The following is a 121875-nucleotide window of genomic DNA, read 5'->3' on the forward strand; positions in this document are numbered from 1 at the left end:
TGTCAAAACATTCATCGTTTGTTGTTTATTATCAAAAAGGTAATTATGTAAAATTATATGAAACTAAGGTTATAAACCATAAATTATCAATTAATTAAAATTATTTTCAAAGATTCTTGAAAATCACGGTCAACTGTCTATGCATGTATATTGAATTATCTTTATAAGTTATCAGAGTTATAAATATATAGAATTCTAAATTATTAGTGCTGCAACAATACGCCAAAACCATATTGCAATATATTGTCAGTTCAAAATCCCGTATTGCAATATATCGCAATATATTGCTAACTTGTACCAAAATTATAACTTGCCAATTACCCGATAATCCCATAAATTCCAATTTTAAAGCAAATTCTGGTAAATATTTACTATAAATGTGCTCAAGAATAATAAGACACACAAACATTCGCAAATTTTCTTAAGTATCATGTACATTTTTGCAATTGTTACTATTTAAAGATGTGATGAATTAACGTCCAACCGGGGCGTTTTTCCCACTGAACACGCGTAATTCAGCTGACGTGATGTTCCCGTTTTTATACAACACAAAATACACCCATACTTTCCATGCGACGTTCTACATGTCTGTATTATTTTCACGCGCTTTTTATTGAGACAAAGGATAAAGCACTTTTTATTTGACGCTATAATTTTTTATTGTCGCGTTAGCATTAAAATTTGGAAGCGTGTTTCTCGAAATTCGGATTACAAATAATGCTCAAATCAGAATCGAACGAAACATTAACAGCTGTGCGCAATTAATTCAACGATAATCTGTTCAAAAGCATCGAATGAATGCTCTCATGTAACAACGCTACTCCGTATAATACACTTTTTAGAATGCTATTTTTACGTAAAAAATAATTTACACTGCTTTGTTTTGTTTATCTTTTTATCATTATTTCGGGTGGCTTTTTTGAACGAAATGTGAATGAATTTTTGTACCGGTATGATGAAAATCATATCGCAATACAATATGCGGATTGCGTATTGCGATATATACCGATATACCGGTATATTGTTGCAGCCCTATAAATTATAACTCTGTATTATTTGTATTATACGGAAAGATTATTTAACCCCGTTGTGGTCAGATGAGAATGCTGTTTTTAATCATATTGTTCCGTACACTACCATACACTCTTTATAGGACTACGAATGACGGAGTTTTTACCGGTACCCGCTAAATACGTTAAATGTTATGTATTAGATTTTTTAAATGTTTAACATGTACATGAATAAGTATTAAGGACTTATAATTATTATGATTAAGCTGGCTAACATCTATATAGTATGTAGTTTATGGCAATCTGTATGGGCAGATGACTATAAATGTTTTCAATACGCTACATATCTTATAAATGCAAAATTGAGTATTTGGCGTTACATTACTCCAAGAAATGACCACTAATACCACGAGAAGACATGGAGGTATCATAAAAAGTGTAAACCCCACCAGACATTGCCACCTGTGGTTAGGGACCAATATACAAGTATAGGTCCCTGCTGTGGCGTATGACACCATAGTGTTAGTTATTTAGTATTGGTCGGCACAGTATCTGATCATAACGAGATAATTGGTTTGTGCTGAACACAGGGGCAATAAAACCACAGATCTATCAATAAACAAGATTATTGAGATATCTTTTATTGAACACCGTGATAAAAATGCTCAAACCACGGACTCTAGATTACATGGATAAGAAACATGGCAACATTCTCAGAATCATCACTGCTATATGTGTAATCACCTAACAATTCGTCTACAAATAATGTATATATATTTGAGTTGAAGACGATGTACTGTTGTATAAGTCTGAATAAACTATCTGTCTGCCTGTCTAAATCTAAGCCTTCATCGTCCAAGTGAAAAAAAATCTGATTTTGAATAGTTTGACATGATGCCCTGATGTCAAAATGCGAAATGACCCGCGTAACACCGACCGTGATTTTCAAGAATCTTTAATAAATTGATAATTTAAGGTAAATAACATTTCATATAATTATACATAATTACCTCGTTGATAATAAACAGCATACGATGAATGTTTTTGACACCCATTTTATTTCAAGTATGCATGCAAAGCCGAATAATATCGAGAGGGTCCGCTATATACGCTGTTTCATCATAAATTTAACACCCTTTCTGTGTTATAAACAAGAGCTGAAATCGTTAATTTATTAAGATTCATTTATAATAAGCTTTATTGATATGTTTCGTGAACAAAATACTACAATATATTCCATAAAAAATATAATAAGATGGCAAAGGAAATTCAATGCAGTGCCCGACAAATTTCTTATTTTTCAGGTAGCCCACTGGGCTACCTATAAAAATATTTGGTAGCCCAAACAAAATTTATACAAAATGATAAGAGGCAGGCTTTCATCTTAATTTTATTTCTTCATTTACATATACATCATATGTATACATCAGGGATCATATTTTTTCGGTTTTGTCGGTCCTAGACCGATTGGGGTCATGAAAGACCGATTGAAAATCCCAAACAGTCGGTCCGATTCTGTTTGCTATTAAAATGCCCATGTCGTGAAATTGATTACACAGTGTACATGCTAACACACCCTAAAGACATTCTTATCTCGATTAGGTGTGATAACCATTGGCTGCTTCTTCTTCTTCAAAGTCTTGACGATCCTAGTGGATCAACCGAGTTGTAGCACCCGTCAGGCTTTTTAGTTATGAGTAAATTCCCAGCACTATTCCCAGAACAAACACTCTTTGAAATTGTATTAAGCGGACGCGGGGATGCAGCACCTTTCGACAACTCGAAAATTTTAAAGCGTTTCGTATGCAATGTAAAAAATAGACGCCGGCATTGAAAATCAATTTTGTGAAGTCTCTGGCATTCTACTTTGGAAAGTTTGTGCTTTTTGTAAAGAACAGTACAATCAATGAGAGCAGTTACTTTCTGATCTTGTGTGTACGATTGCCACAGACATGGGAAGGATTTTTCAATCTCACTCTCTATGTCACGGAAGATAGGATCTCGTACCGCAGACAAGCCAGAACATTCAAGGACCATGTGTTGAAGTGTCTCAGGAGACTTGTAGCACACTCTGCATGTGTCATCTACCTTGTTTTTACTAAAGGATGCCCGGTCACTCTGCAAAATGTACTTGCCACACATAAACTTGAGTTTCAGTAATTGCCGGTTCGCATCGTATGTAGAGACCGCCTGTTGTTGTAGAAGAGGGTGTGGTTTTCTTGGCTTAACCATGTTCATGTTAAGATTTTGCAAAGTTTTCATTGTTTTTGATTCAGCAATTGTCTGTTGTAACCATATATTGTCTATTGTCCTGTTAACTGTTCTCTTCCAGTGTTCCTTCTCTGTTGGAGACTCGAGCAAATCTTCTGGATCGCCAAGTTCATACAGCCAGAATAACTTACGGATGTCTACAAACCAACTAGCGCTTTTGTTGCTCTTTATAGTCAACTGTCTAACAGCTATACGACGTTCCACTGCACTTTCACTTTGTAGACACACATTGTTATACATGATTAAAGCTCTCTTGTGTATTTGAATTTTTACTGGAAGGAGACCACTTATTGAGTAGATTGCAATGTCAGGTGTACTACTAGGTAACACAAGTAGTTGTATTCGTTTTTGAAAAATTTCGAGCTTATCAATTTGCGTCTTTTTAGGTAAAATAATTTCTAGTCCACAGTCATTGAAATTCAGATTTAAATCTACAAGCAAGTCGGGCTAGTATTATGGGAATTTGAACAAGCCCGAGTCAGATTTTACTAGCCCAAACATTTTTGTTAAAAATGCAGATAAACATAACATAAAACATCCAAAGAAGCATTCATTTATTCAATCTTTAGAATACAATACAAATCTCTTATTAATCTCATTAGCTTCCTCGTCATCTGAGCCAGCCTCTTTCGCATCCTGAAATAAGAAGAAATTAATTTCACACACGGATTTCAATCAAATCACAATTATAAATATATACATAAAGTTTAGGTAAAAAATTAGCAGAAATGTATCCCATATATCCATGTGAAAGAGAGAGCAAACCTGAACCACCAGAAAATATATAAGCAATTAAGTGCCAGGTTATTCTACAAACAGCCAGTTGACAAATGCGTTACTCACAGTTTCCTCAGATTCGCATTCCTCAACGACGTACTTGAATGACAACTGTTCGGCCATTACTCTCTGTGTCCCGAACGCAACGCAAAACATTTATTTTACATAATAGTTATCCGGGAACCACAAAACCATGCGCTTTATGCGCAGTAATCCAATTATCGGCTGATTGCCCAGCACATGTGTGCAGTGTGTTAAAACATAAGCGGCTCAAAACTTTGTTTACAAATATTGAAAATGAAAGTGGATCTCGTTTTCTGTTTAATGAATTGTACAAGCACGTCGGGCTTGTAATAGTGGATTTGCTACAAGCCCGAAAGAAAAAATACTAGTTTTTTGCTGTCGGACTAGTGCGAATTTCGACGACTGAGTCCATATAACAGAATGGCAATGATATGCATTTTCAAAATATGTAGAATTGATGGGACGTCCAAACCACCAGCACCATAGAAACCTGACGACATAAAGCTATATACTGTTCGTCGTGCTTTTTGAATATTGTTATCAACATTTTGTTGTGATGTAGAGCTGATAGTGTGAGAACGTTTCAAACCTAGATGAGTACAAATATCAGCGTTTGTAATTTTATTTCCATATATTTCAAAATCTTCTTCAACTATTTCTTTTCTAGAACTTGTAACCACTTTGAGAGCCTCCGTCTTTTTAGGCTATAAATTATATCTTTCGTAGTTGGCAAATGTCTCGGCCATACTTATAAGAACTGATGTTTCTCCTGGTTTTTCAGAATTCAATGTAACATCATCTGCACATGCACTAGTGTTGCACCTAACAATCACCTACAGTCTCGAAACCGGTCAGGACTGATTTATTGCGCGTCAGACCAAGAATCAAAAACTTGTGAACAGCGGATTAAAGACGCATCCGAAAAGACGCGTCTGAATGCACGCGCTGTAACTAAACAAAACATGCCGATACATTTTCCACTAGCGTAATTATCCGGTTATATTTAGGTCATAATGCACCAAATAGTTTCCCTATATAATTCAATGTAAAAGCGACAACTTTGAGCGAAAATAAATGCAACATTTTGCACATAGAGACCCCCATAACCATACCTTTTCTTAAAGGCCATTCTAAGCGGAATCGATTTATGCAATAAAAAAGATATGTCATGTACAAAGCAAGAAAGAACTTGACACAAATCAAAATCGACTGTTTTTGCAACTTTTTTTTCGGCCGTTTCTTAGTGAAATGTAACCTTTTCTACTGCAATGGTTTACTTTAGTCTTCAAGTGTATCATATTTCAGGGATTCAGTTGTGAACACCTATTCATGCCCTACCATTATCTCCGCAAGATAACACCCGAATAATGGTAAAAAGTGTAAAACATGCCTTCCTGTCAACTATGATATTTTTTTAGAGAGTACAGCCCTACATGAAGCGATCATTTAGTGTATTGTAACCCATAAGACAATGTTTACTGTTAACATCGTGAAAAATAAGCACTTCTCGATACTTATAAACCTATTTTCTATGTGCATGCCAATATTCAGACCGATCTTTCACGTAGAAATGCTTGAAAATGCATTTTATTATAACGCCTGATAAGCCATGTGGCTTTCGCGTTCGGAGCTTTGATTTAGAACGGGCGTTCAGGCGCAAAACGATTACCCTAAATAATTACAATCGGTCAAAATTCTGGAATATTGTTACAAGCTATGTAGAAAAAGAAGTACACAAATATTAAAACGTGTTCATGAGCTCTTTCAGCACAAATTGTTGCGATTTGAGATGCTCAAGACGAGTTTTTGTACGTTTTTTTTCTTATTTTCCTCTGAAAACGTATTTTTTTCTTAAAAACTCACGATGCTCCTTAAATTCGCGAAACAAACGCATTTATTCCGTGAAATTTGCCAAAACGCGTCATATCCCACTAAAAAATGATGATTTTCTGTAAATACAGCTCCTTTGTGACTAGGCCTGGTTTTGCGTTTAGGTCATAATACACCAAATAGTTTCCCTATATAATTCAATGTAAAAGCGACAACTTTGAGCGAAAATAAATGCAACATTTTGCACATAGAGACCCCCATAACCATACCTTTTCTTAAAGGCCATTCTAAGCGGAATCGATTTATGCAATAAAAAAGATATGCCATGTACAAAGCAAGAAAGAACTTGACACAAATCAAAATCGACTGTTTTTGCAACTTTTTTTTCGGCCGTTTCTTAGTGAAATGTAACCTTTTCAACTGCAATGGTTTACTTTAGTCTTCAAGTGTATCATATTTCAGGGATTCAGTTGTGAACACCTATTCATGCCCTACCATTATCTCCGCAAGATAACACCCGAATAATGGTAAAAAGTGTAAAACATGCCTTCCTGTCAACTATGATATTTTTTTAGAGAGTACAGCCCTACATGAAGCGATCATTTAGTGTATTGTAACCTATAAGACAACGTTTACTGTTAACATCGCGAAAAATAAGCACTTCTCGATACTTATAAACCTATTTTCTATGTGCATGCCAATATTCAGACCGATATTTCACGTAGAAATGCTTGAAAATGCATTTTATTATAACGCCTGATAAGCCATGTGGCTTTCGCGTTCGGAGCTTTGATTTAGAACGGGCGTTCAGGCGCAAAACGATTACCCTAAATAATTACAATCGGTCAAAATAATGGAATATTGTTACAAGCTATGTAGAAAAAGAAGTACACAAATATTAAAACGTGTTCATGAGCTCTTTCAGCACAAATTGTTGCGATTTGAGATGCTCAAGACGAGTTTTTGTACGTTTTTTTTCTTATTTTCCTCTGAAAACGTATTTTTTTCTTAAAAACTCACGATGCTCCTTAAATTCGCGAAACAAACGCATTTATTCCGTGAAATTTGCCAAAACGCGTCATATCCCACTAAAAAATGATGATTTTCTGTAAATACAGCTCCTTTGTGACTAGGCCTGGTTTTGCGTTTAGGTCATAATACACCAAATAGTTTCCCTATATAATTCAATGTAAAAGCGACAACTTTGAGCGAAAATAAATGCAACATTTTGCACATAGAGACCCCCATAACCATACCTTTTCTTAAAGGCCATTCTAAGCGGAATCGATTTATGCAATAAAAAAGATATGCCATGTACAAAGCAAGAAAGAACATGACACAAATCAAAATCGACTGTTTTTGCAACTTTTTTTTTCGGCCGTTTCTTAGTGAAATGTAACCTTTTCTACTGCAATGGTTTACTTTAGTCTTCAAGTGTATCATATTTCAGGGATTCAGTTGTGAACACCTATTCATGCCCTACCATTATCTCCGCAAGATAACACCCGAATAATGGTAAAAAGTGTAAAACATGCCTTCCTGTCAACTATGATATTTTTTTAGAGAGTACAGCCCTACATGAAGCGATCATTTAGTGTATTGTAACCTATAAGACAACGTTTACTGTTAACATCGCGAAAAATAAGCACTTCTCGATACTTATAAACCTATTTTCTATGTGCATGCCAATATTCAGACCGATATTTCACGTAGAAATGCTTGAAAATGCATTTTATTATAACGCCTGATAAGCCATGTGGCTTTCGCGTTCGGAGCTTTGATTTAGAACGGGCGTTCAGGCGCAAAACGATTACCCTAAATAATTACAATCGGTCAAAATAATGGAATATTGTTACAAGCTATGTAGAAAAAGAAGTACACAAATATTAAAACGTGTTCATGAGCTCTTTCAGCACAAATTGTTGCGATTTGAGATGCTCAAGACGAGTTTTTGTACGTTTTTTTTTCTTATTTTCCTCTGAAAACGTATTTTTTTCTTAAAAACTCACGATGCTCCTTAAATTCGCGAAACGAACGCATTTATTCCGTGAAATTTGCCAAAACGCGTCATATCCCACTAAAAAATGATGATTTTCTGTAAATACAGCTCCTTTGTGACTAGGCCTGGTTTTGCGTTTAGGTCATAATACACCAAATAGTTTCCCTATATAATTCAATGTAAAAGCGACAACTTTGAGCGAAAATAAATGCAACATTTTGCACATAGAGACCCCCATAACCATACCTTTTCTTAAAGGCCATTCTAAGCGGAATCGATTTATGCAATAAAAAAGATATGTCATGTACAAAGCAAGAAAGAACTTGACACAAATCAAAATCGACTGTTTTTGCAACTTTTTTTTTCGGCCGTTTCTTAGTGAAATGTAACCTTTTCTACTGCAATGGTTTACTTTAGTCTTCAAGTGTATCATATTTCAGGGATTCAGTTGTGAACACCTATTCATGCCCTACCATTATCTCCGCAAGATAACACCCGAATAATGGTAAAAAGTGTAAAACATGCCTTCCTGTCAACTATGATATTTTTTTAGAGAGTACAGCCCTACATGAAGCGATCATTTAGTGTATTGTAACCTATAAGACAACGTTTACTGTTAACATCGCGAAAAATAAGCACTTCTCGATACTTATAAACCTATTTTCTATGTGCATGCCAATATTCAGACCGATCTTTCACGTAGAAATGCTTGGAAATGCATTTTATTATAACGCCTGATAAGCCATGTGGCTTTCGCGTTCGGAGCTTTGATTTAGAACGGCGTTCAGGCGCAAAACGATTACCCTAAATAATTACAATCGGTCAAAATACTGGAATATTGTTACAAGCTATGTAGAAAAAGAAGTACACAAATATTAAAACGTGTTCATGAGCTCTTTCAGCACAAATTGTTGTGATTTGAGATGCTCAAGACGAGTTTTTGTTGTTTTTTTTTCTTATTTTCCTCTGAAAACGTATTTTTTTCTTAAAAACTCACGATGCTCCTTAAATTCGCGAAACAAACGCATTTATTCCGTGAAATTTGCCAAAACGCGTCATATCCCACTAAAAAATGATGATTTTCTGTAAATACAGCTCCTTTGTGACTAGGCCTGGTTTTGCGTTTAGGTCATAATACACCAAATAGTTTCCCTATATAATTCAATGTAAAAGCGACAACTTTGAGCGAAAATAAATGCAACATTTTGCACATAGAGACCCCCATAACCATACCTTTTCTTAAAGGCCATTCTAAGCGGAATCGATTTATGCAATAAAAAAGATATGTCATATACAAAGCAAGAAAGAACTTGACACAAATCAAAATCGACTGTTTTTGCAACTTTTTTTTTTCGGCCGTTTCTTAGTGAAATGTAACCTTTTCTACTGCAATGGTTTACTTTAGTCTTCAAGTGTATCATATTTCAGGGATTCAGTTGTGAACACCTATTCATGCCCTACCATTATCTCCGCAAGATAACACCCGAATAATGGTAAAAAGTGTAAAACATGCCTTCCTGTCAACTATGATATTTTTTTAGAGAGTACAGCCCTACATAAAGCGATCATTTAGTGTATTGTAACCTATAAGACGTTTACTGTTAACATCGCGAAAAATAAGCACTTCTCGATACTTATAAACCTATTTTCTATGTGCATGCCAATATTCAGACCGATCTTTCACGTAGAAATGCTTGAAAATGCATTTTATTATAACGCCTGATAAGCCATGTGGCTTTCGCGTTCGGAGCTTTGATTTAGAACGGGCGTTCAGGCGCAAAACGATTACCCTAAATAATTACAATCGGTCAAAATACTGGAATATTGTTACAAGCTATGTAGAAAAAGAAGTACACAAATATTAAAACGTGTTCATGAGCTCTTTCAGCACAAATTGTTGCGATTTGAGATGCTCAAGACAAGTTTTTGTACGTTTTTTTTCTTATTTTCCTGTGAAAACGTATTTTTTTCTTAAAAACTCACGATGCTCCTTAAATTCGCGAAACAAACGCATTTATTCCGTGAAATTTGCCAAAACGCGTCATATCCCACTAAAAAATGATGATTTTCTGTAAATACAGCTCCTTTGTGACTAGGCCTGGTTTTGCGTTTAGGTCATATTACACCAAATAGTTTCCCTATATAATTCAACGTAAAAGCGACAACTTTGAGCGAAAATAAATGCAACATTTTGCACATAGAGACCCCCATAACCATACCTTTTCTTAAAGGCCATTCTTAGCGGAATCGATTTATGCAATAAAAAAGATATGTCATGTACAAAGCAAGAAAGAACTTGACACAAATCAAAATCCACTGTTTTTGCAACTTTTTTTTCCGGCCGTTTCTTAGTGAAATGTAACCTTTTCTACTGCAATGGTTTACTTTAGTCTTCAAGTGTATCATATTTCAGGGATTCAGTTGTGAACACCTATTCATGCCCTACCATTATCTCCGCAAGATAACACCCGAATAATGGTAAAAAGTGTAAAACATGCCTTCCTGTCAACTATGATATTTTTTTAGAGAGTACAGCCCTACATGATCATTTAGTGTATTGTAACCTTTATGATATGTGCACAATGCGCACACCGACGCACGTGTAACGTTTCTGTTCAACGTCAATGACGTTATGAAGTTAACAACTGTCAAATCTTTTCCACATAATCACCTCCAACGCGAATGCACTTTATGTGTCGGGAAATCCACTTGTCAAAAGTGTCTCTATACCAGTCAGCGTCAAAAGGCGACACGATTCGCTTTGCTGCAACTGTAAGTTCCTGTTTACTTGCAAAGCAAATACGGGAAGACGCGGAAGTCCATAGGGGCCAAATCCGGGCTGTAAGGAGGACTTAGGCGCTGTAAATTGTAATTTGCCGTAAATTCTGTTTATCAACGACATTTAAACCAAATTTAAATTCGCGCAACGCTCATACTTATAATAAAATACACGCGTGCGCCGCATGTCGTTACTGAGGTCTCTATGGCAACGCGTTTCAAACGCGCTTTATGGAATTAATGCATTTTTAGCTTATATATAAAATCCGTGATAATTGGTTTGTATAATATGTTAATTTCATTGACTTTTACATGCAAACTAATAAGTTATAGCGAAAATCCACGAACTTTGGAACACCCCTCGTAGTTTAACGGTTTATAATACTAAGACGAATGTTTCGGTTATTGTAGGAAAATATGTACGTCACTATCGGCTCGGGGCGCTAATTTGTCTTTGCTGCATTTTATGAAATTCGGCTTTAATGTATAATTTGTCTTGCCTATTTTGTGTTATTGTAACATATTTTATCAATATATTACAATTAAACAAATATAAAAAATCGTATATACCCGCTTTAAGAAAAGGTATGGTTATGGGGGTCTCTATGTGCAAAATGTTGCATTTATTTTCGCTCAAAGTTGTCGTTTTTACATTGAATTATATAGGAAAACTATTTAGTGTATTATGACCATATGAATGAAAGTCACGGATCTGATCGACAGAACAGCCGAAAGTTATTTTTATGGGCGGAACTTCACATAAAATAGTACGCAAGAAAAATAATATACATTGATTAAATCTTTAGTAAAACCGTGTTAGAATCGAAATAATTTGTGTACTTTATACTTTGTTGTTGAATAACTCACGACCGGAAAATTAGATGCGTGGTTTCAAATGCTTCGCTCTCGTGATTAAATCCCTATGCATCTTACTCCTATAATATGCATCTAAACTATCGGCCGTGGGTTATTTGACAACAAATTATTTATTAAATATTTGGTTGTTGTTGTCAGTAGCCAACCTACGCACAGACATTTGTTTGGTTCAGTGCATGTTTGTAAGCTAATATCGAGTCGACAACAATTAAATACGGTATAGACTTACACAGATTAATAATATTGACAACGATGAAAAAAGTCTGATAAAACAGCACACGAAACAACAATGAAATACCAAATGATAAAACCAGTTGAGAAAACTCGTTCCGTTTAAAAAAATGCCTAAGGAAATTTTACTTGTACATGTATTATACCACCTTCATAAATGGCAAAATCAATGGTATATATTTTAACGTAATTTGTCATGATTTCGGATATACATTTTCGGATACTTTTCCCCATTTATAATCGGACCGATTGATGTTGCGGGAAAATATGATCCCTGGTATACATACATATACATAATACAGCAAGTAATCTGATGTACAGAGTCAATATCATTAATTAATGTTACAGTACAGGCACCGTGTACTTAAATGTAAATGTACCAAAGAAAATCATATACTACATGTAAATATTACATGTATGTGCACTTGTATGTGTACTTAAATTCGGACAGCACGTTAAGTTGGAAACGTAAACAAAGGGTTTAGATGATCAATACGATTGACTCGTATGGTGTTATTCAATGCAATTGCCCTTTTTAACAACAAATACCGAGTTTCAATTAATCAAGAGTATTAAATCTTTTATTTACTTGTGTCCGACTTTAAGTACTGTCCAAATTTACGTATTGCATCCGTATGTTACGACACTTGTTTGCAGTCAGTATACAATACAATAATTGTTTCAATAATGAAAGAACTGATACAGTGTAACGGTAACGATACAGCGTGTTTACATTATAGTTTATGTAGAGGAAATGTCAATGCCAAATAATTCGCGAGATACCCTGGTACTTTAGTTGAAATTCACAACGAAACATTTAATGGAAATTAAATGATCTCAATGTTGTACCCGCTACGAAATGTTTATTTTCAAATAAATCGGGGACCTATACAAACAAAAAAATGTTTGTATAGGTCCCTGAATAAATACACCCATGCACGCTTTTTATCTGGTCAAAGAAATTCATTTATTAAATGTTGAATTTTGTAACCTAAAATAGCTATGCACAAGGCGTGCATACCGTGGCAGGTGATTTACGCATGTTGCAATTGAACGGTTCTGATTGGGAGCTTATTACATCATATCTTTAAATAGAACCATATGCCGAAATTCATTTGACACTTGAGAAAATTTCAAATGTTTGTGTTTATGACTCTTATCGTCTATATATCCCAACCATAATTTGGTTTAAAATATATAAATTGTGCATTTATGGGATTATTGATTACCGGTCGATTAATCCAATTATTAATTGACAATGCAAACTAATTAGCAGGTGTTTACCGCGTTCACACCGTTGTTATTAATATTCATTTTCGGTTTTGTTACCGTTTTAAAGAATCCGCTATTGTTTTGATTTATTTAATGTTCGGCGTCCTTGGATATTTAACGACATCAAAAATGTTGTCGCTTTTACTCATTGTTGCGGTTAACAAAGAATTCCAAACTGCGAAATGATGTTGCATCATGTGCGCCAACTATCCAACCAGCTTTCATTACATTATTACGAGACGACAAATGTTGATTCTGATTGGATGATTAAAATACATTAAAAATACACTGTATCTGTTTACGACATTACCGCAAGTGATCGGTGACTGATTAGATAATTGATTGTACTTTGTTATCGGATTATAAGCAATAAACAGTGTAGAAACACATGGTCAGCGTGTTTATTCTACGTATGTCTGTCAATAAAACGGGCTACCGCTCTTATAGATTTATAGTAGCCCGGCAGGCGTCAGCTGGAAAAATTCAGTAGCCCGATGAAATATTTCGGTAGCCCCCGGGCTCCGGGCAATGGATTTGTCGGACACTGCAATGGCCGGTTTCTAAACAAAAGCATAATCGCCAAGACCGTAGCATCAGTTCAGTGCGTTAGGAACGCGCGCTACATTTTCCCGCCTTCATTCCTTAATTACTTTCGTTTTTAAACAATTTTCTATCGTATACAGAATTCTATTCTCCGAAGCAAGATGTAATTTTTAAAACTGAACTCCAAATATAAACGCTACAAATTGGTATTAAGTATGAACATGTAAACCGTAAATCTAGATTCTATAACTCCAAAACGGTATGATATTTGCAAAAGTTAAAGTTATAACTCGCCTGGATGTCGAAATCAGAAGAAAAACTTAATATATATTTATATATCTGTTTACTACGTAACGTAACTTTCTAATGAGATATAATTTGTCAAAATCGGCCGAGAAATGAAACTATAATTTAACAAAAGACATGAGTGGGTACATCAAAATGTATAACCTCGGTGCTTCTCTGTACGCTAATTGTAAAAGATCGATAGCCACAACACGTTAAAACACGCGGTGGTAAAACATAAAATGTGTATTTCTTGTGTTTAACTCGCTATAAATCCATTAATAACAACGGGAATATACTTAAAGTTATATTTTTTTGAAAGAGGAATTAATAAGCAACAAGATAACGTATGAACCAATAAAATCGGATGAATAGTATTTGCATAAGATTTAATTTACTACAGTAAGGGTCAAATACTCGATTCATCTCCTATCAATATACACTCCGTGGTGTAAATAATTTTAAATTAACACTCAATTGGGCACCTTTTTACAATTTTCACCCCTTAACCAATGGGCTCCGGCATAAGATCTTCTTTTTAAAAGGAGTGCTGAAGATATGATTTGTACAGGTGTCATTTTAGCATGTATTTTTCTGTCAGAACTCAGTTCAAAGATTTATCAATAAATCAAGATTTTATTAACCTGAGTTCCTTTCCACTCTCTTGGCCCTAAAGATTTCAGTCGTATGATTAAATTTACCAAAACATTAGCTCATCAGTCATGGCCATAAATATTTACACTTTTCTTCTTAGCAGTTGTTGATTGATTTGTGAATAAATAAAATTAATATCGCATTTATAGTTATACTAAGGAATCCCATTTCCGGTTTTTATAAGAATTTTACAATAAAAGCAAACTGAGACTTGTTTGGTCATAAAAAAATATATAAAGAGTCTTTGCGATGTTAAATGATCATAAATCATCAGTACCAGTGCATATCAGCTAGGATTTGAAAGGGCAGGGGCAGGGGTTTTTTGGCCCGATTTTATAGCCGAAATTCGGCTATATTCCCAATTGCAAAAAGTATACTTTTTTCCCAAAATTTGCTTACAAATTCCCAACTGGGGAAAAAACGCTAATGACATCGGCTGTTTCGCTTTTTAACAAATCTTAGTCCGATCCGGTTCTGTACTGGTTTTAGACTATACCTCGATTTGGATAACGTCAGCAGTATTCGTGTGCACGATATTCTCAGTGTTGTTCAGTCGCTTATTACATTTGAGATGAAATTCAAGCATTTTGTGATTCGGCTGAATGGAAAACAGATGTCACGCAATTTGCAATATAACGTATACAAAATTCCTAAGCAAAACCCTGGCGGCAAAACAAAAACTATTGATTTTTTAAGCAAGCGTCATTAAAAAAAAAACATTGTCAAGAAGTACAAGTCTTCCCATTGAAACTCCTTCCATTGTTAATGATAGTAATTAAATAACAAGTGACTCTTTTGCATCGTCATCGTTGATTTCCGAAAGCAAAGTGCTGACTGTTATTCAACATTTTGATAGCAGTAGTTCTTCAGAAGAAGATGAAGCGCCTCCTAATAAATGGTGCCTGATGTGACTGATGACTTTGTGTTAGCTTATTATGTGGAAAACTGTTGATCATGATGGTGTTTATGCTTAAAGATGCTGAACTCATTTATGTAGTTTTAAATCCCAATTTATTTTCCCAATTTCTTGAAAATGCTGATAAAATTCCCAATTTCAAAGCCATGGGCTATCTTTCCAAAAAGCTGAAAAAAAAACCTGCAGGGGGGATACAGTCAGTAGTGTTTTTCCCAGGAGGGCAAAGGGGCATGGCGCATTACTTTCAAAAAGGGCATTTTAGCGCGCAGTTTAGGCAAAAAAGGGCAAAAACGTTCCCTATATACCTGAATCACGGGGAAACATGTAATCGCATCAGAAGCAAAAATAACATATAAACAAGCACATTTAATGGTAATTGATGTATTTAACTTACTATGATTTATATTAATATATTTACCTTGCAATGTACATTTAAGTTCCATGCTGTTTCAATAAACTGTACAGCACGACAAACATAATAAAGCAATATATGCATATGAATCTGATTATACACAGATCCACTAACATATAAATTAAACCATGTTTGTCTTATCCCATTTTCTAACAATAATCTCGACAGATGTTTAAAATAACATTGCGAGTAAATTGATCGCTAACAATATGCAAACACTCGTTTCTGTGACATACATCCACCGAGTAGATTACAAATAAATAAATAATGTTGTTGCTATCTAAAACATTTGTATGCATCGTTGATTATCACAGACATTTCATTAATTCCTTCTTAATGTATAATCTCCATCGTTAATTCGATCATTTACGACGTTATTTGCCATTTTTGCCGAGTCACAATTTAATTCTGTATAGTCCGCCATGTTGATAAAATGTCAAATGATGTTAGCGACATCATAGCATAGCAACGTTAAATCGTAAGCGCGATTCGCATTTTGTTAAATTAGTATACGTCTTAGTAATTATTTCAATAATTAGATCTAATTATCTTAAAGACGAAAACGATAAAGAATAAATTTGTTTGTGAATTTAAATGTAATTATGTGTAAAAATATATGTTTTGATGTAACTGAATAATGCATGCAAAGCACAATTGCCACGAGAATAACATAGAGTTTTCCATCAAAAGTCTCCGAAGTAATGATTATATCGTGGAGGAGTACACATTGCCGAGCAAAAAGTGCGCTTGGTATCACATAGCCTCCGGCATTATCGATTGATACTGACACGGGGTTATTCATGCATGACTTATTCACAGCTTTGGAGCAGTCAGTAAGACCTACCTATAAATCGAGCACTGTTATACATGTAGATTAAATCTGCTCAATTAAATATAGACGATTAGACGTTGACGTCTCTTGAGTAAATCAAGCACAGTCGGAGCGTCACAGACAATCAAGGAGGCTGATTTTGCGGACCAAGTTAGATCGTAAGGCAATAAAGATGTTATCGATAAGGGCGCGTGGCGAAATTTGCCTTTGAAAAAAAAGGGCGTGTGGCGAAATTTGTCTTTGAAAAGGGCAGCGTGGCGATCCGGCAGGGCGGCGTGGCTTTTCGCCACGCTAAAATGGCCTGGGAAAAACACTGCAGTCATTGCTTTCCACATGAATTTTTCAGATGCCCCAGGACCATTAGAGGTGGGTTAGGGAGTTTTACATTTATGTTGTTATATGGTGTGTTATGACTCTTTAAGAAAACAACATCTATAAAGTCATTGATAACGACAGTTTTAAAAATTGTTTTTACCCTTTCACGCATAGACTCCCTTAATCCCGACTTGATCCATTCCCAAATGCATGCGTATCAACCCGACTCTTTATCATTTACTGCATACTTACTTCTTTACTGTGGCTATTCGTTACCCGAAAATCCTTGATATTCCATTTTTAAAAGTAAATTCTGGTAAATATTGAGGTTAAAAGTGCTCAAGAATTTCATAAATACTAACATTTGCCATTTTTCTTAACTTATCAAATGAATTTTGGCATCAATGACTTTTTAAAGATTTGACGATAAAACGTTCAATCAGGATAGGGGTGGGAAAAAAATTGCCTGACATATCCGGACCCAACACTGCAATGGTTAATTTAACACTGAACAGTAGTGCTGTAAGAAAATAAATCGTCTGCATTTGGACAGTCTGGAACTGGATCATTTGCATCAGTCAGGTGCTATTTACATGTAGTAAGTTAATCTGTTATGAAGCTCGTAGTCACTTGCAACGCGGATAGATCAAAAGGTCATGGCAGGGCTTCGGAAAGGCAGGGCAGCCCGTCCTTCCATTAAGGCCTATCTGGAGCACTGAGTACACATCAAGACAACAAATTATTTGAAAATGATTATACTATTTAAGTCATAACTTCATAAATCAAGATTGTGATTTCACTCTCAACACGTGGAAGTGTTCCCATTTCAAGAAACAAATGTGTTGACATTTTGGTAAGAACATATGTTAATAAAAAGGAAATCGTCTTTGTCATTTAAAAGAGTTTGCTTATACTCAATGACAATAGCCAGTAAAACCGAATTTTTGCTAGATGAAATATTTGTAACTAGTAGCAAAAATAAGCCAGTCGCAAAATAGTTAAATTCAAGCCCTGCAGGACTAGAGCAACAAATTATACTATATGACTTAATTCTAGTAAACATGAAAATATGTTGTAGTTACCAAGTTATTGGTGAAATATGGCTGTCTACTTTGACCACCGCCTTGACACGGAGCGGCTGGGCATCAATAATGACGTGTCTTGGTTCAGTGGCAACCCTTTGCTGGCAGTGACGTCCTACAGTGATGAAACTGGAGGTGCTGTGAACTTGTTTCTCGAGGAGGTATGTTTTGAAGTTCCTGTACCCCTGGCACCTAATAATGCCAGTTGCCTTGAAGCCAATGGAGATTGGTCTGTCTGTTCATTGGTTTGTCCGTCTGTATGTACTAAGTGAACTAAATGGCACACAGATGTAGCATTTGTGTTTCTTACATAGCTTTAATGCTTGAAGATATGTCCAAAATAGATACACCGTGTTAAACAATAAACATGACATTACTTTTATTTTTTTGCTGGATGATTATGAATGAAGCCAATGTCGCTTTGAACTGTTTTGGTGAGTTAACTTCAAGGAAACGCACGTGTGTGTGTTTTTTTGCCAAAAAAAGGGCGAAGTATAGATTAAAAATACTTGTAATATTGTAAATTATATGAATTTATGGTAGGGTGGAAATAATTTTAAGGCTAAGTGTTTGTTATTGGTAAATAATAATTGTTCTCATGCTTGTTGTCAAATTGCCTGAACTATTGCCCTAACGGTTCAATTCTTATGCATGGGAAATACGAACCATTTGTTATAACCACAATAACCAACACTTAGCTGGAAATCATTTCCTTATTATAACATAATAATGTATTATGAATTTGAAATGGAAGTCAACTTAAAACATTTGAATATAAATATTAAATTCTTATACATAAGTCTTATATACATGTGTATTCACTTCTGTAAGAATTGTTTAAAACAAGATGAGAACAAATAATCCATTACAATTGATAGGGAGAAAAGCTTCTAAATGTGAAATTGCAAAGAAGTTGTGCAGTGTCCTCCACTTCCTGGCATCCGACAAAGAAGATAATTGCCGCGGGGTTTGAGAACGGGGAACTGCTTATCTGGAATGATATCGACCATGAATTGTTTGAGGGTCTTCCCCTTCACAAGCACGCCATCACAGTCCTGCATTGGAGCTCGGCTGGATCCAGGCTGATATCCGGAGACAAGGTAATGCATGCTTGCCTGGGCGAATTTTAATGTTGGTATTTGGTGGGTGTTATGTATGGTTAAAAACCCTTAGATGTTCAAAATAATGTCTTTGTGAATTGTATGATATGATTATTTTGAACTTGAGGCATAAGCAATGTGCTACAAACAAAACTTTTATAAAATTAAGTTTATGTGAATTTTCTATGACTAATAAGCCAACTATATGAGCCTTGCGATGGGAAAACCGGGCTTTATGCATTTGCATATTGTGTCATCCCAGATTAGCTTGTGAAGTCTGCCCAGGCAAATTAGGCACTACACTTTCTACTTTGTTCATTTTTTTTTTCAAAAGAAATCTCTTATTAGTGAAAATCCACTTAAAGCAGAAAGTGTCAACCCTCATTCTTGAACAACCCTTTCGCACATGCATTAAACCCTGTTTTCCCAGATCAGGACTCTTATGTATCTGCATGGTTACTAAACTCTTGTCATTTTAATGCTGTACAGTCGGGTGTAGTGATGGTGTGGAAGGCAGATGGCAAGGGCCACCTACAGCAGAACCCCCTCCACCAGCACCACTGTCAGGAGCCCCTCTGTCACATCATCTTCAAGCCTCTGCCACCCCCAGACCCCGCAACGTAAGCTTGATTGTTTGCAGTCACTGACTCACTGTACTGTGAATGCTGCTGCTGCAATTACTACTACTACAACTATTACTACTACTACTATTACTTCTTCTGTTGCTTCTTCTACTACTACTGCTAATACCACTACTACTTCTTCTTATGCTGCTGCTGCTATTCTACTGTGACTACTTTACTGCTCTAGTAGTAGTAGTTAACAACTGCTACTATGATTGCTACTACTTCTAATGATGGTGCTGCAATAACTGCTACCGCTAATACTTCTGCTTCTACTTTAAATGCTGCTGTTACTGCTACAACTGCTACTAGAAGTAGTAGTATACCCCTGCTACCCTTGCTACTACTACTACTACCACTATACTTATTAGTATTGCAACTGTATTATTTTTTCTTTCAGAAGATTAGTTGGATGGTTTATCTAAGAGAATTATTATCATCTTCAAAGACACAAAGTGCTGGTTATATCTGCTGGAGAAGGGATTCATAATTATCTGAAAACTCTTCGTTTGGCTTTTATCTATCATCAATAAATACCGTAAATCCACGAATATAATACTCACTTTTTTACCTGCCGATTTTTTCTTCAAGTAGGGGGGTGCGTATAATATACGAGTTTAGAGCAAAACCAAATTTTTTCCTGTGCAAATGTTTAACTTAATCGTTGTTATTCGCTTCGCGGCAGCCATTTTGAACTACACCATTACATCAAAGGGGTGCAACAGGGCTCGCGCTGTCGTTCGCCATTTTAGCCATTTTGAACTACACCATTACATCAAAGGGGTGCAACAGGGCTCGCGCTGTCGTTTGCCATTTGAGCCATTTGCGAAAATATTGAGAATTTGGCTCAATAAAAATCTTATTTGCGAAAATCTAGTAAAATTTCATTGAAAACATCCGCCATTTATATCGGACTGGTTTTCTATATTTGTCTCTTTGTTTTAATGAAAGTGTTCGCAATTCGAACAGTAAACGAAACCCGGTCTGTACCCGATTATGAGACATCGCTTGACCTTATTGTTATTGAAGTGCGCATGGTAGCTGGCCAATCAACATTGAGCTTGCTTACACATCAAATGACGTTGTCGATTGAAACGTGGGAACGGGAGGAGCTATTGGATAATATTGAGTCATTCATGCGCAGACACTGTATATTTTTAATACACAGTTAATATCGTCGTCTGCCTTCAAAATACTGGACGCTCGTATAAAGAGATTAGCAAATGAAAAAAAAACCTGACAATACCCGTAAATAAATATTTCTTAGCTGACCACTATTTATCTTTCTACCGCATATTTACCATATCTGAAGTAAAGAGTGTTAATTAAATAATAAGTTTTATGATGCTAATAGAGTCTATAACACCTTTCTGCCTATTTCCGAATTAAATTGAAAGGTGATAATTAATTTGTTTTTTACTCCCAAACTAGCCACTGATTTTTTAGTGCGTATTTTACTCGGATTTTCAATTTTTACCAATAAATTTTGACCAAACTCGAGGGTGCGTATTATACACGAGGGCGTATTATATTCGTGGATTTACTGTATGTTTTATTCTTCTTACAGTATTACTATCTTAAAAAAAACAAGAGGTTTTGATGTTTAATAAGGAAATGTTTAGCTAAGGTATTCATGTCACTGAAACTGCATGATTTTACTCAAGATAATTGTACTTGAGGTAATTTTTGTATACTTTTTTTGTTCTGACAGAGACATCAGTCAGCTGGCGAAGGCTGCAGTGAGTGGGGACGAGTCTGCCCTGGACATGTTCAACTGGAAGAAGGGCAAGGGGGGCAAGGCCACCACCACGTCCCCGTTCGGTCCCCAGGAATCCATGTCCTTCTTTGTTGGGGGAGCCACTGGTGTGTAGTGTTGTTTTGTTGAGTGTTTGAGCAGGAATGGTTTTCGATCTGAGCAGGAATGGTTTTCAATCATGATGATTGTGTTTGTTTGACCAGCAAACAGGAGACATTTACCAGTTTAAACATTTTAGCCTCATTGTGGGAAATCAGGGCTTAATGCATGTGCAGGTATGACACCTTCCGCCCAAACTGGAGTTTTGCTAAACAACAGACTTCCTTTATAGGAAGAATACCATTAAAGACTGTACACATGCATTTGGCTCAGTTTTTACCAGAACAAAGCTCATTTAAAGAAAATCTGTTAAGAATGGCCTCCCTCTCTGAGGTATAGGCTCCTGCCACGTTTGTGAACCTTTATGACATTGCATTTAGCCCAGTTTTCTCGAGAACATGGCTCATTTGGACTTCCATTGTCAGGTGGTGTATACTACGTAAGCGACAGTGGGACCTGTGCCCAGTCGTTCAAGGCAGATGGCTCCATACTCAAGCTTCTGTATTACGAGGAGAAGAATCTGCTGATCACAGTCACAGAGGGCTTGTCACTTTATCAGCATGCCGTCATGCCTGAGGGTGACACCAAAGAAATTATGAAGGTAGATAGCAAAGTGATAGCAAAGTGCTAAAAATGCAATATGGTTATCCAATAAAAAAAAATTTAAAATCACACTCCTGAGCTAATAAATAATAGTTCACATACCAGTAATTTTTTTTTGTCACATGGGCTGGACATTGGCCTCATTTCCAACCTGAAAAAGGTATTTTTCCCAAATATGTGCCTAAAATTCACAATCGCAGGTTTCTACCATAAGAAATCAACATTTAGTTTCTTTCCCTATCCAACTCTTTAAGTTGATTCTAAGTCAATAATATTGAAAACATGTGTTGTCATTTTTAGCTCGTCTTTTTTCGGAGAAAACCCGAGGTATTGTCATAGCAAGCTCGTCGTCTGCCATAAGCTGTCCGCGGCGTGCTAAAACCTTGACATTTGTCTCTAAAATCAAAGTGCTTCCACCTACAACTTTGAAACTTCATATGTACGTGCACCTACAGGAGTTCTACACGCCACACCCATTTTTGGGGTCACTAGGTCAAAGAAGGTCATTGTAACCTCTAAAAAAAAATTAAAAAATTATGAAATCTTTCTTTTATTCAAAACTGCACTCCCAGCCGAGCGTTGGCATCCATTATGCGTTGCTAGTGTTTTATACAGGAAGGAAAAAGGGCGTGGTGCAAAATTTCCAAAAAAGGGCACTTTAGCGCGTGACATCCATAAAAAGGGCACAAATATATCTGTATAGTGACTTAATAACAAGCTTTGTTACACACAAACATTGTATGTATAGTTTTGAGATTTATTGTTGAATAATTAAACCAACAAAATCCAGAATGAATATTTTATTATGTGTTTTATATTTTCATGTAGTAACAAAAAACAAGATTAAACACCATAGGATATATATCTTATACAAACTATAGCCTTTCAAAGAAGTCTTAGAATACTGTTAAATGAGTTACCCTCTTAAACAATTATTTATATTTAAAACGTTGCACACATTGCACAAACAAGTTTTTTATATGCATCTTAAATGGAGATTCACAAACACTAACACTTTGTTGAATAGTCAGAAAGTTCTGCGTAATGACATTGTTTTCATGACCACGTGTTGTATTGTGTACATTTTATTTCGCAAAAAGTGTAACTAGGAACGGCGCCGTACTGTCTTTTGTTCATTGTCAATTAATTCAATACACGTTAATTGGTCTCCGATATAATTGTTTTGCTTACAACGCAATTTGCATCAATTTCTAATTTACGTTTCGTCGAAAGTGGAATGCCAAAATCGGAAAGCGTAAGTTGCGACATTCTAAACACGAATGATAAGTGGTACAAGTTCAATATTTTTGTTAAATTCATATCTGTGTTTGCCAATTAACATATTTTGAAAAGTTACAAACGGGTCATAATGTTCTTAATTGAACCAATGGTGCAGGCCTACTACTGTTACAACAATTAACAACTTTTGGCCAAACAGGGTCCAAGACGGGGTATCAACTTCTTTGCCGACATTCACACGTTATTGTAATCAAAACATCGTGACAATAAACAAGCACGTGCTCCAATTAAGCGCGGTCTGCCTAACCGTGAACAGCAAACGTGTTAAGATTGTCGTCTGCTACAATTCATCAACACACATCTACTGTGAGCCTGCGCCAATTGTATTGGATAGGAGGCGGAGCGTTATTTTAATCGACAGCTTTAATATGAGCCTGCGCCAATTGTATTGGATAGGAGGCGGAGCGTTATTTTAATCGACAGCTTTAATATGTCACGGGGTGCTATTTTCGGCGTATGGCCAATTTTCAGGAAGTACAGTGGACGTCATAAGGTTTTGTAATCGGCGTATGGAAACAATTATCGGGCGTAATATACGGCCGTACGCCGCTTAGTGCAAGCCCTTATAAAATTAATTTTTATTAACTTAAAACTTTTTTGCATTAAATTGAAATCAAATCAATATTTTACAGATACAACTGGTGTTTTTTTAAAATTTAATTACGCGTAAAAATTAATGTTTTGATATAACTGAATTATGCATGAAATGCACAATTTCCATGTGATAACATCGAGGTTTTCATCAAGTCTCCTAAGTAACTATGCACGATTGTATCCGGACCGATTAGTGTTACAAAGCCACTGAAATTATCGATTGATATTGACACATGGTTATGTAACCCAGCCAGAAAATTCCCCGACCGCTATGGGGATCGAACCCGGGACCTCCCGGTTCCAAATCAGGCAGACACTCTACCGCGTCGCTATAAAAGCTAGCTCATATAGCAAGGCAGTATAAGTTCCCCTTATACCGAACCCTGCTACATACACCCCCTCTTATTATGAAATTCTTCCACGAATTTCTCATTGCCATGACATCTGTGGGACGTCTGACACACATGGTGGGTTTTTTACGTTGGGCGCCAATGTAACCCAGCTAGAAAATTCCCCGACCGCCATGGGGATCGAACCCGGGACCTCCCGGTTCCAAATCAGGCAGACACTCTACCGCGTCACTATAAAAGCTAGCTCATATAGCAAGGCAGTATAAGTTCTCCTCATACCGAACCCTGCTACATCGTATAGTGGTAAGTATCCCCGCCTGTCACGCGGGAGACCGGGGTTCGATTCCCCGTCGGGGAGCCAAGATTGGATAATTGTTTGAATAATTGTTTAGGTGCTGTATTTAACAGTAATGTTATAATGTATTGTAAATTTGTTGCAGATAGACAGGTACATTGATGCTGCATCTGTATTTATTATCAAATAATTACTGATTTTGTTTCGTTTTTCAGGTTTTATCTATAATTATTGTGTACATGTATATATATATAATGTTAAGTGCGAATGCTGTTGCACTTGAACTATGTTTTATATGTTGACAATGGACAAAATTAAGAATGAATATATATACGTTATGACTATGACGGGACGTCATTTTCAAAGGGGGGAAATGTGTAACCGGTTTAACTTTAACTAGTTGGGTGTAACCCCTAATAGATTATAATGAGGGTATATAAGCAAGCGTATCATTCAGCACGATTTGAAAATTAACTACCTGTTAACTTAATAGCTGTGTGATTTGAATGCTGGTCACCACCTCCAGACAAACAACACCTCTGAAATAAACTTGTTGGCCACTGAAAAGTACTGTAATAACACAAAACCAATCAAATATACCCTGTATGTAAGGTTTTCAATATGATGGCAATATTACGAAGTATTTAAGAATAGTAAAGTTGCTTCAAATAGTTACTAAATAGACTTGTTAGTTAAAGAAACCATCACCAAGGAATATGTTTTAAAATTGCTAAGGTATCATGCAATTGTGACACTTTCCCAATCAATTGTTTAATAATATACTTTTTTTCCCAGGATATTAAAAAAATTGCAGTTAAAAACAAAAGTTTTAAAACAACAACAAATTATTTACGGCATATGGACCACAATGGATTATTTACAATTAAATAAAGAAATTCAAATGCAATTTAATAAATAATGGCCTTCCACAAATACAAATGTGTTTTTCTCAATCACATGGTAATGTCAATGTCACACGCTCCAGTCACTTTGCAGGCACTGATGTTCTACTCGCTCCTAAAGATCGCTCGTCGCTCCCAACAAATAATCGCTCGTTGCTCCCAATGATCGCTCAGAATGCCACCTGGATTGCTCCACTGCACACGCCAACTGTTCCGACCACTGGCTACCGAATAAGCTGTACGTCCTCCATACAACCAAAGATTTTCCACAATCTTTAACAATCATCAATACTCATTTATTTTTTTTTATTTTTTTTTAAATTAATGTTCAGTTCTTAAATGAGAGAAATCTAAAATATAACCACGTTGGGCGCCATTTGTGGCTTGCAATTGTGTTCCTTATATTATAAAAATGAATATATACAGACAACACACAAGCTGGGTTCATTACATGTCCATTTAATTTAGTATTCCCTCAACACTATAACTTTTAATGATTACATAATTGTAATACAATCTCTGGAAATAACTATGATAAACAGCTTATTTAAAGCGTCTCAGAGAAATCACAACGGTGTCGCAAAGTTGTCAAAGCCCTGAAATAACAATAACAATATTCTACAATAATATAAATTGATACAGACTTACAATAACATTTAAGTATGTTATCATAAATAAATACTATGTTATTCATACATATCTAGTGGTCGTCAATATAAGGTCTCGCTATATTGTAGCACAATACCACGAAAACTAACAATAGATCGACAACTTACAATAGATCGAACTAGCATTACATTTTCAATGCTAATCATCAAAATAATAAAAGATACAAATCTGAACTTGATAAAAAATACATCCAATAACATGACATACCAATTGTGGATTGGCCTCCTATGACAGCTTATGACCCCAGTCTTGACTGCAGATGATGCCCAGTGCTGTGACTGCAATATTAGCTCATATGTGCAAGCATACAGAAAAGAAAGTGATCTTTGTTATGACTGTTAAATACAAAGAATTATGCTGCCATCATAAACAATACCAAGGTCAATGAAAACAACCATATTTAACTGATAAATACAATACCGACAAAAGCACTATTCAATGGCCATCTAGACTAGCATATTACTAATAAATTTACATAGTTAAAATACAACATACCTTTATAGAAAACAGAATAAAAGTGAAGAACAACTGCTTCAACCAATATGGATGACTGCTTTCCCGCAAATCGTGCTGAATGATACGCTTGCTTATATACCCTCATTATAATCTATTAGGGGTTACACCCAACTAGTTAAAGTTAAACCGGTTACAGTTATTCACGCATGACGTATTCACAACCGCGCGAATCTTCGCTGATAATAGTCGGCTTGGAAGCTTGGTTAAGAGGCAATTAAGATGTTATCAATAAGGTCGCGCACGGCGGAAAACAGGGCGGCGGCCTTTGAAAAGGGCAGCGTGGCGCTGATTTGCTTTGAAAGGGGCAGCGAGGCGCTTCAAAAAAGCGGCGTGGCGCCGCGCCACGCTAAAACGACCTGGATAAAACACTAGTTGCTCTTGTTAAAATAATTTCCCATTTTAATCAAAATTACAGGTTTTTTCCCAATCCAAAGGGCCCTGGGCCCCTTCCCCAAAATGGTGAAAAAACACTTCTCATTCTGTCATTTAAATTGCCAAAACTATTTTTCTAAAGGAATATCATTGGCTTATGTTTTTCTGTGAGTACAAGGAAGTGTTATTATAATTTGACCACCATTCCCAATCTCAAAAGTATATGCATTTTTAACCATTGCTGAAATTTCCTGAATAAAGTTTTACCATAAATTTATTTATTTTTTTAACTTTTACATTCAGTTCATTTCCCCGTCCAAGCCTCTAAGTTGAACCTTAATAAATATAACATTGAAAACAGTTAACACCTTTATTCTTGAGTGTCATCAAAAGTGAAATTTTCTTGATAACAACGCTGTTTTGCCTACTCTGAAGGGTGCCGGTCAAATTCCCAAAATGTTGAGAGGAAAAAACAATGCTTATTTATAATAATGCAAAAAGTGCTTTATGATATTAATGTCATGTTTTAAATAAATTGATGTTTTACATATTTTGTTAATGGTCATAATTCACATTTGCAAATATTAATGCTGCAAACGTCTTTCTCAGGTGAAACTGAGTGGCCGGGGTTCCAAGCCCACCATAGACTGGGCAGGCAAAGGAGTGCTGGCCACTGCCACAGGCGAGGGCGTCATAAGGTATGTTGATGTGATCATGTTATACCGCTGGGCTATAATCCACCCATATCATCTGTGGTTTGAGCAAGAAATTTTCGGGAGATTATTGGTTGTAAAAGATGACTTAAAATGTCCGTTGAGGCGCTGCTTTAATTATAAGTTTCCTTAGCATGTGATATCATGTTATCAGGATGTGGGACTTGGAGAATGAGGAGAACTACATCCTGCATCTGGAGGGACACACCGGCTATGACCCCAGTGAACACATCACCTGCCTGGCCTACTGTGACAAGAAAGGTATGCTGAGTGATTGAACCTCATTTAGGAAAACTGGGCTTGCAGCCTGTGCGTTAAGTGTTGACCCATATTAGCCGTTTTGAAGAGGTCTCCTCTAAACAAAAATCTAACCTGTGCTAATTATTTTTTAACTTAATAACTAAATATGGCTGTCTAGATCAGTTGTTAAACTGCTTGGCTACAAATTTGCGGATCGAGGTGTGATGGCTGGTCCAACCTTATAACTTGTGTGAGGACTGGTCATGAAATCCTTTCTATGGCAATGTACCCCCAATGGTCAGTTGTCAGTCACTGGCAGAAATGTGTGTGGTCAACCAGCTATCCCACGAAAAGTATGGGTTGGTAAACACACCGCCGCGAAAATGACTTGAATACTGTATTGAAATTGCAAAAAATCCAACAGAAACAAATAACTTACAAGTTTTACTTAGTACCTGTGGCATTCAATGGCTTTTGTTGTTAAGGTGTTTTGGCCGGGGGGACCAACATGGGCAATGTGGCGCTGTGGAAGTATTCCCCGCCCTTGGGGGGTAAGAAAACGGACGGGGAGAACAAGTGGAAGCTGCAGACCCCCGCCACAGTGGAGGGACCAGTGTCCCAAGTAACGGTACGTTCAACATTTCCATTGCCATTTCAGACGATATATAAAATGCTGTTTTTTAGACTATACCTATTTATTTTAGCTTGTTTGCATTGAAAGCCGAAGGTTTATTGAAAAGCTCTCGAATCTGTTTCCTGGGTAGAACCAGTACTTGGTTTCTTTGGGGGATGTAAAGAACATTCTTACATTTTGATCGGAACTGTGACCTCCCAGTCTCAAGGTGAAAATTGTATCCACTGCACCAAGCCAACCTTGAAGACAGGGGCCTCTTTGGTGGTAATAGCAGTGTAATTGGTGGCAGTGTTTCTGGGATTTCTCAATCATCTTTTGCAGACAAATGCATTGAGAAAGTTAGTTTGTGTGCATTCAATTTGAAAAAAATATGGAAGTGTTTGAAACTGGAGGGATGTTTTGTTTTACAATAATGAACTGGTTATATATGTATATCACTCTGTCTTCTTTGAAAGCACTCATTCTGTTGCACAACACTCTTTGTTGTTCAGAAAAAATAGAAGTCATTTAGTGGTTTCCAATTTCCTGCACAGTAAGTTTTACTGATGGCTTGCAAGTGGTCAATTGCTCATAATGCACTAGAGTTTTGACCCATAGGATGTTTTGTCACATGTGCAAAATGCAGCTTATAGATTCGTATGATGAATTTCAGGATCAGATTGGTTTAAAACCTGTTGAAATGTAATCTTTCAGTGGGGCTCTACAAAGAACTTGCTAGCTGTCAACACTATAGCCAATGTGTTCATGTTGAGTGAGCATGTGATGAGTGCCAACTTCAGGGATCAGGTAGGGATTCAAAGCAAGAAGATCAGTGCTGTATCCCAAGTAGCGTTATGAACAATAATTTCAATTTAGTGAAGGTACATTTTGCTAATAAAATGTTAAGTTTCAAAATGAAATCTAATGTTAAGTGCGGGAATATTTATTGTGCGAAAGAGCAGATTTGTGGCATTAATTTGTGTTATGGAATGATTACAAATTTGTATTTGCATTCTAATTATTGTTTTTAAATAAAGATATGTGTTGGAATTGTAAAATAAAATTATAATACATTTACAAAAAATCAAATAATAAGTTGAGATAAACAATAATTAACAAACAGAAGCAACTAATAGCTTTTCAAATGACTAAGACATAAAGAGAATTAAGACTATTTACTTCAGGATATAAATACTGAAATATTATTATTTATAAAAATAATCTGAATGTGATACAATTATGTTTAAAAACAAGATATATTAGAATTTTTGCAAAGTGCATCCCCAAGATGCAGTAATTTGAGCCTTGTTCTGAGAAAACTGGTCTTAATGCATGTGCATAAAGTGTCGTCCCAGATTAGCCTGTGCAGTCCGCACAGGTAATCAGAGACGACACTTTCGGCCTAAACTTGATTTTCGGTAAGGAGGGACTTCCTTGAAACTAAAAATACCATAGAAGCGGAAAGTGTCTTCCTTGATTAGTCAGTGCGGACTGCACATGCTAATCTAGGACGACACTTTACGCACATGCATTATGCACAGTTTTCTCAGAACAAGACACATTTTATTTCCCTCCCCTCTCTCGTAGACTGCGGTAGTCCAGTTTGGCCCAAGCTCCCTATCAATTGAGGTCTTTGCCAACGGCACCCATCACGATCTCAAGACAGACATACAGGTGAAAGGAATCTACACCACCAAGGTAACTGGACTAACCTCTTTGTTTTCAATGTGAATCTTATTTCTATATTTGCCTCTCAACTATAAGAGCACCATTCCATAGGAAAGTTTAAGACAATTAGGCATGGATTGAAAACACGCGTCATTTCCTTTATATGCCCACCTTAGAAGAAAGTTGGATATAGCAGTGGCATTGTTTCTGTGTGTTAAGCCTTTCCCCAGGATTTTTGTAAGACTCAGGAACAGCTCTTCTTGGCTGCAACTTTGTCGTGAATCATGCATTTTACAATAACTTAACCACAAATGACCACTTTGAGAAGTTGGCGTGTCACTTTTCTCCCTTCTTCAATGGTCAAGGTCACATATAAAGATCAAAAGTAATGTAACTGACACATGTCTTGTTTATAACATGCTTTTAAACAACAAAAACTCATCTAATTTGCCAAAACATGCTGATAAGTAATGAACTTGTATCTTGATGTGATGCATTTGATGTTGATCTTATCAACATTAATTTGCCTAAGAAATGGTTTGCTCTTGTTTAGTCTAAATAAATGTAACAAATGTTAGTGTTAAATTATATTCTGTCTTGTTCTGACAAACATCTTTGCATAAAATTGAAAACTTTTGTTTGTGCATTTTGCTATGATGTATTCCTGACTTAAACATTCAGCAAATATCATTATTTGTTTCCTAAACCTTCGCTAGTTATCACGCATGATTCCTATGTCTTGCATTATTTAAGTTATTACCTGTTGTACTTTTATATATAATTGTCAAAGTAAATAAATATATATAAATTCAGCAATTATCACGTTAGTTTTTCTCCAGGATGCCCTAGCAGTATGGAATGGCCGACGTGTGATTATATACGAGTATTCCGAGGACCGGTCCACCATCAAGGCCTCAGGAAGTTTCACAACAGACGCCATGGTGATATGTCTCTACGAGCAGAACGTCTACTGTATAGAGACACAAAAAGTGCAAGTTAGGACGTTCCAGGTATTGGGGAATTTCTCAGTTTATCAATTTATAAGTGAGAAAACTAAGTTAAATATTTTAGCTGCACTCTTGGAAAACTTGACTTGATGCATGAGCAGTCTGCACAGGCTTATCAGGGATGACCTTTTCCGCTTTTATGATATTTTTGTATAAAGGAAGTCTCTTCTTGGAGAACATCCAGTTTAGGGGAAAAGTTATGTCCCTGATGAGCCTGTGCTGACTGTACAGGCTAACCTGGGATGACACTTTAGGCTCATGCATTAAACCCAGTTTTTCCAGCTCAATTTCTTTTGTTCCAGCCAGTTCCTTTATCCTGATAATGATTTTTATTGCTTGGTGATGACTTACTGTGGGTGATTCAAGTCATTTAAATTTACAATTAATGTAATTTTCAAAAAAAGGGGTATGTTTTACAAATATCTTTTGTTGAAGACATTGAGAGTCTACATTCTACATTCACATGTACATTTAGTGTGATTTTATTCTTTAAATGGGTATCTTCTTCTATAGTCATTTTTTTATTTTGCTTGTAGACATTACCCAAGTACTTATGTATTTTGCTTAATTTTTAAGTGATTAAAAAAAGAATTTAAATAAATAATACACTTTGTTAACAAGGGTCCCAAGATGTATACATTTCTTCAGCAAAATTAAAATTTATTTTAGTAAACTGATATCGTACTCATATCCTTTCTTTAAATATTGAAGCTTGTTTGGATTTAATACACTATAGAATTTGTGTACAACAACAACAAAATTGATGTCAGTTTTTCAGATGAAGTGATACACAAAATATCGTCCATGTTTTGAGATATTGAAAAAATATTACAATGCACTCCAACTTGCGATACTTTTCTAATGTTTCCCCCAGGGCACAGTGAAGCAGCTGATTAACTTCAGTGAGGCCGAGGGCCAGCCTGTGTGTCTGGACATCTGTGGCACATACCTGCTCATTGGCACAGACGTCGGGGTTCTCAAAGTGTTTGACCTCTCCAGAAGGTACATTCTTTGTTCAGCGATCTTTTTTATGTCCCCCACCACTATAGTGGGGGACATATTGTTTTTGCCCTGTCTGTTGGTTGGTTTGTTGGTTGGTTTGTGTGTTTGTTTGTGCAAACTTTAACATTTGCAATAACTTTTGCAATATGGAAGATAGCAACTTCATATTTGGCATGCATGTGTATCTCATTGAGCTGCACATTTTGAGTGGTGAAAGGTCAAAGGTCAAATATATGGGTCAAAATCACTAATTTAATGTACACTTTTGCAGTATTGAAGATAGCAGCTTGATATTTGGCATGCATATGTATCTCATGGAGCTGCACATTGTGAGTGGTGAAAGGTCAAGGTCAAAGTCATCATTCAAGGTCAAAGGTCAAATATATGGGGACATAGTGTTTCACAAACACATCGCTTGTATTAAATATGAACTGGTATGGCAGTTGATCTTGTTTCATCATTATTCGACTCAAATCACACTTTCGTATCCACCAATCCCTCGCAGTCAATAAAGCTGTCATGCAATCAACAACTATAAGCATGTATTTTATATAATAATATGTATATTGATTATATAATACAATTTTAAAAAGTCCTCATCTTAAATGGTCAAGGTCACACTTAGGTGTAATGTACGTGACCGTTTTTAACTCTGAGATCATCTATTTAACGCTTCAGCTCTTGAATTTAGATTTAAAACACACTCTGAGATAACATTGTTTATTACATGTGCACAGGCTAATCAGGGACGGCTCTTTTCGCTTTGATGCTATTTTTCCTGTAAAGGGAGTATCTTCTTAGCAAAAATCCAATTAAGGCGAAAAGTGTTGTCCTAGATAAGTCTGTGTGGACTGCATAGGCTAATCAGAAAGAACACTTTATGCACATGCATTAAACCTAATTTTACCGGAGCGTGGCTCGTTTGTATTTTAGACGATTAGTGCAGTAGCTCCATGCCTTTTTCTGCCTATCTCACGGGTCCGATAGTGGGACCCATTCCCAATGCCAAATATGCATATTTTTTCCCAATTCTCAAAAAAAAAAATATTTTTTTTTTGTTTTTTTTTTTGGAAAGAAGTGTCTTATGACTTATGATTATTAGACTCTATATCTCAATTTTATTTTGTAAACAACCTACAAAATATATAACCATAATTTATATGAATTTTATCCAAAATGACTGGAAAACTCCCTGCCCAAATAATGCTTTTGTCGATGAAAATTATTCAGAATTTGGAAGATTTCGCGACTCGAAAAATCCCAATTTTGCTATGTACTTTTTCCCAAAATAGACCGAAAAAGGCCTGAGCTCTGGTACTTTGTTACAAATGCTCCAAACATTTATTGTTAATTGTCTGCCTTCTTGCCTTCATAGAGAGGCCAAGCCTCACAGCCACCCCAAGAATCTGCACGAGCTCCTGCCTGGCTTCGGTTCCCTGCGCTCGTGCAACGTCAACTGTAATGGAACCAAAGTTAGCGCCGCCATAAAACTGGTAGGTGGGTGGGGGAGAGAATAATCTTTGACGAGTAGAATTTAGTATCAGCTCTTTAATTTACTGTTGACTTTGATTATAAAAGAGCAAATCTTGTATTTGATTAATTTGTTTTCATACGTAAATATTGGATATTTGAAACTAAGGTAAGCAAAAGATAAGCATAAGATTTTTTATTCTGGCATTCATAAAACCTATTGTATTGTTTGACTTACCATTCATATAAAATCTGTAAACTATGAAAAGAGTTTGACAGCTTTTACTTCAGCAGGTGTGGTTGTAAATGAAAATTCCATAGCATATTATCAAATTGTTTTTAATTACCTAAAATGTCCGTATATTTTGTATTTCTGTACAAATATCATTTGATCTGAATTAAATCTGCAATAACAGACTAGTACCTTTGGCTTTAAAGTGATGTTCATTCCCAAAGAATCTCCCAATTAAAAAAAATTCCCAATTGGATTTTTTTTCATTAAAAGTGATAATTATATGTTAATTTTATTTCAATTATGTCTAACATCTAGCAAATAAATTAAATTTAATATATATATTTATATGATATATATATTTTACCCATATCAGTGGACTTTTCGTGTGAATGAAATTCCTAATGCAGAAACTTTTTTTTTAAACAAATTCTTATTGCCTTTTTTGCCAAAAAGGTCAAAAAAAGTTTTCAAAGGAACCTTGACAAATCCTTTATCTTCTTGGGCACTGATTTACCAACCCATTCTTAGACTTAAGAGTAAAGAAAAAAAAACAACAAATATGCATCTAGTTTTTATGCCCCGGTAGGGTGGCATATAGCAGTTGAACTGTCCGTCTGTCAGTTTGTGCGTCCGTCCCAAAACTTTTACATTGGCCATACCTTTTGCAATATTGAAGATAGCAAGTTGATATTTGGCATGCATGTGTATCTCATGAAGCTGTACATTTTGAGTGGTGAAAGGCCAAGGTCATCCTTCAAGGTCAAAAGTAAAAAATACAATCCAAGGGAAGTAATAAGCTTTAAAAGGGAGATAATTTCTAAACCTGCCAAATGATATATTGAAATTTTATTTCAAAGTGACGCAATAGGGGGCATAGTGTTTCTTACAAACACATCTCTTGTTTTATATACACTGGAGAATATGTCATTTACAAAATGTTCTACATACACAATGATGAAGATAAAGGAGGGAAATGCCAAATTTGACTCAATATTTAATGAATTCTTGAATATTCAAATTTCAAGATTATTCTTTATTTTACAACATGAGTCTAAGAATTTCTTGTTACGGGTCCTGATTTTTCTCCCTCACTTCCCCAGCAAGGGAGCCAGCAGACAGACCCCAAGCTGTATTTCTGGGACATCGAGGCGGACTCGCTCTCGTACTTCAACTTTGACTCAGGCAAGGGGGAGCAGGATGACTTCCCCCCTGAGCAGATGGTCGGCACTCAGACAGACAGCGCCATTGAGATGAGCGACGCTGACAGGTAACTGGGCTTTTTTCGGTCCTTAAGACTGGCATTGCATTTCAATATTTTAAAGAAGTTAGCAACTCAATTTTTCCACAATTTTGTAGAATTCAAGACTCATTTTCTTCACAAATTTAGGGTTCAAAAGCAGCTTCTTACAAATAAAAAATGAAGCAAATTGCTAAGATGTAATTCTTGAGTTGTGTTAACCTTCCCTATCAGAAGACAAGTGAAAATGGCTTTATGCAACCTGCAAAAAACAAGAACAGCCTTTACTACGTTTTTCTGGGATTTCATTATTTTCCTTAATCTCATTCTTACATTTATCTCTGTTACCACAGGGGCAAGGACCAACCAGCAATTGACATTACTGTAATAAATTCCTTTTCCAATACCATTTCTTACATTTCTGGCAGACAAGCTCAGTTGCAAGAGCGCTCGACTACAAATTAAATGATCACAGGTTCGATTCCTGGCCCAGCCATGTGAAGGAAGGATGCATGTATTTGTGGGAGGAGTCAAAATTCTAAGGCACTTTTTCTGCAGTACTAGTGCAGTCTTTAAATATTTTTTGCCCCTGTTACATTTTTTCATTGCTCTCTTCAGTCTTCTACACATTTGACTATTCCCCACAGGGGCAAGGACCAGGCAGCAAAGGACATTGCGGGCCGGTTCCCGATAACTCACCACTGGGACCTGCAGGACCCCAAACTGGTTGTGTGTGAGGCACAGGTGCTGCCTAGGGTGCAGGACAACAAGCAGGAGAAGAAACCAAAGGCATCGCTCACCAAACAGATTGAGGAAGGACCTGTAAGAATAGATCTTGTCTTTGAAGTGGACAGAAAAAATGAAGTGATTGTTTTAAGCCTAGTTAAAAAAAATGTCCTAGTACATTTTATGTCAGCTGACTTAACTATAGTTTACTGCACTGTTTTTCTATTTCAGGAATAATGTCACCCGGATGTGATCACAAAATCAGCGACCCCTATCAGAAATGATTCATCTGCATATTATTAACCCTTTCCCCCTCAGAAGCAAAGTGAAGATGACTATGCAAGCAGCATAAAACCAGAACAGCCTGCGAGTAACTCACAGTCTATTCAAGTTTATGCTGTTTGCTACTCATCAGTATCTAAGGGTTGGAAATGAAGCCTTTAAAACTTGAATCTAGTAAGAAAGGTCTTATATTTAAATAGATTTTCTGAGGAACTACAAATACGTCAAAAAACTTGTCTAAGTGGTATAGGGTTATTGTAGTTTTCATCTGTGCTCGTTCTTTCAGGTTGAGGTGATGATAGTGTCCCTGTTCTGTACGCCAGAGAATGGCATCCTGATACAGGACAGCTTTCCTCTGTCAGACGAGTACGAGAGACTGCTGGGCATCGAGGTGCCCTTCCACTACTTTGTCAGGAAGGTAGGTGTCAATGCTAGGCTACTATAGGCTACAAGTAGCAAAGTTAGAAATAAAAAATTCTCATCTTTGATGCTTGAATGGGATATTTGAAATTTTTAGTAACTACTGTTTAGATCTAGTTAAGCACTTAGATGTAGAGGTAATTCAATGCTATGCTACAAGTAGCAACACTGGTAATGAAAAATCCCGTTGTGGATGCTAAAATTTGATATTTTAATTTTTGGCAACTGTTGTAAAATTCTGTTTAGTACTTGGACTTGTATAGCTGAATTTCATTTTTATTTTTACCTAATTATTTAAGCTCAATTGCTTAAACCTAAGGTTTATTGAAATGCTCTCGTGTCAGTTTCTTGGGTAGAACCAGTACTTGGTGCATATTCAGGATATCTAAAGAAAGCCTTCCCTAAGTGGGGATTGAACACATGACCTCTAGGTTGCTAGGAGGACAACATATCCACTTCACCACAGCTACTTAAGCACAGCTTCATTGTTTTTTGTTTTTATCTCACCTGATTGCTCAGGTGAGCTTTTGTGACCGGTCTCTCTCCGTCTTCCGTCCGTCGTCCACATTTGGTTGTAAACACTCTAGAGGCCACATTTCATGTCCGATCTTTATGAAACTTGATCAGAAGAATTGTCCCAATGATATCTCGATCAAGTTCGAAACTGGGTCATGCTGGGTCAAAAACTAGGTCAAAAAAGAGAAAAACCTTGTAAACACTGTAGAAGTAACATTTTATGCCCAATCTTCATGTAACTTTGTCAAAATGTTTGTCTTAATGATATGTTGGTCGAGTTCAAAAGTGGTTCCGGTCCGTTGAAAAACATGGCCGCCAGTGGGCGGGGCAGTTTTCCTTATTTGGCTATAGAGAAACCTTGTAAACACTCTAGAAGTCACAATTTTTGCCCAATCATCATGAAAGTTGGTCAAAACATTGGTTTTATTGATTTCTCAGACAAATTCGAAAATGGTCCAGATCTGTGAAAAAACATGGCCGCCAGTGGGCGGGGCATTTTTCTCTATATGTATATAGTGAAAACATGTGAACACTCTAGAAGTCACGTTTTTGGCCCAATTTTCATGAAATTTGGTCAGAACATTTGTTTCCTTGATATGAGAGTTGAGTTTGAAAATGGTTCTGGTCAGTTGAAAAACATGGCTGCCGGGGGGGGGGGGGGCAGTTTTCCTTATTTGCCCAATCATCATGAAAGTTGGTCAAAACATTGGTTTTATTAATATCTCAGACGAGTTCGAAAATGGTCCAGATCGGTGAAAAAACTTGGCCGCCAGTGAGCGGGGAATTTTTCTCTATATGTATATAGTGAAAACATGTGAACACTCTAGTAGTCACGTTTTTGGCCCAATTTTCATGAAATTTGGTCAGAACATTTGTTTCCTTGATATGAGAATTGAGTTCGAAAATGGTTCCGGTCAGTTGAATAACATGGCTGCCGGGGGGGGGGGGCAGTTGCCTTATATTTATATTGTAAAAAAAGCTTGTGACCCTCTAGAAATCACATTTTTTGCCCAATCATCATGAAACTTGGTACAAAGATTGGTTTTATATATATCACATAATTAATGCCATAATTATTGCCCTTAGATTGTCCAAATTTTCATTATATTATACAAAATCCTTGTAAACACTCTAGAGGTCACAATTTTGTTTCAGATTTTATGAATCTTGGTCATAATATTTATTTTTGTAAGCAAAGTTTGATGTTTGGTAAGCGGGGGGGTCAACTCAAAATATAGGTCTCCAGGTCAAATCTTACAAAAACAAAAACACTCCATATGCCAGAGTTTTAATGTCATAAATACTGACCTGTTATCGTATGCTTATACTTTCCAAGGGGAAATAACTCATCCGGAATTTTAACTGGGAATCCGCCACCTCAATACCGTAATACAGGCCAGGTTAAACATAGTGCAATGCAACCTAGCCAAAAATCGGTAACCAACCCTCAATATTCTTTCCGGATCAACCAGGTGTATACGTGTCTTTTACGGCTCTGAATTAAAATATTGTTTTTCACTTGGTTGATTGGGGTTTTGAATAGATAAATTGTGTTATTTATCTTTTTATTTCTCATTCGGATTAATTTGTGTGGATTTAATGGATTTTGTTTCATTTGTAAAAGGTAAGCCATGCTTGTTTTTATCGAACAATGGTTTATTTCTACCATGCTGGGTGTTTTCAGGCGCGAACGACCACGTGCAAAACGTGCTCTTTTAATACATTGCTAGAACGTGCAAAGCATGTTCTTCTAATGTGTTACGAGATCGTGCAAAGCGTGTTCTTCTATTGACAGATTGTTTATCATTTGCCATTGTGTGCAATAATGATTTTAACGTTCCGTATGACAATCTAATTGATCGTCATTTTATTTTTCATCTGTTTTGAATTAAACTTTTGTTTAATTTATGATCTACGGCAGTATTATTATAATTTTCATTATGGTCAAATAATGATTTTATGTGCCGTATGATAATCTGGTCTGTGACCAGTTTATGGTTGAATATGATTTGCTCTTGTTTTTCATATATTCGACTACATGATGGTCGCAGAAACAAGAGTGGATAAATACCCGGTGACTTCGCAGATCATGGATGATAGTTGCAGTATCAGTCACCGGGTATCGGGCACGATCGCGACCGTACTATGCTAAGTCTCTTAGACAGTCGGTCAACATCAGACCATATGGCGACACCCGTCAGCCGGTCTTTGCCCGATGGCATTGGTCAAGGACATCGACCAATGCCGGACCATTTGGCATCTGCCATACGGTCATTATCCGGTGACAACACTGGTCATGATATGACCGGTACGTCACCGGGGACGTTGATCACGGACCATTGATCGACGTCTGACCGGCCGGTCCGGTCACCGGTCATGTCACCGGTCCGGTCCGGTCATTGATCACCGGTCATGTCACCGGTCCGGTCACCGGTCATGTCACCGGTCCGGTCCAGTCACCGGTCCGGTCATTGATCACCGGTCCGGTCCGGTCACCGGTCATGTCACCGGTCCGGTCACTGGTCATGTCACCGGTCCGGTCACCGGTCCGGTCACCGGTCCGGTCATTGATCACCGGTCCGGTCACCGGTCCGGTCCGGTCACCGGTCATGTCACCGGTCCGGTCACCGGTCATGTCACCGGTCCGGTCATGTCACCGGTCATGTCACCGGTCCGGTCATGTCACCGGTCCGGTCATGTCAACGGTCCGGTCCGGTCACCGGTCCGGTCATTGATCACCGCTCCGGTCACCGGTCAACAGTCATCAGTTAGGCCTGCCACCGATAACACCAGTCACCGGTCAAGAAGAAGAACTCGGTCTTCTTCATTGAATTATTCTCCTATTCTTCGTTGAATACATCGTCTTCATCAAGGGTTAGACATCTGACACGCTCTTCTTCCTCGAGCTGTTCTCATCGTCGCGGCTCTCGTAAGCGATCACGTCGTCACTCACGGAGACGTTATTCTAGAAGATCTCGGTCTCATCGCAGCCGATCCACATCTCGGCCGATCCAGATCTCGACATCGCAGGAAACAAGGACGTCGTCAACCTTCACGTAGACATCAGCGGACTGCATTGAGCACCACTGGATATTTATCGAACATACCTCTCCTTCATTGAGCAGTTCTCGGCGTTGATACGCTCGTAAGCGATCATGCCAATGCTCACGGAGACAATATTGTAGAAGACAATATTTTCAGCGTAGCCGAACAATATTTCGGCATCGAAGTTATATGGATGTCGCCACTTCTCACGTAGGCGTTAATGAACCTACTGGTCATATCGACGTTCTCCATTTTATTCCTTTAGGAATATCATGTCTCCATTCCACGTGTGATGGTTCTTCTTATGGCATCCACACATGTTGCAGTCACCGAGCCGTAGTTGTATACGAACACTAGTTCGTTTAACATTCAGGCTTCGGGATAAGCTGTTCTTTTCTCCACTACGACTACAAGGACACTTATGCCTATTAATACTGATAATCTACCGTTGTTTTCCGGTTAACATTATCAGATGACTTCGTGGATGGTCATTCTTCTGCACCAGATATTTCCATTCTGACGCAGTTATATTATACCGGTCCCGATCACCGGACATCGGTCACCATTCATCGGTCATATCACCAATCACTGATCACCGGTCAGAATAAGTGATGTCTCATCGCCATCGGATTGGATTTTTTTTTGGCATGATCTTCTTTTCCGAGCAGTGCTTGACATTGATAACAGACCATATGGATTCCACCATTTTTCGGTCTTTAACTGGTAACGTCACCGGTCATATTATGACTGGTCGGTTCACCGGGCTACAGTTACCGGTCATTGACCGGTCCGGTTCGGTCACCACTTACCAATTACCGGTATTCCACTGTGTTTTCATCGGTCAATTTTTAGTATCACGGGTATCGTCTACATTACATAGTTGTATACCCCTGGCTATGATTGTATTGAATACTATATTTTATGGATTCAACAATCTACATGACTTTTTGTGTTTTTCAATACTGATGTTCTACTGGCGACGGTTACCAAATCATGCTATATCTGTTATTTGTATTTCTATCTCAACCGGCTACATGCAGACTACTGGTCTTGCAGATAGATCGGCTGAAGTGGGCTCGGAGACTAGCATTGAGGTCGAACATTACTATTTGAACTCTATTAATTTATGTTCGAGACCCGAAGGATGAATTGTTTTAACCGCCTTTACCTGTCGGCTACAGACTTTGCAGTCAGTGTCACGGAACAGTTGGGACACATTAATGACGCTAACAGGATTAGCAAGACGACATTTGTATCGACTTCTGCTTTTCTATTGCTCCTACGGCAGTGCATATTTTCAAGCTACTGGAATCAACAAGAGTTCTGATACATAGGATTGCCTATCAGATTGACCGCATAGCGGCTACAGTCTTGTAGATGGCTTAGGACCTATTGAACTCAGATCTTAGATCCTAGGATCTGGAGGGACCTCATCTTAAAGTTATTCTTCTATTACACTTCTGGCCATAACAGGCCGTCTTCCTATAACTGGTCGTATTCCTTTCGGAATTCGTCCAGGTTAGAAGTCTTGAAGTAAATGGATTAATCAAGTCAGAATTTAAGACTTCCATGCATTCTACCGGCAAGCGTGGACCCGCTTAAGGTTACCCCTAGGGTTTTCACCTTTTTCTGCCATCACACCTCCGATTCCGGAGGTACCACTATCAATCATATTTCCGTACTTCGCAAATCGATGACTTCGCGACCTGTATTATCCAGGATTTTAAAGGCGCCTGTTATTGGGTCAAGAAGAGGCTATATTCTGTAGATAGGTCATAAACTTATAAGTGTTAAACACTGTCCTATTCTACCAATTTTCAAGTGTGTTTGGAGTGGGAAAGTTCGGCTTGCCGTGGTTTCTTTGCCCACCCATCCTTGACAAATGGTTCCGGTCACCGGTCGGTATTTACCGGTCCGGTCACCGGTCCTTCTGCTGAGACGTCTTTTCTTACGTCCGTTTCAGCTTTATTTTTAAGATAATTGTATTAATCTCGGGATTATTTAATGACACAGATTTCCATCTTTTTTGTCATTATTTACCACTATTCAGTGGTGTCTAGACTAGAAGATTATCTTGGCAAGAATATAGTTATTCTACCACAACCTTCCTTACATCTTATACAGATGTGAGCAGATAAGGTTATGGACGATCACATAGAACAACGTATCTTGATTTTCTCAATTATGTGGTATCCTAACGAATATCACCTGCACATCTACATCTTGAAAAGCGAAAATTCTTTTTAGCTGTTTTTCATTTACAACACATTTTCACGATTCCTTTGTGATGGTTTCAACTATCACACATCGGTCGTGGTTTACTTACAGACACGGAGGTGATCATATTATCACTCCTTGTAACTGGAAATCAGGAACTTATTCGTTCTTTGCAAGAACAACAAATTTTCTCTATCGTCTTTCTCATACCAGTTCGTCTCAACGCCCTGTTGGACCTTTTGTCCTGCAGTTCTTTCTTTCGAATTATTTTTCCGTTGGGTTCAATAATGTAATTGCGCATGCGCGGCAGTGAAGTTGCAGACGAGTTGCATGATGTACATAGTATATCAAAGAATGTTGTTTATCATCAAACGCTAGTTATTAGCGTTATGCGAACGTATATCGCAGTGTATACCGGTATGCTGAACAACGTCAACAATGCAGTTCACAGAAATCGATCCAGCAGGGTGTGCGATTGTTATACATTCGTCCATTGACATAAACTGGAATATCTTGCCTTCTTGGTGAGTTTTTGCAATAACTGAGTTTTTGCCATAATTTCATGAAATATACTTAATGAACCATGGGATTATGGTTCTACGACCTTTTAAGTCTCCTGTACAATTATTTTCAGGAAACTTCTTCACAGGTCAAATATCATATCTCACTGAGACATATTTTTACTGATCCAAACATGTGCCACTTCATGTCTGGCCATTAATAACTTTTAGTTATCTCTACAGAAGAACGTTTTTCTGTTAGAGTTTCAATCCTTGTTACTTGTGCAAGGATAATTCCATCAGAACTGTATAAAGGTTCTATGGAAATTCATTTTTACTGGGTAATTGAGAGCATAGTTATTACCTTAATCACTCTGCTAGATACATAGAGGTTTTACTCATCTTTTTCTTGATGATAAGAAATTTGTTCTTTTCTTCATCAAAGGATAGAGATTATGCTTTCGTATACCTTGTTTTGTGTAAGTCATCGCAACTCTGTGCTGTCTTACCTATTTTGGAACTGATCCAAACTATGGAACGTCAACACTATGTTTTTCGTTCCTTTACCTTCTTAAGCGGTTTTGACTTGTGTAACATGTTGGGATGCTTAATGAGCTCCCTATGAACCTTTTTCAACAGGCTTATTAACAGTTCCAATATAATTTTAAGACGGTTTTCCTTCTTATTATGGCTTTTACCATACGGAGAAGTGAAATTCATGCTTTTTCTGTTGAATACGACCAATTCCAGTTGGATCTATTGTCGTTTTCACTTTGTTGTGTCAGCCAGGATTCCTTGCTTAATATCAAGTCCTCTATATGGCTTCTACCTTCAAGTTTCCAAGTTTTCTTAAACTGGTAGTCATGAAGATGAGGATAAACTTCTTTGGGCAATCAGGGCTTTGAAGTTCTATCTCAGCAGTGTTAGTCAGAAGTCCATTCGAGGTTCTCAAAGACACTCTTCATTTCCCCAAAAAAGGGGGGGGAGATGTGTCTGCGGCTTCTATTTCTCGGGGTTAGACCTCGACTAAGGAAAGTTAATCTTATCCTATCTAAGGATTCATTCCTTTTTAGGATCTGACCGCATGAATTAAGAGCTCTGTCTGTTTTGTGGGCATATATTAATCACACCCCACTTTTTGACGTGCTCTAAGCTGTTTACTGGAGGAATCCGACCACCTTGTCATCTTTTATCTTCGTTTTCTGAAGTGCCAACAATACAATTTGTATACGTTTGGGCTTGTTGTGGTTTCACTAACGGTAGTGTCTTCTTTACGACATAGACATATTACTCTGTCCAAGAAGTCATAATTAATACCGTTTTAACGAAGATTACTTGATATCATTAGCTGATAACCCTGTTTATGGGTTCTACTGTGTTGGGAAAATATATACGAACCTTCCCACCGCAGCTGCAAAATCAGCATACGATAACAGGTCAGTATTTATGACATTAAAACAAATTTTTTAAATAAAATTCATTTTAATTATTAAATACTTACCTGTTATCGGTAAGTCCCACCTCCCACCCCGCTATTCGATTAATATTTTTGTATATATATTGAAAGAATATTGAGGGTTGGTTACCGATTTTTGGCTAGGTTGCATTGCACTATGTTTAACCTGGCCTGTATTACGGTATTGAGGTGGCGGATTCCCAGTTAAAATTCCGGATGAGTTATTTCCCCTTGGAAAGTATAAGCATACGATAACAGGTAAGTATTTAATAATTAAAATGAATTTTATTTAAAAAATTTGTTTTGGTTCAATAATGATGAAACTTTACCAGGTTGTTTGTCTCGACAATATCTAGGTAAAGTTTGACGTTTGGTAAAGATTGAATGAACCGACTCCTCTCAGGTGAGCTCACTAGGGCCATCTTGGCCCTCTTGTTTTCAACTAAACTAACTAATCCTCCATGATTGATTACCGTTCCTAGGGTGGGGTGAGTGAGGAGGAGATGGCGGCCCAAGAGACGGGTCACCTGGTGAGACAAGACACGAACACCGTCATATACCCGAAGCTCGTGTCACGCCAGACAATGCGAGACTTTGTGGGGCTCGAGAAGACAGACAAGCAGACGAGAGAGGCCATGCTCAACTTCAGCTACTTCCTCACCATTGGAAATATGGATGAGGCTTTTAAAGCAATAAAACTCATTAAGAGGTACTTGATAATTGGCTGCTATTATTAAATTTATACAGTATCCTATGCCAGCATAGCGCGTTACATGATTTACTTATGTTTGATGTGAAGACTACAGTCTCAAATGGATTAAAATAGAAGCATATCCCACAATTCTTTTCAGGACGAAATGGATTTAATGCCAAGAAATAAAAAGTCCCGACATTGAAATGAAATTACCTGATTTTGACTATTAGTGATGGCAGAAAGTATCATGACAGATGGATTGAATACCTGTCTGATTTAAGTGGTACTTTCCGAAAAATTTGAAGCCACGCTTTAGCGGACCACTTTTATCATGGAACACGGATTGAGATCGTATATTTTTCTTTCTAGAACATTAACCCAGTATGGGATGCTGTTTCCTCTGTGACAAAGCCGTTGCATAATTTGTTAAAGTTTGTGGCTTCTGACATTCAGTTGACTTCCTGTTAAAAAATTAACACTAACTGTCCTTGGAACAGCATTAACGGTTGTTAATTACTGCTCTATGAATAATTTAAAAGATCATCAACATCAGAAAACATTTAATAAAACAAAACAAAGTTAAGTGTCATTTCTAATTTGAAATAATATTACAAAATAATTTCTTTCTTTGTCTATAACACCTACAAAAACTTTCAACGAGTCCTTTTCATCGGTTGGATTTAATAATGTTATGAAGATTGTTTTTTCCCTTGCTAACAACACCCTTCGGAAATGTGTATTATTTCAGCGAGTCCGTGTGGGAGAACATGGCAAAGATGTGCGTGAAGTCCCGGCGGCTTGATGTGGCCAGTGTGTGCCTGGGTAACATGGGTCATGCGCGCGGTGCGCAGGCTCTCAGGGAGTGTATGAAGGAACCGGAGCTGGACGCCAAGGTCGCCACCCTGGCCATGCAGCTGGGCCTATTTGTAAGTGATGAAGTTTATTTGATGCATGTTTTTAGTTTCAAAATTGTCTTACATAGAGATTTTTACCAATGAGATTTAAGTTAAATTAGTATCAGCTACAAAAGTTGACCAATTGCTTTTGTCTTTCTAGCCTTGATCTCCATTTGTTAAACCTTAAACACTCAAATACAACTCATGGTGCTTTTGTATTCCCTTAGACAATCAAATTTAATTTAAGACCTTTCTTTATAGATTCAAGTTTTCAAGGCTTCATTTCCAATCTTAAGATTCCAATGAGCTGCAAACAGCATAAAACCTAAACAGACTGCAAGTTACCCGCAGGCTGTTCTGTTTTGTGCTGGTTGCATTTAGACATTGTCACTTTGCTTCAGAGTGGGAAAAGGTTCAATAAAAAATATTTATCAATGAGATTGAAGTTGAATTAGTCTCGGCTACAAAAATTGACCAATTTCTTGTGACTTTTGTTTGTTTCCATTGATTTAATACATGAAAATAATGCCAAGATTTAATTCATCAATGTTTGTAGTCGAGGCCTGTGTTTAAAATATGCATGACCTTCAGAAATTTCTGAACCATTACTATAGAAATATTTATATAAAACAATTTTGAAGCCTCTTGTCTATGCCGTTGCTATTACAAGAATATTGAATAGGCTTTTGGTGTTCATTTTTGGGCGAGTCTCGATGTTTGTGATTCTGTCTGTCCAAACAAATGTCTAAGATGTGTTACCAGCCCCTTTACAATACAACAATACATCTAATATGGGGGGGGGGGGCAGTTATGTACTAGTAATTCATGTGCGTCCATGTATACAGGAAGATGCTGAGAGGCTGTTGAAGAATTGCAAGCGATATGATTTGCTCAATGAGTTCTACCAAAGTGCCGGGCAGTGGGGAAAGGTAGTCTTTGTACCCATTTTACCTCTATTACATGTATGATGCAGCTTTGCTTTTGCATGTTCAGTAGGATTATTAATTAACTTTAAAAGAATATATATATATTTATATTAAGCATGTTAATAATATATTAAATAGTTTTATGTTTAAGTGTGTTTAAAGAATAAGATTCTTTTTATGTGGCCATACCAAATAAAAATATGAATTGATTGTTCAGATTTTCCTTTGGTTTTAAACAAATTTGACTTTAAACACCTCATCTCTGCAAAACCATGTATTTCTTTTCCTAGCAAAGAGGTTTGTTCAGTTCAATGAGAGTATTTGTTCTCTTTTATCCAGCAACATCAATTATGACATATAAAGCTAGACAGAGTTAAAATTTACGAATTTCTTCTAGGCTTTGGAGACAGCGGAAATGTATGACCGAATTCATCTGCGGACGACCTATTATAATTATGCCAAGTATTTAGAGGGAAAAGGCGAACTGGCGGAGGCTATTCCAAAGTAAGGGGCTGCATTACAATTAAATTTCAATTATATTTCATCTAAAAGCTGTACATGATTTTGTGTTGCTTTTTTATGTCCCCCACTATAGTAGTGTGGGACATATTGTTTTTGCCCTGTCTGTTGGTCTGTCTGTTGGTCTGTTGGTCTGTCTGTTTGCGCCAACTTTAACATTTTGCAATAACTTTTGCTATATTGAAGATAGCAACTTCATATTTGGCATGCATGTGTATCTCATGAAGCTGCACATTTTGAGTGGTGAAAGGTCAAGGTCATCCTTCAAGGTTAGAGGTAAAATATATGTGGCCAAAATCGCTCATTTTATGAATACTTTTGCAATATTGAAGATAGCAACTTGATATTTGGCATGCATGTGTATCTCATGGAGCTGCACATTTTGAGTGGTGAAAGGTCAAGGTCATCCTTCAAGGTCAGAGGTCAATTATATGTGGCCAAAATCGCTCATTTTATGAATACTTTTGCAATATTGAAGATAGCAACTTGATATTTGGCATGCATGTGTATCTCATGGAGCTGCTCATTTTGAGTGGTGAAAGGTCAAGGTCATCCTTCAAGGTCAGAGGTCAAATATATGTGGCCCAAATCGCTTATTTTATGAATACTTTTGCAATATTGAAGATAGCAACTTGATATTTGGCATGCATGTGTATCTCATGGAGCTGCACATTTTGAGTGGTGAAAGGTCAAGGTCAAGGTAATCCTTCACAAGGTCAAGGTCATCCTACAATGTCAAACATCATATAGGGGGACATTGTGTTTCACAAACACATCTTGTTAAATTAACTGATTTGTATGTAATCCATCAAAGTCCATTTTGCTATTGTGAATTTCTTACTTCAGACATTTATTGATATCTCTGATGTGATGTCAGACATTTTGTTGCCATGTTGACAGCTATAAAAAGTGTCTGATTTCACGCATTTATTAACCCTTTCCCTCTCAGAGGCGAAGTTTAAATTTTTATATGCAACTAGCATAAAACCATAACAGCCTGTGAGGTTTTGTGCTGTTTGCTGCTCGTCAACATTTTTGGGTTGGAAATAAAGCCTTTTAAATTAAACTTGAATCTAGTAGAAAAAATATTTAATTTTAATTGATTTTCAAACTGACTACAAACCTGTCATAGTGCCTATCTTAGGGATAAAGGGTGAATTGGTATAAACATACAATTAACATTTGTTCTCATGTTTCAACCAGCTTTGAGAAGTCGGACACTCACAGGTTTGAGGTGCCCAGGATGCTGTTTGATGAACCAGATAACCTGGAGCAGTACATCCTTAAACACAAGGACAGGTGAGAGCAGTGGCATGTACAAATGCATGCGCCTTAATTGTCCCAGATAAACTTGTGCAGTTGCACGGGTAAATCAGGCACATCACTTTACGCTTGTAGTGTATTTTTTATGCCCCCGGATCGAATGATTGGGGGTATATTGTCTTTTGCCTGTCTGTCTGTCTGTCCTGTCCCGTCCCGTCCCGTCTGTCTTGCTATATTGAAGATAGCAACTTGATATTTGGCATGCATGTGTATCTCATGGAGCAGAATGCACAGGCTAATCTTGGATTTTACTATACACACATGCAATAAGCCCAGTTTTCACAAAAGGGGGCAAATATTCAGGTTCTTACAGAAGTTATGGGGCCAGTGCATGAAGTCATGTATGCTACATTGCTTGTTACTCCACCATATGAAACACCTTGTGGGTAAACTGATACTACTATTTCTCACGTATTCAGGTCATTACACAAGTGGTGGGCCCAGTACATGGAGTCACTGGGGGAGATGGACACGGCCCTGCAGTTCTATGAAATGGCCCAGGACTATCTGTCCCTTGTGAGGGTCTACTGTTACTGCGGAAACATGGACAAGGTATGGCTTTGTATTTGTATATGACCCTCGCTTTCAGAACAAGGGGATTAATGCTTGTGCGTAAAGTGTTGTCCCAGATAAGGCTGTGCATTACGCATAGGCTTATCAGGGACAATACTTTCCGCTTAGTAGAGAATTACAATAACAAATGTAATTAACTGAGAAAGTGACGTCTGTAATAAGCCTGTGTGGAGTGCACAGGCTAATCTGGTACGATACTTTATGCACATGCATTTAACCCCTTTTTCGCAACGCAAGGCTTGTATTAAAGTAGGAGGCATGGGTTTAGTCTTAAGCAGAGAGCCCTTCTTGAAAGAACTTCTCTTAAATGATGCAATTTACTGCTAATTTCAAGTTTGCATTTGAATATCATTAATTTGAATATATTCTCTGTTTTGTCTGTATATTTTCCCTCATAATGGATAGCTAGGCCCTTTCCCCAAATCAAGAATAATAATGGGGGCTATATAGGTTGAATGCCTACACTCAATTCAATTGTATTTCCCTCAAAATATCTTGTTTACATTGAAGGCATATCTGGGCTTTACAAGAAATAATTAAATTTAATAACATATAAATTTAATGTAGTATTATACTGCCCCCAGGCCAGTGAAATCTGCAATGAGACGGGAGACAAGGCCGGCTGCTACCACCTCGCCCGTCAGCTGGAGAATCAGGACCACATCAAGGAGGCCATACACTTCTTCCAGAGGGCCGAGGCATACGGAAACGCCATCAGGCTCTGTAAGGTATGTGTCCACATAGGGGTAACACCTGTAGGCATATAGCAATGCCATCAGGCTCTGTAAGGTATGTGTCCACAGAGGGGTAACACTTGTAGACATACAGCAATGCCATCAGGCTCTGTAAGGTTTGTGTCCACATAGGGGTAACACTTGTAGGCATACAGCAATGCCATCAGGCTCTGTAAGGTATGTGTCCACAGAGGGGTAACACTTGTAGACGTACAGCAATGCCATCAGGCTCTGTAAGGTATGTGTCCACAGAGGGGTAACACTTGTAGGCATACAGCAATGCCATCAGGCTCTGTAAGGTATGTGTCCACAGAGGGGTAACACCTGTAGACATACAGCAATGCCATCAGGCTCTGTAAGGTATGTGTCCACAGAGGGGTAACACTTGTAGACATACAGCAATGCCATCAGGCTATGTAAGGTATGTGTCCACATAGGGGTAACACTTGTAGGCATACAGCAATGCCATCAGGCTCTGTTAGTTATGTGTCCACAGAGGGGTAACACCTGTAGACATACAGCAATGCCATCAGGCTATGTAAGGTATGTGTCCACATAGGGGTAACACTTGTAGGCATGCAGCAATGCCATCAGGCTCTGTAAGGTATGTGTCCACATAGGGGTAACACCTGTAGACATACAGCAATGCCATCAGGCTATGTAAGGTATGTGTCCACATAGGGGTAACACTTGTAGGCATACAGCAATGCCATCAGGCTATGTAAGGTATGTGTCCACATAGGGGTAACACCTGTAGGCATACAGCAATGCCATCAGGCTCTATAAGGTATGTGTCCACATAGGGGTAACACCTGTAGACATACAGCAATGCCATCAGGCTCTGTAAGGTATGTGTCCACATAGGGGTAACACCTGTAGACATACAGCAATGCCATCAGGCTCTGTAAGGTATGTGTCCACATAGGGGTAACACCTGTAGACATACAGCAATGCCATCAGGCTCAGTAAGGTATGTGTCCACATAGGGGTAACACCTGTAGGCATATAGCAATTCCGTCAGGCTCTGTAAGGTATGTGTCCACATAGGGGTAACACCTGTAGGCATATAGCAATGCCATCAGGCTCTGTAAGTTATGTGTCCACATAGGGGTAACACCTGTAGACATACAGCAATGCCATCAGGCTCTGTAAGGTATGTGTCCACAGAGGGGTCACACCTGTAGGCATACAGCAATGCCATCAGGCTCTGTAAGGTATGTGTCCACATAGGGGTAACACTTGTAGACATACAGCAATGCCATCAGGCTATGTAAGGTATGTGTCCACAGAGGGGTAACACTTGTAGACATACAGCAATGCCATCAGGCTCTGTAAGGTATGTGTCCACAGAGGGGTAACACTTGTAGACATACAGCAATGCCATCAGGCTCTGTAAGGTATGTGTCCACAGAGGGGTAACACTTGTAGACATACAGCAATGCCATCAGGCTCTGTAAGGTATGTGTCCACAGAGGGGTAACACTTGTAGACGTACAGCAATGCCATCAGGCTCTGTAAGGTATGTGTCCACATAGGGGTAACACTTGTAGGCATACAGCAATGCAATCAGGCTCTGTAAGGTATGTGTCCACATAGGGGTAACACTTGTAGACATACAGCAATGCCATCAGGCTCTGTAAGGTATGTGTCCACAGAGGGGTAACCCCTGTAGACATACAGCAATGCCATCAGGCTCTGTAAGTTATGTGTCCACATAGGGGTAACACCTGTAGACATACAGCAATGCCATCAGGCTCTGTAAGGTATGTGTCCACATAGGGGTAACACTTGTAGGCATGCAGCAATGCCATCAGGCTATGTAAGGTATGTGTCCACATAGGGGTAACACCTGTAGACATACAGCAATGCCATCAGGCTCTGTAAGGTATGTGTCCACATAGGGGTAACGCTTGTAGGCATACAGCAATGCCATCAGGCTCTGTAAGGTATGTGTCCACATAGGGGTAACACTTGTAGGCATACAGCAATGCCATCAGGCTCTGTAAGGTATGTGTCCACATAGGGTAAACACCTGTAGGCATACAGCAATGCCATCAGGCTCTGTAAGGTATGTGTCCACATAGGGGTAACACTTGTAGGCATACAGCAATGCCATCAGGCTCTGTAAGGTATGTGTCCACATAGGGGTAACACTTGTAGGCATACAGCAATGACATCAGGCTCTGTAAGGTATGTGTCCACATAGGGGTAACACTTGTAGACATACAGCAATGCCATCAGGCTCTGTAAGGTATGTGTCCACATAGGGGTAACACTTGTAGACATACAGCAATGACATCAGGCTCTGTAAGGTATGTGTCCACATAGGGGTAACACTTGTAGACATACAGCAATGCCATCAGGCTCTGTAAGGTATGTGTCCACATAGGGGTAACACCTGTAGACATATAGCAATGCCATCAGGCTCTGTAAGGTATGTGTCCACAGAGGGGTCACACCTGTAGACACACAGCAATGACATCAGGCTCTGTAAGTTATGTGTCCACAGAGGGGTCACACCTGTAGACATACAGCAATGCCATCAGGCTCTGTAAGGTATGTGTCCACAGAGGGTTAACACCTGTAGGCATACAGCAATGCCATCAGGCTCTGTAAGTTATGTGTCCACAGAGGGGTCACTCCTGTAGACATACAGCAATGCCATCAGGCTCTGTATGTTATGTGTCCACATAGGGGTAACACCTGTAAACATACAGCAATGCCATCAGGCTCTGTAAGGTATGTGTCCACATAGGGGTAACACTTGTAGGCATACAGCAATGCCATCAGGCTATGTAAGATATGTGTCCACATAGGGGTAACACTTGTAGACATACAGCAATGCCATCAGGCTCTGTAAGGTATGTGTCCACATAGGGGTAACACTTGTAGACATACAGCAATGCCATCAGGCTCTGTAAGGTATGTGTCCACAGAGGGGTAACACTTGTAGACATACAGCAATGCCATCAGGCTCTGTAAGGTATGTGTCCACATAGGGGTAACACTTGTAGGCATACAGCAATGCCATCAGGCTCTGTAAGGTATGTGTCCACATAGGGGTAACACTTTTAGGCATACAGCAATGCCATCAGGCTCTGTAAGGTATGTGTCCACAGAGGGGTCACACGTGTAGACACACAGCAATGACATCAGGCTCTGTAAGTTATGTGTCCACAGAGGGGTCACACCTGTAGACATACAGCAATGCCATCAGGCTCTGTAAGGTATGTGTTCACAGAGGGGTAACACCTGTAGGCATACAGCAATGCCATCAGGCTCTGTAAGTTATGTGTCCACAGAGGGGTCACACCTGTAGACATACAGCAATGCCATCAGGCTCTGTAAGTTATGTGTCCACATAGGGGTAACACCTGTAAACATACAGCAATGCCATCAGGCTCTGTACGGTATGTGTCCACATAGGGTTAACACCTGTAGGCATACAGCAATGCCATCAGGCTCTGTAAGGTATGTGTCCACATAGGGGTAACACTTGTAGGCATGCAGCAATGCCATCAGGCTCTGTAAGGGATGTGTCCACATAGGGGTAACACTTGTAGGCATACAGCAATGCCATCAGGCTCTGTAAGGTATGTGTCCACATAGGGGTAACACCTGTAGACATACAGCAATGCCATCAGGCTCTGTAAGGTATGTGTCCACAGAGGGGTAACACTTGTAGACATACAGCAATGCCATCAGGCTCTGTAAGGTATGTGTCCACAGAGGGGTAACACTTGTAGACATACAGCAATGCCATCAGGCTCTGTAAGGTATGTGTCCACAGAGGGGTAACACTTGTAGACATACAGCAATGCCATCAGGCTCTGTAAGGTATGTGTCCACAGAGGGGTAACACTTGTAGACATACAGCAATGCCATCAGGCTCTGTAAGGTATGTGTCCACATAGGGGTAACACTTGTAGGCATACAGCAATGCCATCAGGCTCTGTAAGGTATGTGTCCACAGAGGGGTAACACTTGTAGACGTACAGCAATGCCATCAGGCTCTGTAAGGTATGTGTCCACATAGGGGTAACACTTGTAGGCATGCAGCAATGCCATCAGGCTCTGTTAGTTATGTGTCCACAGAGGGGTAACACTTGTAGACATACAGCAATGCCATCAGGCTCTGTAAGGTATGTGTCCACAGAGGGTTAACACCTGTAGGCATACAGCAATGCCATCAGGCTCTGTAAGGTATGTGTCCACAGAGGGGTAACACTTGTAGACGTACAGCAATGCCATCAGGCTCTGTAAGGTATGTGTCCACAGAGGGGTAACACTTGTAGACGTACAGCAATGCCATCAGGCTCTGTAAGGTATGTGTCCACATAGGGGTAACACTTGTAGGCATACAGCAATGCCATCAGGCTATGTAAGGTATGTGTCCACATAGGGGTAACACCTGTAGGCATACAGCAATGCCATCAGGCTCTGTAAGGTATGTGTCCACATAGGGGTAGCGCTTGTAGGCATACAGCAATGCCATCAGGCTCTGTAAGGTATGTGTCCACATAGGGGTAACACTTGTAGGCATACAGCAATGCCATCAGGCTCTGTAAGGTATGTGTCCACATAGGGTAAACACCTGTAGGCATACAGCAATGCCATCAGGCTCTGTAAGGTATGTGTCCACATAGGGGTAACACCTGTAGACATACAGCAATGCCATCAGGCTCTGTAAGGTATGTGTCCACAGAGGGGTAACACTTGTAGACATACAGCAATGCCATCAGGCTCTGTAAGGTATGTGTCCACAGAGGGGTAACACTTGTAGACATACAGCAATGCCATCAGGCTCTGTAAGGTATGTGTCCACATAGGGGTAACACTTGTAGACATATAGCAATGCCATCAGGCTCTGTAAGGTATGTGTCCACAGAGGGGTAACACTTGTAGACGTACAGCAATGCCATCAGGCTCTGTAAGGTATGTGTCCACATAGGGGTAACACTTGTAGGCATACAGCAATGACATCAGGCTCTGTAAGGTATGTGTCCACATAGGGGTAACACTTGTAGGCATACAGCAATGACATCAGGCTCTGTAAGGTATGTGTCCACAGAGGGGTCACACCTGTAGACATACAGCAATGCCATCAGGCTCTGTAAGGTATGTGTCCACAGAGGGTTAACACCTGTAGGCATACAGCAATGCCATCAGGCTCTGTAAGTTATGTGTCCACAGAGGGGTCACTCCTGTAGACATACAGCAATGCCATCAGGCTCTGTATGTTATGTGTCCACATAGGGGTAACACCTGTAAACATACAGCAATGCCATCAGGCTCTGTAAGGTATGTGTCCACATAGGGGTAACACTTGTAGGCATACAGCAATGCCATCAGGCTCTGTAAGGTATGTGTCCACATAGGGGTAACACTTGTAGGCATACAGCAATGACATCAGGCTCTGTAAGGTATGTGTCCACAGAGGGGTCACACGTGTAGACACACAGCAATGACATCAGGCTCTGTAAGGTATGTGTCCACATAGGGGTAACACCTGTAGACATACAGCAATGCCATCAGGCTCTGTAAGGTATGTGTCCACAGAGGGGTAACACCTGTAGACATACAGCAATGCCATCAGGCTATGTAAGGTATGTGTCCACATAGGGGTAACACTTGTAGGCATACAGCAATGCAATCAGGCTATGTAAGGTATGTGGCCACATAGGGTTATCACCTGTAGGCATACAGCAATGCCACCAGGCTCTGTAAGGTATGTGTCCACATAGGGTTTACACCTGTAGGCATACAGCAATGCCATCAGGCTCTGTAAGGTATGTGTCCACATAGGGTTTACACCTGTAGGCATACAGCAATGCCATCAGGCTCTGTAAGTTATGTGTCTACATAGGGGTAACACTTGTAGGCATACAGCAATGCCATCAGGCTATGTAAGGTATGTGTCCACATAGGGGTAACACCTGTAGGCATACAGCAATGCCATCAGGCTCTGTAAGTTATGTGTCCACATAGGGGTAACACTTGTAGGCATACAGCAATGCCATCAGGCTATGTAAGGTATGTGTCCACAGAGGGGTAACACTTGTAGGCATACAGCAATGCCATCAGGCTATGTAAGGTATGTGTCCACATAGGGGTAACACTTGTAGACGTACAGCAATGCCATCAGGCTCTGTAAGGTATGTGTCCACAGAGGGGTAACACTTGTAGGCATACAGCAATGCCATCAGGCTCTGTAAGGTATGTGTCCACATAGGGGTAACACCTGTAGACATACAGCAATGCCATCAGGCTCTGTAAGGTATGTGTCCACATAGGGTTTACACCTGTAGGCATACAGCAATGCCATCAGGCTCTGTAAGTTATGTGTCCACATAGGGGTAACACTTGTAGGCATACAGCAATGCCATCAGGCTCTGTAAGGTATGTGTCCACATAGGGGTAACACTTGTAGGCATACAGCAATGCCATCAGGCTCTGTAAGGTATGTGTCCACATAGGGGTAACACTTGTAGACATACAGCAATGCCATCAGGCTCTGTTAGTTATGTGTCCACAGAGGGGTAACACTTGTAGGCATACAGCAATGCCATCAGGCTCTGTAAGGTATGTGTCCACATAGGGGTAACACTTGTAGACATACAGCAATGCCATCAGGCTATGTAAGGTATGTGTCCACAGAGGGGTAACACCTGTAGACATACAGCAATGCCATCAGGCTCTGTTAGTTATGTGTCCACAGAGGGGTAACACTTGTAGACATACAGCAATGCCATCAGGCTATGTAAGGTATGTGTCCACATAGGGGTAACACTTGTAGGCATACAGCAATGCCATCAGGCTCTGTTAGTTATGTGTCCACATAGGGGTAACACTTGTAGGCATACAGCAATGCCATCAGGCTCTGTAAGGTATGTGTCCACATAGGGGTAACACTTGTAGGCATACAGCAATGCCATCAGGCTCTGTAAGGTATGTGTCCACATAGGGGTAACACCTGTAGACATACAGCAATGCCATCAGGCTCTGTAAGGTATGTGTCCACATAGGGGTAACACTTGTAGGCATACAGCAATGCCATCAGGCTCTGTAAGGTATGTGTCCACATAGGGGTAACACTTGTAGGCATACAGCAATGCCATCAGGCTCTGTTAGTTATGTGTCCACATAGGGGTAACACTTGTAGGCATACAGCAATGCCATCAGGCTCTGTAAGGTATGTGTCCACATAGGGGTAACACTTGTAGGCATACAGCAATGCCATCAGGCTCTGTAAGGTATGTGTCCACATAGGGGTAACACTTGTAGGCATACAGCAATGCCATCAGGCTCTGTAAGGTATGTGTCCACATAGGGGTAACACTTGTAGACATACAGCAATGCCATCAGGCTATGTAAGGTATGTGTCCACATAGGGGTAACACTTGTAGACATACAGCAATGCCATCAGGCTCTGTAAGGTATGTGTCCACAGAGGGGTAACCCCTGTAGACATACAGCAATGCCATCAGGCTCTGTAAGGTATGTGTCCACATAGGGGTAACACCTGTAGGCATACAGCAATGCCATCAGGCTCTGTAAGGTATGTGTCCACAGAGGGGTAACACTTGTAGGCATATTGCAATGCCATCAGGCTCTGTAAGGTATGTGTCCACAGAGGGTCAACACTTGTAGACATACAGCAATGCCATCAGGCTCTGTAAGGTATGTGTCCACATAGGGGTAACACTTGTAGGCATACAGCAATGCCATCAGGCTCTGTAAGTTATGTGTCCACATAGGGGTAACACCTGTAGACATACAGCAATGCCATCAGGCTCTGTAAGTTATGTGTCCACATAGGGGTAACACCTGTAGACATACAGCAATGCCATCAGGCTCTGTAAGGTATGTGTCCACAGAGGGGTAACACCTGTAGACATACAGCAATGCCATCAGGCTATGTAAGGTATGTGTCCACATAGGGGTAACACCTGTAGACATACAGCAATGCCATCAGGCTCTGTAAGGTATGTGTCCACATAGGGGTAACACCTGTAGACATACAGCAATGCCATCAGGCTATGTAAGGTATGTGTCCACATAGGGGTAACACTTGTAGGCATACAGCAATGCCATCAGGCTCTGTAAGGTATGTGTCCACATAGGGGTAACACTTGTAGGCATACAGCAATGCCATCAGGCTCTGTAAGGTATGTGTCCACATAGGGGTAACACCTGTAGGCATACAGCAATGCCATCAGGCTCTATAAGGTATGTTACTCTTAGGTGAAACAGGTGTTAGAATTTTAGCTTTGCTCTGGAAAAACGGGGTTTAATGCATTTTGATCTCGCGATGTAACGATCTGCAGTGTATTTCTTCGAAACAAGGATGCAGATTTGTCAACGCAAGCTAAAACATCTTATTGTATTAATAGAATTTTGTCACACAAGACAAGGAACGTTTTGTAATGTGTGTGTTTTAATACCTTTTTTGTTTAATAGATTGCTAGAGATCAAAAGGAGGCAATATGAATTATATTAAAAAGTATCAAATAATCGTGCGTTTACTATTTGCCAAGTCACATGAAAATAGCTGATGATCTTGTAAATACAACTACAAGTGTTTTCTTTTACATGTAAACCAGCTCTTATACACGATCATGTTAATAAGGTAATGGGCCTAGCTCTGATAGTTCAAATGTGACAAACATTCTCATTGGTCAGTAGATTTAGTTTTTTGAAAGTCACATGACCCTGTTTGACCAATAGGAGCACCAGTATGTTTATAAGGTGAAGAGCCTAGCTCTGATAGTTCAAATGAAACAAACATTCTCATTGGTCAGTATGTTAAGTTGTCATGTGACCATTTTTGACCAATAGGAGCACCAGTATGAGGACCAGATGATGAACCTGGCTCTGATGGGTCGCCCGGAGGATATGAAGGAGGCGGCCAGATACTATGAGAATGTGCCTGGCCAGCAGGATAAGGCTGTCATGCTCTATCACAAGGTACTGAGTTTCAGAAACAATTGAGCCTTGTTCTAGGAAAACTGGGCTTAATGCATTTGAGTCGCGGTCCAAGAAAACTGGGCAAAATGCGTGTGCGTAAAGTGTCGTCCCAGATTAGCCTGTGCAGTCCACACAGGCTAATCAGGGACGACACTTTCCGCCTAAATTGGATTTTTGCTAAGAAGAGACTTCATTTTAAACGAAAAATGTCATAAAAGCGGAAAGTGTCGTCCCTGATTAGCCTGTGCGGATTGCACAGGCTAATCTGGGAAGACACTTTACGCACATGAATTATGCCCAGTTTTCTCAGAACACGACTCGTTTGCTCGTAAAGTTTCTGCACAGGCTTATCAGGGACAAGACTTTCTGTTTATATGGTATATTTTCGTTTAAAGGAAGTCTCCTCTTAGGAAAAATCTATTTTTGGATGAAAGTGTTTTTCCTGATTAGCATGTCCAGAGTAGCAATGGATGTAGTAGCAAACAAACGGTGTGGAGCTCTAATTCTTGGGGATGGAACAGGGAATTATTTTCATTTTTGTCAATTGAAAACTATAAACATGGTGTGAGAGTGTTGGAATAGTATTCAGTTCATGTCTTGAAATATTTTAATGCATGTTGTTAAAGGGAATTTGCTTACATTTCCATGAGAATCTGGATACTTCTATTATTTTTAGCTCACCTGAGCACAACATGCTCATGGTGAGCTTTTGTGATCGCCTTTTGTCCGTGGTCCGTCGTGCGTCTGTCATCAATATTTGCCTTGTGAACACTCTAGAGGCCACATTTATTGTCCGATCTTCATGAAACTTGGTCAGAACATTTGTCCCATTGATACCTCGACCGAGTTCGAAACTGGGTCATGCTGGGTCAAAAACTAGGTCACTAGGTAAAAAAAAAGAAAAATCTTGTGAACACGGTGGAAGTCACATTTGATGCCCAATCTTCATGTAACTTTGTCAAAATGTTTGTCTTAATGATATGTTGGTTGAGTTCAAAAATGGTTTCGGTCCATTGAAAAACATGGCCACCAGGGGGCAGGGCAGTATTCCTTATATGGCTATAGAGAAACCTTGTGAACACTCTTGAAGTCACAATTTTTGCCCAATCATCATGAAACTTGGTCAAAACATTGGTTTTATTGATATCTTGGACGAGTTCGAAAATGGTCCAGATCGGTGAAAAAACATGGCCGTCAGGGGGCGGGGCAGTTTTCTCTATATGTTTATAGTGAAAACATGTGAACACTCTAGAAGTCACGTTTTTGGTCAAATCTTCATGAAATTTGGTCAGAACATTTGTTTTCTGGATACGTTGGTTGAGTTCGAAAATGGTTTGGATTGGTAAAAAAACATGGCCTCCAGGGGGGTGGGGGGGGGGGTCTTTTTCCGTATGTTTGTATAGTAAAAAAAAGCTTGTGAACACTCTAGAAGTCACATTTGTTGCCTAATCACCATGAATTTTGTCTAAACATCGATTTTATAGATATCTCGGACGAGTTCGAAAATGGTCATGATCAGTGAAAAAAACATGGCCGCCAGGGGGCGGGGCAGTTTTCTCTATACGTATATAGTGTAAACATGTGACAGTCTGGAAGACGCATTTTTTGCCCAATCTTCATGAAATTTGGTTTGAACATTTGTTTCCTGGATATGACGGTTGAGTTCGAAAATGGTTCAAATCGGTAAAAAAACATGGCCGCCAGGGGGGGGGTCTTTTTCCTTATATTTTTATAGTAAAGAAGCTTGTGAACACTTTAGAAGTCACATTTTTTGCCTAATCATCATTTATTTGGTCAAAACATTGGTTATGTGGATATCTCGGATGATTTTAAAAATGGTCATGATCAGTTGAAAAACATGGCCGCCAGGGGATGGGGCAGTTTTCTCTATATGTATATAGTGAAAACATGTGAACAGTCTAGACGACACATTTTTCGCCCAATCTTTATGAAATTTGGTCAGAACATTTGTTTCCTGAATACGACGGTTGAGTATGAAAATGGTTCAGATCGGTAAAAAAACATGGCCGCCAGGAGGGGGTCTGTTTCCTTATATTTATGTAGTAAAAAAAGCTTGTGAACACTCTAGAAGTAACATTTTTTGTCCAATCATCATGAAACTTGGTCAAAACATTGGTTTTATAGATATCTTGGTTGAGTTTGAAAATAGTCTTGATCAGTGGGGTGGGGCAGTTTTCTCTATATGTATATAAGAAAACATGTGAACAGTCTAGAAGGCACATTTTTTGCCCAATCTTCATGACATTTGGTCAGAAGATATTTTCCTGGATACAACGGTTGAGTTCAAATACGACGGTTGAGTTCAAAAATGGTTTTGATCCATCTAGTAACATGACCACCGTGAGGGGGGGGGGGGGTCATTTTCCATAAATTTATATACTAAAAAAGTCATGTGAACACTCTCAAGGTCACATTTTTTTACCAATCATCATGAAACTTGGTCAAAACATTGGTTTTATTAATATATTGGATGAGTTTGAAAATGGTCGTGATCAGTGGAAAAACATGGCCGCCAGGGGATGGGGCAGTTTTCTCTATATGTATGTAAGAAGCATTTTCCTTATATACAGTCCAACCCCTTTTAAGCAGCCAGTCAAGGGAAACGGCCAAATTGGCTGCTTAAGGGTGGCCTCTTAAGAGGAGGTTGGGTCATAGGGTGTCTGGAGTTTTTGAGTACATGGCCAACTGTTCAATTTTTGTATAAACAAAATGGTAAATATGTTTACATATACTAAACAGTGTATAGACTTTAAATAATGTTATTTCTTCCTTTCTAAAATCAGTTATAAAATATAATTTTCATTCAAAAAAATAATATTCATCTTTCTAATATCATCAATATCATCATCATCATCAGAATCAAGTAAATGAAAAAGAATCATTCTCATGATTCATTGTTTACACAATGCGCGTTGTATGGCCCCAATGCACTTAAGATGGGAACAGTTGTAAATCAGTTATGCATGAATAACTCCCGTGTCACTATCAATCGATAATTTAATTGGTTTATTGCAGTGTTATGGCTTTGTTATACCTACCACACGAATTGGTCCCGACAGTGATCTCCTCCACGATAAAATCGTGGCCAGTTACTTAAGAGACTGATAATAGCAACCGGGTGTAATCCTCCTGGCAATCGTGCTTTTCATGCATAAATTATAAAAACATTTTTTTGCCGCGTAAAAGGTTTTATCAAAATTAATAGATTGAAATCATTGTAAATATAAAACAAATATAAATGCTTTGTTTAATTCCTAAATGAGAATACCGTAATAATTTGTAATCCGAAACACACTCCCGATTGTTTTATGTCAATGAGACGTTTACAAATTCTAGCATCAAAAAAGTCCTCATGTATTTCCTTTGTCCCGACAAATGCGCGCGAAAATTATGCACCATTGTACAATGTCACGTGAAAAGGCTGCGTGTATTGATTTTTGGATAAAAACTTTGTAGCACAGAGAACATGTAGATCAGTTGATTTCGGTTAAAAGTTTTGTTGTTCTTTTTAACTTTTAATTAGCCGATAATTGTCATAATGTGTGCTTGAAATAGTATGATTCAACAACTACTTATAATAAATTATAAATTAAGAATCTCTTTTCCAGTAATAATAGGTGATATTCGCACATGCGGAAACAAAAAGATCAAACGGTCGCATATTGCTTTTAACTCGATAACCCGATAATCCACTGCTAATTTATTGCAATTTGCAAACTGGCTGTCAAAATGTTTATCACACATCACGCTTCAGTACTACAGTGCCTAAACCGCAGACTGGAAGTAAGTATCGATTGTATCGCCGTTGCGTCGGTGTAATTTTGGCAATGCACATGACTGACTTACTCGCGCCAGACCACTCATATGGGGGAAATTTAACATTTGGGATGCAAAATTGCTGGCTGCTGGTCGGAGAAACGGGGTTACCGCTTAACAGGGGTGCATTATATAGTGTTTATCGACCATCGCGGCACAGACCGGCCGCCTACACGGGGCGACCGGCGATGAGGGGTGACCAGAAGTAGGGGTTGGACTGTATACATACATGTATATATATTTTTAAAAAATCTGGGTATTAAAAACATGGCCACCAGGGTGGGTGGGGTAATTTTCAATATATGCCTATTGTGAATATTTGGAACACCTTATTTTTAAAGTCCGTCTTCTCATAACAATAATTTGCAATATTTGCTGAAGAGTTTTAATCTTTGTTTCTTTCCATCTTAGTCTCTAAGGTGAGCGACCCAGGGCCCTTTTGGGCCTCTTGTTTATGATGATTTCTTAATGTGCCTGACGTGAGCTTGATGTATATCGTGATAATAACCAATTGAAAACCTGCTTGAATGGTTAATACACATGAAAACATACAGTTAGTTTTCCCAAATTAATCATTTGTTTCCCTAAGTCCACAATGTGAAATTCCAAAGTTTTCATGTTTGCTTTTTCCCCAAATAGAAGATTCCTGAGATTGATGTTTACTGCTCATGTGAGGAATGCAGAGTTATTCTTAACCATTTAAGACCTTAAAGGCACTTGCTAATATCAAACACTATTTTCCATATAGGCTGGGAATTTCTCCCGGGCTCTGGACCTGTCATTCCGGACGAAGCAGTTTGGAGCGCTGCAGATGATCTCTGGGGACCTGGATGAGCGGGCTGACCCTGAGCTGCTCAAGAGATGTGCAGACTTCTTCCTGGAAAACGGACAGTACGACAAGGCCGTCGACCTTCTGGGAATTGGCAAAAAGGTAGGGTGGTGTAGAGTGATGGTAGGGTGGTGCAGAGAGAAGGTAGGGTGGTGTTGAGAGATGGTAGGGTGGTGTTTAGAGATGGTAGGGTGGTGTTGAGAGATGGTAGGGTGGTGTTGAGAGAAGGTAGGGTGGTGTTTAGAGATGGTAGGGTGGTGTTGAGAGATGTTTGGGTGGTGTTGAGAGAAGGTAGGGTGGTGTAGAGAGAAGGTAGGGTGGTGTAGAGAGAAGATAGGGTGGTGTAGAGAGAAGGTAGGGTGGTGAAGAGAGAAGGTAGGGTGGTGTAGAGAGAAAGTAGGGTGGTGTAGAGAGAAGGTAAGGTGGTGTAGAGAGAAGGTAGGGTGGTGTTTAGAGATGGTAGGGTGGTGTTGAGAGATGGTAGGGTGGTGTTGAGAGAAGGTAGGGTGGTGTAGAGAGATGGTAGGGTGGTGTAGAGAGATGGTAGGGTAGTGTCAAGAGAGATGATATTCATTTCCACTGCAGATTCGAGAACATTGTATTCCAAATAGATTTACACCCAAAGAGAAATTGCACAATTGAAAGTGCAGTGTTAACTCTCCCTACGAAGGGGTAGGGTTAGGGGTAGAGTTATAGTTAGAGTTAGGGGTTAATTGATGTGTAATATCTATTTAGTATCTGTTATTTGTGTCGTATCTATCTGGAAAACAATGCCACCCCTGCAGATTACTCAGATTTCAGAACACCAAATAGTTGTTTATTGGCATTGACAATAAACAAATCTGACATATATGCCACCAGCACTAGGAAATGCTGTTTACCTGCAACAACAAGCTGAAATCTTAATGAAGTGATCCCATAGGCCCTGAGGCGTAGTTAGTTGCCAAAAACAAAAAAGCTATGATACAGGCCTTTCTGTTTCTTGTCATTTTGGGAAATATGCACTGTTTGGATTGGGATTTTTTTGCACAAAACATCTTCTGATTTTGGAAAAACTAATTCAAGATAACTTTTTACAATAATTTTAATAATAAGAACGAAATCAGATGGATAATGTTTATATACTTTGTTAGATGTAATTTAAATAAATTTGATTGCGATATGATTAGCCATAAAAAAGCTTTTAAAAAAAAATGAATATATTTTTTATTGGGAATTTTTCTTTACCATTTTGCTTTAGGAACGGGTCAGTTTAATGGACCCATAATTATGGCTAAAAAAGGCTTGTGATAAGTTATATCATGTCTATCAGTTAATCTTGAGTTTTTATTTTCACTTAAAGTACTGGGAAGCGCTGAAGATCTGCATGGACCAGCATGTGGAGATCACAGAAGACCTGGCTGAGAAGCTGACGCCGGGCAAGGAGGAGCTGGGAGGGGACACGATGGAACGCATCAAGATACTGGAGGCAATAGCAGAGGTCTGCATGCACCAGGGCCAGTACCATCTGGCCACCAAAAAGTTCACACAGGCTGGAAATAAGATGAAGGTATGTATTACCTCATGGCCTAGTGGATATGGTGTGGGCTTAGCAACTGGAAGGTCATGGGTTTAATTTCCACTGTTGAAGCATTCTTTAAATCTCCTCTAAAGAAACAAAGTACTGGTTCTACCCCAGAAATGGACTTGAAATCGTTTCAATAAGCCTTTGGTTTACCAGGCAATGAAGCTAACATCAATAAACTAAATGTATGGGTTTGACAGAAAATGTGATAAGAGGTTTAATATGTAGTTTTCATTTGTCATTGAGATACTGGAAGGTGTGAATGCACCAGAGCCAGCACTACATCACCTATGTGTGTTTTGTTGCTCATATTGATAAGAATACTTTAACTGCTGCAGCTAATAAACATTTATTGAGCCTCGTTCTGACAAAACTTGGTTTAATGTTTCGTCCCAAATAAGCCTGTGCAGTCCGCATAGGCTTATCAGGGAAGACACTTCCGCTTTAATGTATTTTTCTTTTAAAGGATATATCTTGTAAATGAATATCAATTTCAGGAGGAAGTGTTGTCCCTGATTAGCTTGTGCAGACTGCACAGGCTAATCAGGGTAGACTCTTTACACACATGCCCAGTTATACAAGGGCGAGGCTCAATTATGATCATAGTAATTTAGAAATTCAGACACAATGTGTTCTAGGCCATGTAGGTGTTGCTGAATTCACAGCGGGACCTGTACTTAAACTCAGATGTACACACCCCACATTTCTTGTTGCAGGCCATGAAGGCATTGCTTAAGTCTGGTGACACAGAGAAGATCATCTTCTTTGCGGGCGTCTCGCGGCAGAAGGAGATCTATGTGATGGCCGCCAACTACCTGCAGTCACTGGACTGGCGTAAAGATCCCGAGGTCATGAAAAATATCATCGGCTTCTACACGAAGGGTCGCGCCCTCGACTCCCTAGCTGCCTTCTACGACGCCTGTGCTCAGGTAATCTTACCAACAAGACTGATATTTAAAAAAAAACAAAAACGTTTCGCTGAATATTTTATAATTCTTGAAGCAGGCTGAACTGTTGTTTTTTTTCAAGTAAAAAAAGTTAAGTTAAAAGAATGATAGCGAAACAGAAATCAATAATGTCAAAAACTGTTTCTCAAATTTGAATGTTGGAAACAGTGTCCAGTGGACACGCAAACAAAAAATAGTTGCCGTGCTCTAGGAAAAAGGGGCTTAATGCATGTAAAGTGTTGTCCCAGATTAGCCTTTGCAGTTTGCACAGGCTTATCAGGGACAACACATTCCGCCTATGCTGCATTTTTGTTAAGAGGTGACTGCCTTGAAACAAATAATCCACACTTTACACACATGCATTAATCCACACTTTACGCACATGCATTAATCCACACTTTACAAACATGCATTAATCCCCACTTTACACACATGCATTAATCCCCACTTTACACACATGCATCAATCCACACTTTACACACATGCATTAATCCACACTTTAAACACATGCATTAATCCACACTTTACACACATGCATTAATCCACACTTTACACACATGCGTTAATCCACACTTTACACACATGCATTAAGCCCTATTTTCCCAGAGCACGGCTCATATTATGTATGACCAGGTTGAGATAGACGAGTACCAGAACTATGACAAGGCCCTGGGGGCCCTGGGCGAGGCCTTCAAGTGCCTGAGCAAGGCCAAGATGGCCGACGAGGGGCTGCAGGAGGAGAGGTTGGCACAGCTTAAGAACAAGATCACTCTCATCAAGAAGTTTGTCACTGCACGACGGTGAGCCTTACTAAGACCAATAAAATTAACCTTTTACCATGTAGATATGTATTTTGACGCATTTATAGTCCCTAAGAAAGTTAAATTTAATGAAATACCTTCTAACTAAATTCAAGTTTTAAAGGCTTCATTTCCAACCCTTAGTTACTGATGAGCAGAAAACAGCATTAAACCTGAACAGACTGCGAGTTACTTGCAGGCTGTTCAAGTTTTATGCTGGTTGCAAAAGCCATTTTCACTTTGCTTCTTATGGGGGAAAGGTTTAATTTGCAACTCTTCCTAAGTTATTATACTCTTCTCTTCTCAGTATTCCCCAACCCATTTTTAGACTTAAGAAGGTATAGCAAAATTGGATCCTAGAACAATATTTTCAGTGTTTGAATATAAGCAGGCCACAAGTGATGCTCATGTCATAATTAGATTGTTTTAAATGATAAGTGGTAAATTGCATGTCATTTTTAACTGTATTATTCTTGCAGAATATTCTTTACTTTTGAACTTCAGTCTAAGAATTGATTGGTAAATACAGGTCCAGGTTTAATCCTGGAACTTAAAGACAATTACTAAACTTAAGAAATCATGATTACGCGGTTGTAAAAATTATATTGTAAAAAAAAAAGAATTATGTTCTTTGATTTTTAATAAAGCAGTACCCTGAAAAAGGTTTTAACTTTGATGTAAATATTTTATCTTACAATGTGTAATGAAATAGAGCCCTGGCCAATTCTGTAACAGTGTTGTAAATGTAAGGTAACCATATGAAATAAAATGGAGCCCCAGCCTAAAGCATTACAAATTCAATAACGCAAATATTTTGTCTAATTATTTATCTTAATGCCGCCCTTATTAATACCGTCACTGTGATATCAATATTATATCATACAATGTTAAGAAGAGACTCATTCTGGGAAAACAGGGCTTGATGCATGTGTGAAAGTGTTGTCCCAGATTAGCTTGTGATGAATGCACAGGCCATGCTGGGACGACAGTTGACACACATGCATTAAACCCTATTTTCCAAGAGTGAGGCTAAAATGTTATTTTTTAAGATGTTTAATAAAATATAGCCTTAAACAATGCAATTTCTGTGATGTTATTATATTGTCATGTTATTATATTGTCATACACTGCTAATAAAACTGGTCCTTGACCTATGGTGTGAACATTTCTGGGTATTATGTCATTATGTTTCTGTAAAATGAGCCCTGACCTATGGTATTACAACTGCAGGGTATTACGTCATACAATGCTTAATATAAGTGGGCCCTGACCTGTCGTAGAATGTTTGATATAACTGAGCCCTGATGTGTCACACAATGTTTAATATAACTGAGCCCTGACCTGTCATACAATGTTTAATATAACTAGACCCTGACCTGTCATACAATGTTTAATAAAAATGGCCCCTGACCTGTCATACAATGTTTAATATAACTGAGCCCTGACCTGTCAGACAATGTTTAATATAACTGAGCCCTGACCTGTCATACAATGTTTAATATAACTGAACCCTGACCTGTCATACAATATTTAATATAACTGAGCCCTGACCTGTCATACAATGTTTAATATAACCGGGCAATTACCTGTTATACAATGTTTAATAAAGCTGGGTCCTGACCTCTCATACAATGTTTAATAAAACTGGGCCGTGACCTATTGTGTTTTATTTCAGGGTATATGATGAGGACTCTGAGGAGGCCATCAAGCAGTGCCAGGTGCTGCTGGAGGAGTCGGACCTCGACAACTCTGTGAGGATAGGGGACGTGTACGGCTTCATCATTGAGCACTATGCCCGCAAGGAGCGCTGGAAGGCTGTGAGTTGTAGAATACATTATAGTCATATTGGTTGGCCAACCATGTATTACATGCACCTGATTTTTTAAAGCCAAACATGGCATCTCTTATGGATATTTATGATAGAACAATGAATTTTTCCCAAATTTGAACAGAAAACAACATTGTTTTTATTTATAGCGCCAACCAGCTTGTTAAATAGAAATGTTGGGGTTTAAAAACTGTGTGTTATACACTGTATAGAAAGGTTGTTGATTGACCAATTATAGTTTAGGCCAAGAAAATGTTACAAAGTGATAACCAATATATTGTTGAGAGATCAGCTTTCATGCTAGATTTCTTAAATGGTCTGTTAAAGTAAAATAAAAGGGTACAGTTTAGTTGACCGGCACAAGTATGATTTCTGATTTAGCAGTGTGCTGGATATATATGTGTATGAAGCCTTTTCAGCTCAAAAGCAAAGTAAAAATGGCTATAGGCAACCAGCTTAAAACCAGAACAGCTTGCGAGTCACTCGCAGTCTGTTTAGGTTTTATGCTGTTTGCTGCTCATCAGTACCTTAGAGTTGGAAATAAAAGCCTGAAAACTTGAATCTAGTAAGAAATGTCTTTCATCTAATTTGATTCTCCAATGAACTACAAAGCATCAAAGTGGGCATCTCACTATCTGAGAGGTAAAGGGTGAGGTTGAGCTGACTGATTTCTTATTCAGTAGTATGCTAGATATAAATGAACCTTGTTCTGTAAAAACCAGGTGTGATGCATGTGCGTTTAGTGTCATCTCAGATTAGCCTGTGTAGTCCAGTCTGGGACATACATTCATAAGTCCAGTTTTCCAAAAATGAGGCGCAAATTTGTATTAAATTTCATTTTAGGCGTACAATGCAATGGAAGAGATGAAGGGCCGCATATCTGGTGTGAACTTGGCCTACTACGTGAATATGCGCACGCTGCAGGCGGTTCACCAGGCACTGGACATACCATTGAGCAAGACCATAGACACCACAGCGGGCAGGATGAATGGGTACCGAGGGGGTGATGGTGGTGGAGGGGGCGGTCATGCGGAGGAGGAGGGCGATATAGTGGAGGAAGAGGTGCCCATGTATAATGATGATTTGTGATTGGCTGTTGAAGTGGTCATGTGACTGAGTGCTGATTGGTTGATAGTTTTTTTGGAAAGTGTAAAGTGATAGAACTGGTATTACACTTTGTAATCTTGTTTTTGGAAATTTATAAAGCCATAGCTAAAGCCCCAGTTGTAATACTAAATAAGAGCATTTTGTTTGTTACACATTGAAGTATTATTTTCTCCGTAAATATGTAAATTGACTTGTTACTCTGAAGCTGTCCTGTTAGGGCATTTTGATATTTAAAATTAATATTATACATACTTGAAATGACATTCTTTTATGTATAGAAATGGGAAACTGTTTGTAAAGCTGTTTCTTACAGAGCTGTTAGATTTCTGAAATTTACTATAATGAACTTTAGGAGTGCTTTGTTACTTTTATAAGTTTGAGCTGTGCTCTGTGAAAAAGGGGCTTAATGCATGTGTGAAGTGTTGTCCCAGATAAGCCTGCACAGGCTAATAAGGGAAGACACTTTCAGCCTAAACTGGATTTTTGTTTAGAAGAGACTTCCATGAAACGAAAAATACCATTCAGGCGGAAACTATTTTCACCAATTAGCCTGTGCAGAAGACACTGCAGATGTTTTAAACACCATTGTTTCCCAGTGTGCTGCTCTTGTTTTGTCAACTCTCCTTGAATCATCTCTCTGGCCTGTGTCATTGACAGCTAGTCAAACCATCCGTGTTGTTTTCATCAACTCTCAATATCTGACTCTAATGGAGTCGTGTTCTGAGAAAACTGGGCATAATGCATGTGCGTAAAGTGTCATCCCAGATTAGCCTGTGCAGTTTTTTATGCCTAAATTTGATTTTTTGCTAAGAAGAGGATTCATTTAAACGAAATATGTCATAAAAGCGGAAAGTGTCGTCCCAGATTAGCCTGTGCGGACTGCATAGGCTAATCTAGGACAACACTTTACGCACAGATATTATGACCAGTTTTCTCAGAATGCAACTCAATGCATGGTGTTGTGTTGAAAGTGTGGGTCTCAAAAATGTTTGAATACTGGTTTGTTGAACTATTTTTTTCAGAATTTTCTGTTGTTTATGTACTCAAAACGGTAAAAAATTCTTACCTGGTGAATTAGGTGTTATACCTGCAAAAAAAAAATGCATGAAGTCACACTTTTAGTTCAAAGGTCAAAAATGGCCATAAATGAGCTTGTTCGGGCCATAACTATGTCATTCATTGTGAGATTTTAAAATCATTTGGCATATTTGTTCACCATCATTGGACGGTGTGTCGCGCGAAAGAATTATGTTGATATCTCAAAGGTCAAGGTCACACTTTTAGTTCAAAGGTCAAAAATGGCCATAAATGAGCTTGTCTGGGCCATAACTATGTTGTTCATTGTGAGATTTTAAAATCACTTGGCGCATTTGTTCACCATTATTGGACGGTGTGTCGCGCGAAAGAATTACATCGATATCTGCAGCGTCAAGGTCACACTGTGAGTTCAAACGTCAAAAATGGCCATGAATGATCTTGTCCGGGCTATAACTATGTCATTTATAGTGAGATTTAAAAAAAACCTGGTGCATTTGTTCACAATCATTGGACGATGTGTCATGCGAAAGAATTCTGTCGATAACTCCAAGGTTTAGGTCACACTCGGAGTTCAAAAGTAAAAAAATGGCCATAAATTTGGACGGCATGTCATGAGAAAGAATTCAAGAGTTCATAGATCGAAATGGCCATAAATGATAATGGCATTATAATTCTTAAAAATCGCCATAAATTTGATTATCTTGTTTTGTGAAGACAGCATGCAAAATAGTCTGTGTCAATGCTGCATGTGGGGGTATACGTCAGGCCTGTGACAAAGCTCTTGTTTTAGCTTAATTGCATCGAAAGCCTAAGGCTTGTTGAAACACTGTGCATACCTTTTCTGTATAGAACAAGTACTTGGTTTCTGTGGGGGAGATCTATAAAACCCTTTTTTTGTTAGGTCTTCACTTGCTTTTGTGCAGTGGAAAAGCGGTATCTTACCATTCCTGTCAATCAACATGTGATAAGAATTATGTGACTTTTACTAATGAAAAGATTTTGCTATTGGTATTAAAAACTTTAGTGCATTAAATTTTACTTAAACCAAATGAAAGTCTAAATGCGCTTGTATGTTTAATGTTACTTTCTTCAGTTAACTTGTGTTCTTGGTTGTGGTTGACATACATGCGTGACATACATTTATTTGTCTATCCCCATTTGCTGCCTTAGTTGTCGTTTATTTGAACATATTGCGATGTTGAATGTGTTCTAAGATGAAACATAATTTTTTATTGTAAATCAATACACATTTTCATCAGTTATAATCCGTCCACTTATGTGATCATTTACGTTTTATTTCAATTATAATAAATGAATAAAACAATTGTGCTCTTTACCTTATTAGTATGTATGCTTATATTTATTTGAAGAATCTCTGAATATTGCTTTGATCGCTGTATACCTTACATTTGCATTTTCATTGACATAATAATTTGACGACTGCAAAAGTTCCAAGTTGTTATCTTAACATATCAGCAGAGGAAAAAGTTGTCTTACTTATAACCATTGAAAATTTTTGTACTTGTAACTGTAATCATCTGTGAATTTGATACTAATTTCAATTAAGTTAAAATTCTTCATAATTATTTTAGGTGTGAATAATTTAATTATGATTTAATTTAATTATAAATGTTTGTCTGTTTCAAGAGATTTGGACAAGGAACATGCTTAAACTAATAATATAAATTAGAAAAACATGTACTATTACATTACATATTAATTCCGTAATCATGATTTTTGGACTATAATTCAGTATAAGAAAACTGTCTGATTTTGTTAAGATTTACCAGCAGGGTTTGAAATGAGCTCTTGCACACTTTCAAAATGCAAGAATAAAAGCAGTACTCTATTTACTGGTTGCAAACAATTGCGCGCCCAATATACAATTTAATCTTTCATTTTCAAAACTAAACATTGGATACCTGGTAAATTGCCCGAATGTGGTCAGATGTTGTCTTGTCTTCAATAATAGGACTTTTTGGTTAAACAAGTTTATATTGATTACTAGTTTTTATGCTCCCCGAAAATATTTTTGGTGGAGCATATAGTTGCTAGTTTGTAGTTCCTTACTTCTTTCCTTCCTTCCTTCCTTCCGTCACACTTTTGCTACCGTTTCTCATAGCGCCTTCAATACTTTACCAATAGCTTTCGTATTTGGCATGTAGGTACCTTGCATGGACCTCTACCTTTTGATGAGGTTTGAGGTCACTGGTGTCAACGTCAAGGTCACCGAGGCTAATTATAGACTTCCTTCTGTCACACTTTTGCTATACGTTTGAGGTCACTGGGGTCAAGGTCACCGAGGCTAATAATAGACTTCCTTCTGTCACACTTTTGCTACCGTTACTCATAGCGCCTTCAATACTTAACCAATCGCTTTCATATTTGGCATGTAGTTACCTTGCATGGACCTCTACCTTTTGATGAGGTTTGAGGTCACTGGGGTCAAGGTCACTGAGGCTAATAATAGACTTCCTTCTGTCACACTTTTGCTACCGTTTATCATAGCGCCTTCAATTCTTTACCAATCGCTTTCATATTTGGCACGTAGGTACCTTACATGGACCTCTACCTTTTGATGAGGTTTGAGGTCACTGGGTCAAGGTCACTGAGGCTAATAATAGATACTTTTAGGAGTTTATTTACACATACATTGACAAAGCGCATCATCGGGGAGCATCCATCAGTTTCACTGATATTCTTGTTTTGCAATAAAATTGCGAGAGAAAACCAATGTTTGCAAGTTGAAAAATTCAGTAATTTGCTTGTGGAAGAAAACCTAAACTTTTAGGCCTTTCATGCATGTAGTTAACCCTTTCAGTGTTGGAACCAAATTTTAAAGGCCTTTGCAAACAGTTTGGATCCAGATCCAAACTGTTTGCTATTCTGATAGTATTCTTTGAAAACAATCGAAGAAAATGCTAATTTTAGAAATTCAGCAGACAGCATTTTAGCAGACGACAAATTTCCCAGCATGCAAAGAGTTAAGTGTGCCTTACCATTCTATTGCATCTCCTTGCACCACATGTGTTGTTCTGAGACTAAATCTCATTACTGAATAGTGTAACAGAGATGTGATATTGTGAACTATTATGCAATTGTTAGTATTTTCATATTCTGTGTTTTACATTATTTATTTTTAAAAATAATTACTTTATACATACCTTTTGATTGTGATTTGGGACCAAATTGAAAATGCACTGATTTTGAGCAGTATATTACATAGGTCTCTGTAGTGTAACGAAATGTGCAAAAATGTAAATGAAATATGTATTTTGAAATGTGATGGAGTATTGAACTGGTGTTATTATCTACAGTGTATCATCATTTTATGCATTATTGTGTTATTTGATGTATGAAAATTTAAATGCTATTAAATTATTTCAAGCTTTATTCTATTATTTATGATCATGCCACGCCATCTTATCTCTGTGTTTCACAAATGTGATTTTTCTAGAAATTCTTAGTTTGTTACTGTATAAATAAAAACAACAAAATTATCCTGATTGTTGTATTTTCTTACAACTATGCATTGTCAAGAAGGTGTTTTATCTGTAATTAATTCGTCTAGCATTTTCTAATTTTAAGACCCATTCCATTGTAAATATTTGTTTCATGAAAATTACAAACGATGTAATATGCTATCTTGAAGGCACAGGCAGACGACTGTTGTTTGTCGTACAAAATATAGAATCCAGATCAGGGACTATACTTTCCGCTTTTATGACATTTTTTTGATAAAATAAAGTCTCCTCTTAGCAAAAATCCAATTTAGGTGGAAAGTGTCGCCCCTGATTAGCGGACTGCAGAGGCTAATCAGGGACGACACTTTACGCACATGCATAATGCCCAGTTTTCTCAGAACACGACTCAAATATTCCTGTTGTTTGAACTTTATGATATACAACAGTGATTGTGTATATTTAAACTGAGCTGAACAAATCCATGAATCATTTTTATTAAACAATTATCAGTTTAAATTAGACATCCATTGATGTTCAGATGTTTAAAGGGTGAGGAGACTCTTTGTTTTCAATACTTTGAGTTGAACAGATACCAAACCATTTGAAAACATGTTTTGGCGCACAAACAAGAGATGTGTTTGTCAGAAACACAATGCCCCCTACTGCGCCGCTTTGAAGCCATATATTTGACCTTGAAGGATGACCTTGACCTTTCACCACTCAAAATTTGCAGCTCCTTGAGATACACATGCATGCCAAAAATTAAGTTGCTATCTTCAATATTGCAAAAGTTATGGGCAATCTTAAAACATTTTTTTCAGACAGACAGACAGTTAAAGTGCTTTATGCCACCCTACCGAGGGCATAAAAACATGTTTCTGTTAATGTGTTACTAATAAAATAAAATAAACAAGAGATGTGCTTGTCAGAAACACAATGCCATCTACTGCGCTGCTCTCAAGCCATATATTTGACCTCTGACCTTGAAGGATTACCTTGACCTTTCACCACTCAAGATGTGCAGCTCCATGAGATACACATGCATGCCAAGTATCAAGTTGCTATCTTCAATATTGCAAAAGTTATGGGCAATGTTAAAGTTTTTGGACAGACACCATATATTTGACCTTGAAGGATGTCCTTGACCTTTCACCACCAAAAATTTGCAGCTTCATGAGATACACATGCATGCTAAATATCAAGTTGCATATTGCAAAAGTTATAGGCAATGTTTAAGTTTTCGGACAGACTTACTGACAGACAGTTCAACTGGTATATGCCACCCTAATGGGCATAAAAAAGCTTGGACATCAGCTAGAAATTGAGATTTTTTTTGTCTTCAAGATAACCACATTTCTTTTATTTAAAAGGAGTAGTCTAGAACATCTTTCCACTTTGACACATCTGGTTCGTTGCCTTTAGCTGGTTCTGAATAAAAAACTTTCATCAAGCTCCATATTCGTCCCTTCACAATATACAGGTACAAGTCAAGTTTGTTTTGACGAAAACATATATCACTTTATTTATTTCTCTGACAACATAATCATCACAAAAATGGGTAACAATCACATTTCATACATCGATACATTTCATAAATTTTGAGCATTTACATGACATACATAGCTGAAACTAGAAATTTTTCAAGGACACTGATGCCCCCACAACACATTTGTACACAGACGAATCCACTTTTAATCCTTTCCCGCTAAGAAGCTAAATGGCTATGTGCAAACAGCAAAAAAAACAGAACAACCTGCGAGTAACTCGCAGTCTGTTCAAGTTTTATGCTGTTTACTGCTCATCAGTATCTAAGGGTTGGTAATGAAGCCTTTAAAACTTTAATTTAGTAAGAGAGGCCTTTAATTAAATATAACTTTCTAAGGGACTACAAATGCTTGAAAATACGTATCTAAGTGGTAACGGGTTAACTGTTCACAGTAAAAAAATCCTTTCCTTCCCAGCATATACACATTAAAGTCTTTCAACTGTGAACATTTGAGCGAGATACCGAGTGGTTAAAGAGGAGTTCAAAATACAAGCTTTGGGACGTGCATACAAAAAGGAAGGGCGGATAAGTGCAATGCTGAACCAATCCAACTTTATGGCAGTATAAATAATCTTTGAAATAAAACATTTGTTTGAAAGCAGTCATATACTTTACCATCATAATTGGCAGCAACCGTATAACAGCTAAAGGATTATATAATACATATAAAATTTTCATTTCATTCCATAATTAAACAAGTTTCTAAGGCAACAAACAATTGATCTGATGTTTATTGGATTTGCCTTACCTAAATTTCAAACATGAATGTCAATTTGTCACAAAATACACCCATTAATTGGTCAGAGTTACGTTTAGCTTTGATGGATATATCTATTTGAGGTAAAAATGAACAGAAAATGTGGCCTTGAATTTTCACTGATATAAAAAATGATCCTAGTTGCTTCAAATTCAGAAAAATCCCTCAATTTTCGGTAATTCTCCCTGATTTTATGCCCACTTACAATATGACCAAGTTCGATGATGATAGAATAAAAACAAGTTGGATAAGGTAAATTTTGACAATAAATACAGCAACAAACAAAAGCTATTTACAAATGCCTTATGTACATATACTCATGTATTGACCCACATCATGCGAAAATGGGTCTACTGCTATATGTGACCTGACTAGCTCCAGCCCAGTCTGCCCATCCATGCCGTCTGGTCAGGAAATATGTGACATTAAACCTTTCCCCCCATAAGAAGCGTAGTATAAAATGGCTTTTGCAACCAGCATAAAACCAGAACAGTCTGTTCAGGTTTTATGCTGTTTGCTGCTCATCAGTATCTAAGGGTTGGAAATAAAGCCTTTAAAACTTAAATCTAGTAAGAAAGGTCTTTAATTAAATTTAACTTTCTTAGGGACCACAAATGGGTCAAAAAACATAAAGTGATAAAGGGTTAAAAGCTTGCGTAACTTCATAGGGGACTCTGGAGCTCCTGACCGGACTGCAGGAATGTGCAGGCCCGTCAGGATCTCACTTGCAGCATATGCCATAGACACATTTTGGAATGACGTGGCTCTGTTAGATATACTGGCCATGACTGGATTTAGGAAGTAAAAGTTTTGCATTCAGTTTGTACTGATGCTTAAATTGAAGCTTTTGTTCAAAACCTAAAAGGGACCTGTAAAGACATGAATCAATTGGGTAGGACAAAATATGAGAACACAAGTTTGAAGTTTCAGAACATTAAAACAAAATATAAGGAAGTATTGATGAAGCAAAATAATTGCTAAATATTAAATTTTAGAACGTATAACAGAAGACATTTTTTTCACTTCAGAAAACAATAAATAACTAATTTCATTACAAATACTACAGTCAGATCATTCTCCTAAAATCAACACATGAACAAGAGCTTGCAAGTTAATAGAAAAGTAAATCACCAATGAGGTTAAAAAAGAGTAGACTTAAATTATGAATTATTAAACAAATGGGGGATAATGCTTTTCCAGATAAAAAAGGTCCACAACTCTGCAGCTACTTGGAAAGTTAAATCAATCAACAAATTCGATAATGTTATATTAACCTCAAACAGTTTCGTGAATTTTGGAGAAAATCTGTCTGATAGATAGAGCATATATGGCTGAAATGGCTTAACTAATATAATTCAAGGGCTTTAACTCTTGAGTCCATTTGGCTGTTAATTGAAATTTGCCAACATGTTAATTTGAGTAAATTTAATGTTACAAACAATTTCAGAAACTTTGTTACAAACTGGATGAAAACATTTGGATGCAGATTTTTATACTTAAGAAAAATGTCATTTATTAACACCACTTATATACAGTGTATTTGGAATAGTTCTCAATAATTATAACAAAAAGGCAAAAACTGAGGGAGTTAGAGAACAGAAACTAACAATGGTCTACAGGAACATCTGCACACAAACATACTCTGTTGACATTCACAGCCATCTTCAATAGAGACCATGATGATAATACAACATGAGCTACAGAAAAACAACTTATGCTTTTATCAAAGGTGTCTTGTTCTGAGAAAACTGGGCATAATGCATGTGCGTAAAGTGTCGTCCCAGATTAGCATGTGCAGTCCGCACAGGCTAATCAGGGACGACACTTTCTGCTTCAATGGTATTTTTCGTTTAAAGGAAGTCCCTTTTAACCAAAAATCTAGTATACGCGGAAATTGTCGTCCCAGATTAGCCTGTGCAGACTGCACAGGCTAATCTAGGATGACACTTTGCGCACATGCATTAAGCCCAATTTTCTCAGAACAAGACACAAAGTACTAATGTTATATCACTGTCAACACATATTGTGATTTCATCCACTGACTACACATTTTTTTGGCAAATATATTATTAACTTGTGAAATAAAATTTTAAATAATTATAACATATGCCCATTATATTTTAAAAGTCAATTGTAATTACAAGAAGTTAAGACATCACAAAATATACAATTTTAAAAATATAAATGACATTCTTTTATACAAAGGAACCATGATTATACATATATATGACTTTTTTCATAATATAAAAAATAGATCAGTTAATAAAATATGAAAATACTTACACATTTTTTTTATTATCTAAAATGTAATCATTAATTATAAAAACTATTTTCGCACAGAAAAAAGTAAGCGATGATACCCACTATTGCACGCTATAACTACTGAACATTTCACAAATCATTACAGCATATAACTTCACACTAGGAAAGTTTAAGAACAAACATGACAATTTATATATATATTCAACAAAATGGGATTTGAAATTTAATGCAAAATCTAGAGCTTATAGGCTTTTTAGCTTCACACTAAATTTACCAAACCCCTCATTTTACCATGATTAAATGATATGTATAAACTTGTCGATTAAATGCATCTGTGAATTTAAATTATGTAACTTTTATCAAGCAGCTAACCTTATAAACTTTGAATAAACTAAAAATGTGTCAAAAACACAGATGTACCCTACAACACACATTTGGACAAACACAAATCCACTTTACATTCTTGTGGACTATCATACAAAGGGCAATAAATCAGCCTAAAGTGGTTGGAGCAAAAATTTCCTTTCTAAACAAAAATCTACACATTAAAGTCATTCAACTGTGAAAGTTTCAGTGAGACCCACCCAAAATTTTTAGAAGAGTTGAAAACACTCAGTACTGGATGTACGGACAAGTGCCATGCTTTCTCTCCCACTTTTAGGGGCATAAAAATCACTTTGAAAGCATGATCAAATAATTGCTTTGACATAATGATATCATAGTTTCATAATACTGCCTAAAAAGCCTTTGGTATTTTGGGATTTTGTATATGAAATATATCAAGAAATAGCAACCGAATGTGTAATTAAAAAGTAAACTAAAGGAATGTTAGCTAAAATTAAACTTTACAATTTAAAAATAATCAGTCTTGCCTTGTTTTTATGCCACTGTCTAGCAATTTAAACAAAACACTAAAAGCAGTAGACCCGTAGATAAATGTAATCACAATTTTTTTATAAATAAAGTTGTTCACCCTTATTAATATAATCATGAATTTATTCTCAAACTAAATACTGCACATTCATTTTCGTTACGAATAAGAGTCAAGTAAACTTTCATTTTAAATATGATAACATAATTCATTTTATAAAAAGGTTCACAATCAATTGAGTCCTGCTCTGGGAAAAAAAACAACATAATGCATGTGCATAAAGTGTTGGTCCAGATTAAATTTGGCAGTCTGCAAAGCTGATCAGTGACAACACTTTCCACCTCAACTGAGTTTTCCCTAAGGAGAGACTTCCTTTGCACAAAAATACCAATAGAGCACCAAGTGTTGTCCCTTATAAGCCCATGCAGTTGACGACACTTTACTAACATGCATTATATCCTGTTTTCCTATAGCAAGATTCACTCAAGTCAAATATCATCCTAGAAACGAAAACTAATCCACTTCTTCATAGCTGATCTTTTGCCGTTTTCCCGGCGACTCGAAATCATCTTCGTCATCGTCGCTGTCCAGCTTGTGCTTAGCGTTCGTGAGCACACTCAGGGGCACCTGGATGTTCAGGTTTGACCCTGAGTTGACCCTGAGGTCGTCCTCCTCAACCTCTGCCAGGGCCTGGTCCAGTGCTTTGGCGACCGTCAGCGCGTTCTCACACGTAAAACACATCGGCGGCTGGAAGATGATCACGTTCTTGTCTGGGCCTTCGTTAGCCATCATGAACTTGCGCTCCTTCATTCTGAAATAAAACCAGCAGATGAATTCATGTAGGATGCTAATACAACCTTTGTTTCTGTTAATTCTTGATCGACTGGTACACAGGAAGAAACTTAAGTATGTGTTTAAAATGTTTTGTATTGATTGTGTATTAGGGGTTTAGTCTGCACCAAAGATAAATGAGGCAAAATGTGTTTCCAGGCAACCGTTAATAGTTGTCCTGAGAGACAAACTGAAAGTTGGACAAATTGGAAATTTACACAAAGCTAACATTCTATGATCATGTAAGCAAAAGAAAGGCAAAAGGGCAAAAAGCCCTATGGCGCTCACTGAGAGACCCAAAAGAACATTATATGAGCTGTGTCCTGAGAAATCTGGGCTAAATGCATGTAAGTAAAGTGTCGTCCCAGATTAGCCTGCGCAGCCTACACAGGCTAATCAGGTCCAACACTTTCCGCTTTGATGGTATTTTTAGTTTCAAGGAAGTCCCTCCTTACTGAAAATCCAGTTAAGGGGGAAAGTGTCGTCCCTGATAAGCCTGTGCGGACAGCACAGGCTGATCTGGGATGACACTTTACGCACATGCATTATGCCCAGTTTTCTCAGAACAAGGCTCATATTATTATTACTGTTCTGAAAGTGCAGGTACATATAAACAACAACTTTATATTACCAAAAATAAACCATTTCTCAAACCAGATATATTAAGACCGAATGCTTTGGGCACATTTCTTAAAATTGCGCACAAATGTGACTTTAAGAGTGTTCACATGATATCACTATAGCTGAATAAGGAAAACTGTCCCAAACCCATCTTTTTCAAGGGATCTGAGCAATTTTCAAAAGGGATTATATTCAAAGAAAAGTTTTGTTCTAGATTAATTTAAATTGTAAAAAAAATATAATTTCTAAAGGTATTGCTAGTTTTCTGCCTTGTTTTTAAAAGATAAGAAAGACATTTTCAAACTGAGATTTCATAAAAACAACTCTTCTGAGCAAGTTTTATGAAGATTTGACAAAAAAAGACATTTTTGACAGCTCAGATTTCACTTTTGAACTAGTGTCTAAGTTTTTCACCACACATAACCAAGTTTTGAACATGGTCGAGATATCACGAGGACTAATGTTTCCACCAAGTTTCATGAGGATTTGACTATAAATGTATCCTGTAGAGTATTTACAAGGTAAATTTTAAAAGCGCATGAGGCATGACAAACAAAAGGTGATGACAAAAGCTCACATCAGAACACAGTGCTCAGCTGAGATAAAAAAAAGTTTTACTTGTAAACTAGGGCCTCGGCTGCGTCTTTGTTTGGCTTGCGACTCTCCTTGTCTTGAACGATCTCCACTCCCACCATCATTCCCATGCCTCTGTGGACATGAATATGCTGAGATTATTTACAAGCAACACTTGCCAGCGTGGACTATGAACATGTATGTCAATTACAAGTATGCCAACAACATTAACTTGAGTGTAAAGTATCAATCAAAGTGATCAATATGACTAATAGGACTTTATTTGTTGAAATAAGGAGTATTAATGCAAACGGTATGTCAAATTAATGGATATGTTAAATTCTAAATAAATAAGCCAAGGTCTTGAACCTTGAGAACTTTCAATGATTCAAAAGCATTGGCCGAACGACATGCTGAAGCAAAAGAAACAAAACAAAACGTCCTGCAAATGACTTTAACATCATAATACATACCTCACATCTCCCATTAGCCTGTGGTTAGGCAGTATTCTGCGTAGTTCATCCATAAGGCACTTCCCTACAGACTTGGCGCTGGACAGCATGTGCTCGTTCTGAATGACGTCCAGCACTGCCATGCCCATTGCACAGGCCACAGGGTTACCGCCATACTGAGAACAGAAAACACTGTCACAATTCTGATGTGGAGAATGAAAGAAAAAATGAGCCTCATTCTTGGAAACCTGAGCTTAATGCATGTATGTTAAATGTCATCCCAGATAAGCCCAGCAGTCTGCAAAGGCTAATCAGGGATGACACTTTCTGCTTCAACTGGATTTACGCTACTCTGTATACAAAAAAATACTATTCAAGGGAAAAGTGTGGTACCTGATAAGCCTGTGTGGATTGCACAGGCTTATCTGGGATGACACTAAATGCACAAGCTTTTAGCCCAGTTTTCCCAGAACAAGGCTCAATTTAAGGTGTTGCTTAAGCCTTCCTTATTCAACCAACCCTACACCCTCAATTATATCCCTGTATACTGGCATCCGGCAGTGGTCGCAGGGCAGTGACTCTTATGCAGTGACCAATAGACAGATGTAGAGAAACATTGTAGTAAACCAGGGTTAAGAAAAGTCAATGATTTTTCAAAGTGGATCAATGCCCTGAGTGCAATATCGAATGAAAAAGAAAGATAATCATAAAACAAGGCCTTTTAATTCAGGACTTTGACAAAAGACGATCAGCGATGCGTTTGTTCGTTTAAAAAGATGGGACTAAGTAAAGAAATTCTAAATTCAAGCTGACAGTATGGTAAACAGTACATTTTTTGTTGAACACTGATAAATTTCAAAGCTTATTCATAATTAAGCTTCATTCAATTAGACGTTTTCTTCCTTGTTTCTTACTGAAATTAAAGAAAACATTATGTCAATTCATTCAAAAGCAACTACTGTTTGTTTTGGAAACGCTTTCAGTCTGGAAGGTGTAGAGTTGAAAACTACTTTCTAAATACTATTCCAAAGACACAAATGGTTCTCTCCATGAAATGTACTTTGTTAAAATATGTAGGATGAGTAGAAAATTTAAAAAAAAGTATTTAATCACATGTTACAGAGCAAAATTTCCGTTGTGATGAAGATGCCACCATGAAACAGCCTTCTTACCGAGCTGCTGAACTCATTAAGCGAGTCTGAAATCTCCTTGGTTGTGACCAGAATTGATATCGGGTGTCCATTCCCCAAGGACTTTCCCAGCGTTACGATATCTGGGACCACATCTGGAAGTAAGATTTACATGCATTTAAAAAAAATGATGAACATGTATGCGCCCTAATTTCAGCCGAGTCATCAATATATGCAATTGTTAATGTCCAAAAGAAGGTGAACATTGTCAAGATTAGAACAAACAAGTATCGTTCAAAACGATGGATGCTTCCCTTGTTTGACCTTGAGAAAATCTATTTTTAGCCTTGGTGACCTTGACCCCCAGTGACCTCAAACCTCATCAAAAAGAAGAGGTCCATGCAAGGTACCTACATGACTAATATGTAAGAGATCGGTAAAATATTGAAGGCACTATGAGAAACTGTAACAAAAGTGTGACAGAAAATCTATTTTTAGCCTTGGTGACCTTGACCCAAGTGACCTCAAACCTCATCAAAAGGTAGAGGTCCATGCAAGGTACCTACAGGCCAAATATGTAAGAGATCGGTAAAATATTGAAGGCGCTATGAGAAACTGTAACAAAAGTGTGACGGAAGTAAGGAAGGAAGTAAGGAAGGAAGTAAGGAAGGACAAACTGGCAACTATATGCTTCCCGAAATTTTTTGGGGAGCATAACAATTAAAACAGACATTTAAAAGGCTGGTCAAATTGCATTTTTTTAGGCATTAGCTTCAGGAATACCTTACACAAGACAACTTTATCTCTTGTAGGGCACTTTTTGAAATGTTCTCAAAGTAAAAGTTGCTTAAAACCACAGGTTTTGCTTATATAAAAGTGTGACGCTTTTCAAAAGTTCCATGCTTTTTATAAAAAGCTCTATCTCTTATCGTAATAAAATTGACAGGTTATCTTAAAACCCACATATGAAGCATTTTGAAAAGCATTCACATTTTGATACATGTAATTTATTTTACATTTTACAAAGTAAAATTTATGTAATAAATTCCTTAAAATAAATTTCAGTTTATGTAGAAACAAGGGCTGTTTGTAAAACATGCATGCCCCCCATATGGGCTGTCAGTTGTAGTGGCAGCCATTGTGTGAATATGTTTTCTGGCACTGTGACCTTGACCTTTGACCTAGTGACCTGAAAATCAAACTGGTCATCTGCAAGTCATGATCAATGTACCTATTCAGTTTCATGATCCTAGGAGTAAGCTTTCTTGAGTTATCATCCGGAAACCATTTTACTGTGTCAAGTCACCGTGACCTTGACCTTTGACCTAGTGACCTGAAAGTCAATAGGGGTCATCTGCCAGTCATGTTCAATGTTCTTGAGTTATCATCCGGAAATCATTTTTCTAAGTTGAGTCACCGTGACCTTGACCTTTGGCCTAGTGATCTGAAAATCAATAGGGGTCATCTGCGAGTCATGATCAATGTACCTATGAAGTTTCATGATCCTAGGCATAAGCGTACTTGAGTTATCATCCGGAAATCATTTTACTATTTTGGGTCACCGTGACCTTGACCTTTGACCTTGTGACCTGAAAATCAATAGGGGTCATCTGCAAGTCATGATCAGTGAAGTTTCATGATCCTAGGCATAAGCATTCTTGAGTTATCATCCAGAAACCATTTTCCTATTTTGGCTCACCGTGACCTTGACCTTTGACCTAGTGAACTGAAAATCAATAGGGGTCATCTGCGAGTCATAATCAATGTACCTATGAAGTTTCATGATCCTAGGCATAAGCGTTCTTGAGTTATCATCCGGAAATCATTTTACTATTTTGGGGCACCGTGACCTTGACCTTTGACCTTGTGACCTGAAAATCAATAGGGGTCATCTGCGAGTCATGATTAATGTACCTATGAAGTTTCATGATCCTAGGCATAAGTGTTCTTGAGTTATCATTCGGAAACCATTTTACTATTTTGGGTCACCGTGACCTTGACCTTTGACCTAGTGACCTCAAAATCAATAGGGGTCATCTGCGAGTCGTGATCAATGTACCTATGAAGTTTCATGATCCTAGACCTAAGCCTTCTTGAGTTATCATCCAGAAACCATCTGGTGGACGGGCGGACATATGGACCGACATGTGCAAAACAATATACCCCCTCTTCTTTGAAGACGGGCATAAAAATATTGTAATTTTAAAATAATGTATGATTTCTCAATTTGTAACATCATCCTGCCAAACCATTTTATATTCAACTCAAGGTTTATTAGAAGACCATCGAAAGAGAATTTTTTTATTTACCACGATAACCGATTACTTTGCTGAACACACGGACACAAAATGTAAACAATCAAATTAAAAGAACTCTAGTCTAATACCACTTACTTGAAGAAAATATAATTAATCATTTTGGGAATATAATGCTTCATTTTACAAACAAGTTAAATATTGGATTAAAAAATTATAGACTGTTTTCCTTGCAGCACCTTAAGCATGAATTTAATTGTGCAAGTTTATAACAATTTATATGACAACATTTGAAGGCATTTAGATACAAAAGGCACTAGAGCTTTGTCACAGACGTGACGAATACCCCCACATGCCGCATTCACACATAATATTTTGCATGTCTTCTTCAAAAAAAACAGTGGACACCATGCTTAATTTTTAAAACGCACTAAGTTACCCCTTGACCTAGTTTTTGACCCAGAAAGGCCCCATGTTCTAACTTGGCCTTAAGATCATCTCCATAAAACTTCTGACCAAGTTTGGTGAAGATCGGATGTAATCTTCTTGAATTAGAGAGCGGACACCATGATGAATGTTAAAAAACGCACTACGTAACCCCGTGACCAAGTTGTAAGCCCGGAATGGCCCATGTTCAATCTTGTCCTAGAGATCATTAAGATAAAACTTGTGACCAAGTTTGGTGAGGATTGGATGAAAACTACTTGAATTAGAGAGCGGACAACATGGTGAGGTTTAAAACGCACTAAGATACCCCGTGACCTAGTTCTTGACCCAGCATGACCCATATTCAAACTTGACCTAGACATCATCTAGATACAACTTCTGACCAAGTTTGGTGAAGATTGGATGATAACTACTTGAATTAGAGAGCCGACAATATTGTGAGGTTTAAAACGCACTTAGTGACCCCGTGACCTTGTTTTTGACCCGGCATGACCCATATTCAAACTTGCCCTAGACATTATCAAGATACAACTTCTGATCAATTTTGGTAAAGATTGGATAAAAACTACTTGAATTAGAGAGCGGACAACATGGTGAGGTTTAAAACACACTAAGTGACCCCTTGACCTAGTTTTTGACCCGGCATGGCCCATGTTCGAACTTAACCTACACATCATCTAGTTACAACTTCTGACCAAGTGTGGTGAAGATCGGATTAAAACTACTTGAAATAGAGAGTGGACACCATGCTCAATGTGTAAAACGTACTTAGTGACCCTGTGACCTAGTTTTTGAACTGGCATGACCCATGTTCAAACTTGGCCTTAAGATCATCTAGATAAAACTTCTGACCAAGTTTGGTGAAGATCGGATGAAAACTTCTTGAATTAGAGAGCGGACATGCTGAATGTTTAAAACGCACTAAGTGACCCCGTGACCTAGTTTTTGACCCGGCAAGGCCCATGTCCGAACTTGGCCTAGACATCATGTAGATACAACTTCTGACCAAGTTTGGTGAAGATCGGATTAAAACTACTTGAATAAGTGAGCAGACACTTAATACAGACCGACCGACCGACAGACAAGTTCACTCCTATATACCCCCCTAAACTTCGTTTGTGGGGGTATAATTATTTGATCGATAGACCTGTCTTCTGAAAACATAAGTACACAGTCAACAGTGCTAAAACAGACCTTCGAAAACATGGTTACATATCCTTAAGCATATTACCAACTAGAAATGAGCATCCCTCTGGGAAAATGGGGCTTAATGCATGTACGTACAATGTAATCCCAGATTGGCTTTAGCAGACCCGTCCACACTGGCTAATAAGGGAAAACACTTTCCACCTAAATTTTCGCTAAGAATAGACTTCCTGTAAGCGAAAAAATACAATAAAAGCAGAAACTGTCATCCCTGGTTAGACTGTGTGGACTGCACAGGCTAATCTGGGACAAAACTTTATGCACATGCATTAAACCCTGATTTCCCAGATGGAGGCATAAAACTTGTTCCCCATACCATGGCTCTGAAAGGCCCAGTAGTGTTCCCCACATCTTCCCAGCCCTGTCTGTATCTCATCCGCTATGCACAGCCCACCTGCCTCTCGCACGTACCTACAGAACAGGAATGTAAACAGGTCTGGCATAGAATGGCCAAAACACAAGAAATAGCAGTTTCAATCATTTCCCTCTCATATATGCATCTTGACGTGCTTGTATTCCTTAAGAAATCAATTTAAATTTAAGACATGTCTTTACATTTTTTATATTTAAAGACCTTATTTTCCAACCTTAAAGGCCCTATAAAGGTGACATTCCGTAATTGATTACCAATTTTTGAATATTTTTTTCATATTTTATTTATAAAGGTTATCAAAAAACAATATAAATATGCTATTGGACATTACCATAAAAAATGAGCAATACAACTTGTTTTGAGCTCAAGATACAGTGTCCTTTAAGTCAATTGTGTTTACAAACAATCAGTTTATTTACATCGCTGTTTACTCAGGAAAGTGAAAGTGACTCAGGTCACCAAAAATGTATCGTTGATTTTCAACGTTTTCCGGTATCACTCAAAGTAGGTCTCTTCTAAATGGTTAAAACGTTTGTAGTGATCTAATAAGTTACTTTCTGCTGGTAAAAAGTTGTTTAAAATAGAATTAAAATTGATTTTTCTTTCGGCTATTTTTAGCATACGTCACCGCTTTGAGGCTACAGATCACGTTAGTTGCAAAGTTGTAATCATTACTTCCAATTATGAAACGGGTGTATCTTCCATAATTCTTGACAACGTTGCACCTAAGCTGTGTTATTAGCATTTTTTATGCAAGACTAACTGAAATCCGGTAAAAATTATACAAGTTTATATGCATAATAATTGGATTTGTCACATTTATAGGGCCTTTAAGGTACTGTTGAGCAGCAAACAGCATAACACCTGCACGGATTGCAAGTTTCTCGCAGGCTGTTCTGGTTTTATGCTGGTTGCATATAGCCACTTTCATTTTGCTTCTGAGTGGGAAAGGGTTAAGTACAAAAACAGCATTCACAAACTTTACTGAGCTCGTTTGCAAGTTCCATTTAATTAAGCTGTATTGACTATGAGAGTGACACTGACAATTTCTGAATGAAGGTGTACAATTTTACAAAAATGAGAAGCATATTACATCCAAGCAATATTTAACAAGAGATGTGTTTGTCAGAAACACTATGCCCCCTACTGAGCCGCTTTGATTTTTTTTTTTTTTTTATCATTTGTCAGGTTCAGATAATTTTTACAAGGGAAGTAATATTTTTTAAAGGGATATAATAAAAATATTACTTCCCTTGTAAAAATGATCTGTACCTGCCAAATGATAAATATAAATTATCTCCCTTTAAAGCTTATTACTTCCCTTGGTGTTTTTTTTACCTTTGACCTTGAAGGATGACCTTGACCTTTCACCACTCAAAATGTGCAGCTCCATAAGATACACATGCATGCCAAATAGAAGTATCAAGTTGCTATCTTCAATATTGCAAAAGTTATAGCCAATATTAAAGTTTTTGGACGGACGGACAGACTGACGGACAGACAGTTCAATTTCTATATGCCACCCTACCGGGGGCATAAAAAGTTTGATTTCAGTGTTATTAACCTAAGCAACATTTGAAATTAGAAATATGCAACATCTCAGTAATATAAGAAAGTTTCAAGCAATCTTTTTAAAACAAAAATTTTAAGGAAGATGCACAAATTAAATGCATTTTATGGGCTAATTTGGTGAGCCTAACATACTTAGTAATTATTCAAGCTTGCAAATACTAATGTCAAAGAAGTGATATGGATAAGATGTCTGCAGACTGCCAAAAGACAAAGTACTGTTTTTACATCCAAAATGGCTTTTTACAAAATCAAGAAAACATAAACAAAATGCTCCATCAACTTGATAGTACATGAACTGAAAATCAATATCCTTTTAAGTACAAGACATTGACACACACACACACATAGGGGAGGAAACATCAAAGCATGAATGGAACACAAACAACATAAGACACAAGAGAGCAATAGATCCTTCACCTGATAGGCTCACCCAGTATATATGTTGAAAGTACAACAAATATTTCCTTTACTGTGTTCACAACCTTTTCATTTAATTTTACCAACATATCTAGTTCTGGATACAAGAATACCCAGTTTTGAATCAATCAATACGTCATAAAAACTAAATGTTCTGAGCAAGTTACGCTATGGTTGGCCCTTTAGTATGTTCACAGAGTAAATGTTGATGGACAAGCTTACAATCAGCATGCTGTGCTTCAAAGAAGATAACCCTCTACCACTTAGATATGTATTTTGACATGTTTGTAGTCCCTTAGAGAGTTAAATGTTATTAAAAACCTTTCTAACTAGGTTCAAGTTTTAAAGGCTTCATTTCCAATTCTCAGATTCTGATGAGCATCAAACAGCATAAAACCTGAACAGACTGCGAGTTATTCGCAGGCTGTTCTGGTTTCATGCTGTTTGCACATAGCCATTTTCACTTTGCCTCTGAGTGGGAAATAGTTAAAGAAGTTAATAAAAGAAAATGTGCAATCAAGGCATTTACTGATCTAATTATAGTCATTTAAATAAGTGTTGTCCGTGTAATTCAAATGCGTTGAATATACACATGTAGTGCGCCAGTTTTTTCAGCCATTGGTTGTCAAGAAATCTGTGGTTAAATGAACTAGAATCAGATCATTTTCTCCTAATTTCCTTTTTATTATAATGTCAAGGTGGAATGGCTGCTTTTCATACTCAATTGCGGCTTCACAGATGAAAGACCTTAATCAATTTATTAAACATAGTTTGCATCTGCTTGGCTAAAACCTGCCTATGGGATAACAAATAACACAAATAAATAAAAAAACAATTTATACAAAAACTTCCAACACAACATGATTTTTCAACACAATCATTTTTTTCCTATGCAATTTTATGGTATTTGTTGTTTAATGGAAGGCTCTTTTTTAGCAAAAATCAAGTTAGGAAGAAAGTGTCGTCCCTGATAAGCCTGTGCAGACTGCGCAGTCTAATGGGGTACAACACCAAATGCACATGCATTAAGCTCCATTTTCCAAGAGCAAGGTTCATTAGTATTTAAATGTAAAATATTAGAGAATCCTAATCTTTAAATGCACGAAGATTCACAGAGATTTTAATTAAACAGGTTCCTTTGGAGTCTTATTTATGTGTTCTTATCCGAAAAGCAATTTGGAACTAACACCAATAGGTAAGCGAAGATGTTGTGGTGGCATGATTGCTCATAAATGCAGCAATCTAGAGATAAAGGTGCATGTGCATACAGATTTACTATTAAATTGCTGAAAAGAAAGTAAATTGACAGGAGGAAATGCAATGATTTGTTTGTTGTACCTATGAACACGCATTCCAAAAAATGCACCAGTAAAGGCCACAATGAACAAGACTATTGTCAAGCAATATAAGTCCCCTACCGGCTCCACCATTGTCAGAAATTCCAGAATTTTTTATATATATTTGTTGCCATTGCAACCAATTTTTTTATTTAGGAACAAAATGAAATGACGTGCATAATGTCCATATTGCCATCTATCCATTTTTCAAGTTTCATGAAAAAATATTAAAAACTTTTAAAGTTATTGCAGGATCCAGAAAACCACCATTTTCAACAGTATTTCTAGTCTATTTGTTGCCATAGTAACCAGAATTTTTGACGTCGGAACAAAATGAAATGACGTGCATAATGTCCATACTGCCATCTATCCATGTTTCAAGTTACATGAAAAAATATTAAGAACTTTACAAGTTATCGCAGGATCCAGAAAAACACCATTATCAGCAGTATGTCTAGTCTATTTGTTGCCATAACAACCAGAATTTTTTACGTCGGAACGAAATGAAATGACGTGCATAATGTCCATATTGCAATCTATTCATGTTCAAAGTTTCATGAAAAAATATTAAGAACTTTTAAAGTTATCGCAGGATCCAGAAAAGTGTGACGGACGGAGACAAAACCATAAGTCCCCTCAGGTGAAACCGGTAGCGGACTAATAAATGTTCTACTTAACAAGTAGGACTTACATCCCATATGTTAATACATAATATACATGTACTACTGTGAAAATCTACAATTCTTAAACATTTGTCAACATTATGACAAGAATGAAGTCTTTCAATAGACATCTGAAAGTGATTCATACTAATCAAAAGTTAAATAACTGACCAATCAAATAGGTTATATCAGGGCTGAGTAACTGGCCGATGGCCAATGGAAAGGATTGAAACCTATCAGCCTTAATTTCGATTGGCTAATATTTAGGAGAAAGACAAAAATGCTGGAAAAGTTGTTAGGTCAAAGATTTAAGTAAGAAATTTTGAGTCAAGAGTGACGATATGAAGAAGAAACAAAAGCAGATACAATATTGATATGCTATACATAGTACACAAATTGATCTCTATTGACATGCCAACAATATTTTTTAAGCTAAACAGAAAAAGACATCGCTTTTATCACAACATGTAATATGTATCTGAATTTGTGAATGCCCAAAAATTGTACCCTGTTTTAATAGTTGTGATTATAATGTATCAAATTAGTAAAGACCAGGACTTATTACAGTTGTGACAAATACCTCCAGTGATGCACATAGTAATATGTAGCAATGAAAATTTGACCCTTGCACATGCCAGTTTTGAACCCAAGGGCATGACGAAAACAAAATGTTTGTAGAGAAACACAAAACCATGTTACATACTAAATTTTAAACTGCTGGGCTTTGTGGTTTCAGATGAAAGTATTTTTTTTCTATACAACTCTTAACAAATAATTTGACCCACTGAGTGTGAATAACCAAATATTAGACATATGGTTGATGTTGTTTTAGACAAGTGAATATTTTTTGTATATATAGAACAATAATCATCTTAGAGAAATCCAAAGACAGGCGGATGGACGGACTGACAGGCATCCTTTATGACTCCAGTAACCCCCCCTCCCCCTGTTTACATCTAAATGCAGTCTCATACAATTGTTGGCATGTCAAGAGAAACCTCAGTGGACAGGAGGGAGAGGCATCAAACACTACAAGCAGCTTATTGCTAAATGAGGGCTACATTTCCTTGCGAATGAAAAACACCAGTATCTAAGTTAAGGGGAGGCAAAATCTGTTAATGTCTTACTTGATTGTTTACACTAAATTTATAAATGCTTGCAAATAAAGATTGTTTAGTAATTACAAAGCCTGACAAAATGTCACTGTTACATGGACAGTGAATTATGAGCTTATAATTGCTTTTGCCTCCACTTCGGTGCCAATTTAAATACATAATCAAGCTTATAGCTCAAATAGAGCAAATAAAGCAACATTATTCCATTACTCCACAGAAAGACACATTTGCTGTACATTTGAATGCAGCCATTACATCATATGGTACCAGTCTAGGGATAACAATAATACTTTTCCCAAAGAACAAGTAAAGCGATTTTCCCTTTCCCCTTTAAGCAGCTGTATCTCAGATCTTTCCCTCTTAGGCCTTTTGACCAAACAAATGAATTGTATGTTTTGGGCATTCCTAAAATAAAAGTGTGAAAGAGGCTCAAGATGGCCTTAGATTGCTCGACTGTGTAATGAGGCATGGCCAATTTTTAACCATAAGGTTGATTTGAAAAATCTTTGTAGAGGATCACAATTTGATGTCACATACTAAATATAAATTCTATCAAAAACACCACCTCAGACAGGGCCTAATTTGACCCCAAAAGATTTGAACAAGGATCATTCAGATGAAGTTTCTTGAAAATTTGCCTAGTGGTTTTAGGAAGCAAATTGTTGACGACTGAAAACGGACGACACACCACGACTGGCACTGCAGAGCCATCTACGGTACCACAAAAGCTCATCATGAGCACTATGTGCTCAGGCGAGGTTATAATATTATCTTGGCGGTATTAGGTTTTTGTAACTAAAACTATAACTAAGACACAATTTGTAAAAAAACAAAAACAAGAGATGTGTTTGTCAGAAGCACAATGCACCTTAATGCGTCACTTTGAGTTTTTTTTTTTATTACATCCCTTTAAAAAAATATTACTTCCCCTGTGAAAATGATCTGAACCTGCTAAATGATAAATATAAATTATCTCCATTTAAAGCTTGTTACTTCTCTTAGATTAGTTTTTTTACCTTTGACCTTGAAGGATGACCTTGACCTTTCATTACTCAAAATGAGCAGCTCCATGAGATACACAAACATGCCAAATATCAAGTTTCTATCTTCAATATTGCAAAAGTTATGGCCAATGTTAAAGTTTTCGGATGGACGGACAGAAAGACGGACAGATAGACTGACGGACAGTTCAACTGCTATATGCCACCCTACCAGGGGCATAAAAAGAAAAATATCTAAATGGCACAAAAAATAATGGAATTCATTTAAAACAAGAAATGTGTTTGTCAGAAGCACTATGTCCCCTTCTGCGCCACTTTGATTTTTTTTTGGTGACCTTTGACCGTGAAGGATGACCTTGACCTTTCACCACTCAAAATGTGCAGCTTCATGAGATACACATGCATGCCAAATATCAAGTTGCTATCTTCACTATTGCAAAAGTTATGGCAAATGTTAAAGTTTGACCCAAACAAACACACAAACCAGTGGACAGGGGAAAAACAATATGTCCCCACTATAAGTGGTGGTGGACATAAAAGGTATCACAAACCATCAGTCGGTTTCTGTTCGCTAACTTCATTGAAGGTAAGTTTGCCTAAACACACAAATCATTTTTTGGGCCAGAACATGAAACCCTACAAATTGTGAATAACGCTTGGTTGTCCACGAAAGTTCCTACCTGTACACCAGGGGCAGAAAGTTTTTAGGAGGGAATATCATCCCGGCCTGGGTCTGGTTTGGCTCGCTGATAAACGCTGCAATCTGTATGCAGACATTGTATATGCCAATGAGTAAAACACATGAATACTGTGCCATGTGAGAATATTGTGAATGTTTGTTTAGCAGGACATCTCGAAATCATGGGGCCTGAATCCAGACAGTTGCCATCACCAAAATGTTTATATTGTCCCACTGGGGTAAAAAGTAGCCATACACACAACAACTAAAAAATGAATGACTACAGTACAGGTAAACAATTATGCCTATGGGGCATATCATAGCACCACAATAAGGCCTACAGTCGCACCTACAAGTATACATTTGAAAATTCTATTGAAAATTTTTTTTAAACAAAAGTGAACAAGATGTGTTTGTGAAACACTATGTCCCCATATATTTAGCCTTTGACCTTGAAGGATGACCTTGACCTTTCACCACTCAAAATGTGCAGCTCCATGAGATACACATGCATGCCAAATATCAAGTTGCTATCTTCAATATTGCAAAAGTGTACATTAAATGAGCGATTTTAACCCATATATTTGACCTATGACCTTGAAGGATGACATTGACCTTGACCTTTCACCACTTAATATGTGCAGCTCCATGAGATACACATGCATGCCAAATATGAAGTTGCTATCTTCAATATTGCAAAAGTTATGGCAAATGTTAAAGTTTCACGCAAACAAATAAACACACAAACAAACAAAGCAACAAACCAACAGACAGGGCAAAAACATGTCCCCCACTATAGTGGTGGGGGACATAAAAATGAGCCCACAATTTATTTTGAAATTAGATTCAGTCTGAATTAACTCTTTTTAAGTAGGGTTTTATACAAAAAGCATATTAACTTACTAAGATTAATTTTATACTCCTTCCTAATCAATTACAAGTTCATTTTAGTTATCAGTCTGCATAAACTCAGTGCATACAGGAATTAATATTTTCAAATGACTTCAGTGTGAAGTGCTGTTTTTCAAACGTCAGTCAAAGACATACCAATAAGTTATTGCCATGTGTCAGTCAAAGACATACCAATTAGTTATTGCCATGTGTCAGCAACATCAGTCAAAGACATACCAATTAGTTATTGCCATGTGTCAGCAAGGTCAGTCAAAGACATACAAATTAGTTATTGCCATGTGTCAGCAACATCAGTCAAAGACACACCAATCAGTTATTGCCATGTGTCAGCAACGTCAGTCAAAGACATACCAATTAGTTATTGCCATGTGTCAGCAACGTCAGTCAAAGACATACCAATTAGTTATTGCCATGTGTCAGCAACGTCAGTCAAAGATATACCAATTAGTTATTGTCATGTGTCAGCAACGTCAGTCAAAGACATACCAATTAGTTATTGCCATGTGTCAGCAACATCAGTCAAAGATATACCAATTAGTTATTGTCATGTGTCAGCAACGTCAGTCAAAGACATACCAATTAGTTATTGCAATGTGTCAGCAACGTCAGTCAAAGACATACCAATTAGTTTTGCCATGTGTCAGCAACGTCAGTCAAAGACATACCAATTAGTTATTGCCATGTGTCAGCAACGTCAGTCAAAGACATACCAATTAGTTATTGCCATGTGTCAGCAACGTCAGTCAAAGACATACCAATTAGTTATTGCCATGTGTCAGCAACGTCAGTCAAAGACATACCAATTAGTTATTGCCATGTGTCAGCAACGTCAGTCAAAGATATACCAATAAGTTATTGTCATGTGTCAGCAACGTCAGTCAAAGACATACCAATTAGTTATTGCAATGTGTCAGCAACGTCAGTCAAAGACATACCAATTAGATATTGCCATGTGTCAGCAACGTCAGTCAAAGACATACCAATTAGTTATTGCCATGTGTCAGCAATGTCAGTCAAAGACATACCAATTAGTTATTGCCATGTGTCAGCAATGTAAGTCAAAGACATACCAATTAGTTATTGCCATGTGTCAGCAAAATTAAAATGCATAAATTAACAAGACTATTGTCAAGCAATATAAGTCCCCTACCAGCTCCACCATCTTCAGAAATTCCATATTTTTTTTTATATATATCTTTTGCCATAGCAACCAAATTTTTTTATTTAGGAACAAAATGAAACGACGTGCATAATGTCCATATTGCCATCTATCCATGTTTCAAGTTTCATGAAAAAATATTAAGAACTTTAAAAGTTATCGCAGGATCCAGAAAAACCACCATTTTCAGCAGTATTTTTAGTCTATTTGTTGCCATAGCAACCATAATTTTTGACGTAGGAACGAAATGAAATGACGTGCATAATGTCCATATTGCCATCTATCCATGTTCCACGTTTCATGAAAAAATATTAAGAACTTTTAAAGTTATAGCAGGATCCAGAAAAGTGTGACGGACGGACGGAGACAAAACCATAAGTCCCCTTCGGTGAAACCAGTAGGGGACTAAAAATACAAATTTAACTGAAGATGCCTTGTAAATACTGCTCCTGGAATAAAAACTGTGAATTAAATCATAAGTTCTTAAATACATGAAATGTATTTCTAAGTCAACAGGCAATGAATACCAAATTCTGCAGCTGCCCAGCTGAGTCATTATTTTATATGAATAATCATTCATGTAAAATCGAGCAATGAGCATTGCATTTTCACAACAAAATATTTGAAACTGTGAAAAAAATCCCTAAAGCCTTTTTTGGACCAAAATGTTTACAATATTTTACCAAAACAATTAAAGAAATATTTGTGGATCTTAAGTCTTCTCCTTGATTCAAGACTCAGTAATATTTTTCCATGTTTTAAGTCCAACTGGTTGGTAACTTTAATGCAAGGATGCCCACTGTGCTCTGTAATATTTCTTAATTTTATATAAAAAAGAGAATAGAATCTAACCATTGCTAAATCATAAACCTCATTTCTGTGTGACTTCAGACTTTACTAAAATATATTAATTCTCGCATTCTCTAAACAAAAAAACTGAGAGGACAAATATGATCGAAGAAAGCTAAAATAAATTAAGGAAGGAATCATTTAGATGAACATCCACCATCATTCATTGTCAGTTTTATTAATGTACTTCATTTGAAGCACAACAAGCACCCAGGAAAGAAATATTTCTATGTATATATACCATATTCACTGTTCATTTTATTTATGTAATTCATTTGAACGACAACAAGCACCTTATCACTGTGACATTACAAATACATTGAATCATATTTGGAGCAAAAATTGTGTCCAGTATGCAAATACATTTGCATAGAACAACAGTTATTCAGGATTCACAATAATGTGCATATTTACATGAAAGAGATTTCAAACGCAATAAGAAACATTTTTATGAATTTATGTCAAGGATTTTCCAAGCTCAGTTCTTCAGAAAATTAAATTTAGTTTTATTATTTATCAGCCTTTTATGTCCATGTTTTATGAACATTTTATTATATTGTAAAGAGTTTGGTACAAAGTATTTAAGACTGGAAAAACTTTTTTTACTACAGGGCAATATTTTGAAACTGGATAAAAACTTCCCCTGAATTTTAAGAAATAGAATTTCAGGAAAGTCTTTCCCCTCAAACTTCCAATACAATTATAATTCCAAGCATGTTAAATTTTAATACAGTTATATAAACAAACATAAATTAACAACAGCAAGGAGTGAAAGTACAGAACTCAACAAGTTACTTCGGATAAGCTTTGCAATAATAAAAGAATGAAAATCCACGATTAACTTCTTATTAGCTTTGCAATAATGAAAGAACAGAAATCCACAATTGACTTTTGATTAGGTTTTCAATCATAAAATTCGGGAAATCCACAATTAACTTCTGATTGGCTTTGCAATTAGCAAGGAATAATGAAAGAACAGAAATCAACTATTTACTTCTGATAAGCTTTGCAATAAAGAAACAACAGAAATCCAAAGCTGTCTAAAAATACTGGCAATTGCAAAGCAACACAAGCAGCTGAAACATTCCATACATCTCTTTCCAGGCATGTCCAAAAGGAAGCAGGACAACTGTACTCAGCATGGTGGTGATTGTTTCTACAGAAATCATTACCTTGTATCATTAATGTCTGATCGCACAAATAGTTGACTCCCAATGCCTTGAACTTGTTCAACTTGTCTCAAATTTCTTTAATAAGTCAAGGTTAATTGGTTGTACAGAATTCACAATCTTCAATTAACACAATTAAATATTTGAATTTTCTAAACAGTTTTCTAGGAGACATATGCTACATGTAGAAATCTGTAGCCAAATAAAGGTACCTCAGGTTTATTCTGTAATTATTCTGCCAAATGTTCATTCACAATTTCACATTGCATGCGTCTACTTTTTATTACAACTATGCTTGATATGTATGGAATACTTTTATTCACAGCATTGAAAGGTTTAATCCATGCCTTCAAAAGAAATAGATTAGTCGTATTAGACATGAACAAATACTAACTAGCATCAGTACTGGTATTGTTAATTTAGGATTTGTCATTACAATACATGACAGAAAGGGATATGAATGCAGTGCTTCAAATCAAACTAGAAATCTTGTTCCAAACAAATGTTTGGAACACACACACAAAAGATCTCTCTACCTGTATGCAAGTTCTAGAAAGTTCTTTGGAGGGACAATAGCTCCTGCTGCAGCGATCAGTGGTTCACAAATAAACGCTGAAATCTAACAAACAGGACAATTAATGTGCTAGTTACAGTTGGATTGCCTTTGGTTGTTTTCTTTAACGAAAATGTGTGTGTGTGTGATTATTTTATTACAATAGTTAAGTTTTCCTTATCAGTGAAAAAACAAAGACTGTCTAAAAAAAGTTCAGGACATTTTAACTCAAAGGCAAAACTTATTATGTAAATTACAATTAAAATATGTTTTCATTCTAAGTGTTTACTAGTCAATATCAGTAAAAAAAAGGCTTTTAGAGAAAATTGTAATTATCAAGGTATGAAATTTGAATTGTATGCTATCACAATTATAGCTCTTGCCCATAAAAATACTATTCCAGCATCAATTGCTATTCATTGCCATCTAAGATAATAATAAACATGTTCATGAAAACGTGCTCACCTAAGTATACCAATTGTCAATACTTTAACCTGGTGACCATGTTTGACCCCTGCTGAACCAGATTGACAGGTGGACTAGACATCTTCAAGATAAGCATCATGACCAAGTTTCATCAAGATTTAGTACTAAATAAGGCTTTGGGAATGAACAAAGGTTTCTCTAAGATTTGACATGGTGACCTAGTTTTGAACACACCTAAAATATACCAGGGGGGCCTAGATATTGTTAAGATAAACATTCTGACAAAATTTCTTCAGGATTAAATGATTGGCAGCCATGTTTTTCAACAGATCGGAACCATTTTGAAACTTGGCTGAGATATCACAAGAACACATTTCTTTCCAAGTCTTATGAAAATAGGAACAACAAGATGTGTTTGTGAAACACTATGTCCCCATATATTTGAACTTTGTGGTGGGGGACATACAAAGCATACTTTCTAGAGTTTTCTATTAAGCTTTTTCTATAATTTTACCAAGTGACAATGGTTTTAATCTTAGCTGTCCCAGGACTGACATCAGCAGAGCTATCATTCCGACTAAGTTTCATCAGGTAATAGCTGGGTCCTATAGAGTATTCACAAGGTGAATGGTTCACAATATACAGATGATGAAAGATGAACAAAAGGCATCACAAAAGCTCACCATGAGCATGTTGTGCTCAGGTAAGCTTTAAAAGCTCTGATAATATTTTTTAAAATCAGTTAAAAACATTTTCTGCAAAGTTTGTCAAGGTCATATATACATCATTCTAAATGTCTTACCTTCCGACCATTAGCCATTGCCTTGGCGATGGCAAGTTTGACCTCATTAGCATACAGCTGACCTGGATTTATATTGTCCTCTCTGTATTTCCCTCTGTAAACATCAGGTGTGGGCACCTGTCAATATTGCAGTTACAATAAAGTAGTTTTGAAGCCCATATCCACCAACAATTGTTAATACTCTATGACTATTATTTCATTACAAACTAGGCTCTGTTCTGATAAATCCGTATGTCAACATGATGTTGAGGTCATTTAAAAGTGATCACTTGTTCACATCCAAGAAAACCCTTCCAAAATGATATTACTGGTTGTATGTTAGCAATATTTGAATTAAAAACTGATTTAAAGCACACTAGTTTGCTTTCATGTCATTTTAAACATACAAAACACATACTTTGTATAACCCACCAATTATTAGCATGTACTTACCACATGGACCCAGTTTTCTATGGGTAGATTGTGTTCCTTTAATTTCTTTGGACTAATACTGATCAGGTTCTCTGTGTTCCCATGATAGGCACTGTGAAAAGTGGGAAACACAACATGGGATTAAATGAGCATGACAGACGCTGTGAAAAATGGGAAACACAAAATGGGATTAAGTGAGCATGATAGGGGCTGTAAAAAGGAGTAAACACAAAAAGGATTAAGTAAACATGATAGGCACTCAGAACAAGTGGGAAATTGAAAATGGGATTAAGTGAGCATGATGAGTGAAGTAAAAAGTAGGAAACACAAAATGGGATTAAGTGAGCATGATAAGTAAAGTGAAAAGTGAGAGACCCACAATTGGATTAAGTGAGCATGATAAGTGCTGTGAAAAGTGGGAAACACAAAATGGGATAAAGTGAGCATGATAAGTGCTGTGAAAAGTGGGAAACACAAAATGGGATAAAGTGAGCATGAAAAGCATGGGACTTACATGTATAACTAATAGGGCTTTTTACACACTTCTGAGAAGGAAAATTCATAACCCCATTTTTACAGGGGTCATCAAACTATCCATATATGGTTAAGAAAAGTTAAGAAAAATAAATATTTGATGAACAATGTTGGAACTGAAAAGTATACAATCAGCAGCAGAAAGAACAAGAGCTGTCACCATAGGATGACTTATTCCCCCAATAAACCCTTGGTAGAAGTTATGAGCTTTTTTCAAATCCTAAACGCAGATTTCGAACCTAAACGTGGACCCTAAGTTCAAGGTCAAGATCACAGGGGTCAAAATTTGTGTGCGTATGGAAAGGCCTTGTCCATATACACATGCATGCCAAATAGGAAATTGCTATCTGAAGCGACATAGAAGTTATGAGCTTTTTTCGAAATCTAAACGCAAAGTGTGACGGACTGACAGACAAATGGACAGTCCAATCACTATATGCCCTCCTTCGGGGGCATAAAAATGTCTTAGAATATCAATATAAATCAGAAAGCCACATAAACTAGAGAGTGGACACCATGCTAAATCCTTGAAATGCACTAAGTGACTCCGTGACCTAGTTTTTGACCGGGCATGGCCCATATTTGAACTTGACCTAGATATTGTCTTGATACAACTTCTAACCAAGTTTAGTAAAGATCAGATGAAAACTACTTCAATTAGAGAGCGGACACCATGCTAAATCCTTGAAATGCACTAAGTGACCCAGTGACCTAGTTTTTGACCAGGTGTAGCGGTCCATTTTTTCCCCCGGCCAGTTTTTCCCCGGGGAAAATTTGGCCTAGGCCATTTTTTCCCCGGGGAAAGATTGGCCTAGGCCGTTTTTTCCCCCGGGGAAAAAATGGCCCAGGCCAATCTTTCCCCCCCTTGGCCAAATTTTTCCCCCCTACTTAAAGAATTAATTGCAACATGACTCTTGGCCATTTTTTCTCCCCTCGGCAAATCTTTCCCCCCTCCCTTATTAAGAATTTATTGCAAAATGACTTCAATTTTTTCAATGCTTCTGTTATATTTGACGCTCAAAAAAGCAATATTTCAAGATACAAAGGCACATAACTCCGTTATTAACAGATGATGTACAATGCCATTTGGCTAGCATCATCCCCTTATCCATATATATATATACTCATACCAAGTTTCAATGAAATCCGCCCAAAGCACTTCCAAGATATGGCTCCGGACGGACAGACAATGCCAAAACAATATCCCTCCGCCTATCGCGGGAGATAATAAAAGATAAGGGGGTGGAGGCAGTTTTAGCAACTCTCAATCAAATTCTGTTGTTAAAACTACTTTGACATGGTAGGGGGGAAAAAAATGGCCAGGGGGGAAAAACTGGCCGAAAAGTGAAGAATAAATGTAAAAGATAAGTAAAATAAAAGATAGGAGTGTGTAGGCAGTTTTTGCAACTCTCAATCAAATTCTATTGTTAAAACTTTTACAAGGTAGGGGGGGGGGGGGGAAACTGGCCAGGGGGGAAAAACTGGCCGAAATGTGTAGACAGAAAGATGTATTAAATAAAAATTAAGGGGGGAAGAATTTGACTAGAGGGGGAAGAATTGGCCTAGGCAACTTTTTCCCCGGAGAAAAAATGGACTAGTCCATTTTTTCCCCGGGGAAAAATTGGCCAGGGGGGAAGAAATGGCCTGTTACACCGGCATGACCCTTATTCGAACTTGACCTAGATATTGTCTAGATACAACTTCTGACCAAGTTTGGTAAAGATCGGATGAAAACTATTTGAATTAGAGAGTGGACACGAAAAGTGTGACAGACAGACTGACAGACAGACTTACAGACGGACAGTGCAAAAACTATATACCTCCTTTTTCTTCGAAAGGAGGCATAAAAATTATATAAACACCTTCATTTAGAGTGACAGAAAGATACAAATAAGGGATAGGAACAAATATTTGAAAAATGGCCATATATTCCAAATTTCTAATACTAGATTTTTGGGGAAATAAATATATATTCTGCATACATGTAAAAAAGGAATTTGGCACAATTACTTCAGGCCCCTCTTTGGCTCAAAATTTTATGAAGCCAAATTTACCTTTTTGTTGTCCTTTTTCTTATTATTTTGGATATTTTATGGGTGATAATGAAGAAAACCTTGTTTCCAAATGGATTTTTTTGTAGCCAAATTTCTTTTTTGTAGCAATTGGCTAATTTAGCAAATGGCAGAGTAAGTCCTGACTACTTTAAAGTTAAGTGCAGATGACTGTCGTGTATTAATGAACGATTTGATAAAAGTTATGTAATTGTTCTGCTAAATTTTTATACAGAATGGTATCAGCGTTTTTGGCAAGTAAAGTGTCATTTTGGATTCCCGCTGAGACGTAGTTTATCTTTGTAAATCACAAAAATCAATAGCAGTAACAGTGCGGTAATAATTAACTATAAAGTGTTAGACAGTCTATTGATCACACTTTTCTGTAATTGAGTATTGATTTCTATATCAATAATATCGCGGGTTCCACTTTTTTTAGCTGGTCATTCATTCATTTTATGTTTCATGCCAAAAAAATCTGCTTTCAGTGGCAACCGAATACAATCGATAGAAAAATACGCTGAACTTTTATCATGATGGACACAAAACAAAACCAAAGATATTTGAAAGAAAAGTCACTGACTTTAGGTAAAGGGTGCCATTATCCATACACAACAAACCTGTTGACAGGCTCCAGGTGCTGATGCCTTTTTAAGCTGTCTGATTTTCTAAGAAAGATTAAGTTTTCCCAGAGAATGTGCTTTAATTCTGTTATGCCAACAGTTCTATTAATAAAACAAGAAATGTGTTTGTCAGAAACACTATGTCCCCTTTTGCGCCGCTTTAATTTCATTTTTTTACCTTTGACCTTGAAGGATGACCTTGACCTTGACCTCAAAATGTGTGGCTCCATGAGATACACATGCATGCCAAATATCAAGTTGCTATCTTCAATATTGCAAAAGTATTCATAAAATGAGCAATTTTGGCCAAATATATTTGACCTCTGACCCTGAAGGATGACCTTGACCTTTCACCACTCAAAATGTGCAGCTCAATGAGATACACATGCATACCAAAATATCAAGTTGCTATCTTGAATATTTAAAAAGTTATTGCAAATGTTAAAGTTGGAGCAAACGGACCAACAGACAGACAGGGCAAAAACAATATGTCTCCCACTATAGTGGGTGGAGGACATAAAAAGTGATTAAAAGTGCTTCAATACATAAGACACCAGAATATTTAGAAGATTGCACAGTATGAGATGTGGGGCGGGTGAGGGTGAGGGGGCGAATTAGGAACATACAAAAGCAGCACATGTGTATTTTCATCTGAATTGCAATACTAGTATTATACTTTAAGTTAGAGGAAAACAATTTAATAATATTTGTGAAATATGTTAAGCAGCAAGTGGTCACAGCTTTTTATGAAGAAACAAGAAAGCCAACTTGTCACAAAATATGCCTGTTAAGTGGGCCTTGTTGCATTGATCTACAAATGATGTATAAATTTGCAATAGCAATTATTTAAAGAAAATAATTAATAACACAAGAAACATGGCAATGCTATTAAACCAAGTCTTCAACATTTCAGGTATTAATCTAATATAATTAAAATAACGTATATTATCTTAAGTTAGGTCTACAGGCTACACACACACAATTTCAGCATACTACCTTCATCCAGCTCAAGTAATTAAGCTGAAACTGTTTTTTTTCTATTTTTATCGATAGTGACCTTAACATTGACCTGATTTGTGTCAAATGCAATCTCAAGCTAGCTCTCTGCTCAAGCTTGCTATTTCCAAAGTGTCCTCAATATTGGTGCATGCAATCTCAAGCTAGCTCTCTGCTCAAGCTTGCTATTTCCAAAGTGTCCTCAATATTGGTGCATGCAATCTCAAGCTAGCTCTCTGCTCAAGCTTGCTATTTCCAAAGTGTCATCAATATTGGTGCATGCAATCTCAAGCTAGCTCTCTGCTCAAGCTTGCTATTTCCAAAGTGTCATCAATATTGGTGCATGCAATCTCAAGCTAGCTCTCTGCTCAAGCTTGCTATTTCCAAAGTGTCATCAATATTGGTGCATGCAAACTCAAGCTAGCTCTCTGCTCAAGCTTGCTATTTCCAAAGTGTCATCAATATTGGTGCATGCAATCTCAAGCTAGCTCTCTGCTCAAGCTTGCTATTTCCAAAGTGTCATCAATATTGGTGCATGCAATCTCAAGCTAGCTCTCTGCTCAAGCATGCTATTTCCAAAGTGTCATCAATATTGGTGCATGCAATCTCAAGCTAGCTCTCTGCTCAAGCTTGCTATTTCCAAAGTGTCATCAATATTGGTGCATGCAATCTATAGTTATTGACTGAAAACTACCTTATGTAGAGCAGACAACATAAATTTGTCAAATTTGGGGTTCATTTAAGGACCATCATTCAGTAATGATTCATGTAATTTTGCCGGTTATCAAATTTGGTGGAGATTATATGCCAATAAACATTTCAAGTCTCTTGATGATCCTGTGTAAACTATATTATATCAGAGTAAGAGAATGCATAAAGGGTCAATGTGGCTTTTTTTTTAGGCGTAGCTATTAAACGTCACTTTTGACCTTAGATGACCTTCATTCATGATAGGTCCCGAATTGTGCATTGGCAAATACACTTCAACACCGTTATTTCGAAGTTGTCGGGACCGTTAAAAAAACTTTGGATTAACGATAATTCGAAATAAACATTTGACAGACGACTTCTGAGGATTCTGTAATAATAAAACGTTGTGGAACTCGCATGGTTCAGTTAAACGCTACTATTAATAGTTGTTTACTTAAAAAAAGTAAACTAGTCAGATTGCAATAGATTTCTACTTGTAACAAACGAAGGAATAAAACGATTCTTGTTCTTCTTTTTATGTTTTCTCTAAGTACAGAACATATTAAATATAATGAATATGCGCTAATTATCTGAACATATAAAATATAACGAATATCTCAAATTATCAGACCATATAAAATATAAGGAATAGCACAAATTGTCATACATGTAAATACAGACGAATACATTTTTTGGAAATGAATTAACGGATAAAAGAACCGTAACAAACGGTAAAAGAAAGAAACAAACGGGGGAATATAACGATTCTTATTCTTGTTTTTATTTTTCTCTATTTACAGAACATATTAAATAAAACGAATAGCACAAATTATCAGACATACATACATATGAATACATTTTCGGAAATTAATTAACCTTTTTTTTTAATAATACGCAATGTCTCTCTGAACACCGGCGTTCGCGCAGACGACAAAGGTGTAATTATCGGCTTTTGACGCGCCACGACAAAGGTGTGAAATTACGCTCAGTATTTTGCAGTTTTGACTTCGGATTAAAGATTGATAATTAGGTGCGAATTATAGTGTTGGGACCGACAGAATCACTTCGAATAAACGATTTCTTCGGTTTAACGAAGTTCGGATTAACAATGAAATTTTACATTAAACAAAGAAGAACCAAAATCGGGACCGGAAAAATACTTCGAAATAACGGTGACTTCGGATTATCGGTGTTCGAAATAACGGTGTTGAAGTGTAATACAAAAATCACTGTAAACATTGGATGCGTATCATTTGAATAGAAATATGAATATATTGTAAATAATATGTAAATTACAATAAAATAAAAACTGTCATGATTAAAACCATTCTCTAAACATTACATCAAAACATTTTTCCTTAGTTAACAAAGTATTATAGCATTAATCACGTCTCTACAATTAAAAGAAGATATTTATTACATGCCGTGGCGGTTACACTTAACACTACAAAAACAGGCTAGATTGCACTTGACCGGTACGCAGTTGTTTACAACTATCAACAAGGCAGGGGTTAGGGGGCAACCCCCCCCCCCCTGATATTGCATTATTGAAGATAGAAACTTGATATTTGGCATGCATGTGTATCTCATGAAGCTGCACATTGGAAGTTCAAGGTGAACCGCAAGGGGTACCGCCCCCCGATACTAAGGAAATATATAGGTTTTGGAAATATATCTGTCTTTGATTTATTCTAATTCAGATTTGCGTTTGTTAGTGTAAATATGTTTCTTTGTACTTTGTTTTGTTCATTATTTATGCCTCCGGTAGGGTGGCATATAGCAGTTGAACTGTCTGTCAGTCAGTATGTCAGTGTGTTTGTCAGTCTGTCCGTCCGTCCGAAAAAAAAACTTTAACGTTGGCCATAACTTTTGCATTATTGAAGATAGAAACTTGATATTTGGCATGCATATGTATCTCATGAAGCTGCACATTTTGAGTGGTGGAAGTTCAAGGTGAAGGTCATCCTTCAAGGTCAAAGGTCAACAAAAAATAAAAAATTCAAAGCTGCGTTCTCATGAAGCTGCATATTTTGAGTGGTGGAAGTTCAAGGTCAAGGTCATCCTTCAAGGTCAAAGTTCAAAAAAATAAAAATAAATTTATTTCAAATGGGCGCAATAGGGGGCATTGTGTTTCTGACGAACACATCTCTTGTTTATATAAAGTTCTGCCTTTCTACAAAAAAAATCATATCACGATGATGCTTGCAATATTGAGTCTTTTATGTTTACATTCTACTAACATCTTTAAACATTATAACACATTATCTTTATTTCATTCCAGCATTATGTTCATAGTATTTCAGTGGCGAATATGTTTTCTTATCCTATTGAAACTAATGTATTACAATTATGAAAACCTAGACATTACAATACTTATTGACAATAAAACATACAATTTCACCTCTTCTTGTTCTTCATTTCTTATTTGTTTATACAGTAAAATATATTATCTTATTATCACTCACTACCTTCATTAAAATACATTCGCTTCATTCCGTCTCTTTTCACTGGTCGCAAACATTACAACATCAATGCCGTTTATCTTTTTAAAGATATTTCTTGTTACTTTAACAATTCAAAACCCATAATTAATATGTTCTTTATAGGACTTGGCTGGTTATCAAATTTGGCTGAGATTATGCCAATTATCTTTATCACAAAGTTTGATGATGATGCAATTAAAACTCTTGGAGATATTAAAAGAACATAATTTCCTGGACAACACCAACCTGCCACAGTTTTTTTTTAATAATACGACCTGCTTTTTTTTAAACAGGCAATGAAAAATTGCCAAGCTAGATACTCACTTGTCAATGACGATGACATCATTTTGTTTTGTATATGCTCGTGCCAACCGGATTGCTAGATCATTGGCTTCAGAACTGAAAAATAAGCACCACCATGATTTGATAATTCAGTATGCGTTTCGACATTAACATTTATTTAAACATCAACTCTGGAGACATTTTTAATATATTTTCCATTGTAATGCTTACCATCTCCAAGCATTTAATCAGTCACTATTTTAAATGGCAACCAGCAATAATGTTTTGATCAAGAAATTCCACAGACATGTGCTGTTTGCTGTAAATAAACCCCAACTAGAGCTTTGTCACAGACGTGACGATTACCCCCACATGCCGCATTGACACATAATATTTTGCATGTCGTCTTCACAAAAAACAGCAGACACCATGCTCAATTTTTAAAACGCACTAAGTGACCCCTTGACCTAGTTTTTGACCCAGAAAGGCCCATGTTCTAACTTGGCCTTAAGATCATCTCCATAAAACTTCTGACCAAGTTTGGTGAAGATCGGATGTAAACTACTTGAATTAGAGAGCGGACACCATAATGAATGTTAAATAACACACTAAGTGACCCTGTGACCAAGTTTTAGGCCCGGAATGGCCCATGTTCAAACTTGTCCTAGAGATCATTTAGATAAAACTTGTGACCAAGTTTGGTGAGGATTGGATGAAAACTACTTGAATTAGACAGCGGACAACATGGTGAGGTTTAAAACGCACTAAGATACCCCATGACCTAGTTTTTGACCCGGCATGACCCATATTCAAACTTGACCTAGACATCATCTAGATACAACTTCTGACCAAGTTTGGTGAAGATTTGATGAAAACTACTTGAATTAGACAGCGGACAACATTTTGATGTTTAAAACGCACTAAGTGACCCCGTGACCTTGTTTTTGACCAGGCATGACCCATATTCAAACTTGCCCTAGACATTATCAAGATACAACTTCTGACCAATTTTGGTGAAGATTGGATAAAAACTACTTGAATTAGAGAGCGGACAACATGGTGAGGTTCAAAACACTTAGTGACCCCTTGACCTAGTTTTTGACCCCGCATGGCCCATGTTCGAACTTGACCTACACATCATCTAGTTACAACTTCTGACCAAGTGTGGGGAAGATCGGATTTAAACTACTTGAAATAGAGAGCGGACACCATGCTCAATGTGTAAAACGTACCCTGTGACCTAGTTTTTGATCTTGCATGGCCCATGTTCGAACTTGGCCTTCAGATCATCTAGATAAAACTTCTGATCAAGTTTGGTGAAGATCACATGAAAACTACTTGAATAAGAGAGAGGACACCATGCTGAATGTTAAAAAACGCACTAAGTGACCCCGTGACCTAGTTTTTTACCCGGCAAGGCCCATGTTCGAACTTGGCCTTAAGATCATCTAGATACAACTTCTTATCAAGTTTGGTGAAGATCGGATGAAAACTTCTTGAACAAGCAAATTGGTTGAATTGATATCCCCGCCTATATACTTCTGGACACAAAAGTGTTATATTTGACACTAAAAAAGCATTTTTTTGAAGATACAAATGGCCATAACTCTGTTATTATCAGATGGTGTACAATGCCATTTGGCATGCATCATCCTATTATCAATATATATACTCATACCAAGTTTCAATGAAATCCGCAAAAGCACTTCCAAGATATGGCTCCGGACACAAAAGTGACGGACAGACGGACAGCCAGACGGACAGCTGGACAAGGCCAAAACAATATCCCTCCGCCTCTGGCCGGGGATATATACTCGTAGTAAGTTTCAATGAAATCTGCCAAAGCACTTCCAAGATATGGCTCCGGACACAAAAGTGCCTATAGTAAAAAGCATTTTTTCAAGATACAAAGGGCCATAACTCTGTTTTTAACAGATGGTATACAATGCCATTTGGCGTGCATCATCCTCTTATGCATATATATACTCATACCAAGTTTCAATGAAATCCGCCAAAGCACTTACAAGATATGGCTCTGGACACAAAAGTGCCTATAGTAAAACGCATTTTTTCAAGATACAAAGGGCCATAACTCTGTTTTTAACAGATGGTGTACAATGCCATTTGGCATGCATCATCCTCTTATGCATATATATACTCATACCAAGTTTCAATGAAATCTGCCAAAGCACTTCCAAGATATGGCTCCGGACACAAAAGTGCCTATAGTGAAAAGCATATTTTCAAGATACAAAGGGCCATAACTCTGTTTTTAACAGATGGTGTACAATGCCATTTGGCATGCATCATCCTCTTATGCATATATACTCATACGAAGTTTCAATGAAATCCGCCAAAGCACTTCCAAGATATGGCTCCGGACACAAAAGTGCCGGACAGACGGACGGACGGACAGCCGGATGGACGGACAACGCCAAAACAATATCTCTCCGCCTCTGGCGGGGGATAATAAGAGAGCGGACAACATGCTGAATGTTTAAAACGCACTAAATAACCCCGTGACCTAGTTTTTGACCCAACAAGGCCCATGTTCGAAATTAGCCTAGACATCATGTAGATACAACTTCTGACCAAGTTTGGTGAAGATCAGATGAAAACTACTTGAATTAGAGAGCGGACAACATGTTGAATGCTTAAAACGCACTAAGTGACCCCGTGACCTAGTTTTTTGACCTGGCAAGGCCCATGTTCGAACTTGGCCTAGACATCATCTAAATACAACTTCTGACCAAGTTTGGTGAAGATCAGATGAAAACTACTTGAATAAGAGAACGGACAACATGCTGAATGTTTAAAACGCACTAAGTGACCCCGTGACCTAGTTTTTGACCTGGCAAGGCCCATGTTCGAACTTGGCCTAGACATCATGTAGATACAACTTCTGACCAAGTTTGGTGAAGATCTGATGAAAACTACTTGCATTAGAGAGCGGACACTTAATACGGACTGACAGACAGACCGACCGACCGAAAAGTTCACTCCTATATACCCCCCTAAACTTCGTTTGTGGGGGTATAAAAATGCTTTAGACTGATGGTTGTTCAAGTCCATAAAGATATTTAAACTGAAATGAAATGATTAACAGTTTACAATGACAACTATCAAAATCTCTAAATTGATACTTTGCCCCAAGTTAACTTCTTTTTTTAGAGACAACCAACATAAGTCTCTTATTACATCCTATAAAATTGTGTTAAAATCATAACTGCAATCAAAACAAGGGACAAAATTGTCAGAAAACCAGGTTTTCAATTTGAAAAAAAAGTATGATAAAGGGAGACAATTCAAAATGTGAATTGTTACCCCTTATGTCAAATTCAATCTATTTTTACTCGTGGCGACCTTGATTTCAATTTGGAAAAAAAAGTCGGATAAAGAAAGACAACTCAAAATGTGCATTGTTACTGATTGTTCATAGTTACCCCCCATTGTTTCAAATTCAATCTATTTTTAGTCGTGGCGACCTTGACCTTGGAGATATCGACGTAATTCTTTCGCGCGACACACCGTCCAATGATGGTGAACAAATGTGCCAAATGATTTAAAAATCTCACAATGAATGACATAGTTATGGCCCGGACAAGCTCATTTATGGCCATTTTTTACCTTTAAACTCAAAGTGTGACCTTCACCTTGGAGATATTGACGTAATTTTTTCGCGCGACACACCGTCTGATGATGGTGAACAAATGTGCCAAATGATTTTAAAATCTCAAAATGAACGACAACGTTATGGCCCGGACAAGCTTGTTCCGCCCGCCAGCCCGCCCTCCTGCCGACATTCGCCAATCTAATAACCATTTTTTTCCTTTGGAAAACCTGGTTAAAAATATTTCTAGTGATTATCTGACAAACTTTTTGGCACCAGATTATGTAATATCATCTTTGAAACATGGACAATAAAATGTATAATTCACTATGAAAAAAGCGGACGAAAGATACTCTTTGTAAATCATACTTTAGAAGATGGAATCAGAAACTCAATGCTCATTTTGCTGACATTACATACCCGGAGTTTAGAAAGTAGCAGACGCACAGTTGCTCAGGCAGCAACTCAACGATACGCTTGGCATAGGCCACCTGGCAATCGGACAGAAAGCCGTAGCATGTGTTGAGTTTTGTCATCTGTTCCTGACCCGCAGTTACCACGTGTGGATGGCAGTGCCCGACTGAAAAGTGTTGTTGTATTATCAGTAAATACTTAAATCAAACGAGCCTTGTTCTTGGAAACCTTGACATTAATTGCTTTGTGTTTTTATTCAGTTGCCTTAATTATCTTTCTAAATCAAGTTATCGAAAACATGTACAGTCCAACCTGCCCGAGGGACCGCCTGTGAATAGCGACCACCTGTCAATAATGACCACATTGATTTTTCCCCGAACAATGTCACTATATATTGTACATGCGAATAACGCCCGCCTGCCAACAATGACCAGCGACCGCCATTTTACATTCCCAAAGTTGATTTTGATAGCTAACAACGACCACTTCAACGACCAGCGACCAACATTTTACATTCCCAAAAGTCGCTTGACTAACAAAATCGTTTTAATTATCATAATAAAACGTATTATAACGAATAATTTGGATTTGACAAAACAGCATACATTAACTTTTTAATACAATTGTAATGATATTTTTTGCAGCATTTTCTATTAAACGTTGTACGTTGTCATCGGTTTGCAAAATAAAAAATCTTGTATTCCTTGAAAGAGGCTAACAACGACCACTTCAATCATAACAATGAACGATTTCACTACTGTCAATAAAACAATGGCTGCCATGATGCTGTGATAGTCACGTGATAAACATCTTACTAGTGCACTGGTCGGTCGCTATGGAGATATTGGCATATGACAGTTTACTTAACTCAATAGCAGTTTTTTGTTTATTTAACACACATCGCTAATTGGCAGCCACCTGCTTCTTTTATGCATTTGACAGTTTGTTGAAAGTGTAAGAAGTTGCCTTTTTATTTTAGTTGCTTGCGATTAAGCCAATAAGGTACTACTTGCCGAAAAATATGAAAGAAAAGTTTGGGGCTTACATCAACTCATTAAGGAAATTTACAGATTCGTTACAATTACGACGCCAATTACAGTAACACACATACATTTTGATTTTCATTCCTTTCTTAAATTTTTCCATGATAGGACGTGCATAAATTATAGAAAAAAAGTAAATTGTCAGTTAAATTTAACCATTATGACACCCGAGCGTAAGTTCTTGACGTTGGATGAACGCGTTACTGCGATTAGTATGTTAGGCAAAGGAAAAGGTTGTAGGAGAGTGGCTAATGATCTTGGTGTAGGCAAGACTCAAATCCAGAACATTCTGAAGCGGAAACTGTGTTTTCAATCCTTTATTACATTACGCATGCATTAGTATTCCCCTATTTAAACAATAGAGCATATACGTAATTAAGGTACCTGGTAAAGCCTACTAGCATATTTTTCAAAGTTTCAAACAACCCTGCCAATAAAGACCACCTGTGGACAAAGACCACAACGACCAAATCCCTTGAGTGGTCTTTGTTCACAGGTTGGACTGTACATGTAAGAGACTAGTTTACCTAACTTTTTTAACAGAATATCTCACATTAATAAAACTAGCTGAGCTTAAAAAACAAAATATATATGAAGACATTAACAATCTGAGTCATCATTTTAATCTAAAATCAAGACCACTGTGTCACAAATTACTCTCTCTCTCTCTACTACTGTCAAACAAATACGAATGTTATATGTTACCATGCGACACATTGTTGATGCAGTCCAGATACTCATTCCCCGAGTCATCATACATGTACTGTCTGGAGGCACGTACAATCTTCAGTGGGGAGACCTCATAATGCAGCTTACATGATTTACTGAAAAAACATTTCCACTACCAGTAATAATTATTATAATTTAAAAAATCTTATTTAAATGCCTTCAAGGCTTCATTTTTTTTAAATGCCCAATACATATGGTTTCACATTTATTAAAAAGAGGCCTTTAAATGGGAGATGGAATAATGATGGAATAAAAGCCTATATAAAATTTTCTTGACTTGACTGGTTACAGGTAGGACCTATGATTTTTGGTTTTTATTCCATCATTAATCCAATATGTAAACATGTTGTTTAGACACAAATAATTATTCCTTAAAAACAGCTAGAATACCTTCTTTCATGCTACTTACTTACACAAAAGCCAGTTTTGATAATAAAAAAAATTATTTTGCATATTGTAATAGAACAGTCTGATGAAGAGGTTTCTTTCATTAAAAGAATTGACACTGTACATATACATTTAAAAACCTTATGTCGTGTGAACGAAAGTGCACAGTTGCATTGATTTAATGATCAACTTCAACACAAGTATAGTTTGTTTAAATTTCAATTTTAACAGATCTTTTTATTCTATTTTCATACATGCCAGAATTTTTCAGGTCCAAATCGGGACTTTCCATATAAAATTGTCGGGACATTTTACCAAAAAGCGGGACACCTAAAACGATCAATCATTACACCTTTTCTATATACTCAACAGTCAGTATATTACTTACAAAAACTCTAAATTTCTGCCCAATCTTGACGATAAATGTGTGTTTAGAATTTCGTGAACACAGACGTCCTCTATTTTCCGGAAGTAAACACACTCCATAAATTAAAATGAGGGGTATCCCCGTATGCCTCGATTTGACATCCAATTGGTACAGGGATATCCCCTTGAACATATGTAAATTGCATGACACGATGTGAGTGCATCAAGCACTGTTCTTATTCAACCAATCGTAAATTGACTCTAAATTTAGATTGATGCAATATGTACAAACTATTTTCTGAAAATCAGTCGAAAACGAAAGGTAATTTGTGAGAAACATCAATGTATATTGGTCATCATTCAATTTGTTTGATGTACAAAATCGGTGTTTTGACAGGATTTATAACCTTAGGTTGTATAATACACAGGATAAAAGTATCATTGGACTTGATTGGGCCATGAAATACAAACGCAGGTGGCGTTAATTTCTGTACGATACATCTTTCGATAGCAATTTGCGACCCAAAAAAAACACAAAAAAACAACATTTTTTTATACTTTAAATACACAAGTTAACCTGATCCAGTGTAGAAACTATAGCATATTGCATAATAAGATTATCTTTGGCCATGAATTTGTTTTAAAAACAGCAAAATATGTTGAATAGATTATTTAAGACTTTCCTTATTTCCCCCAAAATCCGGCGTTTCGCGCGATTTTTCCCCCCGAAATCCGGCATTTCGCACAATTATTTTCCCCCTCAAAAAAGGCCAGGCCCATTCCCCAAAATCAGATAAAAACTCCTGCATAAAAACACCATGGTGTGAATGCTGATTAAATCAATAAGTTGCAGATAAATCGCTGATAAGGTGTCAAAAACAACACTGGTGCACTCGAGTAGTAGAAGTGGGTTGTTAATTGGGGGCAAAAAAGGGATTAGCGATGATAAGTTTTAGCCAGTAAGAGCTCGAAAAGCGAATTTTATTGGGAACTTATAGACCTTATATTGTTTTTAACGAATGTCGGGACAAATCGTCTCATATTGGGATGCCGGGACAAAGAGCCCAAAAGCTGGACTGTCCCGCCGAGAGCGGGATGTCTGGCATGTATGTCTATTTTAAACATTTACTTTAACATGTCGAAATAATCTTTCAATTTGATTTCTGTCCGATCTTGATCAGTCTTTAACTCTTAAATATAAGTGCGTAATCTAATCAAATCAAAATTTATTTATTGTCGGTATGAAATAACATGTATATAACATAAGCTATATATAGCTGTTGGTAGCTGTTTACCGACCTAAAATAACAAAACTGACTCGTTTCATAATGTCTTTTTAATGAAAATAATTTATTCGGCTCAAAATCCAAAAGCACAAACCCAACATAATTCCTCCGCATTTTTAACGTTTGCTTAAACGTCTGTAGTTCTGGATTTTCTGGCATTTTGTCCGTTTTCTTCGAAACTTCTTTAACTTACATAATAATGTTAATGTTGTTTTTCACGGATGAAAATTGACACTGTTGTTGTTGTTCATAATCAAAGGCTACATGCCACTATATGTCGGAAACGTAGAGCATACAATAGTTATAATGGTACCCAATCATTACTAACTCCAGTTATATGACACTTTCGTATCGCAGAGTTCTCAGTCTTTTATTGTCGATTGTATATGTTATAATGATGATTTTTCCAGGCCTTTCTCAGTACATACGCGTATTGAGAGACAATATTATGATCTACATCTACATCTAAGGTATACTCCCGAACAATCAATCATGATTATAATTAGGAGGCGCGTTGTCAGGGGAACCAGTGTTAGTCAGTTAAAAAGTGCATCTAAAAGAGAAAGTATTTGAGATATATACAGTAAAGTAAGAATATTCCAGAAGTGCAGTGTTAGGTTAAAAAATAAAATAAAAACAGGGGCTACAAACTTAGAATTTAACCTCCCAGAGTCTCGTTTTGAAGGAATCGAGATTGGGGCTTGATTTGACCATGTATGGAAGACCATTCCAATACCTTATAGTTCGGGGAAAGAAGGAGGTCATGTGATACTGGGTGCGTGATTGGGGGATAAAAAAGTTTAATTTTCTTGTAGGGGTAAGGTGACAGTGATCCACGTTGACTAGCTGGTGTTGGATTTTATATAACATGGTGAGGGAGTTGGTCACGCGGCGTTGGGCAAGGGTGTTCCAATGAAGGGTCTGTAACATAAGGGTGACAATACTGGTGTATGAAAAGTCATTCATGACAAACCGAGCTGCTGCGCGTTGGACCCCTTCTAGTTTATTTGCCAAGTAGTTTTGCCAGGGATGCCACACAACTGAACAATATTCAAGTAGTTGGCGTACGTACATGGTATAGGCAGCTTCCTTAACCTTGATATTTTCGGTCCTAACATTTCTCTTAATGAAATGGAGGGAGTTTTTGGCCTTAAGGGATATATTATTAATGTGCTTTGACCAGTTTAAGTCCTTAGTTAGGGTTACCCCAAGGTAATTGGCATTGACAGTTGACGTTAGTTCGATATTATGGAGGTTATAGGGGAATGTGATGGGGTTTCTTTTTCTAGTTACACGTAACACCTCGCACTTATCAGGGTTAAATTCCATTGCCCAATCTTTTTCCCATTGTTCTAGTTGGTAGAGGTCATTTTGGAGTTGTACTGAATCGGACTGGGACTTGATTGTCAGGTAGACTACAGTGTCGTCAGCAAATAACCAAGCATTACTTTTTGTGCTGTCAGGGAGGTCATTTATATATGTCAGAAAGAGGCAGGGACCTATGACTGGCCCTTGTGGGACACCAGACATAACCTGGAGTTCATCCGAGATATGAACCTTAACCGCAACTCTCTGTGTACGGGTACTGAGGAAGGATCTAATCCAGGATGTGACCTCTAAGTTCACCCCAAGCTTGGACAATTTGTGGATGAGCTTGTGGTGATCGACCTTATCGAATGCTTTGGAGAAATTCATTACGATTACGTCAGTTTGTTGACCATTTTCTAGAGAGTCAAATAGTTCTTGGGAAAAACTAATCAGCTGTGTCTCGCAGCTATGTTTTGACCTAAATCCATGTTGAAAGGGGGAAAGGAGCTGGTGCTAATCAAAGTGGGACATTAAGTTTGAGACAATAATGTGTTCCATCAGTTTAGAGATAATACATGTAAGTGATATGGGTCTGTAATTACTTGGTTTTGACCTTGATCCGTTCTTGAACACAGGGACCAGGGTTGCTTTCTTCCCGTCTGATGGAACAATACCTGAGCTAAGGGATAATTGGAATATCCTACAAATGATGGATGAAATCTCTTTGTGAAGTTCTTTTAGCATCCGTGGTGAAATCTGGTCTGGGCCGGATGCTTTACTGGGGCAGAGACCACTCAAGAGTTTATCCACACCTTCTTCTGTTATAGTTATTGAGGGCATTTGAGACTTCACCTTGTTTATAAGGCTGCTGCAGGCCTGCTTTAGGCTGAGGGGCTGTGGCCGAGAGAATACAGATTCAAACTGTCTATTTAGGATGTTGGCCTTGTCAGTAGGTTTTGTGTGGGTGATACCTTCTGACTTGAGTGGTGACACTCCGAAGTTTTCGGACTTGTTGTGTTTGACAAAGCTATAATTTTTTTTGCTTCTACCTAGTTGTGAGTCACCCTCAAAGATAACCGTTTCTAGGTAAAGCCAATAGGACTTTCTTATTTGGCTTTGGATGGAGGCCTTTATGGTTTTGAACTGGGAAGTTAACTTTTGGTCTGCAGACTTTTTATTTTTGATTTGTTGGTATAATCTGTCTCTTCGTCTGATGAGTCTAATAATTGATGGGGTGAGCCATGGCAAGTCTTGTCTGGTCTTTGTCGTTTTTGTCGGGATATGATAGATTGTTAAGTTTAACTTTGAAGTCCGTCCAGGCAGTGTCGGGGTTGTATAATTAGTAGTTAGAAACTCCATACGAAATTTGTCAATGTCTTGTTTCAGCTGTGACCAATTAGCACGTTTGTAAAGTGGGATTTTTCTTTCAGGTTGGAGTTTACGACCCTTGTTGATTTGTATTTTATGAAAGACTATGTCGTGGTCGGAAGTGGCATGACTGGGTAGGGTTTTAACGGTACATATAGCTGATGGCAGATTGGTTAGAACTAGTTCGAGGATGTTCGATTTTCGAGTGGGGATTTTGACTACGTTTTGAAGGTCATAGGTGACCATGTTTTCTAGAAAATCTTAATATAATTTCTTGTGTTTGCAGGTAGGCTTAAGGGATGATACGATAATGTATGGTGGGCCCGCCAATATACCGCGTATTAGTACCAATGCGCAAATCAATACCACATGGGTAATGGAACAGCATTCCTTGAACTAGACTTTTAAACCAGACCTTGAAACCGAGCTTTTAAAGCAATTGGAGTATACCGTTCGACAAAGATTTCGATATGAAACATATGTACACCATATTTGTACATCGACATATTTTATTGATTTGTACCTCCTTACGTTCTCATGTTACATTAACATGTCACAACTTTACTTACACAGATGTGTTCAATATTCTATTCAATTGAATTTTTGTAAATATCATCTTAATCAATATGCATTGTAATAAATACTTACAGGTTTTATAACAAATGAATACATATTTCCGATAGTTTCTGAAATTTGGTTTTAAATCCCAACACTGTTTGTAATTAAAACATCACCATTAAATTCTTGGATTTCCAACATTTGCCATCATCATGGATTAATGATAAAATCGGACTTGAGTAGCTTTAAAAAGTTAAACCATGCATATTATTTTACAAATTATTGTAAATGTACATACATGTGTCTTTGTTACTTTGCATATAACGATACGGCACATAGTTGGAAGCTATTTATAACGATTTGCCACAATAACGTTCATAATAAAGGACTATATAAATATAAATAAGCGATACAGTTTTTAAAAGAATAAAGGTATTTAAACAATTTGATACACGGTAAGTTGCATTTGAACATTTACAAGGAGAGAAAGTAAGTTTGCTATTTATTTTAAAATGAACATGACTATTATATACTGCTTTGTAACAAGAATTTACTCATCTATATATATATGATATGTAAACCATTTCTATTGAAACCGTAAGCAAGCGCTAGTTCCCGCGGGTCGAGAAATATTTGCTAAGTACCTGGGTCCAATAAATAAACTACTAACGAAATCAACAACAAAATCGGCACTTTTTGTATTTTTTTTGAACATTTACAACAATAACATAGTATGCTATCTATGCCTCGTTCATTTAAATGTTACGGAAAGCTGAATTATTCGTTCTGGTATAGAAAATCAGTGAACCCACAAAGTAAATAATTGCAATGGCGATATCGGAAACACGTTTAATGTATAAATCATTTTTAATTTAAAGTTTTATTCATCACACCAACTATGATTGTTATACATTTCATTTGTGAAAATATATGTTTAAGCAACATAAACATAATTTTACGTACTCATTTTGTAACATTACATTCAAAGCAGTATATTTTGAAAGAAACCAAATTGAATGCATAACTAATACCGCAAAATTACCACACAATGTGTTTATATCGGTTGCAAAAATTTAGATGAGAATGAAAATATCGGAGAGCAATTGCTTCCGTCAGCACTAGTTATCAATGTCTATCTATCTATATTTTAATACTGCCGGAACCCCCTTGCGGGTACTATTGGCAGGTGCGCGTGTCAGTGCAAGAATAAAAGGTTTAAAAGCATTGAAAGGGAGACTTCAAAGCATGAAAGTGAGGTGAAGATAAAAGTGTGATAGTGTTAAACAAGAAGAAACATATTTATAGGTTAAAAGTTGTTAAAAACATTGTTTTGTGCATTCAGGGACGACTGGGGAGTAGAGTGGGGCTAAGGCAACGCTTGAACCCCTCTAGGTCTGCCTGCTGTACAACTGAGGCCGGTAGGCAGTTCCAAAGAACTATGGTGTAAGGAAAGAAGGAATATTTAAAGTAGTTGGCTGATGTATGGACTTGTCTGAACGAGAGTGGGTGCATATGACGGGTCATCCTCGTAGGCCTCTCAAGATATGATGGCGGCGAAATAGCTACCAAGCCATACACAATTTTGTAAAAAAGGGTCAGTCGGGAGAGGTCACGTCGGTCCTTCAAAGTCTGCCAGCCAAGTTCAGTCTGCATACCGGTAACACTGCTGTAGAATGAGAAGTCGTTTTTCACCCAGCGGACTGCTCTACGTTGTACTCTTTCTATTTTTTCACTATTTTGTTTGGTATGTGGACTCCAGACAGAGGACGCATATTCTACCTGGGGTCTAACTAAGGTCTCTTATAGGCTACTTCTCTGATGTTTTCATTTTTAGTATGTATATTCCTGCGGATGAAACCAAGAGATTTATTAGCATTCGTTGTAATGTTGGTAATATGTTTGTTCCAAGAAAGATCATCTGAAATGGAAACACCTAAATATTTAGCACTGTCTACGACTTCAAGGATTTGTCCATGTAGCCTGTAATTGAAGATGAATTTATGTTTTTTCTTAGAAATAACAAGGACTACACATTTACTAGGGTTAAACTCCATGTCCCACAGGTTTTCCCAATGTACTAA

General features: G+C 37.5%; 2 protein-coding genes across 4 annotated transcripts; one reads left to right on the forward strand and one right to left on the reverse strand.

The window, feature by feature from the left end:
* Positions 1-18103: 18103 nt before the first annotated feature.
* On the forward strand, positions 18104-74714 carry LOC127868146 (intraflagellar transport protein 140 homolog). 2 transcript variants are annotated; one of them, XR_008043897.1, is made up of 31 exons: positions 18104-18268; positions 18986-19207; positions 19697-19827; positions 21542-21693; positions 22111-22286; positions 27895-27983; positions 28153-28259; positions 28724-28866; positions 29566-29658; positions 30439-30549; positions 31359-31529; positions 32401-32528; positions 33904-34021; positions 35334-35500; positions 36118-36292; positions 36765-36896; positions 45115-45341; positions 46075-46252; positions 47068-47151; positions 47546-47652; positions 48871-48966; positions 49410-49542; positions 50148-50291; positions 59136-59264; positions 63850-64032; positions 65273-65479; positions 66211-66423; positions 67075-67241; positions 68917-69058; positions 69913-73439; positions 73665-74714. XR_008043897.1 is itself a non-coding variant. In XM_052409768.1 (30 exons), the coding sequence occupies exons 1-30, from the start codon at positions 18125-18127 to the stop codon at positions 70156-70158; spliced, it is 4515 nt and encodes a 1504-aa protein (XP_052265728.1). In that variant the 5' UTR covers positions 18104-18124; the 3' UTR covers positions 70159-74714. The 2 variants fall into 2 exon arrangements, 1 of the variants encoding a protein (XP_052265728.1); XM_052409768.1 differs by having other exon boundaries at positions 69913-74714.
* A 1456-nt stretch (positions 74715-76170) lies between these two features.
* On the reverse strand, positions 76171-116811 carry LOC127868153 (5-phosphohydroxy-L-lysine phospho-lyase-like). 2 transcript variants are annotated; one of them, XM_052409782.1, is made up of 12 exons: positions 116655-116811; positions 114498-114616; positions 112756-112915; positions 108768-108842; positions 101088-101178; positions 100656-100772; positions 94787-94869; positions 87946-88040; positions 83764-83876; positions 82613-82767; positions 82185-82274; positions 76171-80925 (listed from the first exon to the last, which is right to left on the reverse strand). In XM_052409782.1, the coding sequence occupies exons 1-12, from the start codon at positions 116717-116719 to the stop codon at positions 80628-80630; spliced, it is 1461 nt and encodes a 486-aa protein (XP_052265742.1). In that variant the 5' UTR covers positions 116720-116811; the 3' UTR covers positions 76171-80627. The 2 variants fall into 2 exon arrangements, with proteins under 2 accessions (XP_052265742.1, XP_052265743.1); XM_052409783.1 differs by lacking the exon at positions 94787-94869 and adding an exon at positions 99411-99493.
* Positions 116812-121875: the final 5064 nt, after the last annotated feature.

This window comes from Dreissena polymorpha, chromosome 2, assembly GCF_020536995.1.
Source record: "Dreissena polymorpha isolate Duluth1 chromosome 2, UMN_Dpol_1.0, whole genome shotgun sequence".
In the NCBI taxonomy this organism is placed as follows: domain Eukaryota; kingdom Metazoa; phylum Mollusca; class Bivalvia; order Myida; family Dreissenidae; genus Dreissena; species Dreissena polymorpha.

What these genes read in the sequence shown, in the direction of transcription:
- LOC127868146 (XM_052409768.1), top strand. Translation starts at nt 18,125, where the DNA reads ATGGCTGTCTACTTTGACCACCGCCTTGACACGGAGCGGCTGGGCATC. An exon ending in GGCTGATATCCGGAGACAAG is followed by an intron (nt 19,208 to 19,696) that starts GTAATGCATGCT and finishes AATGCTGTACAG; the next exon opens with TCGGGTGTAGTGATGGTGTG. An exon ending in ACAGGCGAGGGCGTCATAAG is followed by an intron (nt 27,984 to 28,152) that starts GTATGTTGATGT and finishes TCATGTTATCAG; the next exon opens with GATGTGGGACTTGGAGAATG.
- LOC127868153 (XM_052409782.1), bottom strand. Translation starts at nt 116,719, where the DNA reads ATGCCAGAAAATCCAGAACTACAGACGTTTAAGCAAACGTTAAAAATG. An exon ending in TAGAAAACTGGGTCCATGTG is followed by an intron (nt 100,773 to 101,087) that starts GTAAGTACATGC and finishes CAATATTGACAG; the next exon opens with GTGCCCACACCTGATGTTTA. An exon ending in TTAATGAGTTCAGCAGCTCG is followed by an intron (nt 82,768 to 83,763) that starts GTAAGAAGGCTG and finishes TTCTGTTCTCAG; the next exon opens with TATGGCGGTAACCCTGTGGC.